General features: G+C 59.1%; 6 protein-coding genes across 17 annotated transcripts; 3 read left to right on the forward strand and 3 right to left on the reverse strand.

Moving 5' to 3' along the window:
* Window positions 1-260: 260 nt before the first annotated feature.
* Window positions 261-66,034, reverse strand: LOC122367303 (phosphatidylinositol 4-kinase beta-like). Of its 5 annotated transcripts, none has more exons than XM_043340301.1 (13): window positions 65,993-66,034; window positions 65,139-65,290; window positions 47,615-47,709; window positions 16,096-16,332; window positions 13,016-13,629; window positions 7,833-7,950; window positions 7,585-7,719; window positions 6,176-6,330; window positions 5,312-5,439; window positions 3,713-3,934; window positions 2,383-2,619; window positions 1,336-2,197; window positions 261-632 (listed from the first exon to the last, which is right to left on the reverse strand). In XM_043340301.1, exons 4-13 carry the CDS (start codon window positions 16,254-16,256, stop codon window positions 448-450), a joined length of 2,817 nt encoding a protein of 938 aa, XP_043196236.1. In that variant the 5' UTR covers window positions 16,257-16,332; window positions 47,615-47,709; window positions 65,139-65,290; window positions 65,993-66,034; the 3' UTR covers window positions 261-447. The 5 variants fall into 5 exon arrangements, with proteins under 5 accessions (XP_043196236.1, XP_043196237.1, XP_043196233.1 ...); XM_043340302.1 differs by lacking the exon at window positions 65,993-66,034 and adding an exon at window positions 65,929-65,974; XM_043340298.1 differs by lacking the exon at window positions 65,993-66,034 and adding an exon at window positions 5,645-5,713.
* Window positions 37,871-40,720, forward strand: LOC122367307. The gene is made up of 2 exons (XM_043340314.1): window positions 37,871-38,920; window positions 40,610-40,720. Exons 1-2 carry the CDS (start codon window positions 37,871-37,873, stop codon window positions 40,718-40,720), a joined length of 1,161 nt encoding a protein of 386 aa, XP_043196249.1.
* Window positions 66,035-66,638: 604 nt separating the features above from the next.
* LOC122367304 (intersectin-1-like) lies at window positions 66,639-119,113 on the forward strand. Of its 7 annotated transcripts, none has more exons than XM_043340303.1 (34): window positions 66,639-66,881; window positions 70,865-71,022; window positions 71,176-71,339; window positions 71,985-72,426; window positions 75,500-75,673; window positions 76,380-76,597; window positions 77,558-77,831; window positions 78,581-78,719; window positions 79,158-79,331; window positions 79,814-79,960; window positions 80,100-80,286; window positions 80,737-81,012; window positions 81,841-81,932; window positions 82,538-82,638; window positions 83,156-83,213; window positions 83,917-84,000; window positions 88,148-88,175; window positions 90,111-90,274; window positions 93,500-93,583; window positions 94,204-94,266; window positions 95,179-95,313; window positions 95,509-95,665; window positions 96,992-97,080; window positions 97,433-97,508; window positions 101,878-102,215; window positions 102,477-102,656; window positions 103,220-103,423; window positions 103,807-103,890; window positions 111,238-111,393; window positions 111,575-111,715; window positions 112,612-112,807; window positions 116,237-116,317; window positions 117,308-117,481; window positions 118,014-119,113. In XM_043340303.1, exons 2-34 carry the CDS (start codon window positions 70,868-70,870, stop codon window positions 118,166-118,168), a joined length of 5,190 nt encoding a protein of 1,729 aa, XP_043196238.1. In that variant the 5' UTR covers window positions 66,639-66,881; window positions 70,865-70,867; the 3' UTR covers window positions 118,169-119,113. The 7 variants fall into 7 exon arrangements, with proteins under 7 accessions (XP_043196238.1, XP_043196240.1, XP_043196239.1 ...); XM_043340305.1 differs by lacking the exon at window positions 116,237-116,317 and adding an exon at window positions 116,600-116,674; XM_043340304.1 differs by having other exon boundaries at window positions 66,639-66,852.
* Window positions 119,098-121,468, reverse strand: LOC122367305 (ATP-dependent (S)-NAD(P)H-hydrate dehydratase-like). 2 transcript variants are annotated; one of them, XM_043340311.1, is made up of 2 exons: window positions 121,293-121,468; window positions 119,098-120,445 (listed from the first exon to the last, which is right to left on the reverse strand). In XM_043340311.1, exon 2 carries the CDS (start codon window positions 120,420-120,422, stop codon window positions 119,487-119,489), a length of 936 nt encoding a protein of 311 aa, XP_043196246.1. In that variant the 5' UTR covers window positions 120,423-120,445; window positions 121,293-121,468; the 3' UTR covers window positions 119,098-119,486. The 2 variants fall into 2 exon arrangements, with proteins under 2 accessions (XP_043196246.1, XP_043196247.1); XM_043340312.1 differs by having other exon boundaries at window positions 119,098-120,403; window positions 121,293-121,466.
* A 4,097-nt stretch (window positions 121,469-125,565) lies between these two features.
* LOC122367300 (zinc finger protein 497-like) lies at window positions 125,566-127,739 on the forward strand. Its single transcript, XM_043340285.1, has 2 exons — window positions 125,566-125,731; window positions 125,996-127,739. Exons 1-2 carry the CDS (start codon window positions 125,605-125,607, stop codon window positions 127,591-127,593), a joined length of 1,725 nt encoding a protein of 574 aa, XP_043196220.1. The 5' UTR covers window positions 125,566-125,604; the 3' UTR covers window positions 127,594-127,739.
* A 5,907-nt stretch (window positions 127,740-133,646) lies between these two features.
* On the reverse strand, window positions 133,647-138,077 carry LOC122367299. The gene is made up of 3 exons (XM_043340284.1): window positions 137,416-138,077; window positions 135,687-135,763; window positions 133,647-134,709 (listed from the first exon to the last, which is right to left on the reverse strand). Exons 1-3 carry the CDS (start codon window positions 138,004-138,006, stop codon window positions 134,367-134,369), a joined length of 1,011 nt encoding a protein of 336 aa, XP_043196219.1. The 5' UTR covers window positions 138,007-138,077; the 3' UTR covers window positions 133,647-134,366.
* Between the last annotated feature and the right edge of the window lie 920 nt (window positions 138,078-138,997).

Genomic DNA, 138,997 nt, shown 5'->3' on the forward strand with positions numbered 1-138,997 from the left:
AGGAAATCAGTAGCCCGTAGTTGTTTGCCAGTGTATCTCGCCGGAGGAGATCTGAAGCGGTGCCCACCGCCGCGCCGCCGACCGCGCCTGGCCACAGCGGGGGCGCCACTGGTCCGCTCCCGGCCGCCGGTGGCCGCTGCGCACACGGACACCCAGGCAGCTGTGGGAGCGCTCCCGGGTGGGCAGGTCGGGCGCGGGCGACCTGACAGCACCAGTCCACCGGACTGCCCCCCCCCCCCACACACACAAACAGACGCGGCTAGACAACAATTATAGCATTTTATTACACCATCAGGATCAAAAGCGGTAACATGCCAAGTCAACGTCTTCGATGAGTATACAAACTATGTACACATGGGAACTGACTGATGGCCGCGAGGCGGGGCGGGTCCGTCCCGCCGCGCCGACACCGGGCGACTCTGGTCCCGCGGAGCGCGCCGCGCGCCGCTACAAGATGCCGTTGGTGAAGTACTGGAAGCCGTCGTACAGTTTGGTGGTGAGCGAGTGGATGGACGACTCGACCATCGAGTCGACCAGGTACTGCAGCTGCTCCTCCGTCATGTTCATGTGGAACCGGTTGCGCAGAAACTGGACCGTGGCGGCCCCGGAGCGGAAACAGGGCAGCTGCGAGCCTGCGGTGGAGACGGGCGGCCGTCAGTCGGGAGTGCCGACCCCACAGGCAGGGACACGGGACGTATCACCCCACAGCCGGGGATACGGGACTGCCGACCCCACAGCCGGGGACTATCGACCCCGTACCCCACAGCAGTCGGGGACTGCCGACCCCACAGCCGGGGACACGGGACGTTCCACCCCACAGCCGGGGACATGGGACTGCCGACCACGGCCGCCTGAACGAGAGCGACAGCGGGACAGACTCACTGGTGAAAATATAAGCCAGTCTCGAGGCTAACCGCCTGGAGTGTCCCGAGGCATATCAGGCGCTCACCCACTCCAGTTCGTGCGACCCCAAACCACCCGTGACCCCTCCCCTAAGCCACCACAGCCTAAAACGCCACCCAGCACCCCTGTGACACCTCCCGGCAGCCAGCACAGCCCCACACCGCCCTCCGGCGCCCTTCCCCGTCCCCTGTGATACCTCCCGGCAGCCAGCACAGTCTTACACCGCCCTCCGGCGCCCCTCCCCTCCCCTCCCCTGTGACACCTCCCGGCAGCCAGCTCAGCCCCACACCGCCGTCCGGCGCTCCCTACAGATCCATTCTCAGAGGTCACGTCGGTCGGAGGGGTTGCTCCCACCCACAGCTACCTTCCCCCCCCCCCCCCGCTGTAGGGCGCCGCGAGCAGGCCGCGTGCGACCGACGCTGGGTCACTCACCGGATCGCATAATCTCCACCAGGGTGAGCAGCTTCTCGTGGTGCTTCCTGGCTGCCACCAGGCCCTGCAGCATCAGGATCTTGAAGTACTCGAACATGTCCGAGCCCAGTCCGCCCATCACCTCCACAAACTCGGGGGTCAGCTTGAACGGCGACGCCTCGAAGCCCAGGTTCTTGGGCGACGTGGAGAGCATGAAGCCGAAATCGATGTGGATGAGGTGGCCGGCGCTGTCGAGCAGGATGTTGCCGTTGTGCCGGTCTTTGACCTGCAGCAGGTAGCAGACGATGCAGTAGGCGGCGCAGCTCTGCACGAAGTTGCGCTGCGCCGTCAGGAAGGCCTCTGTGGTGACGTCGCCAAACTCCTGCAGGAAGTACTCTTTGAGCGACATGCGGCTGTTCTTTTTGACCTGGTGCAGCGACACCGTGTTGACGACGGGCTCGATGAGGCCCGAGTCGGCCGACAGCACCACGATCCGGTAGGGGCGCACCCAGAGCGGCACGCGCTCCAGCTTCCACAGCCGGTCCAGCGTCTCCAGCAGCTGGTAGGCCAGCAGCTCCTGGCGCAGGTCGTCGCCGCACTTGACGATGACGGGCAGCAGGCGCCAGCCGGCCAGGTGGCCGTACGGCGAGCTGGCGCGGATCCTGCGCTCCTTCTCGGCCCACGGCTCCTTGAGCACGGCCGCCGACGGGTCCTCGGGGTCGCGCGCGAACGTGGAGCGCGGCGCCGCCAGACTGTCGGCCAGCCGGCGGCGGATGTCGCCGGGCGCGATCAGCACCGGCTCGCGGCTGTCGGCCGACTCCAGCGACATCTGCGAGATGGTGTCCCGCTCGCGCTCCAGCCGCGGCCGGCGCAGCTGCCAGTACTGCCGACAGACGGGGCATAGGGGGTCAGAGGGAGCGCTCCAGCCGCGGCAGCGGGCGCCCGCAGCGGCACCAGGCAGTAACCCACCACGGCCGGACCCACATCGGACCCAATCACTGGGGTCGGGCTGAGTCTGCGCGGCCCGCCCTACCGTCTCCGCCGGCTCGCAGGTCCTACCGTGCTCACCTGCTGCGAGATGTCGTCGTCCTCCTGGCTCCAGCAGTCGGCGTTCTCGGCGTCCATGTTGCCGTAGAGGCTGAAGGTGGTGGGCAGCGCTGGCGCCGCCGGTGCCGCCGCCGCCGTCTCCAGGCTCTCCTCGGAGCGCGTGTGCCGCAGGGTGTTGATGCATTTGGCCGGCACGGGCGCCGTCTCCGGCCCGTCCACCTCCACCACCTCCACGTACAGCATGTAGGGAGCCTTGTCCTGCGGCAGACAGGGGGTACAGCATGTAGGGAGCCTTGTCCTGCGGCAGATGGGGGTACAGCATGTAGGGAGCCTTGTCCTGCGGCAGATGGGGGTACAGCATGTAGGGAGCCTTGTCCTGCGGCAGACAGGGGGTACAGCATGTCGAAAGGAACCACCGGAGAAGCACTCTAACAGGTGACGAAGAGCGCTTTTCGAAATGTTCACATGGAAGCAACGAATTCCGGGAGGGAAGTTGGGAACTGCGAATGGTGCAAAACAACCACTAATAATGCCATTACAGTTGGGAGAGTTTTACGAACAAAGGATGGACAAACACGGTTACGAGCTGGGACGCCGGGCTTCCTCGCTTGCGCCGTATAGCTCCTTCCGAAACCACGTGACAAGGCAGGCCCCTGGTGGAGACTCTCAGTCGGCAGCGGCGGCAGCCGGCAGGCGGGGTGGGGGTAGCGGAGGTACTATCGGTATCGGCGCCGCCTGCGTGTCGCCGCCCAGGCTCTGTGTGTGCACTCTGGCACAGCATATTGACTCGGAACACTGAACGAGGAGCGGGGGGGGGGGGCACTGCGCGCGTCCGACACACGCAAAAACAGACACGGCGCACGACCGGAATCACGGGCGACGACCGGTCCCATTTGCCAACCGTGTATCACACGCAACATGCACCAGCTGATATTTGTTATCAAACAATTGACACACTATCTTTCGCAATCAACCAGGTCAGACAAATATGCATGTAGGACCATCGCTGCGGCCGCCATCGGGCGGAACCAGGGCGGCACCTCGGCGCGGTCTGGGGAGGGCACACCGGACCAGGGGAGGGTCACAGCAGACCAGGGGAGGGTACAGCGGACCGGGAGGGGTACGGCAGACCAGGGGAGGGGTACAGCGGACCAGGGGAGGGGCGCAGCGGACCAGGGGAGGGGTACGGTGGACCAGGGCGGGGGTACGGTGGACCAGGGCGGGGGTACAGCGGACCAGGGGAGGGGCACAGCGGACCGGGAAGGGGCACAGCGGGCGGCCAGCTCACCACGGTCTGGGCCCCCAGTCCCCGAGCTGGCGCGTTACGCTGGGCCGAGCTGAGAGCGCTCACCTTGGAGTTGAGCACGGCGGCCGCCTGGGCGGGCACGCGCACCACGTGGTGACCGGTGCTGTAGAGCGGCAGCCAGACGCGCGCCGGCAGGTTCAGGTTGAGCAGGCTCAGCTCGTTCAGCAGCTGGGTGGTCTTGGCCTCCCGGGTGGGCATGGCGCCCAGCCGCTGGCCAATCGACATCAGCGCACCGATAAACTCCAGCTGGGGGCGCAGTCGCGGCGCCTGCCGCGGCGAGGGGGCGCGTCAGTCACAGGACACTGGGGCGGCGGCCAGCAGTTAGGGGCGGGCGCACCACGCGTTCTCTGGGTACCCAGTGGGGCGGGGCACTGCACTGCCGGACTGCAAACGATTCGCACACAGCTCACAGAACCATTTAACCCTCACACAGCTCACAATAAACAGAGCCTCCCCACAGCTCACAACACCACAGAGTTCCCACACAGCTCGCTGTAGCACTGCACCAGGTGTGCCATGCCACAAGACCATTCTCCTCACTTCGCTCCGAGCCCTGACCAACATCCACAGGGTCCGCGAAATGACGCCAAACGCTGACCGGTGCGCGGCCTCAGCTAATCACACACAGAGTCGACACACAGTTCCACGGAGAGCCCGCCGTCGGCGCGGCCCGGTAATGTATCACCGGGAGGGCCGGCCGACCGGCGGCCGCGCACGCCACCGGCGCCGGCACCGCGCCAATCGGCTGATGGGCGGCCGCCGACCGCCACCGCAGCGCGCCGGCTGCGCCCGCAGGTGCGTCTGCACCGGGTGCCCCCTGTTCGACACACCCCGCAGAGGACCTGCAGAGGGCCCGCCCACTCGGGCGGGCCTCTGCAGAGGGCCCGCAGTCCGCCCACTCACCCCGCAGAGGGCCCGCAGTCCGCCCACTCACCCCGCAGAGGGCCCGCCGCCCGCCCACTCACCCCGCAGCCCGCCCACTCACCCCGCAGAGGGCCCGCAGTCCGCCCACTCACCCCGCAGAGGGCCCGCTGCCCGCCCACTCACCCCGCAGACGCACTCGACGCGCCGTCCACTCACCCCGCAGAGGGCCCGCAGCCCGCCCACTCACCCCGCAGCCCATCCACTCACACCGCAGAGGGCCCGCCGCCCGCCCACTCACCCCGCAGAGGGCCCGCAGTCCGCCCACTCACCCCGCAGAGGGCCCGCAGTCCGCCCACTCACCCCGCAGAGGGCCCGCCGCCCGCCCACTCACCCCGCCGTCCGCCCACTCACCCCGCCGCCCGCCCACTCACCCCGCAGAGGACCCGCCGCCCGTCCACTCACCCCGCCGCCCGCCCACTCACCCCGCAGAGGGCCCGCCGCCCGCCCACTCACCCCGCCGCCCGCCCACTCACCCCGCCGCCCGCCCACTCACCCCGCAGAGGGCCCGCCGTCCGCCCACTCACCCCGCAGACGCACTCGACGCGCCGTCCACTCACCCCGCAGAGGGCCCGCAGTCCGCCCACTCACCCCGCAGAGGGCCCGCCGCCCGTCCACTCACCCCGCCGCCCGTCCACTCACCCCGCAGTCCGCCCACTCACCCCGCAGTCCGCCCACTCACCCCGCAGAGGGCCCGCTTACCCAGCGGAGGGTCCAACTCACCCCGCAGACGCACTCGACGCGCCGTCCGAGCAGGTCGTTGCACTTGCCCTGGGCGGTGTCGTAGCAGCTGCAGCCGCTGTCGAAGGCGCGCCCCGAGCCGATGTCGCCCAGGTAGCAGCGCATGCTGCCTGCGGACGGACAAACGGACGGACGGTCAGACACCCGCTCACCGGCCCCGCTGCGGCGTGTGTGTGTGTGAGAGACGGCGCACAGCGCGGACCCACTGACCCGCCGCCGGCTACTGACACAGCCCGGAGCGTCTGCGGGCGGCCGGTACAGCGGTACAGCCACAGCCGGCTGTACCACGGGCGCGCGCCGAGTGCGAGTACGTACCGCGGCCGCTGGGTCGCTCGGCAGACGGCGACGCCCGCTGTCTGGTGGATGGAGTCGGGACGAGGTCACCTTCGGAGCGGCGAGATCCACCACAGCGGCCACCGGGACGGCAGGGGGCAGGAGGGCGGGAACAGAGGAGGGAAGGACGGCCGTCAGACACAGGACCGGGAGGAGCAGCAGTCAGGGGGGGGGGGGGCGGGAACAGAGGAGGGAGGAACAGCCGTCAGGGGGCAGGAACAGAGGAGGGAGGGACGGCCATCAGGAGGGCGGGAACAGAGGTGGGAAGGACGGCCGTCAGACACAGGACCGGGAGGAGCAGCAGTCAGGGGGACGGGATCAGAGAAAGGAGAGACGGCTGTCAGATACGAGACCAGGAGGAACAGCAGTCAGATACAGGACCAAAAGGCCGTCAGATACAGGACCAAAGCCAACCCATACGGGACTAGGGAGGGAGGGCCGTCCGACACAGGCAGGCAGCGGTCCCGCAGACCACCGGCCCCGATCGGCTCGGCCGGCCCCCACCCGTCCTACCTGTGCTGCCGGTGCGCTGGTGGCCCTTGGAGTAGCTGGCCGTGGCGTCGCTGCGCGAGCGCTGGTGGGTGCGCCGCAGCGGTGACAGCGTCTGCTCGCCGGGCCGAGTCGTCGGTACGGCCAGACGCCGCTCGGCCGCCGTGGCTCCCTTGGGCCTGCCGGACACGCAGCGTGCGAGCGTCAGACGGACCCGGGGGCAGAGAGACACTGGGGGAGCCGGGAGACAATGCAGGAGGCATATTGACCGGTACTGGTACAGCGGTCCGGTACTGACTGGACTACTGACCAGTGCAGCAGTCCGGTACTAGGCGGGTGAGACCAGTGCAGCGGTCCGGTACCGGTACACCGGTCCGGTACTCGGCGGGTGTGACCAGTGCACGGGTCCGGTACTCGGCGGGTGTGACCGGTACAGCGGTCCGGTACCGGTACACCGGTCCGGTACTCGGCGGGTGTGACCAGTGCACGGGTCCGGTACTCGGCGGCTGTGACCAGCCCAGCCCGGACCGGTGCCGCTGCCGGCTCCCCAGGTGCTTCCACCACCGGTCGGACAGCAGTGAGGCGCCGCGCCACCCGGCACGGTGGAGAGAAACCAGCGGCATTCCTCTCCGCGCCTGTCCACTGCCCAGGAGGGCGACACGCTGACGGCGGGCCGCCGAACCGGCTCCAAACGCCCCCGGTCCCGGCCGCCGGCAGCGCGTTTTGCAGCCCTCCTGCAGCGTCTTATAGCCTAAATCCGACAACAATGACTACCGAACGCCAGTCGAAACCAGATACCAGCGGCCGCGCCCATCGCCATTCACCGCACAAGGCCGGACCGGACAGTGCCGGTCGTCAATCGAACGCCCTCGACAGCACCTGTGCGGCAACTGTGCCGACAGTAAGTCCCCGCTAAACGCCACACTATAGGCCTGTCCCACTCCCAGATCCCCGCTAAACGCCACACTCTAGGCCTGTTCCAGTCCCAGATCCCCGCTAAACGCCACACTCTAGGCCTGTTCCACTCCCAGATCCCCGCTAAACGCCACACTCTAGGCCTGTTCCACTCCCAGATCCCCGCTAAACGCCACACTCTAGGCCTGTTCCACTCCCAGATCCCCGCTAAACGCCACACTCCAGGCCGGTTCCGAAGCGCTGCTCTACCCCACACTCGGGTCGGGCCGGTGACGGCCCTTCAAACGGCCGACTGTGGCCAACAATCCTCGCCCCACCACGACTGGCACACGGCCGCTCCGTGCAAGGTCAGTCCACCGGCCGGCCGGCCCCGCCCACGCGCCTAGGTGCGGCCGCAGCTGGGACCGTGTACCGCTCCCGTCCAGCCGCCGCTGGGGCCGTGTACCGCCCCCGTCCAGCCGATGCCCGGGCCGTGTACCGTCCCCCCCCCCCCCCCCTGCGCCGGACCGTGTACCCACCGCAGCTCGTCCGAGAGGATGAGGTTGCGCAGCCGAGTGCCGAGCGGCTTCTTCTTGTTGGAGAGGTTGGCGTCCGAGCTGTAGGCGTCCAGCAGCCGGGCCGTGTGCAGCGAGAAGTTGACGCTCTTCCGACACCTGCGGGCGGCGGGCGGCGTCAGCGGCCAGTCACCGACTCACGCGGGCGGCTACACCTGCAGCACGTTCACCGGGAGGGTCTCCCGTGACAGTCCAACCGCGCCGTGACCCACCTGTGCACCAGGTAGGGGTGCAGCACCTCGGCCACGTCCGGCATCTGGATGTACATGTTGACCAGCTGCGGCAGGAAAAAGTCCGTGTCCTCCTCGCTGAAGCTGAACATGCGGTTCACTGGAACGGGGGGCAGTCAGGTCAGCTCTGAGGACACAGAGCAGACGGCCGGGGCGCAGAGCGCGGACAACAGCACGGCTCGGCGACACACGTTGGGAAAAAGGATACAGACAACCGGATATACTCGTATGCACAGACTGACGGACAGATAGACAGACAGATTAGACATATCTACAAACAGACAAATAAACAGACGGACAGACGGCCGGCCGGCGCCGGGCGACATCGCCGCCCGGCACGGGCCCCGGGACTGCGCCAGAGGACAGTCGGCCGCCACGATGAGTCACGTGGTTGTTTACGGGCCGGCCGGCCGGACGGACGGACGGGCAGTCACGCGGAGCACGCCGCCGGCTGCTGGACACCGCTCTGGCGGCAGATCAGTCGGAGCGCGCTCCGGAGACCGGCCAGTGGCCACCCCGGGTGTAGCACGCGCCCGCCGCGTGGCCCGCTGTCCTCCCCGCTCCCGGCGGCGCCCAAATCGGTCAGTGCCGGCGCCGATGACGCGGGTCGATGACGCCCTCTGCCGATGACGCCGGTCGATGACGCCGTGCCGTGTCGGTGACGCGCCGCGCCGACAAAGGACAGACGCTGAGCGTGTGCCGGGGGGCGGGCGGGGCAGCGTGTGCCGGGGGAGCGGGCGGGGACAGCGTGTGCGGGCGGCACGGGAAGGGGAGCAGCGCGCACGCACGCTAAAAAGACACGCCACTCCGAGGATAGAAGGGATCGTGCCGCGCGAATGGCGAGGTTGAGCGGCCGCTAGGACGGGGGAGCCCTGCCCCGCCGTCCGCCGCCCCTCCCAGCAGACGGGGTCCGCGGCCGGGCCAGCTCCTGCGCAAACGGCGCACTCTGGACTCGATCCCCAAACAGACGGCGTCACAGCGAGAGTGTCAACAAACCGCATCCACCTTGTCTGGCCACACACTACCCGGCGCCCGTCAAGTGAGACCACCTCACCGTGAGAAGCCCACCACGGCCGCCCGGCGGCCGGCGGCCGGCGGTCCGGTCGGCGCCTCGAGCTCTCCCCTCCCGTCTGCCGGCGACTGACAGACTCGCCGGGGAGCGGCGCGCCCTTGGAGCGCTCCCCTCGGCGCAGCGCGCTCCGGTGACGCCGGCGGCGGACAGGTGGTCGGCGCGCGTCACATGAGCCGCCAGGGGCCGCTCCGTGCGCGACCGATGACCGTGAGTCACCACCGAGCGTATCGGCTGACCGGCCGGCCGGCCGGCACGACCGCACCTGGGCGCCAGAGCTAGACCGAGGCCAGGGGCGGCCCAGGGCGCCGGAGCGACCCCGCACGGCAGGCACGGACGGTGATGATGATTTGGTGTGGCGGGGCACGCCAGCAACGAGGTTATATCGCGCCCATTTTCAACTTACTTCCTCAATATCGAAGGTTAAAAGCGGCCGGCACAGACGGCCGTGCAGCGGTGACCGGCTGCCTGGCGGCCGGTTCAGATTGACTCCGCGTCGATATACCCAACCGGCCATCACGCTCGTGGCGGCGCTGTTATTGGGTTTACGCCATCTCCGAGCGGTCAGTGTGGTCGGGACGGCGTCGGTCGCGGGCGTGGGAGCCGAGTCCGGCGCCCTATCACGGGTCGGAAATAGCGCCGGCAGTCTGACCGACGGACCGGGCCCCACTGAGACCGTCGGACCGGGCCCCACTGAGCAGGATTGACCGGGCCCCACTGAGCAGGATTGACCGGGCCCCACTGAGCAGGATTGACCGGGCCCCACTGAGCCGGACTGACCAGCGGACTGGGCCCCATTGAGCCCGACTGACCGGCGGACCGGGCCCCATCGAGCCCGACTGATGCCGGCGGACCGGGCCCCACTGAGCCCGACTGACCGGCGGACCGGGCCCCACTGAGCCGGACCGACCAGGCCCCACTGAGCCGGACCGACCGTCGGACCGGGCCCCACTGAGCCGGACCGACCGTCGGACCGGGCACCACCGAGCCGGACTGACCGACGGACCGGGCCAAGGCGACCGGGCCCCACTGACCCGGACCGACCGGCGGATCAGGCCCCACTGAGCAGGACTGACCGGGCCCCACTGAGACCGACGGACCGGGCCCCACTGAGCAGGACTGACCGGCGGACCGGCCCCACTGAGCCGGACTGACGCCGGACCGGGCCCCACTGAGCCGGACTGACCGGCGGACCGGGCCCCACTGACTGAGCCGGACTGATGCCGGCGGACCGAGCCCCACTGAGCCGGACCGACCGACGGACCGGGCTCCACCGAGCCGGACTGACGCCGGCGCCGACCGATGGCCCAACAGACGGCTCTACTGGCGCTCGGTGAGCATCAGGCGGACAGCTGTCGGTCCATAGAGACACACACGCTCCGCTTAGACTAGGCTCGCTGAAGGGTCGGCAAACTGCACGGTAGATAGAAGCGGCTCAGTCGTTATCGTCTGTCGAAGCCCGATAAGATACGCTATGTTATCGAGCAGCCGAGCGGGCGCGGGGTGCGCATTTAAAACCCACTCGGCTATCAAATAGCAATCACAGCTTTAACAGGCGATTGCTCTATACACTTCCACTGAAGGCCAGTGGGGCGTAGAGGGCGATCGATACCGAAGGTCGGCTGTCCATGAGCAGATCATAGGCCCGGTTCGGGACACATCTAATACTGTCTGTAGACCGAGCCACCTTCCAAGCGGCCGCCCTGCTGCCCGGCCCGGCGCCGCGGCCCGCAGTGCCAAGCTGGCCACTCCTGGCGGCCGACTCGCGGCCGGAGACAGTGGGCGGCGCTACCCGGACCTGAGGGGCGGAGAGCTGACACGGCCGGCGATACAAGGCAGCGCTACCTCTCACCCGGCCGACGGTATAGACAGAGATACAGACGGAGCCTGACCGCGCCGGCCGGTGGCAGCCGGCCAGGTCGGCCAGCAGACACCGCGCTCACGACTGGGGCGGCACCACACCCCTCCGAGTTGGGTACCGGGCGGCGGACCGGGACCACACCAGTCAGGGCTTGATACAGGACTGGAGGCCCTATGCCGCCACCCCGCTGCAGCTCAAAGTATTGACTGGGACCAAGGCGAAGACGAGCCCGCTGAGTTCCCGCCAAGCGTAGTCCTAATGAAGGCGGGCCATCAGTATAAATATTGGAGCAGCCGGCTGTCGAGACTCGAAGCGTTAGCTGAACACATCTTAATGGCTCTTCGTTCCAGCTGTCAGCTGAGACTGAGACTGAGCTGACTCGACCGGTGCGTCTCCGCCTGAGCGGGTCCGTCCTCAGGGCCGGGCCTGCAGCGGCCCGTACCGGCCAGCTGCGCCGGGTCGTCCCGGCCGGGCGGACTCCCCGGCCCCGGCACAGCCGTCCGTGCAGCCATCCGACACCACACGACCGATGGACGGGAAGCACGGGAGCGATACGGGCCGTGGAAAGCCCAGCTGGACTGGCGCCGACAGAAGTGACGGAACAGTCCCGACAGACAGACATACAGCCCGCAGCCGACACCCGACAGTCCGACAGACAGCCGACAATCTCACACCGACACTAGACTCTAGCTAGAGTCCGACACAAAGACAGACAGCCCGCAGCCGACAGCAAGACAGCCAGCCCGCAGACAGGTTGACACCGACACCAGAGTCCGACAGCCCGCAGTCCGACAGACAGACAGCCCGCAGCCGACACTCGACAGTCCGACAGCTAGACAACAGACAGTCTCACACCGACACCAGAGCCCGGTCCGACAGACAGTCAGACAGCCCGCCGACACGGGGGTTGGCGGCTGCTGTCCGGTTACGGGCCACTGCTCGCTGCTCACAGTTCAGTGCTCGTTGCAGGGCGGCCGGGCGCGCCGAATAACACGGGCCCGTGCCGCCGACGGCCGACCCACTCCCGTGCCCCGCCGAGCCGCGCGCGCGCCGGTCGGGGCGGCCTCGGCCCGCCCATACCTCTCCCACGGCCGGCACCGTTACCCCGGCGGCCGACGGACCGGACCGGGCCGGGGCGGGGGCGGGGGCGGCCGCCCATCGGCCGAATCTCTCCCGAGTGCCAACGAACGACAGCCATGTGAATGCCGTCATTCTCTGGGGCGCTCAACCGGCCGGGATTGTGGATGTTTTACGAGCGCCGATTCTCCGTCGGTGTAGCGCCGGCGCGGTCGGCCTGTGGATTCCGGGGCCCACCGTGCCGGCCGGATATGTAGTGGAGGGAGCGCGGCGCCCGCCGCCCGGTCTGGGGCACGGCGCGGCCGGCAGCAGTCGTGAGCCGGACTATCGCACTGACCGAACTCAGCGGTAGCCGCAGCGCAGCGGACACTGACGGGCGAGCAGCCAGCGCCAGGTCGCCGAGTGGTGGCGAGCACACAAGACCTGGACCAGCGCCCGAGCCGCCGGAATAGTAAGGTGCAGTCCGGCTCTAGTGGCGCGCCAGCGGAGCCGCGGCTGGCGGCGCCGAGCGGCCTGTTCGTGGTGACCGACCCGTCCATCCGCCGCGTGACTGATAAGGTCATGGTCTCATTACGGAGGGACGCAGCTCGGAACAGACGGCGTCCAAAGCCGACCAACTTCCCTGTCGCGTGCTACACCACAGCAGTGAAACGATCGTTTCTGCTGACTAAGGCACTCCAGACTCCAAGTGTAAACTGTTACGCGCCAAGTTTGCGATTAAGTCAACAGCTGGTTCGCCTCCGAGAGGCTCCGTAAACTGGGATCGCTCCCCTGGATCTGCGGGCACCGAGTCGGCCTAGCAGCGCCAAGGTCGCTGGAAACATTCTCGGAAACAGACACAAACACACAGCAATCGACGCCACCCGTCCCCTGACAGCGCGGGGGCGGCGCGTCAGTCTTCACAGGACGTCATCACAGCCACAGGACGTCACCACACGCCACAGGATATCACATCATTGGACGTCATCCACGTCACAGACACCATCACACGAAACAAGACACCACACGAAACAGGACGTCATCACATGCACAAGATGTCATCACTCGACCATAGGACACAGGAGACACAGGACGTCAAGACACGCTACATAACGTCATCAGAGAATGTCACCACGACGCGCCGCAGCAATGGGGCCGAACGGGCGCCGAAGTACTCACCGATATATGTCTGTACTCCGGGCTCCTTGGAGTTGAACAGGTAATTGACGGCGATACTCATGTCGAACAGTTTACTCTCGAACAGCCGCAGCAGCCACGACTTCTGCGTACCCGGCTTGGCGTCTCCGGCCGCCATCACAGTCACAGGCGTCACAGGCGCCGCCGTCACAGTCACAGAGCCGGCACCCGTCACAGGCGTCCCGGCCGTCACAGTCACAGAGGCGGCACCCGTCACGGGCGCTCCGGCCGGCGGCCGGTCACTGTCTATCGCCGAGCGCGCCGGACTCGAAGCCATGGCGGCGCCTGGGGCCGCGTGCTCGGCGTCGCCGCGGAAGTCGCGCTCCGAGCCGTCCGAGCTGATGCCCGAGTCGGTGGAGCCGAGGCTGGCGGCGTCCTCCCCGCCGAGCCGCGGCGCGGCGGCGGCGGCGACCGGCGGCGGCGGCGGCGGGCCGGCGCGGCGCACGCGCGGACACGACAGCGCCGGCTTGAGCGCCGTCTCCTCGGCGGCCTCGAGCTCGGGAATCTCCTGGAGCACCGAGTCCAGACTCCGGTTCCGGTGGTGGGTGCGCCGCAGCGAACTGTGCTGCACGGGCGGCAGCACAATGCCCATCGACCTGCGGCGAGCGACACGGCTCCGTCAGACACCAACCGTGGCAGGGGCTGCAGCTACACACAGACTGGCTGAACAGCACAGCACATATCAGGAAACATAGGGGGATACCCAGAGGTCATCTGTACACATACTGACCGGAGCCGGCCCGGCACCGTCCGCGGCCGCGGCGGCCGGCCGCTGATCGGACCACACTGCGCGCAGTCAGGCAGCGGAAAGATACCTCTCGAGCCGGCTGCGCGATCAACACAGCACCTCTCGAGCCGGCCGCGCGATCAACACAGGACGACCGTCCACCACCACCGGCCGGGGGGGGGGGGGGGGGCGCCGGCGGCCGGACTGTCACGCCGACAGCCTGCGGCCGTCACAGGGAGGACGGGACCAGGGACGGGCTCCTACCACCACCGTCACGGCCGTCACGGCCAGCGGGGAAAGTGTGGCGCTGCGTCACGGTCCGGCGGCCAGCTGCGCCGGGCGGCTGTACCGAGCCGACCGCCCCCGCGCGGCTGTACCGAGCCGACCGCCCTCGCGCGGCGCGCCGCCGGACGGAGGTCGGCCTCGGTATCGGCTCGGCCGATAGACTACTCCCGAGCCGCACTCGACGGACAAAGTCTGCCGCTGACCGCTAGGGGGGGGGGGGCTGAGCGGTGGGAGACGGCTGGGGGCCCGCTGAGCGGTGGGGGGGGGGGTGGCTGAGGGCCCGCTGAGCAGTGGGGGGGGGGGGGGTGGCTGAGGGCCCGCTGAGCAGTGGGAGACGGCTGGGAGCCCGCTGAGCGGTGGGGGATGGCACGTGATCCGTGACGGCCGCCGAGGAGGTCGCCCCCGGACGGCCGATCACGGACCATCCGAGCTGGACAAGGTGTCCGGCCCTACCAAATGATCCAGTTACAGCGAGCCGAGTTCGACGTGCCGTGAGACGCGGCTGGCGGTCTCCGCCCACCGGCCGGTCGACCCCGCCGCTCCGTCACAGGTCAATAGCACCACACAGTGCCACCCGGTCACAGGTCGGGGTGCAGTCGGCCGGACTCTGACACAGCGGCGATAGCACTACTGCCGGCACGGCTGGCGGCCGGAGTCCGCTACACTCGGCACGGAGCGCCGCGCCCTGCCCACCGCGGTCCTTATGCCCCGGCAGGAGCACGGGCCGACCGATACGGCTGTGCTCCGCGCGCGGCCCGGGGAGCGCCACAGAGGTGGCACGGCGTCCTCTGATCTCCGGGCAAGCCAGCCCAGTGTCTGTGTGCGCGCCGGAGAACGCACACGTCCAGTCGACGAGCAGCAATCATGTCAACATCCGGCGCCGCCAGATGCCGAGTGCCGGCCGTCCCCTCCCCACGGTCCCGGTGGGGGTGGCGCCGGCTGGCTCAGTCGGCGGCGGCGGCGGTCCGGCGGCGCGCGCTCACCGCTGGCTCGGCCGGCCCTCGGCGCAGCGACTGGCGCCGGCAGCGGCCCCGATCGATGGCCGCTCCGGCGCCGCCCGTACTGCCGGCACTCGGCGCGGGTCAACTGGCCAGTGCCGGACCGACTGAGAGACACGCACGGACCGACGGAGCCGGGGGAGGAGACACAGACGGGCTGAGGGATAGACGGACTGAGACGGGGACGGATTAACGGACACCGGACTGAGACAGGGACGGACTGATGGAGAGACGGACTGGGGAGCATAGACGGACTGAGGAGCATAGACGGACTAAGGGACACCGGACTGAGACGGGGACGGACTGAGACACAGACGGACTGAGACACAGACGAAATGAGGGACACCGGACTGAGACACAGACGGACTGAGGGACACCGGACTGAGACACAGACGGACTGTGGAGAGACGGACTGGGGAAGAGACGGACTGATGGACAGACAGACTGAGACAGGTACGGACTGAAGAAGCAGACGGACTGAGACAGGGACGGACTGAGACAGGGACGGACTGAGACAGGGACGGACTGAGACAGGGACGGACTGAGACAGGGATGGACTGTATGGTGTCGGGCCAGGCAGCATTAGCCGGCGCCGGCCGCCGCCCCTCGGCTCGAAACCGTCCCCACATCACGGTCACGTGTTGGGATTCGCGGAGACAGCCGGCCTCCAGAGCGGCTGGCAAAAAGCAGACGGGCCGGTCTGCCGACGAAGCCCCGCGCGGCCCGGACAGCTCACCATGGCGGGTCAGGGACGCCGCCAGCTGCGCTCGACGCCCCGTCGGCCACACAATCTATCAGCGCTCACTGTGACACCGCCGGGGCGCGGAGTCCTATCTACCTGCAATAATATTACCTCCCGCCATGTGAGAGTTATCGAGCGCTATCACAGGAGAAGGCCGGAGCAGCATGCTCGGAGCTCCACAGCCCACTCCACAGCAGCTGCGCGCCGGGTCATAGCCAGCTCAGTGCCAAAGACCGTCCAATGGGCCCTCCCAGTCGGCCGCCTCAGCCCTCAGCCCTGCGTCCCAGCTCCCAGGGCCCCCGTGGCTCACCGGAAGTCGAGGCTGAGGTTGCGCTGGTGAGTGGCCCGGCCGGGCCGGCGGGGCCGGCCGCAGGGCGCCGGCGCTCCGTGCACGGCAGTCACCTCCGGCGGCAACGGGAGCGCGACCGGCGCCGGCTTACAGGTGGGCGGCGGCGCGGCGCGCGCGGCCATAGCGGCCGGCCGGGGCGCGGCGCCAGCGGCCGGCGGCCAACCTACAGACGCTGCTCAGCGCCATGGCACGGCACACCTGGAACAGAGCGACACGGGCCGGTCAGCGGGACTCAGAACAGAGGGACACGGGCCGGTCAGCGGGACTCAGAACAGAGGGACACGGGCCGGTCAGCGGGACTCAGAACAGAGCGACACGGGGCCGGTCAGCGGGACTCAGAACACAGCGACACGGGGCCGGTCAGCGGGACTCAGAACAGAGCGACACGGGCCGGTCAGCGGGACTCGGAGCTGACACAGCACATACACCTCGAACAGAGCGACACGGGCCGGTCAGCGGGACTCAGAACAGGGGGACACGGGCCAGTCAGCGGGATCGAGAACAGAGCGACGCGGGTCGGTCAGCGGGACAGAAAACTGGCACAGCACAGACACAGCACGGCACACCTGGAACGGAGGGACACGGGGTCGGTCAGCGCCCAGCGGGTCAGAAAACAGACACACGTTAACAGACAAAACCCCACGGCGCAAAGACCCGGTGGCCGCGCGGCCCACTGCCGGTGTCCGCGGACTGCGCGGTCGAGCGGCGGTCCCGAAAACAATGGACCCACCCGGCGCGGAATGTGAGGCTGGGTCAGGCACATACTGCAGCCTGCAGTCTGCACCATGGCGCGTCACCTCGCCACCTGAGCCGCCGGACGCCGTAAAACCGGGCCGGCCACCAGACCACGCCTACCCGGGGGACCGGGGCGCCGGTGGACGGGTCACGTCTGGGCTCGGTCGGGCCGCGGTGGTCGCACGGAGGCGACTCGTCTGGCCACCGGCAGCACACACCTGCCGGACGGCCGTCAGCCGCCTGGCCGGCAGCTGCCGCCGCTCGGCGCCCACCCTTTCCTCAGCGGGCCACCGCTGGCCGGCGGGGCACTGGGCAGCCGCCCCCTGGCTAGCGGGGCAGTGGGCAGTGAAGAGCCGGTGCCGGTCCGGCGGAGCAGTGGGCAGTGGGCAGTGAGCAGCCGCTGCCGGTCCGGTCCGGTCCGGTCCGGCGGAGCAGTGGGCAGTGAGCAGCAGCTGCCGGTCCGGCGGGTCATTGAGCACTCGCTGCCGGTCCAGCGGCTCTGCCTCTGCCTGTGAGTCGCTCGGCGGGCGGGGATGATGTCACGGCCGACCCGACCAGATACGCCCCCACGGTGCAGAGAACGGCCGGCCGCCGTAGACAGGCACACCGCCCGGCCGGTCGGACGGGCCACACCGGCGGACGGACGGCTGACGGACCACACCTGAGGCGCCGCGCGGCCCCCAGAGGCGTCCCGGCCACACCGGGAGGCTGGCCTGTGCGGCCGGTCATACAGAACGTCCCGTGAGCGGCGGCCGGTCACACGGCACGTCCCGTGAGCGGCGGCCGGCCACCAGCAGCTGCAGGACGGCGCAGACAGCTCCGCGCCACACCAAAAGGTCCGCGGGGCGCGCTGTGGGCTCAGCACGGGCCGACGACAGGGCCGCTGATAATGCGGCCCGCTCTGCAGACCTTTCAGGGCCACCGGATACGGGCAGTGCTGCTGCACACTGCACGGCTCCTTCAAAACACCGCCCCTGACGCAACTCATGGCGCCGCGACTACGACACCGCAGCCCCCCCCCCCCCCTCCGACACGCGCAGTGCACATGTCCCGTGTCGCGGACTCCCCCACCCGGTGGCCGCGCGGTCAGCTCAGCAGGCTCTCGGTTCCCCGGCGCCCGACGGTGCGGCGCAGCTTGGCTGAACCGGGCCCGCGTCGTCAGCGGGCAGCTCATCAGAGTCCGGCACGCTAATTACACCCGGGGCCGGCCGGCGGCGCTCCGCACAGCGTCCCGGCTTTAGCCGCCGGCCCGCGTCCGATAAGACTCGGCGGCCGTCTGATTATCCCACCGGTCTACAACAGCCGTCCAGCAACAACCGCGGCGGCCCCTGTCCAGCTACAACCGTCCAGCTTCGACCGTCCAGTTCTGAACGTCCTGCGGCCTCCGTCCACTTCAGCATGGCTCGACGACGGCTGCCGGTGGCTGTTAGCTGGGCCGCTGCCCGTTGCAGTGTGCTCGCCGCTACCTGTGGTGACCCGGCACGTCGGTCGGCACCAGACACAGATATCTGTCTGTCGGACGGCACCGGGCACAGATATCTGTCTCCGGGACGACACCAGACACAGATACCTGTCTGCCGGTCGGCACCACACACGGATATCTGTCTGTCGGACGGCACCAGCCTGCCGGCAGCTGGAGGCGCCTTCTGCAGCTGGCAATCCGCCTTGATACGCTCAGCTGCTGATATGGTGAGGTAAGTCGCAATCCGTGCAGCTGCCTAGACAATGCCCCGCGGCGCAGCTGGACAAAAACGACACAAACGGCCATGTGGCGACAGAGCGGCTTATCAGCGATCCGCTCAGTAAACTGGCTTTCTGGAGACTTTCGCTGCTCCCTGAGGGCGATGGCCATAGGCGGCCGAGGCGGCGGGCGGGCCGCAGAAACGGCACAATGCACACTGCACAGCCGGCTGGAACACTGTGGGTGCTGTGTAAACGGGCGTCGGCCAGTTCCCGGCTGCGACCCAGTGCGGTCCCACCTCAAACACTGACCGGATCGTGAGAGACTGACCGGCGAGCCCCGGGAGACTGTCCGGCGAGCACTGAGAGACTGTCCGGCGAGCACTGAGAGACTGTCCGGCGAGCCCCGGGAGACTGTCCGGCGAGCACTGAGAGACTGTCCGGCGAGCACTGAGAGACTGTCCGGCGAGCCCTGGGAGACTGACCGGCGAGCCCTTGGAGACTGACCGGCGAGCCCCGGGAGACTGTCCGGCGAGCACTGAGAGACTGTCCGGCGAGCCCTGGGAGACTGACCGGCGAGCCAGGCTGGCCGTCGCCACGCCCTTCGCTGCTTTGTAGCGGCCTTGGCCAGTGGCCACACGGGCCCACCGCAGGGACAACCGGAGCCGTTGCAGCTCACACGGGCCGCGCTGTGCAGTGTGCAGTTCCAGTCGCGTCATTCGGCGGGACGCCAGCGCCGGGTCTTTCTGGCCCAAGCTACAGGGGACTCCAGTCGTCAGTCCCATCGCCAGCATCGGGTCTTACCCGGCCCGTGCTACACAGGGGATTCCAGTCAGACACCGGCGGCGGGAGGCGACCGGCCGCTGCGGTCACGAGCAGAGGGGCAGGGGTCACTGCCGGAGGGAGGGCAGGGGTTACTGATGGAGGGCAGGGGTCACTGGCGGCGGCGGCCAGGGTCGAGGGTCGCAGGGACGTCGGCTGGCCGCGCGCCGGGGCCGGTCCGGTGACACTGGGGCAGCCAGTATCAGATGACATCGGCGGGCGGTGTCCGATGACACCGGCGGCCCAGATGTCCCCGCAGGGGTCCGCTGCCCTCTGCTCCCACGCCGGCGGCTGCGTGGGAGCGGAGAGGCAACCCCCGGCTGGACGCCGGCGCCCGGCGTCCCCCATCGGCCGGAGCTACTCTGAACCCTTCCACGCACCGTGTTAGACCGCCAAACGCTCGATATGACGATAATCGCGAGGGGAGCATTCATTCTGGCCAGGGTTCATAATGTCCAGGGCACGCTTTGCCCAGTGTCAAAATGGCCAGTGCCTTGAATGGGCCAGAGTTCATAATGTCCAGGGATTGCATGGTCCAAATGTGGCCAACTGGCTGCAGATTTGTTTGTCGTTTATTCATGATTATGGGCATGGACAATGGACAGAAATAAAGTTGAATTGGTGCAAAAGCATAAACTTATTACGAGGCACCTCTTCAACAAAACAAAACGAAACAGAGCATCACCGAAATAAACACACACACACACCAGGTCCCACGCGCAACCCCGCCGCCCCGACAGACCTTCCGACCACTATAGCTGGACCACACGCGCTCCGCCAGCCTGCGGCCTCCCCCTAACTTTGTACGGCGGCCCGTCTGGCCAGACCGGGACGGTGCCGTTCCATGGCATATGCCGTCCCGGCCCCGGGGAGAGCTGTGGGATACCTCCCCGGGCCGGGGAGATCTGGTGGATACCTCCCCGGCGCTCCAGACGGGCCGCGAGCCCCCGCCCGCACCCCCGGAAAATCATCTTTCCCGGGGGTGCCCCCTAATAGGGTATATTCAAAGAGGCCAGGGTTCATAATGTCCAGGGCACGATGTGTCCAGTGTTCAAAATGGCCGGGGTTCATAATGTCCAGGGCACGATGTGTCCAGTATTCGAAATGGCCAGGGTTCATAATGTCCAGAGCACGATGTGTCCAGTGTTCAAAATGGCCAGTGCCTTGAATGGGCCAGAGTTCATAATGTCCAGGGATTACATAGTCACTGAAAGTGACGTCATTATGTAAAAAACACGGAATCAGCTCAATGCAAAGCAGTGCAGTGCCGAAGGCAATGCCTTAGGAGAGATTACAGGCAATAGTAAATCAAATATTTTTAGGTTAAGTGGTTATGCATCAGGCTTCAGGCGCCTGAAGCCTGATGCATAACCACTTAACCTAAAAATATTTGATTTACTATTGCTTGCAATCTATTCATGCGAGAAACTATTTCCTTATCCCTGGTAGGCACACCATTACCTTAGGTTAGGTTAGGTTAGGTTAGGTTAGGTTAGATTAGGTTAGGTTAGGTTAGGTTTGGTTGGGTTAGGTTTGGTTGGGTTGGGTTCACTATGTAATCCCTGGACACTATGAACTCTGGCCCATTCAAGGCACTGGCCATTTTGAACACTGGACACATCGTGCCCTGGACATTATGAACCCTGGCCATTTCGAACACTGGACACATCGTGCCCTGGACATTATGAACCCTGGCCATTTTGAACACTGGACACATCGTGCCCTGGACATTATGAACCCTGGCCTCTTTGAATTTACCCTATCTGCAGCCAGTTGGCCACTTTTGGACCATGTAATCCCTGGACAAGGTGAACACTGGCCAATTCAAGGCACTGGCCAATTCGAGCACTGGACACATTGTGCCCTGGACATTATGAACCCTGGCCTAAATAATACGCACCCTAATCGCGAGCCGAAACAATGAAATCACAGTAGGTATAGGAAAATCATGTCCCGAGGAAACCTGCGCACCACGAGGAAAATTACAGCCGCATACACAGAAGGAAAACAGAGATGAGCGCAGCGCAGCGCGCGACAGACGAGCGTCCATCGCAGTGTCCGCTCTCAGCGCGGCGGTATTCCTTTTCACCGGTGGCCGAGGGACACTGGCGCCGCCAGTCCGTCCCACCGCTGTCCACCGCCGGCTGCCGCGGGCCACAGATGCTCAGACAGACCGACAGTGGAAAGTGGCACCCAGTCCCGTCTGGGAGCGACCCGTCGCCCCCGGCACGGCCGCTCACTAGTCGCCGCCAGTGCGTACAGAGCCATCGCCCATCGGTCCCACGGCCACGGATCGAGACGGACACTCCCACGGTCCACGGACAGGGCGGACAGCCCACGGACTGGGACAAGGCGGACGGTCCTACCGGCCCACCCACGGACGACCCCACCCCCCACCCACCCAGGCCACAGGGCCACAGAGGAAACTGTCCCCACGGTCCACGGAAAGACAGTCGCCCGCCAGTACCACAGACTCGGCGGCGCGGGCCGGGCCGGGCCGGGGCGGAGCAGCGGCCGGACCGGTTGGTCCGCCATTGCTGCCTGCCGCCGGGCCGGGCCGGGGCGGGGCGGCGCGGCGGTCGGGCGCAGTATAGTCGGGCTTACAAGCTGCTCGCGCTCAGAGGATCAGGGCCGGGAGCCAGTGGTTGGCCCGGACCGGCAGCCCACGGCCGAACACGAGCCGTCGAGCCCGCGGCGTCGCGGGTCGCCGACAACTCACCGCAGGTAGCAGCCGTCGCCTCCATTGACGCTGTGCTCTCGATCCCCTGATGTCACACTGCGTCCGCCGGTCTCAGAGGGTCACTCCGCGCCCAATATCTGCCGAATCACCACTCTGTACGCGCGCACCGCAGCAGCGCCCCACCTCCGACAAACTCCGCTCGCCGACTGCCGGGCGCGGCGCGGCGGCCCCGATCGGCGCGCTCCCCGTCCCAGCGGCGGCCGAGCGAGTGCAGCCGCACCCGGCCGTACAGCCTCTGACAGCGCGCCAGACGCCGTACCGAGCCGCCGCCGCACCGCATTCCAGGGACGCTGGTGACGTCACCCGCCCGGCGGCCGGTGACGTCACACGCCGTCCGAGGCCGCGGCGGCCGGCGGAACTTCGTCACGACTCTTGGGAGAGCCTGGACGGGCATCGAGCCCTGTCTGCTTCCGGGGTGACGATCGACGGAAATGTTGGCACCGGACCGGCTCACGACGGCGCTGGTCAGTGGCCGCCCGTCACTGGACTGGGACTGAGGGAGACTGCAGTCACTGGACTGGGACTGAGAATACAGCACTCACTGGACTGGACTCCAGACCAAGATTACTTTACTACTCCTCCAGGCCAGCTCAGGCCCTCGGCCAGGGCGGCCAGCCGGCTGTCAATCCCGCGCCGCTGTTCGGACAAAGGAGGCCCGCCGGCGGATGCCGGCCTCCCAGCAGAGCGCAACAGACGACGGGCGCCACACAGACACACATTGCCGGCACATCAACAGCCCCTGATTAGCCATTGTTTGTGAAGGAGATACGGAACGTCGGCCTCAAGGTCAGAATGCGCTACACAAGTCTAAGCGAAGAAGCAGATCGTTTTGGAATGCTAAACAGAAAGAGGAACGTGATATTTTGCATAGAATTGTAGTAAGCCGCAAACTGAATGTGAAATATGGCAAACAAAACGAGGCAAAAACGTCTGTGCTGTGTAGCACATCCGGTCGGCACGTCGTCACCTACAGTACCCACCTGCAGCTGAAAACTGTACGGCGAACAGACTCCCGGCGTCTGAACAGCCTCCAGAGGAACAGACTGTCGGGTTCTGACCAGACTCCCTGCGCCCGAACAGACTCCCGGCGTCTGAAGTCTGAACAGCCTCCGATGCCGGCCGGCCGGCCGGCGCGGGCCGCTGGCGCTCTGGCGACCGAGAAACGTCAGGTCGTCGGCCGACCTCGCCGCCGGCCAGCTCACGGTAAAAGCCAGCCGCCACCGGGACCGGTGAGGAAACCAGCCAGTCAGTCGCCTTTCATCCGCCCGCTGGCAGACCTCGCCAAACAATCGGCGGCATGTGGCTCTGTCGCCGCGCGGCGCCAGCGGCCGTCGATGCCGTCGGGGGCCGCTGCCACCGACACCGAGGCCGGCCGGGCCGCGGGCGGCACGTACCCGGCGGTGCCGGGGCCGTGCGCCATCGCTGCGCGGGTGCATATACAGCCCTGGCCCCCGCGCCGGCGTCTGCCGCTGGGCGTGGTGCTGCGGCCAGCCTCTCCCGTGACCGGAGTCAGTCGGAGGAGCGTCACACCCCTCCTGTTAGCGAGCACAGACGGCCGGCGCCCGGGGAGCACCGTCCAGGCCGTCCCGTGACGGCAGCCGGCAGCCGGAGGAGCGTCACACCCCTCCGCCGCCGCCGCCAGGGCCGGGCGCGTCAACAGCAGGTGCCGGGCGGCGCCCATTCAGAGCCGTGTTTAAAGGCCGGCTGCCGTGGGACGGGCGCGGCGTGCGGCGGTCGCCGCTCCGCTGACGCCCGATGACGGACGCGTCCGGACGCCAGCGGATGACGTCAGCGAGGCGGCGACGGACGCGGCGCAGGCCGCCGGAAGGCGCCGACGGTCGGCCTCCGCCCTCCGAGGGGCCGGACTCGGTCCTCCGCAGACCGGTGAGGGGCCGGACTCGGTCCTCCGCAGACCGGCGAGGGGCCGGACTCGGTCCTCCGCAGACCGGCGAGGGGCCGGACTCGGTCCTCCGCAGACCGGTGAGGGGCCGGACTCGGTCCTCCGCAGACCGGCGAGGGGCCGGACTCGGTCCTCCGCAGACCGGCGAGGGGACGGATTCGGTCCTCCACAGACCGGCGAGGGGACGGCCTCCAGTCCACCGTCTACAGACCGGCGTGGGGCCAGGTCTGAGCTGTACTACATGAGATGGACACGGTCACACGCACCTTTGATGACTATTGCTATTCCATTTTATGGTGCGAATAGCCGGGCAGAGTTGATGCGCCTCTGAGGCCCAAGAAGCTGTGTATATGTATCGAAGCTGCCTGTCACCTGCGGTCCCATGGTGTTCAGGAGTCGCGCACGCCGTGGCTGGTCCGGCCGTGGCGCGTGACTGCACGGCAGCCGGGGTGGCTCCGCGGCTCGACCGGGCGGCTCAGGGCTCAGGCACCCCGGCGGTCCACCGGGCGCCACTCGGTGCGCCGCCGCGCCGCCACGGCCGGTCCGCCCAACGTGCTGCCAATCGACACCCACTCACCATCGACTCTGAGTCAACACTTTTACCGCGGCTGGACCCTGCAGAGGCGTAGATAGACATGGGCGGATAGAACAAAAAGGAACTGGGTCGGGTCACCCGGGCGATACGCCGCCAGCAGGCCTGTGACGCAACCTCTCGTGACGACGCCTCGGGAGGAGCCCCCCCCCCCCCGTCCACCCGATAGGCCCCAGCTGACGGATGGGCGATACCGCATACTGACTTTTGAAGTTTGAGAGCACCATAACAGGCGAAGTCACCTCAATAAAACTATCGCAAACCTCACCAGCTGATCCTGTTTTTGACTGTCATCACTTTCTCTTAAAAGAAGCTTCCTAAACGCAGGCGAGTGCGACCTGCATCGCTGCGACTACCGGGATAAGTATGAGTATCTAGCAGGCGCACAGGACTCAGGAGGAGGTCGTAGAAGGTGCATGGCAAACAAGACCGGAGGTGCGAGCTGTGGAGAAGCAGTGTGTGGTGGGAATGAGGCCCCCGGTGGCGGACAGAGCAGCACGTCCCCGGACCCTCACAGAGGGACTGCGGCAGCAGCACCGCCACGGTCGCGTCGCGGCACGCGGCTCGCGCTGCCTCCGATGGCCGGTCGGCCCGCACTCGGCCGCGGTCAACCGAGTGCGGCCAGCAGTGGGACACTGGCGGAGGCGCCGCGGACCGCCAGCCTCCGGCGGCCGGCCCCCTGCAGCACCAGGTCGGTCCGGCCGGCGGGTACGGGTCCCGTGTCGGTCCGGTCGGCGGGTGGGCGGCGCCCCCGGCCGTGTCCGGCGCGTGTCGGCCGTCTGAGTCGGGGGGCCGGCGCGGCCGGCGAAAGTGACGCGTCGCCGTCACGGCCCGTTACGCCGACCGACGAAAGTCGCCACAGCTGCGAGCGGCGGCAGGGTGACGGCCGACGGGCCGCCGAGACAGGTGCGGGGAGAGCGGCCGGAGCGGGCCGTCCAGCCGGCCAGACACTCGCTCACGGCGCGACCTTCACTGGCCACCGAGTGGACAGAGTTCAACTGCCTCAGAAAGGGCACTACAGGGGAAACAGTACACAATATGAAGTGAACCAAAACCCCCAAGCAAAGGTCGCAGATAAGTAAGAAACAACAAGGGAAAAGGGTGACGAAATTGTTCAGCGTCAGAACAGAGAGTGTCACTTTACCCAGTGCACGAGACTGTCGGACTGACAGACTGCTGACAGACGCTCAAAAACTGAGCTGTGTTCAGCAGCCCTCCCGTAAGCTCTCTTTTCCTCATGAGCGAGCCATTCACAGCACCCACACCACCACGGACCGAGCCCGGCGGCGGCCCGGCCGTCCGAGGCCGACCGGCAGCGGCCGTCTGGTTTTCCTCTGACCTTCCCGCCATTTCGCCACCGAAATTGGCGCAACTCGCCGCCACGGCCGACCGGGTGACGGTCTTCTGCGGCGGGCGGGGCGCCGACCCGCGCGCCGCCACAGGGACCGTCGCCCCCCAAACCACGCGACGAGACCGGGCCGAGCGCCGCCGCCCGCCCGCGGTGACAGCTGCGTACGAACGGTGTTGCGTAACCGGCGCGGCGGTCGGCTGTCCGGGGAGGGGGGACATCAGACACTGGACAGCCGCCTGGCGTCGCCGCCGACAGCTCGGCGCGCCGGCACATACATACCACCCTCTCTCCCTCCGCCGCGCCGGTACTACCACCCTCCCATCCACCGCCGCGCCGATACCACCCCCTCCCTCCCCCGGTCCGGTACCACCCCTCCCACCGGCGCCGGCCCGCGGCTCTCTCCGACGGAATGCGTCTAAACCAGGAGACGGCTGCTGCCAGTAAACAGCTCGTCAGTGCCCGCCGCGCCGGCCCGCATTCCGGTTCCCGACCGGCCCATGGATGTGAAACTGCCCGGCCGGGCAGCGGCGGCGAGCGCAGGAAGTGACTGGGAAACGTATCATTCCAGAAGCCATTGCAAAAGACAAACTCACGTGACAGGAAAAGGCAAGGGAGAGCTTGATAGCACCGTGATCCGTATTGTTATGAAGTAGGCATGCTGGACACGAGAAAGAGGCAGCAATCCAGACTCAGAGACATCCACCACGGGTCGCCCTTTTTATCGTGAGGCCCGGCTGCGTAAACTATTAATCAGCGAGGATGCAACGGATAAATGAGCGCGCCTTTGGCTCTGGAAGACGATCAAATACTCGGAGTAGACGGACATACTGTTTTATATGTAGAATATCTACCGCAATTCCCAGTTTCGTCTGCGTCCGATGGCCGCCAGTTTTACCGAGTACTTCTTCCAAGACGCGCAAAAAGCTCAACTGAAAGAGGAAGTAGGTGTGTGTGCGGCAGATCCAGAGATGTGTCTGAAATAAACTCTGAGCACACACGACATTGGACAAACATCCCTACGAGGAAAGGGTTTCGAAAACGGCGGCAGGTCACTGCACACTGCACGAGTCTGACGCGTTTTTGGGTGCTCGTTTGTGCACAAGCTTCCTCGTCGGTTGACGAAAGCCAGCGGCGTCGAGCGTTTCCCAACCGCCGCGGTCCGGGCGGCCGGTGCACGCCGCGCACGTCCGCGGCGCGGCGGCGCACGCGCCACGCGCAGGCACATCACGTGCGCCAGCAGCGGTGGCAGGGACTGTGTGAGCTCGGCAGCCTCCCTGTCCTCGCACGGACGGCGACGTCCCGTCACCGTGCTCCGTGAGAAGACAGGGACGCGAGTCTCCCTCCGCTGCGGTTCTGGGGATCCCCGTGCCGCAGTACTAGAGACCGCAGAGGGATGGAACCGTGACTGCAGTCAGTCTGGATTTTTTTCAAAACGTTCTGCATTGCACCTTTGCATAATCCATAGAAACGTGCGAATGCTGCCCATTCAAATTTCAATATTCAGTGAGCTGTGTGTAGCTATACCATCCCTCGGCTGGCCGCGCCTCCCATTGTCCGTGACAGCCGGCCCCGGCCCCTGCCCGGTACACGAGGTGTGTCGTGCCGCGCCGTGCCCCTGCAGAGCGCGCCGGCCGCCGCTGGCGTGCCGCGGTGCGCCCACTTTCCTCCAGGCCGCCCCTCCGTCCGGACTCAATGCCAGGAAAACGGCCGGTGCAGGGGCGGTACTACACGGATCAGACGTGGGGCACCGCCGCGCACTGACACCACACGGCCTCAGTCGGGCCTCGGCGCAATCCATAGCCCGGCGGAGCGTGGTAGCCGGACCGGACCGGACGGGGCTGTCCCTGATCACAGGACCAGCTGGAGGATATCCCCGGCCGCAGTTCCAGAGCCCCACTCGGCTAATAACAGGTGGATCCCGACTAATGCCTTATATATGAGCCTCGAAAATCAGCACTGCACCCGTCCAATCAGCAAATGAGTTGAGCTGCTCGTGAGGCGCGGTTAGCACGACCGCCGCATGCGCTTACATTCGCCGCCACTTGTCGTAGCGAGCTCAGCTTTCAACAAGAAGGCCAAAGACGGGAAGCCACACAACACAGCCACGTAGGGCCCGCTCGGCTCCCGTCTGTCAGATGTCAACTTTACGATAAGGCGATCAGCCCACCTCAAGGCTGCCCAGCCCAGCGTTATTCAGTCCCAGACCCTGCTGCAGCTATGTCCAGAGCCGCGCGTCGCTGGTCGGCGCGGCGCGGCGGCCTTCAAGACACAGTGGCGACGGACCAGCGGCGCGCCTGTCCACCACTCCTGCTCCTAGGCCGAGGATCTGTTACACCGTCCGCCGCTCCTGGGCCGGGGAACCGCTCCTGGGCCGGGAACTGTTACACTGCTCCTGGGCCGGGAACCGTTACACCGCTCCTGGGCAGGGAACTGTTACACTGCCCCTGGGCCGGGAACTCTTCACTGTCCGCCGCTCTTGGGCCGGGGAACCGCTCCTGGGCCGGGAAGTGTTACACTGTCCGCTACTCCTGGGCCGGGAACTGTTCACTGTCCGCCGCTCCTGGGCCGGGGATCTGTTACACCGTCCGCCGCTCCTGGGCCGGGGAACCGCTCCTGGGCCGGGGAACCGCTCCTGGGCCGGGAACTGTTTCTTCTGGCGCTACGTTCAACAAACGCTTCGCCGGGTGGCACGGCGCAGGGTGTCACGTGTTGTCAAACGGATCGCCATGAGAGGTGGCGCTGGACGCTCTCATGGTGGTGGCTGAACAGGGTGACAGCGGCAGTCGAGGACTGCCACACGCCATGGTGTACGATGATCTCAGGGCTGAAAGGAACAGTAGCCAGAGGTCGCGACAATACCCAGTCCACCAGTAGCGCAGACAAGGGGCCCGGCACAGACGCGGGTCAGCAGGATCCATTGGTGACGCTACTACCAGCCCAACCCTTGGCTTCCCATAAAAAGAGCTCTTGCTGTAAGGGGGCCGTGAAGTGACGCGTAGGCAGGTCGGGGCCCTCTGGGGTCAGGGCCGAGGGCGTGGCCCCGCAGCGCGGCGGCGGCACGTGGCGGAGCGGACTCCCGGCGCACGCACCGGTGACACGGAGCGCCATTAATCGGCCGCCGGCACGCAGCTGCCGCCGGCCAGCTCCGTCCGCCTGTCGGCCTGATGGACGGCCCACGGCGGCGGACGGACGGCGGACGGCACGGCACGCGCCGGGCCGGCAGCTAACGAAACCGATCTGGTGGCAACGCCGACAGAGCCGGCAGTCCACGGCGACCTGCTCCGGGCAGCCACATCGCCGGATCCAACAGTCTTATCACCGGATCTAACAGTTATATCGGAAAATTTTGCCTTATCGCCGGATCCAACAGTCAGATTGCCGGATCCAACAGTCTTATCGTCGGATCCAACCGTCTTATCACCGGATCCAACAGTCACATTACCGGATCCCGCAGTCAGGTTGCTGGATCCGACAGCTATGTGTCAGCGCAGCGATTTACACCGACCTTGCTGGCTGCCTTCCGCCACAGTCTGTACCGGCAGGAGCACGCAGACCCGCTCAGTTCCGGTGAGCGATGCGGAGCTGTTTGTCAGGGTGTTCTGCACTGCATGGTGCTGCCGGGCGCTGAAGGCGGACGGACCCTCCACCTGCACTGCCGGGTGGCAGCGGCAAATCGGAGCCAGGCTGGTCCACATTCCACCCTCCCCGAATATCCACCCCGGAGAGCGGAGGGAATGTCTGCGGCCAGCAGAGCAGCGACAGTCGAAGGCAGTTTGGTGGGCCAGTCCCGCCCCGTGACCCTGCTAGGGCCCCTCCCACCGCCGGCCGTAGACCCCCGCTGCGACACACACCGATGCGGGGGTCGGTCTGACGGCATCGGCCCGCCCCCCAGCCGGCGACTGGGACCAGGACCGGGACCGGGACCGGGACCGGGCAGCGTGACAGCGGACCGACTGCACAGGTCGGACGGGACGAGCAGGCGCGCGTGCCGCTGTCCGTCCGTCCGCCCGTCTGTCGCTGCTGGCAGCGCCGTCCGTCACCCCCGCCCGGCAGTGGCAGGACGGCTCGGGGCGCCGGCACACGTGACGGGAGACGCGGAACATTGACATCACCACAGGACCTATTCCCCCCCCCCCCCCGCCCCGCACGGCGGTGACAGACGGCTCGGGGCGCCAAAACACGTGACGAGAGACGCGGAACAGGACACCACCCGGCCAGCGGTGGTGGAAGGAAATAACGCTCAGCAAACTCACCCTGTTACGCCATTTTCCTTCAATGAAGCAACTTAGGTCGCAGCTCTTTCCGTGACGCGACTTAACAAAAACAACGCTGGCCCGAGCTGGTTTCGGGGCCTATCGCGGAGTTCGTGGGCACTGGCATAATTGAACAGGACCAGTAACTGTAGCTTCTGCTCGCCTCTTCGCTAGCCTGAGTGGATCCCACCGCTACCCGCCGCCGCGGCAGGAACACCAACACTGCCGGCGGTGGGCGGTTACTCAGTGGGACCTAGCGATGGGCGGGCACTCAGTGGGACACTCCCGGCGGTGGGCGGGCACTCAGAGGGACACTCCCGGCGGCGGGCGGGCACTCAGTGGGACACTATCGGCTATGGACAGACGCAGACGTGTGGCCGCGCGGCCGGCATACCAACCCTTCACAGACACACCGCTCGGCCGCGGTCACAGCCGCTGGGCTGTCGTACACAACCGCTGGAATCCGGGAACGCAGCCGGTCTGATCGCCGGCCTGATGACGCGCAGAAGATGCCAGCCGCTCAGCTTAAGCACGAAAGGAATGACAATAGCAAGCAGTGCGTCGTAAACTTAGCGTGCTTCCGAGCATACCTAGCACAGGCAGATAAACAACTAGCAAACGAGTGGCCCACGGGGTGTTGTGGCCATTACCGGCCTACTGTGTGCCGAAAATACCGCAGGTGAAACCGGCGGTGTCCGACAGACCAGCGACAAATATTCCGCGACAGCCCGACGGAGCTCCCAGGCCGGCGGCACTAGCACTAGGTATGTCCCGGGCCCGTGCGTGTGCGTGAGAACGAGAGAGCGCAGCGGGACAGACGGTACAGCGGGACAGACGGTACAGCGGGACGGGCCGGCGCGCGGCGGCCCGTCCGCACAGCCGCGCCCCTGCGGCCATCGGCGCGTACCGCACCGCGTCCTTGCGACGCACGCCGCGCGGCCACTTTCTCCTCCTTCCGGCCACCCGGCGGTGGACACTGGACAGCGCCCGTGCGGAGCGCACGGCGCGGCGACACGGCTGGCCGGCCACCCGACACGGCTCTCACCTGTCCGGCCGGTCCCGGACTGCCGGCCCCCGCACCGTGCCCCGGTCCCGGACTGCCGGCCCCGCACTGCCAGCTCCAGTGCACTGTTGTCTGCTGAAACAGCTGAACGCCCCACGTCCCACCGAGCCTCAGTCGTCTGCCGAGACTCGGATAACTGAACGTCGCAGTCGCCCGCCGAGAACCCTAAATGTCCCAGCGGACTCAGTCGTCTGCAGAGACCGAACGTCCCACGGAGCCTCAGCCGTCTGCCGAGAACACTGACCGTCCCAGCGGGCTCAGCCGCTGCCGCTGACTCACTGAGGAAACATCTCCCCGAATACCTTTGTCTGAGAGCTCACCGAGCAGTTGGTGGAGCACGCAAACAGAAACCGATGCGCGGCGTCGGCGGGCTCCTGGGTCGCCGCAGTGCATGTCTCAGCGGTCTGTTCCGTGCAGCGCCGAGCTGTGGTGCAGTGCACTGCAGCGATATCTCTGCGGTTTGCGAGGGATATCTCGGCGGCGCCACGGACTTTACCATTCAGCAGATCGTGGTGGCGCCGGCTGTGCAATGTGATGATGAGCTGTACAGAATGAGGGGGCACGACGGCTGCAATATCGCTCGGCGGAATGCATTACTCAGCGAGCCCCCCCCCCCCCCCCCTCCACGGGCCGGCAGGGCACGGCACGACTGCTGTGCTGAGTCGCCTCTGCACCGCCCGATCAGTCCCTCCTACACCAGCAGGGCAGGGCTGCTCACCGGGTCGGGCGACGGCGGTCAGCGGCCGGCCGGCCGGATGCGCCCAGCGGAAGTCACAGCGCGCCGGCCGCCGGAGCGGCTGCGGTGAGCAGTGCGGCAGGAAGCGCGTCCAGCCGGGCGCCGCTGGCACGCGCCCCGCGCCCACACGCTGCCGGCGGCGTCACCAGTCACCTCCGTTCCGGACGGGCGCACCGCTCGGCCCAGCGGGGCGCGTGCCTGCAGCGGTACCTGATTCAACTGTGCAGCGGCCGCCACCTAGCGCCGGCACTGGACGGTGTGGGGCGTCTCCGGCGGGCAGGCGGCCCCCGCGGGGTCCGGCGGAAGGGCGGCGTCCCGCAGACCGCGGCCACGCACCGGAGAATGAGTCCCACGGCGTGCTCGGCGTCTCGTGAGGGCCACGTTCCCAGGCAGAGGGCCGGCCGGCCGGAAACAGAGCGCTCATTGGCCCGCGACCGGGCCCCGCCGGCTCAGAGGCGCAGGAGGGGACCGCTCCGCTCACACACAATGGCCGCACCCCATCAGCACTCATTTGTAGCTGCCCGGCGCAGTAATTGGCCAATTTCAGCCCCCTGTACCGGGCACTTACCCACTTCACAGGGCGATGGAAAGGTCGCGACAGCAGGAAAGGAAACAACGGCCTATTACACGAAAAAGTGGGCATAAATCCGCTAATTTCACTGCTTTCATGTGTTCAGGTTGGTACTTATCCCAAATGCAAGAGTCACCACCAAAACTGGTTCCATAATACCCGGTTGCCAATCCTTGAGACAAACGGGAAGGATACACTAAATCCGTCTTTTCACTTTTCACCTCTCTGAAGCGGATCGGGTCGGACTCGGCTGGCCGGTTCGTCACTGCGTTCTGAGGCGAGCAGCGAGCCTCTGAGGTCTGCCGTCCACTGTCCACTGTCCACTGTCAACTGTCTACTGCGGCTGCCCACTGCCCAGGGCCCGTGGCGGCGCCCCTGCGGGGGTCTGCCGTCCTCTGTCAGGGCCGTGGCGGTGCCCCTGCGGCGGTCTGCCGTCCACTGTCCACTGTCCAGGGTCCGTAACGTCGCCCCTGCGGGGGTCTGCCGACCACTACCCCGTGGCGGCGCCCCTGCAGCCTGCATCACTATGAGGACATCCCCATCTCTGGTCGGCACTAACAGCGCCACCAGCAGTGGCATCACTCTGCGGACATCCCCATCTCTGGCGTCAGTAGTCAGTCGTCAGTCTGGCGTCAGTCTGCCGAGGACATCGTAGCTCATCCCACCAACTCGACTCGAGAACCGACCTTCGACGCCTGCCAGTGAGCCATGTCGGCGTGTAGTGCCAAAGAACGTCATCGAGCAACACAAAGCCATCTTTCCTGGACTGTGAGCAAAACTGCGTGTTGGCATGACGCAACAGTGAATGGGTATATCTGAACATTGCCGGGTCACGCAAACATCAGAGCGGGTGACGTAATGATGCTACTAACTGCGGTAATAGCTGCCACGTTTGCCGGTAGTCCAGAGTTCCGAGCGTTCCATTGCGGATGGAGAGTCGTTGAACCGGTGCGTGCCAGGACGGTAAGACTATGGTCCGCTGTGGTCCGGTGTGGCCGAATGGCGGCTCGCTGTGGCCAAATGGCGGTCCGCTGTGGACAAGTGGCAGTCCGCAGCGCTGTGGTCAAATGACGGCCCGCTGTGGTCCGATGGAGGTCCGCTGTGGTCCGATGGCGGTCCGCTGTGGTCCGCTGAGGTCAGATGGCGGTCTTTTGAGAATAGAGGGCAGTCCGTCGTTGGCTGATCCGAAGGCAGCTCAGCGGGGGAGGAGGGGGGAGGGAAGCGGCACCCAAGAGCGGGGGGGGGGGGGGCAGGTCAGCGACCACAGCCACGTGTCACGGCCAGCGCGACGGAGAGCGGCGGCGAGAACAGAGACGGGCGGACGGCGCCAGACGCCGCGCGGGCCTTCTGCCGACCGGCGCGCCATTGCCGCCACAGCACTGAGGGCAACTCGCAATGTAGCCAGCCGACAGACGACTCACTTTATCAAATAGCTGACCTGAGAACGGACTGCCAAAACTGACCTACCGTCGGCTGAGTAGGTATAGTCGGTCAAATATGTATCTTTCCCGGCCGCCAAGTGGCGCTACGGTCTGGATTCGATAGTTGGCTGAGCCCACACCCCAGCTGCCCTGGCGGCTCTGGCGGCCCTGTGACGTCACGCGCGGGGGGCGGAGCTACACAGCGGCCGGCTGGAGAGTGACCGCAGACCAGCACTGGACGGCCTCGCCGCCGGGTGCTCCGGCGGGTCTGGCCGGGAGAGGCGAGCAAGCGGATGCGTTAGGAATCTAACGAATGTGAGGGCAGCGCGATGGTCTAATGATGGCTGTGCTTTCATGCGCCGTGTAAATTGTAGACTGAGTGCTATGAGCTATCAAAGGATTATCTGGTGTTTCAACAGGGGTCGCTGACCTAAAAATTAAGATGGTTGCTCTTGATACGATCGAATGCTTGGTGATATGATGATTAGCGCAAGAGAAATATTTAATCGAATTATGACCGGCTATTTTTTGATAAAGCAAAAACTTTTTTTCATTTTTTTGGCATTAACGGGAAAGCGTTAAGCCATATCTACTGAAAATCTTAACCTGCGCCGGGCCGGGGGGGGGGGGGCGATTTGCGCCCCCCCCCAGGTTTTTCGCAGATAGCCAAAAAACGGCGGCGTGCAGCGCCACCAAATTTTGCATACCTGTTTTTCCATCTATTGCGCATACTGTGTGCGAATTTTGACCTTATATGACTTAAGGTCAGGTCAGCAGGTCGGTTTGAGTGACCTAACGTCACAAAAAGTTTGAACTTGCACCAAAGCTACAACTGTTGACCGATCGATATGAAACTTTCAGGAGTTAGTAAGGGTGACAATATCCACAAAATGTATGTCTCGGATTTTTTTTATCTATGACCTGAGGTCAGGTCAATCTCACAACCTCCCCATTATAAGTCAATGGGATAAATTTCAACTTCATCTGAATGCCACCCGATCCACACAATATATTCAGGATCATGGTGTTGCAGGTCCCTGGTCCCGGCATCTCAAACCTAGAGCGACTACACTCAAGTTCAAGCTAACGGTCTCCACTCTCCAATTCAGATACCTATCGAAACCTTTCCGCGACCCGGTGCTGTGGCTCAATCAGTGGGCCAGCTGGCCGCAGACCATACCCGCAGGGCATGAACCTTTGACCATATTAGGTCAACACGCCGTGGCCCCAGCCCGCTCGCCAGGTCCGCGCTCATTGGCCGACGCGGCAACCGCACAACCTGTCCCCTCCCCTCCGTAGTACTCGCAGCGGCCGGCGGATTCAGCCAAGTTACCGACCTGCCCAGCGAGGGGAGGGCCGGCCGGGAAAGATACATATTTGACCGACTATACACTACACAGTACACAGCACCTAATTTGTACCCAAAGGACAGACGCTGGGAAGTGCGGCCCCGCAGTTCGGACGGGGCAGCTGAAGGGCGATTGGAAGACGTTTCAACACCACCACCCGTCCACTCGGTTTGTTTACATGTGGTTTGCAGCACGACAAGACGTTGTTTCCAACAAACAAAGCCTACCAAGAGGGAGGAGGGCCGGGGTTCGACGGAGGTTCAGCCACGGGCCTGACGTCGGGAAACCCTCCCTGGACCAAACAATGGTCCGCGTAACGCCCGCGCTGACCGCACAGTGGCGCAAATCGCAGACAGTCCATAATTGTGAGCCATACACTTGCTGTACACGCTACCAAAATGGTGGTGAGCCAGTATTGTTTATCACTGTAGTCTATAGTTATGTGTAGCTCTGTGTGACCGGCTGAGACGCCGCGTGGCCCAGACGCGCCTGGGGGACGCCGTCTAGCCGACACTGACAAATGTGTCCAAGGGGGGTGTCCTGTTACATGTGTGGCGACGGGGGCGCCGAGTCGCGGTGGTAGCGGCGCCGGGTCGTGCGAGAGGGTTGGCAGTGTGGTTGGAACGGTCGCAGGAGAAGCACCCAATACACTCGACTACAAGGTATTTCGGCGGACAGTGGCGAGTGGACGGTGGCCTGGAAGTGGACAGACGGAGAGAGCCCGGACCGCCTCCACAATACTGTCGCCCAGTACAACGTGCCGGACGCGGCACGGCCAGCCTATGACGAGGAGCTGGAGCTGTGGGCTCGAGAGGGGTGGCTGCAGCCATATGACGAGCGAGTGGACGGCCCAGCGCGCGGTCTGATACTTCTGATGGCGGTTGAACAGCCCAACAAGGACAAGGTGCGGCCGGTATTGGATTATCGCGAACTCAACAGGCACCAAGACACTACTATGAACGTCAAACCCCTTGAGACCCCACTTTTTTGCGATAATTTTTAAATGCGTCAACTTTCGTTGACAATATTCTGGCAATGTATGTTTCAGAACCTGCCGAAACTTTTATTACTAAGGTATTTTGACGCCAAACGATTATGGAAGGTACTTCTCATTCACTCGTAATGCTAAGGTCAATTCAGGCCCGGGCAGAGGCTTGCGCTCGGCCACACTCGAGCCCCGCTACCAGCGCCATCTGCCCTAAATGCCATCTACCAGCGCCCGCTACCGCTACCAACTACCGCCCACCATCAAGCCTGGATGGAGCGCGAGACGCGAGTGACCGGTCGCCGGGCAAGGAGCGCCAGAGGGGTAGGGCGGAGCTTAGCGCTGACGTCATTACGTGGCTCCGCCTCATGAGCGCGTAGCCTCTACCCAAACAGCAGATTCGTTCCGTGAAATTTAACATTACGAGTGAATGAGAAGTACCTTTCATAATCGTTTGGCGTCAAAATACCTTAGTAATAAAAGTTTCGGCAGGTTCTGAAACACACATTGCCAGAATATTGTCAACGAGAGTTGACGCATTTAAAAATTATCACAAAAAAGTGGGGTCTCAAGGGGTTTGACGTCCATAGTAGTGGTGGCTCTCGTCATGTCACGGATCCAGTACTGCCTCTCCGTATTCGGTAATGGTAGCCAAAAGAACTTCGATCGCATTCAGAAAATTCTTAACTTTGCCGCTAGAGTCATTTTCGGTCGCCGTAAATTTGATCATGTCTCCCATCTCCGGGACCAACTCGGCTGGATGGCACCTAAAACAATGGCTGAATACCATACCCTTATCACGGCGCACAAGGCCATCCAGAGAGGTGAACCCGAGGAGATTGCGACCCTATTTTCCAAAAATTCCCAAACACGAGCAAGGTCTACTCGCCAAGACCACCTCTACCACTTACCGCGACCCCGACTAGAGACCGGAAAACGTAGATTCGCCTACCGTGCCGCGGCGCTCCTAAATACTCTCCCCCTCGAGCTAACGCAGTTGCCTCCAGCCAGATTTGCCCGTGCTGTAAAAAAGGAGCTTAAGCCTAGCCAGAGTAGCCATAGTAGCTAGCCTCATGACTCTTGGACTATGAAAGGCAAACGAGTCTGTGTGTATGGTTATGAACGCGGCTTCGTGCGGGTTACTCCAAGTATGTGCGTGTTCGGCGTTCGCGTTGTGCATTTTCGTATCCGTAAGTGTGTGCGTTTTCTTGTATAGGTATTTCTTGTGTTATCTTCAACCAGCTCGGACTCGGAGTGTAATCGCCACGCCGATTGTGGATTGCTCTTGATCGTCAATACATACATACATACATACATACATACACGTCACCGCCCATACAGCAGACGCAGAGGTGTGCGCAGAGCAACTCCGTCGCTGGCGGCGGCACGGCTCACGATTGGCAGTGCTCGATCTGAGAAAGGCCTACATGCAGCTCCGGCTGGACAGACGGCTTTGGCCATACCACACCGTACGAGTGCGCGGTCAGCTTCACTGCCTGCAGCGCATGTCATATGGGCTGAATGTAGCTCCGAACATCATGAGATCTGTGGTGCGGACTATACTTGAGCAGAACGAGGCGGTCAGCCGGGGCGTTCTCCCGTACGTTGACGACCTTCTCGTGAATGAGGACGTCATCTCCGCGGAGCAGGTTGCAGAGCACTTCTCCCGGTTCGGCCTTGTCTGCAAGCCACCGCAGCGCCCGGCTGACGGCGCTCGAATGCTGGGGCTGCAGGTGAGCTGTTCGCGCTCGGGAGAGCTGCAGTGGCGCCGGGACAACCCCGTCGGCGCACCGCCAGAGGTGATGACGCGCAGGGCGCTGTTTGCATGGTGCGGCCAGCTGGTTTCGCACCTTCCAGTGGCCGGCTGGCTGCGTCCAGCTGCGGCCTGGCTAAAGAGACGGGCTAATGCTCTCAGTCAGGGCTGGGATGACCCCATCGATGACCCGGACCTGCGCGCTCAAGTCAGCCAAGTGGCTGAAAGGGTGACCTCCAATGACCCGGCCCGTGGACCCTGGAGGCTGACGGGTGAAAAGCTGACCGTATGGACAGACGCCAGCAGCCTCGCCTCGGGCGTCGTCCTGGAGGATCCGGAAGGCGGCGTAGTGGAGGACGGGAGCTGGCTGCGGCCGGAGACTAAGGCAGCCATGCATATAAATATGGCTGAGCTGGACGCGGCGCTCAGCGGCGTCAACATGGCGATCGCGTGGGGGATCAGAGTGATCGATCTCCGCACGGACTCGGCGACCGTTTATAAGTGGGTCGGTGACGCACTGAGCGGCCGGTCGCGTCTCCGGACAAAAGCTCATGCCGAGATGTTGATTCGCCGACGGGTGGACATCATCCGTGAGCTGGTGGCTGAGTTCCAGTTGACGATCACCATCAAGCTGGTCAAGTCAGATGAAAATCCGGCGGACGAAATGACACGCGTGCCCAAGGAATGGCTTCGAGCCTGCAGGGCAGAGGAGGAGACGGCAACGGCGACAGGCGCGGTGCCGGTGGCGGCTGCAGTGGCGCCGGACGGAGAGTCCACACACCCCGACACGGCTGCAAAAATTCGAGCGGTGCACGAGAACATTGGACACCAGGGTGTCAGGCGCACGCTCTGGTATTTGCGGCGTGACGGAGAGCAGTGGGCCACTAAGCCAGCGGTGCGCGCAGTGATTCGGACGTGTGACGTGTGCCAGTCAATCGACCCGGCACCGACCCGCTGGCGACACGGGTCACTGGGCGTTCAACTGACCTGGGAGCGTCTCGCCATCGATGTCACACACTACCGTGGCGATCACTATCTGACCGTGGTCGACTGTGGTCCGTCCCGCTATGGAATATGGCGGCGATTGCGCCGGTCAGATGCGGCCGAGATCACTGCTCGTCTCGAAACCGTCTTTCTGGAGCACGGGGCGCCAGCAGAACTGCTTCTGGATAACGCCACTGAGTTCCGTGGTCGCCGCATGGGAGCGTTCGCGGCGAGGTGGGGCGTGACCCTTCGGTTCAGGGCGGTGCACGAGGCAGGTGGGAACGGCATCGTGGAGCGTCATCACCGGACGATTAAAGTGATGTCAGCTCGGAAAGGGTGTGCCATAGCTGAATCGCTTCATCGCTACAATATGACGCCCCGAGATGGCTCGCAGCCTGAGAGCGCTCCCGCCGCCGGCGTGTTCCGTCGTGTCGGGCGTGACCTGCCGGTGACCGGCGCCGGCGGACACGATGACCGGCCGCCGCCGGCTCTCACTGCAGACTCTGAGCGGGGAGCCGGCTTTAGGGAGGGCGACCTGGTGTGGGTGCGGCGCCGCGGGCCTGCGACTCGCTGTACTGACGTTTCCCGGCCTGGCACCGTCACACGCATCGTGACCGACCAGCTTATCGAAGTTGACGGTGCTCCGTGGCACGTTAGGTGCGTGCGCCACCGGCACACGGGGCAGCTGACGGCGGCCGATCCCCCAATCGAAGACGACAGTGAGCCGGCTTTGTCGCTCGGTGCGTCAGAGCATTCATCGGCAGTCGGCGAGACTGATCGCTCTGTAGAGGTGGAGCTGCCGCGGCTGACCTCTGATGAGCCACCGGCTCAGAACAGTACTGAACCGCGACGTAGCGCGAGAGTGGGGGCTCCGCCAGAACGCTTCGGGGTAGTAGTACCGAATAATATCGGCTAACTGCTGTAATGTATTTTGTCTTTCGCGTTGATTGTGTCGCATTTTGTGTCTCAAGTGTCTGATGTAGGTGTCCTAGTGTCCTAGTGCATTGTGTCATATTGTGTGTATGCATTGAGATGTGATCTTAAAGATCAGGGGGACGTGTAGTTTATAGTTATGTGTAGCTCTGTGTGACCGGCTGAGACGCCGCGTGACCCAGACGCGCCTGGGGGACGCCGTCTAGCCGACACTGACAAATGTGTCCAAGGGGGGTGTCCTGTTACATGTGTGGCGACGGGGGCGCCGAGTCGCGGTGGTAGCGGCGCCGGGTCGTGCGAGAGGGTTGGCAGTGTGGTTGGAACGGTCGCAGGAGAAGCACCCAATACACTCGACTACAATCACATTAAAGAATGTTTAATGTTTTCAAGAAGAACGACCACCGAATCGAGCAAACAAACAAGACCACCTAACCAGTGTGCCCCTATTGCATTGTTGTTAGTAGGGCAGAGCATTCACCGCGGATATGAATCGAAATCCCAGTGCCGCGACAGACGAGCGGGACTGAGGCGGGGTGACTGTCCCGCTGTGTAGGGACAGACAAGCGTGGCTAGGGCGTGGTGACTGTCCCACTGTCCCACTGTGCAGGGACAGTCGGATGTGCGCTGCAGCTTCACCTTCCTCGGATCGGCGCAGACTCCCGGCCAGTCCAGATTCCCGGCCAGTCCAGACTCCCGGCCAGTCCAGATTCCCGGCTAATCCAGGCTCCAGCTGCCCACCCGGTAGAGCAGCTGGAGCTCCACCAGGTCATTTTGGGCGACAAAACGTCGGAACGACGGATACATTTTTCTAGTAGTTAGCAAGTTGGGAGCCCTCCGGCTGGTGAGAATAGTTACACTGAACTAGAAAAGTCCAAATTTCCTCACCTTTACCTGCGCTAGGGCCTATGAAAAATGATCGGACTTCCCCTGTGCCCGCCCGCACGCGGCCAGTGAAGTCGGCGGCTGAAGTCGCCGCCGCTCCCAGCCCTCTCCGTCACGGAGCGGCTGGCAGCTGCGGCCGGTAGTGGCCGAGGCAATGTGTAGTTCAGCCTGTCCCCTACACAGTACACAGCGCTCTTTTCACCGACTGTGTGCCCTCTGACTCGGCGCAACACGTGCTCTAATCGCTGTCACCGAACTGCACCTAAAGGCCGACCGGTGTGCTGAGCTACCAGCGCTGTACGCTATCACGTACCGACACAGGCGAGGTGTGCAAAAAAATCGGGAGCACCTCGGCCGGCCCCGAAACAGTAGCATTGCGTCAAACAGCCACTAACGATAGGGCACACGCGTGGTAACATATGGGAAGAACTTTCTCCCGAATCCCTGATTACACCCACTCTAGCGGCCACGATAGCGGCCCTTCACCAGGTCATTCATCATTACCACTTACATGACCCAGTGGGACAGTGAGACAGGTCCGAGACCAGTGGAACTCAGAATGAGGCGGCAGGTCTCGGGGCGACCCCTTCCGTGCTCTCAAATGGCCTTCCCGAATTTTCCCATTGGCAGCAACACCATTTCCGAGTTATCAGTCCCGTTTGGATACGGGAGTAAGGAACGGTTTAGACCAGCAGCAAAATCCTGACAATGAAGTAATCTCTGGGCATGTGTCATCAATCATTCCAACTATAGAAATTGATAGAGATAGATCGCGGCCATCAGAGCTGCCGACTGGATGACTGCTCGATAGAAGTTCACAGGGGACGACCCCGCGCGGCAGTTCAAGCTGAGGACCAGTTGCGCCCAACACCGTCAGAGAGATTGCCGGTACCTACTCCATCGGTCTCTTTCACTAACCGATGGTCGTCCAAAGAGACACTGCGCTCCATTTCGGAGCCTCACCATAGGAAACTGGCCAATATCCGCCGCTGAGTGGTGCCGCCCACACCGGCTGCCGCCGTCCCCGTCCCGGGCGCCCGCCGAGTACTACCGACCGTGGAGTATCACTGGCCGTGACGACCGTCACGGAGCCGCCCGTCACGGCCGTCACAGCGTCACGGAGCGGCTCAATGTCGCCGCAGCCCGGTCCGAGGACAGGCCCCGGCCACCCCTGCCACTTAGAGGTTTACCACACGCCTGTATCCAACATACACAAAGGAGCGAATCAGACACATCGAGGAAAGCACACAAGGATAGAGAAATGAGCCTACGATCCTAGGAAGAATTCCAGCCAATACACGACGCCATTAAACTGGTTTTACGGACAATTACTGGACAACAAAGAAAGTTTACGGCAGAAAAGGCGCTAAAAACAAACCTTGACGTAGTTCTTAGAAACCAGCGAGCGAAGCTCCGTGAATGGGTGCCTTTACTGTGGGCCAGTTTTTACTGGTGGTGCCGGGCCGGCGTCTGCGACCCGCGGCCCGGGTCGGCCGTGGCCGCTGACGGGCCGCCGGACGGCTCAGTCAGCCCGGTCGGCGGTCGGCGGTCGGCGCATCCGTGATCCGTGCCGTCACGGCGCTGCCGCCGCCGCCGGAGCGGGGCCGGGGCCGCGTGACCCACCAAGGGCGCAGCGCGCCGATCGGTCGGTGCCGGCCGGCCGGCCGGCGGCCCTGAGTCGCCAGTTCCGGCGCCCAGCCACCGGCCATCGGGCCAGTGTGCACTGTGCGGCCGGGACGGGACGGGGCCGTGCTCAGTGGCCCGGCCCGCCCCACAGCCCGCACATAGCCTGCCGCGGGCGCTGGCACAGCCGTCCAACCGGCGTCCTCCCCAACTCCCGCGCGGCTATCACTGCAAGAATGACGCAGACTCTTCAGAGGGCCATTTCAAAATTGATATCGCCAACCAACGCCATCGGAGGCACATTGATAACACTGACAGGTCAATTAATGACCAACCGACTGGAAGGCTGAGTGACTGGATGACCAACTGACTGACTGACTGAGTGGTGGTCTGTGTTCGGCTGCCGGACGACGGTCAGAGATTGCAGAGACAATCAGGCGACAAATGACGGTCGGAGACGTCTGGAAACAGACGACCCTGAGTGCCACCGGTCCACACAGACGACCTCTGGGTGCCATCGGTCCACCCAGACGACCGCCGAGTGCCAATGTGCCAATGGTCTACAAAGACGACCCATGAGTGCCACTATTCCACCCAGGCGAGCCCTGAGTGCCGCTGGTCCGGCAGACGACCCCTGAGTGACCCCTGAGTGTCACTGGTCCAAAAAGACGAGCCCTGAGTGCCAGACGAGCCCCAGCTGACGGCCGTGTTCAATGGCACACGCAGACGCCGCCCTCCTCAACCCGGGGAAGCTGCAGCCGCAGCGCATGAGCGAGGGCTGATGGAACTTGGAAGACAGCTGATCGGGACACACATTCATCTATATCAACTACTCGTGAGAGAATAGACAGCATCTCTGCGATGCGCGTTACTGGGAGGGCACATACCACTGGCGGCGTCCTACCAATTCTGGTCACTCATTACAGCCCTCACCTCTCCCCTCTCTCAGTCCCGCGGCGACAGTAATGAGTCGGCGCGCCGAGCTCCGGACACCCGATACCCGCGGCTGGGGCCGCCGCTCCCACGCGCCGCGTGTCGTCAGGTGCGCCCGAAGGCGAGTGGCGCCGCTCGGCAGGGGAGGGGACATTCACATCAGCCACGGGCCGAGTGTGGGTCCGAGTACAGAACAGCACAGCGTTACGTAACTCGGCAATCAGGCGACTGGAAAGTTGTCGGCATTCTTTGAGACAATGTGCGGGATTGGCACGATGCAGAAGACCGCCCTCATAGGTAGGTACGGGGAGGCCCAACGACCTCTCGCAGAGGCGATATCTATTCACGGAGCTCTCGACGTACTTTCAGACAAGTCGCATCCTGGTAGGTATCGACTTTAAACACGTTATGCAACTGATGCTACCTGCATGATGCAGCGCATACGCGGTGTCTATAAAGTTCATCGAAAGGCAAGTTCGTTTAATTCATGGCCGCACCAATGAATCGTGGCACTGCCACTGCGACGCCGTCCTCCGAAGTCCGAACCCGATCCGAACGCGTCATAGGGAACACAGTCTAATGCAGTGCTCCGAACACGATCCGAACTCGGCCTGGTCCAACGCCGTACGCCCAACACGCTCCAATATGGCCCGACGGAATATGGTCCATGTAGTTCGCCGAACACGATCCGAGCCTGGCACGCGGATTGGGAGTTATTTCACCGGCTATGTTCCGATCGGGCTAAGGGTTTCGAGCCAGCGCAACAGATGTATATAATGGAAACGTATTCTAATTAGTGGAAAATATTTCAAATTAATATTTTAAATAAAACTCGAATCCACTTCCAGCGTTTGACACTGAATTTTGACTTTGAACGCCATTCTTATACCTATCCATTGTTGGCAGCCACAGCAGGTGGAAATCAGGTGTGCACAAACACAACCGCGGCGGGTGATTCCGGGCAGAGCAGAGCTGACCGGTGTCCCCCGGCGGTACGGAGCCGCCGTCAGGGAGGGCTCGGTCCCCGGCACGACCAGCGCGGCGGTAACATCAAACGGGCCCTACCGCGGCCGGCCGGAGCGGCAGGCCTCCGCAGAAAGCCGGCGCCAGACGCCGCTGGGCCGGTACCACCAGCCGGCCGTCGGCTGCTCGGCACAGAGCCGGCTGTCGGCTGCTCGACACAGAGCCGGCTGTCGGCGGCCCACAGCCGAGCACACAGCAGAGCCTACAACAGATCTCACAACAGAGCACACAGCAGAGCACACAGAGCCGGCTGGGCACAGAGGCCGGCCTACAACAGAGCCAAGGAGCTGACGCGCCGGTCCGACCCAGCCCAGACCAAGGGGTCCGGCTCAGTCCCGACAACGGGGTCCGACCCAGCCCAGACCCCGGTCCTGCCTAGTCGAGCCCAATCCGACCCAGGCCCCAGCCCCAGTCCGACTGTATCATAAACGGCAGCCGGCAGAAGCTGACAGAAAGACACGTTCGATTCGCTCCCAGCTGGTGCCCTGTTTCCGCGTCAATCTTTGATCGCTGTGAGCTTAGGCCGTCGGTACGTACACGGCTCGCCCAAAGCCGAGCGCCTGGAACCACGCAGGCACCGGACGGTGGGCCGTGTGCAGACCGCCGGTCTCCGATCTGAGCGAGCTGTGCCCTCCAGTTCCCGCGGTGACCTGAATCCCCCACCGCAGTACCACCGCCCACACACCCACGTGCACACAAACACCAGTACAGGCACAGCCGCGCACACACAGACACATCAGCCCGGCGTGCCTCCCAGATACACCTATCGCGCTCCGATCGACTTCAATCGCGTCTCAATCGCGCGCCGCCGAACGCATTACCGACGGCTGCCGAGTCCGCGGCAGCCAATCAATTAGGAAGTGGCCGAGCGGAGTCCGCCCGGATCGCGGCCTGCCGAGCGCCCACCGGAGGGACCTACCGAGGAGGGGCCCGCCGTCCGACCCACGGACGGCGCAGCGGGTCCATGTGGGAGCAGGGACACACAGAAACAGATACAGTGGACACACCTCCAGCATCGCACCTAAGTCAGCCGCGAGTAAATAACCACATCAGCCGGCATTGAGCCTCTGCTGGCTCCGACACTGGCGCTCACTGGAACTCTGCGTCTCGCAGGGAGCTCGACCCGACTCCCTGCGACAGTGCACACAGTGTAACGTCGCCTGTGACGGCACCAGGCGGCAGTCCGACAGTCCACACAGTGTATCGTCGACCCGACTCCCTGCGACAGTGCACACAGTGTAACGTCGCCTGTGACGGCAGCCCGACAGTCTACATAGTGTAACGTCGCCTGTGACGGCACCAGGCGGCAGTCCGACAGTCCACACAGTGTGTCGCCGCCTGTGACGGCAGTCCGACCGTCCACACAGTGTGTCGCCGCCTGTGACGGCACGCAGCGCCAGCGTATACCGTTGGAAAAGCGTTCGACAGCGATTACCTGCAACACACCGCCTGCCACTACCGATCGACTACAGCGTGGAAGCCGCTTATTTTCATGTATCCAACAGGATTCACTGATTGCGAGCGATCATGACTCGGAACGGTCCGGCGAGGGATAACGACCCAACATTCTGAGATTGTTTGTAAGATCGACTTTCAGCCCTACTTGTGAGAGCCACTGCCACTTTAAATGGAGGACGCGCGGGAAAAAGCTATATGTGTTGATCACCGTCTGTTGGCCTGTCAGACTAGCGCCGTGGCGACACTCGGTAGTGAGGTAGCGTTTTACACTGACAGGGCAGTGGAGAGTGCAGACTCAGCTGGCGCGTGCCGGGTGAAACCACTAACCACGCCGGTTCCCCGAACGGCCGTCACGGAATGCCTGTCGTATGACGTGGCCCCTGTTTGGCGGACTGGCGGCCACCTCAGCGCCGAGCGTCCCGGAAGTGTTTCTGGTGCGGCGGCGGCCGGCGGAGACTCACTGCGGTCCGTCGTGTCACGGGGCTCTGAGTCACCGTCCGTCCGGTGGCACCAGCCGGCCGCACAGCGACGGCACCGTCCTCCCTCAGTGAGCAGCACCGTCCTCCCTCAGTCAGCAGCACCGCCCTCCCTTAGTGAGCAGCACCGTCCTCCCTCAGTGAGCGGCACCGTCCTCCCTCAGTGAGCAGCCGCCCGCGGGGAGAGGACACGGCCCCCGACCCGCCGACAGACGACTGACATACACATGGTGCGCCGTGCCGAACTCCGGGCGCAGAGGCACCGCCGGCGCAGTCGGGAGAGGCCCGGCACGGCGGCGGCCCGTCGCTCTGTTTGGCCTCGCCGTGGCTGACGGAGTGGCTCGGACATCCCGCGGCGGAGCCCGGCTTCCGGGTGGCGCGGCCTCGCCGTCACCTCCGGCCAGCACCGGCACGGACATCCAGCCAAACACCCCGCCAAACCTCCACTAATGCACGCCTTATTCACCGGCGCCTTAAACCATCATCTAATATGTAACATAAACATAAAGGTACGTATCGCAGACGGTCTGCGGCCGTTTCCGGAGCAGGTGCAGGTGCAGGTGCGGCCGCCGCTCGCAGGCCGGCCGTTCACCCGTCCCAGCTCGGACGTGGCCCACATCTGGCGGTGTGCTGCCCCATCCCCTCCTCTCCCTCTGCGATCTGCACGCGCCGCCGCCGGCAAAACAGAGGACGGTGTGCCGCCCTGCCCCTCCTCTCCCGGCCCTGCCCCTCCTCTCCCGGCCCTGCCCCTCCTCTCCCTCTGCCGTCTGCACGCGCCGCCGCCGCCGGCAGAGCCGAGGGCGGGGCGGGGCACGGACGGACGGGCCGCGGGCAGCACCGATGACTCACGGCGACCATCGCCCGTCGACAGGAGGCGGCTCGGCACAAAAACGCCCCTCTCCACCGCTGACGACGCACGCAGGCCCGCGGGGAGGGTCGGCCGCGCTGCTCCGTCGGCTCCGACGGCTGCTGGCGGCGTGTGGCGCCGGCGGCACGACAGGGGCGGTGCGCTGGGGCGCGTGCCGCCAGGGAGGGGAGCGCCAGGACTAGGGGCGCCGAGTGGACGGCAGTAGATACGGTTCGCCTCGCTCCCGGTGGTGAGAGCCGGCGGCCGGGTGATGGATGTCCCACCGGCCCTGTCAGTGTGCGCACGGCCCGCGCCCTGTGTCCGTGCCCGCGCGCTGTGCTCTGCGCTCCATCAGACGGCGACGACTCACCTCAGGCGCTGCGGTCGGCGGCGAGTGCTCGGCGGCTCGGCGCGGTGGCAGCTGCTCTGGCGACCGTCCGGTCCTGCGCGCTATCACGCGGTCACCTGGAACGCAGCGGGCCCGGTCAGCAGTCGGCCGGCCACGGGCTCCGACACCGGGCCCGGTGGGAGGCACGTGACACGACGCACATGGCCCACACGCACACATCCTCTCAGAGCAGCCTGACTCGACCGGCATGAGTCATGGTGCTATAAATATTAGGTATACACAATACATGCAGCCGCCGGCGTCGGTCGTTCGCCAGCAGGGACGACCCGGAGGGGGGCGGCGCACTGGCGGCGACTCGCACCGGGCAGCCCCGGTCCTCACAGCGCGAGCGGCGCCCTTCTCCCTCCCTTCCAGCCGTGCACCGGTACTGGCCGCCTGCCAGCGCCTGCCAGCGCGGTGACTGAACTCGGCCGGACCCGTCCAGCCACCGTCAGTGGCCCTCCCCACCCGTCCGGTCACCGTCAGTGGCCCTCAGGACCCGTCAGTGGCCCTCCCGCGCCGGCACCATCAGTGACAATCGGAGCCGCACGGCATCGTCAGTGGTGTCCCACCCGTCCGCTCGCCATTTGTGGCCCTCAGGACCCGTCCCGTCACAGTCAGTGGCACTTGGACCCGCCCGGCCACCGTCAATGGTGTCCCCTTCTTCCCCCTGACCACCAGACGGCCACCCCCACATTGTACTGCGGGACAGCCTACCCACCCTGGCGGTGGCGGCGCGACCGGGCACCCTGGAAGGGCCCGTCGCCTCGGCAGTCAGACACAGAGCCGACCGCTCGGCAGCAGTTGGCGCGTCTCTGTCGGCCGTCGTTCAGAGCCGACCGGCGCAGCTGAGACGCTGAGCCGTCTGCAGGGCGCCCTCACAAAGACCGCTCACACGCGCTGCGGCCGCCGGCGCCGACTCGCCCTTCGCCGCCGGCGCCCCGACGCGCGGCGACGGTAAATAAACCCGGCGCCGTGACGGTAACGGAGCTAGCCCCCGGGGGGGGAGGGGTGCGTATCACCCCCGCTGACCCCTCGGGGCCGCCGTGCCCGTCAGTAGTCTGCCGAGCCGCCGCCCGGACCGGGTCAACTGCGTCGGACACGACGCGCCGCCGCCGCCGCCGCCGCCGACGGACAATCGATGGGGCAGCGTGCGACGGCGCGGCGGCCCAGCAGACACGCGCTGGGACCGGCCGGGACCCTCCACTGCCGTCCCGCGCCCTCGATCAGCCTCCGCAGAGGTGAGGAGCCGAAAATGGACTGTGGACACGTGACACTCAGCCGCGGCCTCTGTCGCTACCGACACACGTGTCAGCGCACACCACTCCACCGGGACCGGACCGGCACCTGACCGGAGCGGTCAGGTCAGCCGGGCCCGAGGAGGGGGAGGAGGTAACTGATCCACGGGAGGGGTCAGGTCAGGTCAGCCCGGCCCGGAGCAGTAACTGACTGGCGGGAATGGTCAGGTCAGCTATCACTTATCAGTCCGGTTCAACTGTGGGTAATGCATACACTGCATGGCGGGCGACGCAGCCAAGCTAGTTTCGTCTATTACTCGTAAGTTGCTCGAACGGGTCACAGACCAAAGTCAGCCCCCTTTCATCGATTTCCAACTGAGCTCTGTCGGGTCGGCGTCGCCCAATCTGCACACCGAGCAGGGAGCCTCATTTCGCGTAAATTCCTAATGCCCTCGGCGCCCATTGGCGACCACAAAAAGAGCCCCGCCGCGCGATCCACACGCGGACGCCGAATTAGCGCGGCGCGGTGGGGTGATGGTGGCGATTTTGGGGCGCCCCGACTGCGGAGGCCATCGGCCGCCCTGTGTCAATGAACCAACAGCTGCTCTACGGCCACCAGGATCTGCACGGAAGTAAGTCCGCCATTCAGTCACACAGGTACCGGCTCGCAGCACAGCGGTGGACGGCTGGGCGCGCGCTGGTCGGTCTCAGAGGCCGCAGCGGCGCTCCCGGCGAACACGGCATCCGGGCGGCGACTCCGTTCCGGCGCTGCTGATGTACGATCGCAAACCGTTTCCCGGCCGGCCGGCGGCGGCGCCGAACGCGACGGGTCGCGGAGCGGCCGACTCGCCCGCCGCCTCTGCGCCCGTCCGTATGTAGACCGTAGGCACGCGTCGAGAATTGAGGGCCGGCAGCACCGTCGCCGCCACAACCAGGAGCGCCGGCAGCATCACCCGCCGACCAGGAGCGCCGGCCGCCATCGCCGCCATCCAGACGGCAGGCGCGGCGTCAGTCGTCACGTGCCGTCCCCCCTCTCTGCGCCGCGACGGCTCGGCATAAAACACGGCTCCGCTGGCGCGGCTGTTTTTGTGCGTGTTTTGCGCGCCGGAGCCGCTCTGCGCGGCCGCTGACGGGCGGGCGGACGGCCGAGACACCGGCACCGTCAGCGGCGAGCCGCGCCTGCGGTCCCGGCACGACAGCGGCGCCGCCAGCCGCCGGAATGCCGATTTGTTTGCCGCCGAGGACGGCAGCTCACTCCTGCTCGGAGCAGCTCAGCAGCTGCGGCCGGCGCGACGGGAGGGGCAGCGGTCCGAGGGCAGCGGTCGGAGGGCAGCGGTCGGATGGCTGCGGTCGGAGGGCTGCGGTCGGAGGGCAGCGGTCGGAGGGCAGCGCCGGTGCCGACAATGTCTCCAGTGTTCCGGCAGCAGCGGTGGCCCATTTTCAGACCGGCAGAAGGCGGCCACCGGAAATCGCGAGAGACGCGGAAAATGACGGCATAGCTCACAGTCGACTGCGCAAAACGACAGTGAGAGAAAAATACGACGTGATGAAATGAGAACTGGCAAAAGACAAAATGGGAAATGAATGGGGATAACTCGTGAAAATTTTACGAATGGAGCAACGGAAATGTGAGTTTGGTTACAAAAATACATTAGACCCATTATTTTCCGGGAATTCTAGCCTTTCAGCTAAAACTATCGAACTAATCTCCAAGTTCTGGAAACACGTATGTAGGAAAATTTCAACGACTCAGTGGCATTTTAACAACGCAAACCAGCCATGTCCGAAGGCTGGTTCTCTGTTACTCGACAACCGGAAAAGTCTTCGGAGCACCGCCGGGCCCGGAACCAGTGACTGGGACCGGTGACGGCGGCACTGGCACCGGTGGCGGCAGCACTGGCACCGGTGGCGGCGGTACCAACTGGGACCGGTCACCGGTGACGGCGGGGGCGGAAAGTGGCCGCCGCGCCGTCCTGCGGGGACCTCGGCGGCAGTAACGGTTCCCCACTGCTACAAGGACGTCGGCCGACTGCGCGCGACACACCGTTAGCCGCGCACGCCGTTTTCCCAGAATAAAACCGGAGAGATGGAGACTGCCGTCGAGGCCGGCTGTCGGCACTCGGCAGCGCCGCGGTCGGACCATCTGCAGCGAGCGGCGCCCGCCGGCAGGTGCCGAGCTCGGACACGGTCCCCGCCGGACGCTATCCGGCCGCAGAGGTGCTCCCGTGTCCGACCTGCGCCGGCCGCAGAGGTGCTCCCGTGTCCGACCTGCGCCGGCCGCCGCTGAATGGTAATGGTCTCCGCCGGTAAATGGAAATGGCGCGCACTGCGGGACGGCACGGGCCGGAGCGGCGGCGTGCACCGCTCCTCCGTCCCGGCCGGGCCGTGTCACCGCCGAGCGGCGCGACAGCTGGAACGTGTGCTGCCCGTCTGCGCCAGCACGGCCCCCAGCCGCCGCAGCGCGCCACTTGATGCAGCTCAACGGAGGACCGAGCGTGACCGGGCGGCGCCGGCCGGCACGGGCCGGGAGAAACCCCACACCGCACGTGCCGGCCGGCCGAGCGGACGGCGGACACGTGCCGGCCGAGTCGGACGCGTGGCCGCCGCCCGCGGCACGGCGCACTGCACGCATGGGTGGCGTAGACTGCATGGAACATAACGCACATCGGGCAGCCGGCAACCCTGTCGGCAGCCAGTCAGTCACTTGGAGATCCGGCCGGGACAGGCCGACAGCTATAGAGGACACAGGCCTTAACCAACAACAAAGCTGATGCCGAATTGCCGAGTGAAGCACAGTGCGCTTTAAAACAATGAGGAGTGCAACAGAACAGTATCGTCATTTAATGATTAGGATACGGCCACTGGCCAGAGAGAGCAGCTATTCCCTCTACCATACCATAATAATGGAAGAACAATATCAAACTTCAGATGAGTTTTTTTTTACAGCAGGGGAGGCGGGATATTTCACAAAACCGGTAATGCAACGAGAATCAGAACTCAGAACTACGACATGTGAGTCGATATTCAGAATCAACTATTGTGAGCTTTCCTGGAGAAACTGCGCCTGGTCTGAGCCCATGGTCGGTAACGTGTACGATCAGCCAACAAACTGACGGCGGTTCGGGACCAGGGCGCCCGATACATCAATTACCACCGAAACTCTCCGGCGACCACCGGCGCCGCCACATTCTGGAAATCGCCGGGAAAAGAGAAACACCAGCGCCGGTGTGACGGGTGCCATATGGCGGCCGGCGGAACACCCTGCCCACACCGTCCCGCTCTCTCCGTCCCTCAGTCCACACTCCTCCGCTCCCCAGCGGGCCGACCCCGGGCCCCGGGTCCGTCGGTCCAGCGACGGCCCGCCCCGGTCAGGTGCCGGGTCCTGGTGTCGCCGCGCCGCGCCGCGCCGGACACCGCTTCCGCCGCCGCGGAATGTGCGTCCGGCGGCGACGCGTGCCGCCCGAGGTCAGTTGGCCACTTGGCCGCCGCGCCGGCCCGGTCGGCGCCAATCACTGCACAGTGTACAGGTAGTGCGGCCGCCGGCGCTGGTGATTAGACGGCGGCCGTCGGCCGTTCGCAGCGGTCGATACGTCGGCGCCGCCGGCGGAACGGGGTCAACTGGCCCGGCCCAGGGCCGAGTGGGCGTGTCGGCGCGGCCCTCCGCTGGCCGTCAGACTGACCCGTGTCACACAGCTCCCGGCAGAGCCTATTTTAAGGGAATTTGACTGGGGGGGGGGGGCAACCTGGAAATTTGTCTTTAATAATCCATTAACCCTCGCCCGTATTGGTGTTTCCAGTAGCGAGCGTATAGGGGGGGGGGGGGGTCCGTTGGACCCTCCCCCTTGCCGTTTCGCCCCTGATCGAGCTAGAGCTTCGCGGAAAAAACGACCGTGTTGCCCGTGATAAAAGGAAGCCGATTATACCCAATTTTAAGGTCCTAGGTCATCGGTTGACCTTCCAGGTCAGGTCATTGACCCAAAAGTCGGGAAAATCGGGACCTGTTAGAGCGTCGTAAAGAGTGGCTGCTATGGTTTTTCGGGGTGCTGATCACGAATATCATGTTAGTTATGATCATAGATGATGTCTTCATGCATTTAGGCCAGGTCAGGTCAGGTCAACCAGTAAGGGTTTTGCCGGGTATTCGTAGTAGGTGGCAACCGCCTCTGACAGCTTCGTAACATGTTACGAAGGCACCAAAACTAATTCGTAAATGGTCAAATGGTTGCTTAATTCGAATTCAGCTCCAAAAACTAGCCTAGAAAGTAGAAACATATAAAACTCGAAAATGTGAACCGAGGTCATCAAAGGTAAATGATCTGACCTGACCTTCCGGTGATCTTGACACCCACCCTAATGCATGGGAGCTACATCATATCCCATGTTTGAACGTTTGAAACCGCGAAAAGACTGCAAACGCGCGGCTAATGCGAGGCGACATACGCCGAATCGCGACCTCGGCCAAACATGGTGCCATGGTGCTAGGCCGCCGGTGCATCTGAAAGAACTGTGGTGCCCCTGACAAGCCTGAAGTTCCAACGACAGGCCCGTGGTGCCCCTGACAGGCCCATGATGCCTTTGCGAGGCCGGTGGTGTCCACGTGAGGCCGGTGGTGCCCCTGGGCCCTGACAGGACTGTGGTGCTCCTGACAAGCCTGGAGTGTCCCCGACAGGCACGTGGTGCCACTAACAGGCCCAAGGTGTCCCAGTCCCTGCGAGGCCGGTGGTGTCCCTGCCAGGCATGTGGTGTCCATACTAGGCCTCTGGTGCCCCTGACAGGTCCGTGGCGCCCTTGCTAGGCCTATGGTGCCTCTGGCAGGCCTATGGTGCCCCTGGCGGGCCTGTGGTGGTACCCCTGACAGGCCCAAGGTGGTGCCCCTGCGAGGCCGGTGGGGCCCCTGGCAGGTCTGTGGTGCCCCTGGCAGACCTATGGTGCTCTTGCTAGGTTGATGGTGCTCCCAACAGGCCTGTGGTGCCCCTGACAGGCCGGTGGTGCCCCTGGCAGGCCTGTGGTGTCCCCGATCCCCAAGAGGGTGGGGGGTCATGACCCATATGACCCACCCTTAGATACACCACTGGTCATTACTTACAGACTGACTCATTTGACATCCATTGCAAAACAAGTCACAGTAGTTACGTAGTATGTTTGTCACCCTGTTCCTTCATGCCCATTTTTATAGTGGGCAAATCTCGACGACTAGGGGGGCAATTCTGTTGAGTGCGGGGGCATTTGCCCCCCCAGTTAACATGTTAAAATAGGCCCTGGCTCCCGGTACGAGTAGGGCCGAGCTCCAGCCGCAACAGCGTACCTCCGCCAACACACACCGCCGGGCTGACCAACGGAACCTCCTATGGAGGCATCCATCCCGCATCCACACTGTCCAAACTGCAGGTCGACCGCAGACCGCGCATCTCATCAGGCCGCGGACAGGGGGCTGAGACATGCGCCGGTCATAGCCGAACCTGAGAGATCCGCCGGCCATCCGCGGACCGGGGACCGAGCTCAGTTGACTGGCCGCTGTGGCTCAGTCGCCTCTGGCCGCTGTCAGACACGGCTCAGTCGTCTCTGGCCGCTGTCAAAGATGCCGTATCTCTCGTTTGGACATTTGGGCGACGTCCCCGTCAGTCAGCCATTCACAAACAGGATCGATATCGGGTAAACCGGGTCCGGACGGGTGCACTGTGCGCTCAGTAAAACGGTCAGGGTTCTGTGGCGCGGAGCCGCGCCGGCCGACACTCGCGGTCCCCTGTGCCGGCTGCGGTCCCGGGGAGGAGCGGGGAGGGCTCCCGGACGGGGGGCAGGGCTCCCGGACGGGGGAGGACTGCCGGAGGGGAGGGCTGCCGGACGGGGAAGACCGTGTCGGCCGTCACGGACCACCAGCGGGGCGCGGCGTATGAGCGGCGCCCGACGGGTGCCGTTCACAGGCTCCGCCGGCAGGAAACGGCCGAGACGCCGCCGGCCGGCCGACCGCCCATTTCCTGATCCAATCCCAGTCGGCAGCGGCCGGCGGCCGGCGGCGAGCCCGGTTCGCCAAGGTCAGCACCGGCGGACAGCCGGGGACGGGTGTGGCGGACAGTGGCGGACAGCCGGGGACAGGTGTAGCGGACAGCCGGGGACAGGTGTAGCGGACAGCCGGGGACAGGTGTGGCGGACAGCCGGGGACAGGTGTGGCGGACAGCCGGGGACGGGTGTGGCGGACAGCCGGGGACAGCCGGGGACGGGTGTGGCGGACAGCCGGGGACGGGTGTGGCGGACAGTGGCGGACAGCCGGGGACAGCCGGGGACAGGTGTAGCGGACAGCCGCGGACAGGTGCGGCGGACAGTGAGGACTGGGACAGTGGGAGGGGAGGGAGGGCCGGGACAGTGGGAGGGGAGGGAGGACTGGGACAGTGGGAGGGGAGGGAGGACTGGGACAGTGGGAGGGGAGGGAGGGCCGGGACAGTGGGAGGGGGGAGGACTGGGACTGTGTGAGGGGAGGGAGGGCCGGGACAGCAGAGCGCTCAGACAGCCGACGGAGCCGCCATGTCGGCTGGGCCGATCAACCGCGGCGGCAGCATGGAGACATACATAAATGATTCGGCTGCCACGGATATCGTTCGACATAAACATCCACAAATAGACCGATACGTCGCAGACGGCCGGCAGATCACGGCGCTCAGAGCGCGTCCGGAGGACAAAAAGGACTGGCCGCGATAAGGCTCGCCGGCCATCGCTGCGCGCTGGAGGGAGGAGCGGACTGTCACCGCTGCACTGGTCGGACGGCCCAAAGTTGCGACGGGATGGACTATGGACTTATGGAGGATCCCGGCCCCTAGCACCCACAAGTGGAACCATTGCGATGTGCCTGAAGCATGGGAAGATAAAAAACACCCGTCAACCGTCCGGCCGGCCCGCGGCCTCGGAGCGAACAAGTCGCAGTGCGTTCGTTAAAAGACTGACCGCAGAGGAGCCGGCCATTGTTCAGAGTTCAGCAGTGAGGCTGAGCCGCTGTCGCGCAGCTCGTCCCGCAGCAGGCGCTGCCCGCACCACCACACTGTCAGCGGGGGCTTCATTAGACGGGCGGCCTTAGCTGATAGCCGCGGAGCCAAACAGAGGAGACGCCCCAGAACAAAGGACCCGGGACGGCGGACGGATTGAAGGGACGGTCTCGAGGCCGTGCCGCAGGCAGCACAAAGGGACGTCACCAGGAGAAGGCAGGCGCCGGGCCGCCGCACCAGTGTCAGAAAAGTGGCCCGTTTCTAAGTTTTCTTGAACTCGGAAGATTTGTTCTGCGAAAAGTCTTGACTAAAGAAAAGCAATTTTTGTTCTGTGAGCAAACGTTCCCTAAACAGATGATTTCTGTGCAACAAAGTACCTCTACCCATCTATGTCAGCATTATCAGGCTTGATGGAGCATTTCACAATGGGTACTTAATAAAAACCCAACTGCCTACCCATTGACTGATTTTTCTTCTTCAGCAGATCAAGTCATCTCTCTCCAGTCTCCATGGCTACTGAATGAAGACGACTCCTGAATAGAATGCAGTACAAACTACTGACCTACTCCCAAGAACCAGCACCGCCTGCTACTCTTGGTTCACCAGCTGACAGCTGTTGGCAAAACTTTCACTGATATTAGATTGATAGATATAACTGGTATTTGATCGGCAGCCTGAAGCCCATCAACTGTGATGTGTTATGAACAGGTGATCTGTGAATTGTGATCACACAGTGTGTGCATTAACAATTAATCCTGTATTTTATAATACAAATGTTGAAAATTTTGTCACTCTTTTAACATCTGGTTCAACACGTATGATATGAATGAAGGACTACACTGACACAGCATGCAGGAGCTGGAAATGGGCAATGCCCCAATGGATATGCAAACTTAACGTAATCAGGTGAGATAAACCTGAAAAGCTCGATTTCATATCCATATTAGCATGCAGTGCCTACAAAGTAGTGAATGCTTAAAAAAATTAACTGACAGGCAACAGCAGTTCAAACTTCAAGTTAATAACGTAGTCAGGTGAGATAAACCTGAAAAGCTTGATTAATTTACACGTACACTGGTCTGAGAAACAACACTACCAAGCTAGTGAGTAGTAAATGGGCAATGCCCCAAATGGATATGCAAACTTTACGTAGTCAGGTGAGATAAACCTGAAAACCTCAGCTTGATTAATTTACATGTACACTGTTCTGAGAAATGACACATATACCAAGCTAGTGAGTAGTACCTAAATGCTATCAGAAAATTATGGGTACTGGATAAGCATATTACCCATAATACATATATCAGCACAACCTATCCTACCTTTAAAATCACATTCTCACACAAATCAAACGAAGGTACCAAACAAAGGACGACGGTGAAAACAGGGCGCCTGGGGCGATTTGATCAAGGTTCGTTAAATTTACACGTGACGTTTGGGATATAGAAGGCCCATGGAGCGGGGGAAGTTCCAAATGTCACGTGACTAATATGCCCTCCGGCGCCCTGTTTTCACCGGCGTCCCAAACAAATCACAAAAATAACACGCGAGTCATGGGAGACGAGTCATAAGCCTTGGCCTTTTGACGTCTAAAACACTGCCATCGCCGCACCAACAAGCTCGCTCCCCGCCCGGCTCCCTTCATAACGCAACCGGGCGCAAACTTTTTCTGAGTTCTCGCAGAACATATTTGGTGTTTCCGTGGTGGCAGACTATCCCCTGGTAAAAGTTCCCAATTGCAGTAAAGTATGAAAAAATGATATCAGTAGATGTAAAAAAGATTTTTCTTTTCAAAAATGTCAAAATTTAGCAATTTACGTGTGATGCCCATATTTTACGATAGTCTGCGGGGTCGTTCCGTGCCTGCTAAGGTCAGCTTCACTTGGATCGTTTAAGACACCTAGACATCATTCATTGCAAAACAAGTTATGGCTAGAATGGAAATTGATTGGAAAAAGTTATAGAATAGTTTTTGTTTCGTAAAAATGAGCAAAAAAATGCGTATGGGGATAATAAGTGACAGCGTCTTTTGAGGTACCTATCGCCTTTTTGGTGCCGGCATAAGAGAACTTGGACGAATTTATGGCAAAATTTTTTGTGAATGATATTAAAATGAACAAAATAAACAGTTATTGTCTTTTTGATGCCCTTTTCCCATCTGAATTACACAAAAAATGACTTTTTTATTTTTCTCGAACTCATGGCAGTAAGATATCTTAACTTGTAATAAATCGACCGAAGGCATTATTTTGTGCAGCATATTATTCATTAAATTTTGTATTAAAATAAATTGAACATCGAAATCGTTTTTGTCATTCGGCAATGAACTTAACTAGCAACAAATACTTTTTAAAAAATAAATACATTCTCAGACTAGGCAGCGCTGTCTGGCGCGTCTCCGCGCGCTTTTACGCGACTGCGCCGGGTTAGTCTCGCAATTTGCGTGAGTTATTGTAAAGAAGTATAATTTCGTGGGGTAATTTAATAGTTAAATGTTTATGTGCAATTTTTCTCGTTTTTTCATACTCAACAATATGATTTTTGTTTAAAGGCTGAGATACTGAGACTCATTCGACTTCGACCATCTTCGTTCAAGGAATCTGAGGTGGGATTGTTCATGTCTATTTTTGTAACAAGCTCAGGTAATGGTAATACTTAACATAAACCATGTGTTTCAGTTTGTCTTAACTTCTCCCTTCTTGATTATACCTTCACTTCTACCTAGGCTAAGAAAGTAATATCCAAGGGTAGCTGCTTTCACATTAGTAGCCTTCTGGTGGGTTCAGATTGTTTTCTTGCATTTAGTTATGATGTTGTTGGATTTCCCTTGTTAAAATTAGGCAAATGTGAATATTAATATTTATATAGGTATGCATCATTATACTTGAGCAATGGCAATGTAAGCTACCTGCCTATTAAGTAGATACAAGATTGCATGGGGATTCATTAACCCGCGCCCTGCTGGGGGGGGGGTGTTTGAACACCCCCCCTTGTGGTTTTTCGCGAATATCTCAAAAACGGCGGCGCGGAGCGCCGCCGTTTTTGGTACACCTTATCATACATCAATTCTACACATGTTGTGAAAATTTCAGACCAAGGTCATTCAAGGTCAGGTCACCAGGTCACTTGAAGTGACCTCACCTCATAAAAACTTTCAATGTCTGTCATAGCTACACCGAGTGACCGATCGCTTTGAAACTTTCAGCGATTGCTAAGAGCAATAGCATGTACAAAATGTATATCTCAGAATTTTGATACCGATGACCTAAGGTCAGGTCAATTTTGCGACCTCCCCATTATAAGTCAATGGGAGAAAATTGAAATGCGCCTCTTTTGGATGAAAGACATTATAAACACTCCCAAACACCGAATTACAAGTGGTTTAGACACACTGAACTTGAAAATGGTGTCCGTGACCCTTGTTTATGCCCTGAGGTCATCTTAGGTCACGAATGGTATCTAACAGTTTTTCGCAAATAACTTTTGATAGAGGCATGCTAGAGCGATGAAAACGCCTTAGATGTGTTCAGCTCGACGATACGGATCGACTGATATGCAACATGACCCTTTCCGGTCAGGTCATGACCTTGACCTGAGGTCAAATTTTCAAGTCGACCTTTCAAGGTCAAGTTATAGTTCATTCGATGCGTCTTGACGAGAGGAATACGTTGCCGGTAAAAGTAAGCTCGTACAAGGCTTGGGTCAAAAGTTATTGCAGAAAAACTGTTTTCGAAAAAATCGGCTATTTTTACAGTTTTTGCCCCCTGCAGGCAAAACCGTTGACGTTAGGTCAAATCTGAGAGAATTACTCAGAAAGGGCGTTAATAGGGCTATCGAATGCGCTTTTCCGCGGCGCTGTAGCTCTATTGGTTCCCGAGTTATGCGTTGGCTTCTTGGAAATTTTCGACATTCGACCTGGAAATCGGCGAAATTTTGCCTTCAATGACCTCTGGTGACCTGACCTTTGACCTGACCAAAAAATTGACCGAAGTGATTTCGTCATCATTTTTTACGCTCTTTCGAACGCCGCCTTCCGCGTATCGCTACGTGGCCCAGGAGCCGAGTTACAAGGGGGGGTGTTCAAACACCCCCCCCCCCCCCAGCAGGGCGTGGAAATCCAGGACCCCCAGCAGGGCGCGGGTTAAGCAGGCGTCTCACGAGATGCCAGATCTGAAACATAATCTAACCCGACCTAACCTTACCTACTAGCCTACAACCTACAAGCCTAACACCTACAACCTACAACCTACATTGCTATCGTAGACAGATCTGGCATCTCGTGAGGTGCCTGCTTAATGATTACCATTGCATGTTGGTCATGTGCAGGTGTTTCACTTTGATATGTGCTGCATTTCAACAATATCTGCCCATCATGCCAAAAAGAAACTGATATAATGCAGTAGCTGCATTAAAAATTTGGAACCTAGCTAAGATCCAACTTTGTTCTGCGACCTTTTCAAAATTTTAGTCTGCGAACTTAGATCCCCAAACCACTTTTCTGACACTGCGCCGCACACGGCCGGAACTGGACAGCGCCGGGCACCGGTCCCCCGCTCAGACACCGAGCCGCAGTCGGGCGGATCCGCGGCCACGGTCGTGTCGAGCCGTGGCCGCGCGGACGAAAGTGAAATGCCTCAGCCGGGCTGAGGCCGCGCTGCCATAGGGAAAATCCGAATTAGTCCATCGGAAATTGACTTTCCATTAAATGCTTCTAAGTATTGCATACCTATTCTCAGCTACTCAGTGTTCCGAAAAGACACTTTGATGTTCATAACCTCTTTTGGGCACGCAGATGACAATTTTGTGTGAAGATGCCGACCGATCATTTTGCCGATTGAATTAAATAGGCAGATTTCAAGATAAGTATGCGAGCAAGCCGAGCACACTAAGAGCAGCTGTCATCTGCCATCTGAACAATGCGTCCAGTTGCCATCTGACAGTCACCTGATCACTGTGTCCAGTTGTCATCTGACTGTCACCTGACCACTGTGTCCAGTTGTCATCTGTCACCTGACCACTGTGTCCAGTTGTCATCTGACTGTCACATGACCACTGTGTCCAATTGCCATCTAACTGTCACATGACCACTGTGTCCAATTGCCATCTAACTGTCACCTGACCACTGTGTCCAGTTGTCATCTGACTGTCAGTCATCTGACTACGTAAGCACAGCCGACTGATTGTAAACATGGTAATCGCACACGCCTCACTTACACAAATAAGAAATTATACAAAGCTTGCAATAAAAGACAGATTGTTCATGTTCAGTCCCCAGGACGGTCCAGCTTGTCTGCCGGCGGCGGCTGCATCCCCAGCCCGTGAGCCCAATGGGCGCAGCCTTCCGTCCATGCCTTCCGTCCGTGCCTGTGCGCCGTGCCACCGCCCCACAATGACAAGTGGAGGACAAATTCATCGGCCGCAGCCGGTGGCGTCAACTGGATGGAACGCGGCGGCGGCGCGGCGGCACAGACGTCAGCGGCCGGCTCTGTCAAGGCCACTGGCTGCGGCCGGGCGGGCCGGCGTCAGCTCCCACACGTCCATGGAGCCGCGCGCAGACGGCCGGCGTCAGCTCCCACATGTCCATGGAGCGGCGTGCTGGCCGTGGCAGCGCAGAGCCGCCTGCTCGTGAGCCGACCACCCGGTGCCCGGACCAGTCTCCTCGGCCTCCAGCCACGCCGTGGGCACTCGTCATGCCACTGCGCGACGCTCTGTGTCGCCATGAAGGCTCTCGCTGTGTTTCAGGTCTGCCAGCTGCGTTCCGGCCTCGGGGTCCGACGCAAGTCGCACATAAGCAACACAAATGGGCCGCTCGGGCTTCATCGTATCATCGGAACTCCATCGTATCAAATCTACAAAATTGTATTATGGCTACAAATTTTTTGAACAAAACCAAGCCGATTGCTTATGCGACGACCGTCACACCGGTGTCTACATATTGTCCACAGACCACTGACCAGACCGACACTATACGACAAGCATGACCGATGTCTATTGTCTACTGCAGACCAGACAGGCACTATACGACAACTGACGGGTACCTCGATCAAAGAGTAGACCGACACCTGATACGACACGCCACAAGAGTCGAATGCTCAGCCTTCACACCGCTGCACTGGAGCGATAACTGAACCCGCGCTTTAATGCTCGGCGCTCGGCATGATGCCGTGTCAAAGCACGCCCATATGGGAATAATAAAGTGCCTGCAGATGATACATAGATTGAACAGGCAAACTTCAGAGATTGAACAGATATTCCAAATGTTTGAAGGCCAAGATCAAACCAATCAAAAGAAATAGTTAGTGCCTATAGTTAGTAGGCACCTCGGAACTATACCGTACACAATAGCAATAGCAACAATAAAGGACATCTGACTTCTGAGTCAGACTCAGATGAAGTGTCATCTGAGTCCGTAGGCTCGTCCGGTGACCGGCTGTGAGCGCCGTGCGGTCGGCTGGACGGCTGGGGACATGCGCCCCCGCCTCGGGTGGCCGGTCTCGTGCGGGTGAGTGGCGACTGGCGCGCACACCGGGGTCTGCGCTACTCGCGGCAATGTCGGCCGCCCACCCGCGGCGGGTCTGCGCCATACTCCGAACCGTCGGCCGCCCACCCGCGGGCCGCGGCGGGTCTGCGCCATACTCGGAATCGTCGGCCGTGGCTGCATGCGCGCGGAATTCTCCCCAATGCCTAATCCGGCGTACCTTTTCACATGTACTGCTTTCGAAATAGTCTCAGCTGGTAAACGCGAGCTACTTATAAAAAAAAAAACATACACAATGCACAACCCTACACAGTAAATCCAGCTGGGGCGGCCATTGTTCCAGATTCCTCGCATACCTTTAAACAGATCCAGAGCGTGTAGGCATCCGCAGTGTACGCCTTGTTTGATCATTCAGCAGAACGACCCAGCTACATAGGGTCGGTAATAGACAGGTGATAGGGCCGGGAACAGACAGGTCACCGGGGGCCCAATCGGCCACCGGTGACGTCACACTCGGGCACTCAGCGGTGACGTCACACCCGGCCAGTCAGCAGTGACGTCACACCCGGCCAGTCAGCGGTGACGTCACACCCGGCCAGTCACCGGGCGTGGGACTGCATGCAAGGGCTGTGGGCCCGCCCGACTCCACAGGGTCCGATCAGCAGACTGGGTACACCCGCACCGGGCCTCCCACGCTGCAGCCTTGGGCCGAGTCGGGCCAGTTCCCGCCGGCCGACCGGCCTTACAGAGGCACAGAGCGACCACCGGCCGGCCTCACAGAGGAACAGAACGACCGCCAGCGGACAGACGCCAGCATTCAGCAACGGGACAACGGCACAAACCGGGCAACGCCAGCAACTGGACCTCTCTGAGAGCCACCGGAGCCGGCCGACTGCCCACAAAAAGCCCTCAGGAGAGCGGCCACCCAGCACCCCCCCCCCCCCTCCCCAGATACCACCCGGCTCGGCGGCCAGGGGAGCCGCCCAATATGCCCCACCAGACGAATCTTGCCTATCAAACACCGTTTGATTACTACAACGCTAGCTATCAACGCTTTTCTTATTGGCCTCACAGAGAAGCGGGCCGGGTATGGACGAGACGCGAAGCGCCAGAGGGTTCCGGTCCCGCTTCTGCCAGCCGCAGCGACGGCTGACCTCCTCCGAGCCCTGCCGTTTGTGTCTCTCCTGTTCGGTACTGGGGTCAGCACACAGCCGGCGGCGTACAGCGGTGTGGGTACTACACATCTCACCTCGCTAGCTTCTTCAGGATGGTATAACCGAACAATGACACCTTCGAGCAGAAACAAACAAGCTTCGACTAATTGAAAAACACATAGCGATAGCGATATAACTTGACCGAATACCACCACGGATGTCACTTGATAAAATATATTGTCTGGTTGGGCTCTAAATTCTAATGGTAAATTGTAGTATAAGTAATAGCATAGGTAATGGTAAATTTTAGAATATTTACATAGTACCCGCCTAAGCTATTCATACTAAGCAACGCCATTACGTCAATGTTTAAAATGCCGAGGAGCTCGGTATTTTTAACGCTATTGGTGGGGCTCGGGACATATCAGGCCATTATAAAACTAATGGTAAATGACGTGACCCAAGACGTGCGCAGCTGAACATTTGCAGCCCCCAATATGTGCATTGTGCATCACTGGAAGACTCCAAGGGCATGTCGACTGTGCGTATCGACTGCACATACCCACAGCGCAAAGAAACGGACCGGCCGGCCAGTCCACACAGGTCAACTAGTTCCTCTACCGAGAGCGTTAACCGGAGATAAGGCCTTTGCCACGGCACAGCATAACTGTAACCGAGTTCTGAGACTGGCAGTAGCACATTCCGCAGCACACTGCACAGCGAATAGTGGCGACATCTAGCGCACAGAGGCACAATTTGCAGTTCGCGGAACAGGTGGAGGCGGGCCTGAGGTCATGCTCGCCTCGCTCTTTCTCGACCCCGTCCACCGCATCAGGCGGATACCGGCGCCGCTGGGCTCACCAACCGGGTGCTCATTGGCTCGTCGGTCTCAGTGACTTATTTGTTAACCAAACTTATTTGTTAAATATGAAGGCTTATTTGTTAACAAAAGCAGACACACCACAGGACACTGAAGTAGTCTTCCTAGGCTTAACTGTTGGCCTTTTCAGTCAACAACTACTTTTTGAATCACAGCTACAAGAAAGGTAAAAAAGATACAAAACTCTTACAAAAAACAAACATACAGGTATGCTGCAATTCTGCATGATATGGACTCCTTATGTATGGCCATAGACTACTGAATGGACATGCAAATCATTGCCCCCAGACATCCATCTGACAATCCAACCATACTGATATTACTGATACTGTTACATGATATGAATTCTGGTCAGAGACATTTAGAAACACAATTATGAAAATTTGGCTTAAATAGTTAGGAGATATTAATTATGTTGGTAACAAACCTTATCCACAATAAACAGCCTTATAAACTAGCTAGTTATCTCATTGAATTGCATCTTTGCATTTAAACTTGACTTTGTTGCAATGATAGATGGTGATCCAATTCCAAAAACCAAAAAAAGCCAGTCCTGTAGCTCAGTCAGTACAGCATTAGATAGAAATACAAAAAGACAGACTTATGCAATGGGAAGTTTGCAGACTGTCATCTAATTGATGTTTTTACTTTGATAACCAGGTGAGAAAAACAATGATGCAAAACAATTACTGAAAGCACTAGGGTATGTCTTACACAGCAGTAACAGCAACATGTCATCATGCAAACATACATTATGTAAATCTTAAGAGCTTTGAACCTACCTTGATCTCCAACATGTAAATGAGACTTCCAGAGTTCTTCTTAAAATGTTAAGTCTGAGCCCTGAGGCCTGTCTAGGCTGTCGCTGTGTGCAGTGTGCACACTCAAAATCTTCTGCTTCTGGTGTCACTTGTTAGTGAATGCTTAGTGAGAGCTGTGGGTGGAGGGAAAGTCTAAAGATAGCTATACCAATGAAATAGGTATTTGGTGATTTTCTCCTTTTTACCACATGTTACATTATACATACATTGGGTAAGGTTAGGTCTGGTCAGATTATGCTTTGCTGCTTCTGCATGTAGTATACCTACCTGATTTTTTAAGCATTAATGATCATATGAACAGTTTTTGGTAGTAGTAAGGCAGGCTTATTTATCACTTGTTCTTTTTTTGCAACCAAGTAGAGGCACTGTAGGTTAGGTTGTAGGTTTAAGGTTGTAGATTGTAGGTAAGGTTAGGTCAGGTTTGGTTACATTTGATTTGGTTAAATTAGAAAGCATCTCCTTGGTTGCAAAAAACGTGTGATGCGTGCTTTACGTTACGACTACCCAGTTTTCCAGATTGATATATGCTTTGTGACAATATGGTGTCTTTTTTATATTTGCATGTTCAATCAAAATGAGCTCATGGGATGCACGGTCATTCCAGTTGGTGAGTTTGATGTTTTGATCCAGTCACGGATTGTTATGGCCGGAGACAGATTCAGATTGAGATGGGTAGGTACCTAATACCAATACCGAAGCGGGCCAAAGCCAATTGACACTTGAATCAACGCCGACGCAAACAGGCACTAACACAGCAGGCAAATATAGGTATAGCACCACCCAAGGCGCACCACGTCCATGCGACACCCACTCACACCAAAACATATTTCAATCCGTTTCAATCCAATCATTCAATCAATTCAACTCTGTGAAACCTTCACCAACGGGACAACGCATCGCATACAATACTGGCGCAAAAGAGCCGTAGAGACAAGTTACGTCATTTGTTGAAAATATCCTCACATTTTTATCATTTTGGAGGATTTTGAATACTTAGGCTGATTTTTTTCTTCAAACTATCATACACTTGGTCTGGAAAAGGAATATCGTTTGTTTTCTTATTCAAACTAATAAAATATCGCCCATTAACTGCTTATATTACGTAATACTTACCGTGCTTTATGGTTTAGCCGGGGGCTCGGGGAGACCATTGATGATCGATCCAAGGAAAAACGGTACGTTTCATGAGTACGTTATACCTGACACCACGTGATCAACAAACTTAAAACTTGATCAGGCTAAAAAACTTTCATAGTTTATAAAAAGTCATATTTTTCTTTCAAATAATATGAACAAAACAAAAAAAAACAATCGTTACTAACGTAGCAGTGCTAATTTATTGCAATTTTTATGTCGAATATCATTCAATAAATTTCATAGCTGAATCATGATCACCCTGGGGCGGCTTCTCTATATCATGAACTAAAGGAAACCACCGAAAAAGTGGGTGGTGGTGGGGGATCTGGACTTGGAGGATCTGGGCAGTGGGAGAGGCTGCTGGGGAGCCGGGAAATTGTATTCGATTCGGAATAAGCCAAGAAGAAGCCATATTGATTATAACACAGTGTATATAAATAGATTATAATTTTAGTTTAGGAAGGCTGGTGTTAACACCAAAACTGTCTGTTTTCCCCAGTCTTTTGCCGATATCATTAACAATTCAAATTAAGAAGTGGTAGGTACAAGCAAGCGGTAGAGGTCAAGGTAAGTCGGTTGCGGAAACTACGAGGCGAAGATCCAAAAATTGATCAGCCAATCAACGGCTGGAGTGGGCAGGGCGATGACCATATATGATCATAAAATCAGAAAACTTCATCTTTTCCATGCATCCTAGCATTCAAATGGAAAAATAAGACATTAGAATGTTTTTTAACCACACAAGGCCGGTATCGTTAACCCTGGCAATGGCATCACCGGTAGCGTATTTGTTCAAGGTTAAGGTTTCCTGTATTAGGCCGCCGTGCCAGGCCGAAGCATGCTGTGACATCACGTCACATCACTGGGTAATAGAAGATAACATATAGAATGGCTCAGGCAGAGTCAAACTGACTCAGGCAGACTCAAACTGACTCGACCGACTCAAACCGATTCAGATCGACTCAGACCGACTCAGAACGACTCAGAACGACTCAAACTGACTCAGACAGACTCACCGACTCAATTCTGATCAACTCGGACAGACTCAGAACAACTCAGGCAGACTCAGACCGATTCAGATCAACTCAGACCGACTTAGATAGACTCAGAACGACTCAAACTGACCCAGAATGACTCAATTGACTCAAATCGTTCCAATCGACTCAGACAGGCTCAGGCAGACTCAATCCGACTCAGGCAGACTCAAACCGACTCAGGCAGACTCAAACTGACTCAGGCAGACTCAGACTGACTCAAATAGACTCAGAACAACTTAAACTGACTCAGACCAATTCAACCGACTCAAATCGATTCCGATAGACTCAGACAGACTCAGAACGGCTCAGACAGACTCAGACAGACTCAGACAGACTCAAACCAGCTCAGGCAGACTCAGACAGATTCTGATTGACTCAGATAGACTCAGAACGACTCAAACTGACTCAGAAGCCGACTCAACCGACTCAAATCGAATCCAATCGACTCAGACAGACAAACTCAGCACGATTCAGACAGCCCCAGACAGACTCAAACCGACTCAGGCACACTCAAACTGACTCGACCGACTCGAACCGATTCTGAGGCCTCTTGCACCAAAATCCTCTTGCACCAATGCTTGGATTATTTTGCATCGCGTATCCAATCCAAGACTCAAATGTGACAATTTACATGTAAAAATTACCAAGCACTTGTAGGATTATGTATTGGGCTGTTGCAAACAAATTTACCACCGTTAGATTACCTTATTCTGAAACCGGTTTTTCGATTTTACCTAGCTAGGTAGTTTGGTGCAAGAGGCCTCAGGTCTGATGTTTCAGGTCAAACTGATGGGTCTGTCTGAGTCGGTCTCAATCAGTTTGAGTCGGTTGAGTCGGTTTGAGTCTGCCTGAGTCTGTCTGAGTCGATCGGAATCGATTTGAGTCGGTTAAATCGATCTGAGTCAGTTTGAGTTGTTCTGAGTCTAGTTGAATTGGTTTGAGTCGGTCGAGTCAGTTTGAGTCTGCCTGAGTCGGGTGAGTCTGTCTGAGTCGATCGGAATCGATTTGAGTCGGTTGAGTCGGTCTGAGTCAGTCTCAGTCGATCTGAATCGGTCTGAGTCTGCCTGAGTCGGTTTGAGTCTGCCTGAGTCTCTCTGATTCGTTCTGAGTCTGTCTGAGACGATCGGAATCGATTTGAGTCGGTTGAGTCGGTCTGAGTTATATTGAGTCGGTCTGAGTCGATCTGAATCGGTTTGAGTCTGTCGGGTGAGCTTGAGTCTGCCTGAGTCGTTCTGAGTCTGTCCGAGTCGATCAGAATAGAGTCGGTGAGTCGGTCTGAGTCAGTTTGAGTCGTTCTGAGTCGGTCTGAGTCGATCTGAATCGGTTTTAGTCGGTCGAGTCAGTTTGAGTGCCTGTCGGTCTTAGTCTGTGTCTCAGTCGATACTGATAACGTGGTACGTTATCTTCTCTTCCAGTGAGTCACAGCATGCTTCGGCCTGGCACGGCGGCCTAATACAGGAAACCTTAACCTTGAACGAAAACATTACCGGTGACGCCATGGTTACCGATATCGCGATTCGCGAGGGCTGCATTTATGCCCATATATGGTCATCAAAAGTACATTTATTGACTGATCCATTTTTGGATCTTTGCCTCGTAGTTTCCCCAACTGAAGTTGACCGACTGAGAAGACCCAGCAACTTTGTCTGAAGTTAATGTTGGTAATAATAATACACTTTTTTTGCATTTCAAATCAACCATTCACCATAACTGTTTGAGGTGCCATTTCGACAATCGGCATTGAGCACAACTATTCCAGCGTGGTGGGTTTCATTTCAGCCATTCAGCAAAACAGAGGGGTGTTCACGGGCACCGCACACTGCTGCGTGCGGTGTGTGCGGTGCGTCCAGCAGCCGTGCGGGTAGGGGATGGGTAGGCGGTCCTGACGTCACGGCTGCGTGCGGTGGACGGTCCGCTGTGGCCAGTCCCGACCGGCCACAGCGGTCGCTGTGTGCGGTGACGGAAGGCTGACGTAGGGACGCAGTGGGCGGAGCTTGGAGGCTGTGTGCGGTCCGACCGCACACAGGGCCCGTGAACAGCCCTCCGATTGAACGCTGAAATGAGCGATCTGCAAAACAGTTTACCAGACTTCGGTATAGAGGGAGCCAGCTCGCATATGACGAATACTTTCGACCATTGACGAATTGTTTTGCCCAATGTTGAACCATTCGTTCAATGTCGAGTTGTAGAGGAAGATCGCCGAATAGTTTTGCCCAATGGTGATTTTTTGTGACCAACCGCCCATTTGTAGCGCTACCTATATGGCGAATGTGTAAAAATGTTTTGCCCAATGGTCAAAAGCTAACGCAAAAAGGTGTAGTTGAAGTGCTTTTGCTGGGCATGCTCATAAGGGCTGGACCGAAAAATACGCGCTATGCTGAACCATGCTACAAAGGCCTGCCATCAGCCATGTGCATTTCGCTTACGAATGTTGCAGAATGCAACAACCTCAGATTCTTTCGATGCAACTTTTTGGCTGCGTCTAAACATACGTGATAAGTCGTTCGCATTTGACTACTTGAAGCGATGGGGCGGCGATATAGCCTGTGCCATCGGCTGTGCACTTCTAGACTTGAATCCCTCCCATTGACTGTGCTCATCTCTCTCACTCTACTGCCTCGCTGAGCGGTGCGTTTCGTGTTGTAACAGTGCAAACTTGGCAGGTGTAATGATAGGACGATCAGCGCCGGCATAGTCCGTTCTGATCCCATCGCACACTCAATTTAACGCGAGAGCACACTGAATTGCATGTCGAAGCTCCAACAATATTTTCTTCACTTTTCCTCATCTATCTCATCAGGTCTGTCATGTCCGTCGCTAAGCCGATTCCGCACCGCACTACACATCCGCACCGCACCAAGCCAAAATCCGCACCGCATCGCACCAAATCCGCACCAGCCAAACAAGCCCGCACCGACGAGGTCTCGTCAAAATTGCCATACTTTGCACTTTGCAGACTGGATGCTGAATATGTCTGACGTAGTCATTAGCGTCGCCCCGGGGGGCAAGCGGGGCAGCTTGCCCCCCAACCTCGGACCGGGCACCCCCTGAGATCGATACAGATCCGATGAGATTTTGGAGTCGGGAAAAAATGGGGGTACCTTTTTGGGAATGCCTGTGAGGTCAGACTCGGTTGGCGCGTGCAGTTCAAACCATAGTCGGAGTCACAGCACAGTCGCCAAAATCTTCAAGACTCCGACTTCAGACTCGGAAATAACAATGCTGTGATTCATTCCCTGTTCCTAGTTGGTGCTTTATCACATTTTATAGCTTATTTTCATAAGCTTTGGAGTGTTGACACATAGTTTTCGTTCAAAGCGTGACAAAAAAATATTCGGGGCCTTTCTCAACTCTCGTCAAATGTCTGCGACAGGCTCATGTACCATTCAATGATTAGTGTTTACATTTTTATGCTATGAGCTTGATTCCCCATGCTATGTCAGTGTGAAGTAGTTGCGTCACATGTGAATTAGTCAGTCCCAGCTGTACCTATGACTGTGCGTCCGCCGACAGATCATGGACCCGTGGGTGGTGACACCTGCAGAGCGTGCCAAACACGACCAGCAGTTCGCCAACCTGGGCCCGTCGCCTGCTGGACTGGTCACCGGTGACCAGGCCAAGGGGTTCCTGCTGCAGAGTCACCTCCCGCCAGCTGTCCTCGGCAAAATATGGTCAGTGTCACCAGAGTCACCCACTGCGGTGCCGGCTGTCCTCGGCAAAATATGATCTATGATATGATCTGATCATCATCTCTATGATATGATCATCTCTCTAAATATGGTCAATGGTCATGGCGACTGACGGACCCTCCCCCGCCACCACAGGGGACTCGCCGACCACAACGCCGACGGAAAGATGAACAGGGACGAGTTCAGCGTGGCCTGCAAACTCATCACCAACAAGCTGAAGGGGTTCGAGGTGCCGGCCACGCTGCCGCCGGCGCTGCGCGCGCTGCTCTCGCCGGCCTCCGGGACGCCGCCCCCGGCAGGTGAGTGTGCCGCCGTACGCCGCCCCCGGCAGGTGAGCGTACTGTCCGACGCCGCCCCCGGCAGGTGAGTGTGCCTCCGGACGCCGCCCCCGGCAGGTGAGCATGCCGCCGGAACACCGCCCCCGGCGAGCGACTGGCCCGAGTGAGCGCTACCGGTCGGGAGGCTTTTCGCCTTGAAATTGATGATGACGCTGATGTTACTAACATTGTTACCAATACTTGTTAGCTGCTATTTGGATGCTCTTAACTACGACATGGGCGCGGGTGTTTGAAGCTGCTGTCTGTACGGTGGTGTGTCTGTGACGCCTCTGTCTTTACGGTGGTGTATCTGTGATGCTGCTGTCTTTACGTTGGTGTGTCTGTGATGCTGCTGTCTTTACGGTGGTGTGTCTGTGACGCCGCTGTCTTTACGTTGGTGTGTCTGTGACGCCGCTGTCTTTACGTTGGTGTGTCTGTGACGCCGCTGTCTTTACGTTGGTGTGTCTGTGATGCTGCTGTCTTTTCGGCGGTGTGTCTGTGATGCTGCTGTCTGTGACGCCGCTGTCTTTACGGTGGTGTGTCTGTGCGCCGTCGTCTGTGACGCCGCTGTTTGTCCGGTGGTGTGTCTGTGACCCCAGCTCACGCTACTGTCTGCTCGTCCGACAGGGATTGTGTCGCCGCCTCAGATGACTCCGGCCGGCCTGGGCCAGCCGCTGATCCCCGGCGTCGGTATGTCCCAGCCGCTGGTGCCCTCTGCCGGTCTGGGACAGCCGCTGGTGCCCGCCGGCGGTCTCGGCCAGCCGCTGGTGCCGTCTGCTGGGCTAGGACAGCCCCTGGCGCCCGCCGGCGGGCTGGGACAGCCGCTGGTCCCGGCTGGCGGTCTCGGCCAGCCGCTGGTCCCGGCTGGCGGGCTGGGTCAGCCGCTGGTCCCGGCTGGCGGGCTGGGCCAGCCGCTGGTACCGGCCGGCGGCGGGCTGCCCGGGCAGATGGGCGTTACGGCCCCGCTGGTAGCCACCGGCCCCGTGGCCGTTCAGTCGGCCGCGCCCGTCGCCGCCGCCGCGCCGCTGGCTGCCAGATCGAGGTCTGACTCTGTTGCCAGCCAAGATTCGTGAGTTGGTGTGCCGCTTGGCGCATGGCCGCACGCGCGTCCCGCTGGCCGCGATCGGCCGGCGCCGGACGCCCTCGGCGGACACGGCACACGGCGCTTACCGCAATTTTACTATAAGTCTGCTGTGAACGGGACCTTATTTTTGTCTATTGCTCTGGCCATACACCCCTCTTAACGCTTTGCGAGTTTGGTTTATTATCATTTGATCGGGGCTTATTCGTGAAGTTACTAGCATATACTCATTTTTGGATTTTTTTCTTCCGAGTTTTACATGCATAGCTTGGACGCCCACCGGGAACCCGGCCGCTCTCTGAGTGGTGGTTGCGGCCGAAATTCGCCGCCTGCTCGGCCGGTGCGCGGGTTTGGCTCTCTCTCTCTCTCTCTCTCTGTTTCTGCGCAGCGTGTGCACGGCCCGCGCCGTTTGGTCGACCTCCTCCTCTCCGTACCACCGGCTCTGTCGCAGCTCGGGCCAGGCTTTGGAGCGCTCGGAGCTGCCGCTCACTGTCGCCATGAAACAGACTGCGTGGAGGCGTTTTGAGACTTCGTTGAGCGGGTACCGCTACCTGCATGAACCTATAACTGCATGAACATTCCAATTGTAACGCTAAAAGCAAAGTGACCAAATTTCGGTCACGTATGGACCAGTTTGCTGTGCATCCACTATGCCAAATTTCAAAACTGCTCTGCCATTTCCGTGCGGGTATTGTATGTTTGAACAGAGTGATGCGTTTTAGCTTTTTTGCGATCATGAACCATGAAAAATAAAGTTTGGATTTTGCACACTATGTTAACCCTCGCCGGCCGAGGGGGGGGGGGCGGGTGCCGCCCCCCCCCATAGGGTTTTTTCGCGATAGCTCCGAACACGCTGGCGATAGAGAGCTGAAACTTGGCATACCTGACCTTTGATCCAAGCCGCATTTTTTGACACCAACCGCATTTTTGGGTCAGGTCAGGTCACTGACCTATGACGTCATAAGTGAACCTCTGCACGGTCTTCAGATGTCGCAACTTCGCAACGCCCTCACTGCCAGAGGAGATGTCACAGGGAAATGAAACTTGCAGGATCTAGTATCCATTATGAGTCCCACAACTTGTATATCTCGGATTTTTCCTAAAGGTCATATGAGGTCAGGTCATTTTCGTGACCTCACCATTATAAGTCAATGGGGAAAAATTCAAACTGCTATTCTGGCGCCGGGAACGATCTCCAACTATCTCAAGCACACAGAATCGTGATTTGATGCACTCCTTGCAAGGTTAGATGCGTCACTTTTACAATGTTGACCTTGCGTGACGTCATTTATGACGTCATCAAGGTCATATTAGTTTTTCGTCAATAACTCTTGATCAAATTGAGCTAGCGAGTCGGGAAAGCCACCAATGGACTCAGGAAGACCTGCCGAATCGAATGATATGCGACATGACCTCTTTCGACCAACTTCGTGACCTGGGGGTGCTGACCTGACCTTGACCTGAGGTCAACACCCCAAGTTGACCTGACCCGGACAAAAAGTATATCATTCGACGCGCCTGAGCGAGACGAACACGATGCTGCCAAAATCGGCGCTCTGCGGCCGTTTTTTGCGAAGTTATTCACCAAAAACTGAACCGTACCTTGGGGCACTTGACCTGACCTCAGAGGTCACCGGTTGACCTAGGACCTTAAAATCGGGTACCAATCTCTGCGTCTCGTAACGGCGCACACGCTCGTTTTTTCCGCGACGCGCTAGCTCCACCAGGGGCGAAACGGCGAGGGGGGGGGGTCGTACCCGCCCCCCCCCCCCCTCGGCCGGCGCGTATGTAGAAAACCAATAGGTCCGGCGAGGGTTAAATAATGCCTCTAGCAAATCAAAATTGTTCAGACATTTCTTTAAGATGGTGCTAACGCATGCCGTTCGTTTCACCAATTCTATTTGGAACAGAAGGGAAGAGTGACACGGCGCGTGGTTTGTTTTCGAGCGCCCAACTAAGTAGATCCAGCATTCTATCGACCTGATTACAAAACCAGAGGAGGCAGGTACGTGTGCCAAAATACCAGAGAATGGCTGCTCAAAGCAGTGTTATTGGTAGACGGGAAGCCAGTGGAAGGGTTAGCCTGTTCCCAGGAAGTCAAGCCCGGGAGCAGTTGATACAGCCGAAAATGACTAAAACACTGAGAACCATGCGTGACATCGGAGCCGCTGGGAGGAGCTATCGATGTGAATTGTGAGGTCTCAGTCCGTGGACTATCAAAACAAGTACCGCTGCAGCGCAGCCGAGGCTGCAGGTCGTGGTGTGGTGCCGGACTGAGGGTGACCTGTTCACTCACTCTTTGTACACAACTGAGCAAAAGAAAAAATTCAGCGACATGTGAAATGCGCCACTGGTAACAATTTAATAACCGAATGGCCCAAAAATCACACGTTTCATGTGAAATATGTTGCAAATGGTATAATATGTTATGTGATGCTAAGTTTCATTTTATCTATATAAATTTTGTAGAAATTTTTATTCAAAATTGGGAACATCTTTTTCTGGACCACCCGGTATAAAAGTACATAATATGACGTGTTACAGTTTTGTTGCCAACGCTGATACCCGAGTGACATATGCTCTTCAGTGACCTGTGATATTGGCTTACCTGTAATCGTGGGCGACCTCTCATGAGCCATAGTAGCCTGTGATCCTGAGCGATGGGCGCGGGTCGGCGCGCCCAGTAGTCGGCGCGCCGACCCGCTGTGACTGTGGGTGACCGGCTGTGATTGTGTATGACCGGCTGTGACTGTGAGCGGCTGTTGACTGTAGGTGACCGGCTGTGACTGTGGGTGACCGGCTGTGACTGTGGGTGACCGGCTGTGACTGTGTATGACCGGCTGTGACAGTATATGACCGGCTGTGACTGTGGGTGCCCCGCTGTGACTGTGAGCTGCTGGTGACTGTGGGTGCCCCGCTGTGACTGTGACCGGCTGTGAATGTGAGCGGCTGGTGACTGTGTGTGACCGGCTGTGACTGTGAGCGGCTGTTGACTGTGTGTGACCGGCTGTGACTGTGAGCGGCTGTTGACTGTGTGTGACCGGCTGTGGCGCCCCGGCAGGACGCAGAGCGGCGCGGCCGCCGGCGACTGGGCGGTACCGCAGGCCTCGCGGCTTAAGTACACGCAGACCTTTAACCAGCACGACCGGACCAAGTCCGGCTACCTGTCGGGGCCGCAGGCGCGCAACATCCTGGTCCAGAGCGGCCTGCCCAACAACGTACTGGCCCAGATCTGGTGAGCACGCGCCGCGCCGCGCCGCGCCGGCACCGGGCGGGGCGGGGCGGGACGGCAGCTCTGTCGGAGCGGTGGGCAGTCGGCTTGTTAACTGGGCGGCTAGAGTTCAGGGCTGTTTTGATCATCGAACAATCCTATGATACGGTGTTGCCTCACCTTTTGGCTGTAATGAACCCGGGTAACGGCGGCGTATGCTAATTTCTGCGACGTGCCTCTGTTCTGTGAGGAGTATTGTCACAGTCGGTGTTGGTTGTAACATGTCATCCACGCGGGAACACTAGGGATGCTACTTACACAATACTGGTAACGCTCGTGTACATTGGCGCGTGAAAGGCGTGGCCGCTGAATGCCTACGTCCCTGTCCACGACCCGTGTTTGATCTGACCAGGTGACGTTTATCGTCACCCTCTCACTGTTCAACGCTGGACAGGACATTCCTTTCAGCATCGATAACATGAATCATGTCAATCGTGATTCATCATAATTCATTCATCTTATCCATTCTACCAGCTATCTGTCTAACACTGAGCTAGCCACCTCACTTACCACCTCACTTAGGGCGCTCGCTGATGGCGTCACGCCTCCTTACCGTGGACCGGTGTCGGCAGGTCGCCGTGTGACTGTGACCGGTGTCTGTGTGGCGGGGACCGGTGTCTCTGTGTGACGGGGACCGGTGTCTCTGTGTGACGGGGACCGGTGTCGGCAGGTCTCTGTGCGATGTGGACCAGGACGGCCGGCTGTCGTGCGACGAGTTTGTGCTGGCGCTGCACCTCTGCGAGCGCACGCGGCTCGGCGACAAGCTGTCCAACACGCTGCCGCCGGAGCTGGTGCCGCCCAGTTTCCGTCGGGTGGCGCGTAGCCGCACCATCAGCACGGGCTCACAGCCGGGCGACGCCGAGCCGGTGCTGTCCCCGTCACAGCAGGGTGAGCCGCCGGACCCCCCGCCCCCTCCCGGCCCGCCGTCGGACCCCCCCCCCCCCCCCTCCCGGCACACCGCCGGACCCCCCCCCCCCCGGCCCGTACCACCGGCGGAACCCCTCCGACTCGCCTCCATATCCGACCTGTTCTGCGCCCCTCCTGATGAGCGAGCTGTGACGGGTGGGTAGCCTCTTGTGCTCACTGCTCAAATACATACCTCTGACTTTTACCACGGTTGTCAAATGTGTTTGTGAAGTAGTTTCCTTGAAATCAATTGGACGGTCTTCTTTTGCCCTTTTCATTCTTTGGCCCATCTTTTTAGAAAAGTGAACGCGAAGGAAAACGCCTTGACGCATTAATTTTGTTTGAATACATATAATACGATACTACATGTGGTTTTATGTTATTATAACTGCGGGTCAACCTCGGCTGAGCATATAATATCACTCCTTGTCTAAACTGTATCCGGCATCACTTTTCTCCGACACTTGTGCTCTAACGGACCTCTCGGTTCCCCGGGCAACCTTTGTGTTGCGCCTCCCGTCTCCTCTCAGTCACCCCTCCCGTCCCCTCTCAGTCACACCTTCCGTCCCCTCTCAGTCACACCTCCCGTCTCCCCTCTCAGGCACACCTCCCGTCCCCTCTCAGTCACCCCCCCCCCCCTGTCCTGTCAGTCACATCTCCCGTCCCCCGTCAGTCACCCCCCCTGTCCTGTCAGTCACACCCCCCCTGTCCTGTCAGTCACACCTCCCGTCCCCTGTCCTGTCAGTCACCCCCCCCCCCTGTCCTGTCAGTCACACCTCCCGTCCCCTCTCAGTCACACCCTCCCCTCCCGAGTCAGTCACATCTCCCGTCTCCTGTTAGTCACTCCCCGCTGCCCTGTCAGTCCCCATTCCCCCCCCCCTTTCCCGTCAGTCACCCCCCCCCCCCCGTCCTGTCAGTCACACCTTCCCTGTCTGCCGCCAGCCTCGTTCGAGGACCGCCGCCGGGAGAACTACAACAAGGGCCAGGCAGAGCTGGAGCGCCGCAGAAAGGTGCTCGAGGACCAGCAGCGGCGCGAGCAGGAGGAGCGCGCCCGCAAGGAGCGCGAGGAGCAGGAGCGGCTGGAGCGCGCCCGCCTGGAGCAGGAGCAGCGCCGCCGCGAGGAGCTGGAGCGCCAGCTGGAGCGGCAGCGCGAGCTGGAGCAGCAGCAGCAGGAGGCGCGTCGCCGAGAGCTGGAGACCAGGGAAGCGGCGCGCAGGTCCGTCACCGACCCGCCGGCCGGCAGTGCTGTCTGGGATCCGACCGGTCTAACAGTTGATGATTGTCTTTCCGACGTCATGGTGTTGCATCAATAGTTAGGTTTAAATGCTCGGATTAACGGAATAGTAACGAGCTGAAGTTTCGTTAATCCTGAGCGTTAATTCGGAGGAGGTGTAATGCCTACCTTCTTTGCCCTCATTGTGTTATTGTCTATTTTGGTCCAAGCCAGCGCCGATCAGGGGCCTAAGTAGGATCAGCTAGTAGGATCTCGACTGTGACCCTCTCCGATGGCCACCCCGCCAACTGGGTGTGTGTTGCTGCTGGATCCGGGGCCCCTGATACTACTGACCGGTCCCTGAGACCCCTGGCGGGCCCCTGAGACCCCCGTCGGTCCCTGAGACCCCTGGTGGACCCCTGAGACCACTGACTGGCCCCTGAGACCACTGACTGGCCCCTGAGACCACTGACTGGTCCCTGAAACCCTTGTTGGACCCCTGAGACCACTGACTGACCATTGCGACTACTGACGGGCCCCTGAGACCATTGACGGGGCTCTGATTCCACTTGTGGACCCCTGAGACCACTGACGGACCCCTGATTCCACTGGTGGACCACTGAGACCCCCGGCGGGCCCCTGGGACCACTAACTGGCCCCTGATTCCACTAGTGGACCACTGAGACCACTGGCACTGAGACACTGAGACTTGATTCCCCTGGTGCGCCGCTGAGACCGCCGGCTCTCGGCAGGGAGCTGGAGCGTAAGCGTCAGGAGGAGTGGGAGAACCAGAAGCGCCAGGAGCTGGAGTCGCAGCGGCAGCGGCAGCAGGAGACGGTGCTGCGGCTAAAGGCGCAGAACACGCAGCTCATGGTGCAGCTCAGCTCGGCGGTGAGCCAAGGACCGGCGGGGGGGGGGGGGGGGGGGGCGGCGACTGTGTGCTCCAGCGCTGGCACACGGCAGCTGAAGGGTCATGCGGCGCTGATATTGCTAAATAGAGATATACCGCCGTAGGCTTCGTTAAAATTCTGATGCAGGAAAGTCTTGTTGGTTGAAGACCTGATTATTGTTCTTTTTATATCATCTTATTTTCTGAAAGTAATATTCAGATGGTCATGTCGATCACTGGTGTCGGCGCAGCCGCGCCTATTTACAGTGGGGCGGACCGTTGTGCTGGGCTGGCCCGGAGCTCAGTCCGCCGGAGCGTAGTCGGTGACTTGACTCGCGCGACGCTGTGTGGCCTGTGTAACCCTGTGTAACCCGTGTAACCCTGTGTGACCCTGTGTGACCCTGTATAACTCTGACCCGTGTGGCCCCGCGTGCCGTCAGTCGGACCGCGTCAAGGAGCTGACTCAGAACATCAGCGACACGCGGGCCGGCGTCACCGACGTCAAGTCGACCATCGACGGCATGCGGGCCACCCGCGACACCCACATGGCGCAGCTGACCGCGCTGAAGGCGCAGCTGCGCGAGCAAAACAACCGGCTGCTGCAGGTCAACCAGGTGAGCGGCTGGCGACACATGGGGAGTGGCCCGGGCGCACGGGGCGGGACTGCGGGTCAGAACAGTGTGGCCGAGCCGCGGCGCACAGGGAGCGGCTGCGGGTCAGAACAGTACTGCCGGGCCGCGGCGCACGAGGAACAGCTGCTGTAGGTCAGACCAGTCATACGGCGGGACAGGGGCCTCAGAAGTCGACCTACGAGGATGACCGTCGGCCGTGGCGTGGCTGGTGATGTCTGGATAGTTCGTGTTGCCATCACTTATTTACGCCTAGTTATAGTAACTTGTGGGGTGGTCCGTGCTGTTGACAAACAAGCGATTTTGCCTATCCGATGTTCGTTTGCTTACTAGCGAACCGAGCAGGCCCCCACAGCGCCCGTGCTGTACCCCTGGCAACACTTGCTGACCTGATCTGAGCTGACCTGATCCGACCTTGGCTGCTCTGAGACTGAGTTGACCTGATCTGCTCTGACCTGCTTCCTCAGGAGCGGGCCAAGCTGGAGGCGCGTAATAAGCTGAACGACGCCAATAACCCGGTGCAGGCGGGCCTTGAGAGCGTGGCCATGAACTACGACAGCAAGCGACACATCATCGAGCAGCTGCGCCGGCGCCTGGAGGCGGCGCAGGACCAGGTCGGTAGCGCTGGGGGAGGGGGGGGGGGGCTCTGCGGCTGTGGGTTGTCAATCAGTCTGATCCGCCGCGCTGTCCGGCTGCTGCCGCTGGTGCCGCCGCGCGGCTGACCCGCCCACCCCGACCGTGCGGCGCCGGCAGTGCTCGGAGAAGGAGTCGGAGCTGGAGGGCCGCCTGCACGACCTGAAGGAGGCCAAGGACGTGCTGAACTCGCTGGTGGCCAGCTGCCAGGAGGTGAACACCCAGCTGGAGCTGAAGCGGCAGGCGGTGCTGCAGCGCCGCCAGGGCCAGCGCACGCCGGACGCCGCCCCCGCCCCCGCCACCACCGGTGAGTCCCGCGCCCGGTCCGGCCCGACTGCTCTGTGCCTGCAGCCTGTCCTCGCACCGCCGTGGCACCCAGACTGGGGGACTGGTCGGCCGCGGCGCGGCAGCACCGGCCCGCTGCCCGCCCGTCCCACCCTGTAGAGCCGACGCCCGGCGGCGCTCCGTCTGAACGCTCCCTCCCGCGGCGGGCGGTCCGCGGTCCCTCGAGTCCCGAGTGCGCCGAGTAGCTGCCTGTCGTGTTGTCCGCGGTCCCCGTGTCCTGACTGCGCCGATTGGCTAGCTGTTCCCCAGTCCCGACTGCACTGAGTAGATGCCTGTCTGCGGTCCCCGAGTCCCTGCTGCACCGAGTAGGTGGCCGTCCGGCGGCGGCCTGCACCCGTCTGCCGCCTGTAGTGTGTCTGTGTGTCTGTGTGTGAGGTCGGCCGGCCGCCGCTCACCGGCGCGCCGTCCCCAGGCGCCTCCTGGGCCACCTCTCCTCCGGCGCAGCAGCAACAGCAGCAGCAGCAGGGCTGGGCGGCCGACTTTGGCGCGCCGGCCTGGAGTTCCAGCGCGCAGCCGGCCGCCTCCTCCGGCGCCGACTTCGGCTCCTCGGCGTGGGCGCCGGCCGCCACCGACTGGAGCGCGCCCTGGGACTCGAACAAGAGCGCCGGCGGCGGCGGCGGCGGCGGCGGTGGCGGCGCCGCGGACCCGTGGGGAGAGGCGGCCACCGGCACTCCGGCGGCCAGCGGCGGTAAGACGGCGGCCCGGCCCGGCCCGCTGGGGGCGCCCGCTCCGACCCCCCGCATGTGCCCGCTGTGTGCTGTAGTCAGCTCGGAATGGTGTGGTTAGTTGGCGGCGCTGGCCGCTGCACCCCGCAGGCCGGCGCAGAGTGATCACTCGGCGCGCAGAGCTTCGAGTGGCGCCGAGTGACCAGTCGGAACACTGCGCCGACCGGTCACCAGGACCAGTCGGCGCAGAGGTCCCGGTGACCGTTCAGTGACCGTTCGGTAACCGTTCGGTCAGTCGGGGCCGGCATTCAACTGGAGCTCACTCTGATTGCTTACGAATGGTGACCAGTGGCGAACTAATGGGAATAACTAACATGTTGTTAGCCGACTAATCGAGTGATTGGCTGTTCAAAAGCTGCAGGTATAGTTACGGGAAACCCGGTCCACTAACACTGATAGATGCTGTTTTGAAGCTACATTATTTATGCATAACAACTTCTGCATCTTCGAATTACTTAACATTGGCGCAACAGCTAACTCATAGTAACATGGGTTGTTTTTGTGCGTGTTGTTATTTTTTCACTTATCTCTAACCGGCTTTAAGCAGGGCGACTTTGTGCTGATTATAATCGATGATGAACTTAAGGATCCAAAATGTCTGTTAACATTCACCTGTTTACAAGACGTGTTCTTGTCGTACGTATACCTTTTGGCTGTAGGAGTTCGCCTGTCTGACGGTCTGACCGTCTGATCTGACCGTCTGACCGTCTGACCGTCTGACCGTCTGATCTGACAATCTGACCGCCTGTCCGTCTGCTCGTCTGACCGTCTGACCGTCTGTCCGCCGTCAGACGGCCCCCGCAAGGTGCCCTATACGGCTCTGTACGCGTTCGAGGGCCGTTCCGCCGACGAGGTGTCCTTCCAGCCGGGCGACACGGTCCTGGTGAGTGGGTGGGGACGGGAGTACTGTCAGTATACTGAGTGGCCGGGCGACACGGTCCTGGTGAGTGACTGAGAGGGACAGGGGTGGGACCGTTAGACTGGCCGGGCGACACCGTCCTGGTGAGTGGGGACGGCAGGGGCCGCAGCTGGGGACGAGACGGTGTCCCTCCAGCCGGCCGACACGGTCCTGGTGAGTGACTGGGAGACAGGGATAGGGGCCGCGGCTGGGGACGGGTCGGTGTCCTTCCAGCCGGGTGATCTCTATGCTGGTGAGAGGGTGCGGCAGGGGCTGCAGCTGGGGACGCGTCGGTGTACACACGGTGTACTGTCGGGGGGCGGACACATGAGGCGTTTCCGGCTCACACAGATACTGCTGTATAACCAGACGTACTCGAACTCCAACATATAGACGTTTGTTCAGTCCTGTTCGGTTGCCAATACAAGCATGGATTTGTACAAAGCAAGTGTGATTTTAGCACAGATGATTGAAATGGATACCCTTTCACAATATGTGCTATGCTGCTCGCTGTCGCGCTGGTTTTTCCGTATCGGGGCCGCCATCGCTGCCCGCTGCCGCTGCTGACGGCTGTCCGTCTGTGTGGACAGATAAACCTGGACGCCAACCCGGAGCCCAGCTGGCTGGAGGGCGAGGTCAACGGCCGCGTCGGCTGGCTGCCCGAGTCGTACGTCGCACCGGCCGACGCCAGGTCAGTCTGCGCGTGTACACCGGCCGCCGCGCCCGGCAGCACCGCGGCCCGCCGTCCTGTGCTGAAATTGTCATTTCGGGTCGTGGTCCCGGAGGACAAAATCTGTCCGGAGAACAGGCCAGCTTTTAGAACAACCGATAGCAAAACCATAGGTGTGGCCTACTAAATGTGCTAAATAATGAGCCCTCTGACTCCCAATGACATTACTGCATAATGTAAGAAGCGCAGGTTTTATCACACAGGCGGAAAATCTACACGATTCCAGCTGTCGGAGTATAAATTTGTAAATAACAAATTCTTTAGGATCCCTGGGCCCAGAAAACGGACTTATTTCCAACGTTGACGCACGGAGTCCCTCCGTGTATCAGAGCGCGCTCACCATCCCTCCCGTGTATCAGAGCGCCCCCCCCCCGTGTGTCACAGCGCGCTCACCGCCCCTCATTGTATCAGAGCGCGCCCCCCCCCCTCCGTGTGGTGTATCAGATCACGCTCACCCACGGCCCCTCCGTGTTGGCAGCGTCGGTGTCGCCGCGGACGGCTCGTCGGCGGTGAACGGCACCTCCAGCGCCGCGCAGGTGAGTGAGCGGGGGGTGCGCCGGCAGACCGCCCCGTCCGTGTGAGCGCCCCGCCCGGCGGCCGGACCACCGCCACTGACCACCGCCACTGGCTGGCCTCACGGCGGGTGCTTGTTAATTTAGGGGGAGGGTGGCTTTATTGCTGTGTGGTAAAATTGGGGCTCATTGGCTGGGCTGCTTGACAAGTGTATTCCGTCTCACCAATTGGTCTTAGTGGGGCTTTGATGGATTTGGGTAAAATGATTAACACGATGTGGCTTTTACGTCCGTCCGTTTGGCATGCTGCTCAATCCAAACGCACCATAATTCACGTAACCAGATTCCCTCAGTAGGTATATAATAGACTTCTTGTAAAGCGTTTAGTTTGAAACAATGAGCAAACGACTCAAAACTGCATGGCATTACCGTGCTCGTAAACTACTTGGGCCTTCTAATGTATCTAAAGCTCTAACGTGTTTGCTGAGAATCAGCACTTATTTTCCACATCCTTGCTTCAAAGTTCAGCTCGCTTTCCGCACTAGTGCGCACCTCGCTGCAGTCCAACTGTCCGCCTGCTGTGTCCGTGTGCCGTGTGCCGTCTTCGTGTGCCGGGCCGTGTGGCGTGTGCTGTGTCCGTGTGCCGTGTCCGTGTGCCGTGTCCTGTGTCCCGTGTGTCCGTGTGTCCGTGTCCGTGTCTGACGCGGCCGGCTCGGCCCGCCGGCAGTCGGAGCAGGAGCCGCCGGCCGCCGAGCAGCCGCCAGCTGCCGACGGAGCCGCCACGGAGCCGGTGTCAGCGGCGCCGCAGCAGGTACTAACGGGGAGCACAGTGTCCCGTCCCTCCCTCCCCCGCCGGGTACTAACGGGAGCACACAGTGTCCCCTCCCTCCCCTCGACCAGAAACTAGCGGGGAGCACACAGTGTCCCCTCCCTCCCTCCCCTTCAACAGGTACTGACGGGGAGCACACAGTGTCCCCTCCCTCCATCATCAGGTACTGACGGGGAGCACACAGTGTCCCCTCTCTCCCCCATCAGGTACTAACGGGGAGCACACATTGTCCCCTCCCTCCCCCATCAGGTACTAACGGGGAGCACACATTGTCCCCCCTGCCTCCCCCATCAGGTACTAACGGGGAGCACACAGTGTCCCCTCCCTCCCCTCCGTCAGGTACTAACGGGGAGCACACAGTGTCCCATCCCTCCCCCATCAGGTACTAACGTGGAGCAGACAGTGTCCCCTCCCTCCCTCCCTCCCCCGCCGGTTACTAACGGGGAGCTCGGGCTCACAGTCTTCCCTCCCCTCCTTCTCTTCTAACAGGCGTCAGCGAGCCGCACCAGATGCTAACGTTGACTCCCCGCCATCCCTTCATCCCTCCGTCTCTCCCTCCCTCCCTTCTTTCTCGACCTTCTTTCGTCTACACTGTTCCCTGGACGTTACTGGGACGATGCGTATGGTGTGGTGTCCATTCTGCTTTCGGCTTGTTAATTGATTTGGAATTAGCGTTATGTTTTTTTATTTGAGTGCTTTCTGCATGCCGCACTATGTAATTGTACAAATACGTCGCCTATTTCCTGTTTTTGTTGACGTCACTTTTTTAATAGACCATATTTATTCGTGTAAATGTGTACTAAGGAATAAGGTGCAACATTTATTTATTTTTCTAATTGTATTAAAATGTGATAGACGTGTCGTGCAATGACACTACGATGACGCTGTCTGATGTCTGATGATGAGTGTCAGTGACTGCCAGTGACTCTGTCAGTGACTACCAGTGACTCTGTCAGTGCAGGGCCTCCTCTAAGGATTTTTCACTGGGTGGGCAGAATTTTCGCTACTCCCCTGCCCAAGGGCGAATCCAGCCACTGTTTTGGGGTTCAACCAATTTCAAAACCTGTTACCGGGGGGGGGGGGGGCGGGGGTGAGGCGAAATAAGCAGTGCCGTTATTGGAAATAAGATGATAGTTTGCAAAGTTAACGTTTGTCGTAAGTTTTATGGTTAGCGATGCTCGAGCGATTCGTTCCAGAGTTACATGTACAGCCCTCCGCAAACTGCGTGCTAGGTATTCTTATTCGGTATTCTTGCTATTTTGACAATGTACCAGTTTTTGTGACCTTGTGACCTGGCCTCGGGTCACTGGAACCTAAAACTCCAAGGCCAAGTGACAAACAGATGCTCCAAGTCGTGTCTTAACCCTCGCCCGCACATGGGGGGGGGGGGGGGTTGCCACCCCTCAGGTAGTCTTTCTGCTCTGCACTCAACATTTTTAGAGCTAGAAGGCTGATTTTTCGTATAGCTGCTCCTCTATCCTTTCTTGACGTCCACTGAAAATTTCAAGTTTCTGTGATTTTTGGTTTCGGAGATATGACCTTGTTTTTCAGGTCATGTCATGACCCAAATGGCCAATTCTCAACATCTTGCGTTGGCTATGGGCCTTGTGAGCTTTTGACACCTTGATTTCGGCCTTTTTTGCCAGTCTTACCTCCCACCTATCATGGAACATGTTGTTCGACGATGTACAGATGTCAAGGTCAAGGTCAAGGTCAACCTAGGTCATCTAAGATAATTGCGTTTTAGGCAAGCGGAATTTACTTTTTGTGAAGTTTTTTTGACTGCATTTTTGGTAAAAGCTTCTCAGATCATGATTTCATGTAATATGGACACATAACCAATCGGTGCACACATCAGTATACACACAGACACACACAGACATACAAACACATATAATTGACCTTGACCTAACTTGACCTGAAATGACCTCAGCAGCAAAAACCTGGTCGGGTAGTGTGACAAAGAGGTTCTAGCTGGCTTGGCACCAGAAAACGGCATCGTCATCGGTATATGATGAGCAGCGCACTTGATATTCAACGGTGACCAAAAACAGCAACATTTTTTAGTTTGACCTGACCTGGAAGGTCAATGACTGACCTGAGATGGTAAAACTGGGTATCATTGGATTCGTCTCTTCCCAAAAAATCTTTTTGGTCTTTACCGCTAAGCTCTATCTCCAACAGGAACGAAATGGCGCGGGGGGTAGCAACCCCCCCCATGTGCGTTCTAGGATGGGAAAATGGCATGTGCGGGCGAGGGTTAAATTTGGTAGCGCTACGAGCTATAGAACTCACGCTATCAACGAAAAACTCTGGCATTCGGTTGCCGCTAAACTAGTCCAATTTTCCCCTGACCTTGTACGGGGTTTGTGACCTGGTGACCTGACCTGAAAAGACTAGAGATCTGAAATTTTCAGGACAAGTGCCAAAAGGTTGCCCCAGAGGGTATGCCAAATTTGAGCGCCGCCGTTTTTACGTTATTTGTGGAAAAACCTTAGGGGGGGGGGTGCATCAACCCCCTCACCGGGCGAGGGCTAACTAACATAATACATTGTAGTAAAGGCTACCCGAACCGGTAATGATTCTTGCTTATTTGTTTAGCTCAGCCGTATTTAGAGATTTAGCTGGCTTTGTCCGTGAATTACAATATCGGCAGGGGCGTAGCCAAGGGGGAGGGGCCACGGGGCAATGGCCCCCTCCCTTGAGCGCAAAACGCGCCATGGGGGAGCCCCCCAGGCCCCGGGATATTTTTTTTTTCAAACACTGGATAAAACGTCTTTTACTCGGAAGAAAATTGATATCGAAGTTTCATTTATGTGGCCCTCTGATGGCCCAATGGGCCCCTGCACTCATCCGATGACCCCCGGTTTTCTGGGGCCCCTGGTCGCCCAGAGGGCCCCGGTCGCTTGGGGGCTAGTCGCCTTGGGGCCCCTGGTCGCCTGGGGGCCTGGTCGCCTGGCCCCTGCCCCCTGGTCGCCTGGAAGAACGCTTGTCACCTGCAGTGGCATAGCCAAGGAGGGGGCCAAAGGGACCATGCCCTCCCCCCCCTGGAAGCCAGGGGTCCTTATTCTATAGGGGCCCCTGGCTGACACAGTGGGCCCTTGGCGACGCAAAGGCCCCTGCGGCAGATCCTTTGACACAGCTGAGTAGTTATACCTTGGCCAAGAGAGCCCCAATTTTAGAGCCTTGGGGCCCTATTGAAACCAGGGGGTCAGTTGGATGGGATGGGTCCAACTTGAGTCCAACGGTGTGTAAACAGAATCAATGCGTTCCGACTGTTGATCTGACCCTATATCGGTTTGAGGGAGCTCGGATCGGATCCACTGTCGATCTGAGGGACCCCTATCGGTTTGAGGAAGCCCTCAAATGCCCTGAACGGGTCCTTAGTTTGTCTGAGAGAGCCCTCCGTCGGCATGACTGGGCCTCTGCAAGTGCAAGGAGGGCTTTTGTCGGTCTTAGTGGCCCTTAGGCGGCTTATATGACCCTCAGACGGCTTACGAGGCTCTCATGCGCTGTAGGGGCCTGTGACGGTCTGAAGAACCCTCATCCGACCTACGGGCCCTCAGACCGCCCTCAAAACCGACTGGCGACTCTAGGAAGCTATTCGTGGGCCTATCTAACAGGGCCCATGGACTGCTTACCCCCTCAGTTCTAATATTTTTTGTTTATAAATATTTTTCTATTTATTTGGGCCCCCTCCAAAAATTATTGGATCCAACCAGATGGCTTTTTGGATTTTGAGGGGGTTATTTTGGGCCCCTGTGCGTTTAGCCCCCTCCTTGAGGAAATTCTGACTACGCCCCTGAATATCGGGCAACCAGAAAACTTTTTTTGACCTTCAAACAGCATCCAGTTTGCTTAAGACCAGAAAGGTAGTACCGGACGTCCGGCCGGACCAGAATTTTTGCATTTGCTTCTGGGTGGGCAAATCGACGCCACTGGGTGGGCAATTGCGGTGACTGGGTGGGCATTTGCCCACCCAGTGGGTATGTTAGAGGAGGCCCTGTGTCAGTGACTACCAGTGACTCTGTCAGTGACTACCAGTGACTCTGTCGGTGACTCTGTCGGTGACTCTGTCGATGACTCGGTCAGTGACTCTGTCGGTGACTCAGTGTGTCCGGTGTTTCAGACGGCGAGTCCAGCGGTAACGTCAGGAGGTGAGCAGACCGGGACCGGGACCGGGGCGTCCACTGTCCACTGTCCACTGTCCACTGTCCACTGTCCACTGGGGCGGGCGTCCACTGTCCACCGGGACCGGGGCGTCCACTGTCCACCGTCCACCGGGGTCAGACGTCCACTGTCCACCGGAACCGGGCGTCCACTGGGACCGGGACCGGGGCGTCCTCTATCCACTGTCCACCGTCCACCGGGGTCAGACTCAGAAGTCCACTGTCAACCGGGTTCGGGCGTCCACTGTCCACTGTCCACCGGGACTGGGTGGATAGTGAACAGTGTGTACAGGGTGTCTCAAAAGTTCGTTTACACATTTCCCATGTCAATAAAGCATATAAGAACCTGCAAAAAATCTAAGGTTTTGGTGTCCGTGTGTACACTAGACAAATATGCATGCTTTGACAACTGATTCGGAAGGTTGGAAACCAAACCCTTTGCTGTATCTCCAAAAATATTTGCCCATACCGATTTTCGTCACTCTGTCAGCTGCCGGAGGCTGATAAAGGGTTACCAGCTTTCAAGCTCTTGTAGGGGAATCCCCTGCAGTTTCTGCGTCGGATTTAGGTTTGACGAGCTCCCCGGCAACATCCGCTTCTCCCTGAAAGCCGACAGCTTGCATGGACACCATCCGTGAGTATTTTGTAGGTCTTCTCTGGCGCTAACTCCTTCATGAATGACTGGCGCCGACTTCCCAAGCACCATTTTCCTTTTCAAAACAACCCCATTCCTGAACAAATGGGAAGTGCCAGGGGCAAATTTTTCGCAGCATATCGTAGCAGAATGTGTCGGCCATCTGTTTCTTAGACACATTTTGCAAATTTTGCAAATCCCGAACGCTCGTCATTCCCAATGCCAAGACCTTCGCTGGGTTCCGGAGTGTTTTCCTCAGGAGAGGTTCTGCTTTGTAAACGGCCAAAACCTGTCCATCGTGCGGTTTTGTCCGGATTTTGTGTGTAAAAGAAAGCTATTTACTCCAGATCTGCCTCTTGAAACTTCGTTAGATAAAACTTTACATTAATTGACACTTTTGGAGGGTCATTTGTCCTCGGAATCGACGATTTTCGCATTATTTTCCCTCAAAATTTAGCGTTATAGATATTATAAACAACTTTAAATGATATTTTGTCTTTATTTTATGATGACCTGCAATTTTTGAAACTGGGTAACCTCTGTCTGTGAGCTTCTAGTCAGTTTTCAATAGTTAGGACTGCATTTTCAGCTGCTTTCCGGAGCACGAGTCTGCTGCGGTACAAGGGTCGTTCAAAGCGCTGTTAGTCTCGCATGGTTTTGTCCTTCAAAAATTTTAGCCACCGTTTTTATTAGATGACAATCATGTTGTACTCATCCTCGCCGACACTTTGCCATGTGTCATTTCCGACCTAACCATTCCCATTACTCGTGAAGCAGAGAGTTTCTCAGCCGACCCGAGTATGCGACCTCCATTTTCATGCCTGATCCATGGTCAGAGGTGAACCCTTTTTGTGAGCTCATGAAGGGTCGAATGCGCTTGAAAACAATGAAGCTGCTTGAGGAAGGTTGTTACCAATGCCCATGCAAAATTTCGACTGTTAATTTCTTGTTGATTCAGAATTATTGACAAAAAAGCATGGCTGGTACCTGTAAGCGAACTTTTGAGACACCCTGTATAGTGGACGCTATCCACCATTGTCCACTGTTCACTGGGACCGGGTCCACTGTCCACTGTCCACACTCCACCGCCCACTGTCCACCGGGACCGGGGTGGGCGACCACTGTCCAGTGTCCAGTGTCCACTGTCCACTGTCCACTGTCCACCGGGACCTGGCGTCCACTGTTGTCCGGGACCACTGAACGTAATCTCCCCGCACCTATGGAGGGTGTGTGGTGCGCAGCCCCGTCTCTGCCACCCCGGCAAGACAGTGACGCCCGCTCCGTTACAGAGCGGTACGTGGCGCTGTACACGTACGAGTCGTCCGAGCCCGGCGACCTGGTGTTCCAGCAGGGCGACACCATCCTGGTGACGGAGAAACACGGCGAGTGGTGGACGGGCACGCTGGGCGCCGCCACCGGCATCTTCCCTTCCAACTATGTCCAGCTGCTCGAGGTGAGGCCGCGCCCCCGCACTGACAGTGTGCCGTGGGCCGCGCGCCCGGACTGACAGTGTGCCGTGGGGAAGCACTGACCGTCTAACAGCATTGTGCCTTAGGATGGCACGGGGTAACAACAGTGCGCTTTGGGCTGATACACAGCAATGTGCCGTGTACTGAAACTGACAGCAGTATGTCGTGGGCTGAGACTGAGACTGACTGACGGCAGTGTGCCGTGGACTGAGACTGATTGACGACAGTGTGCCGTGGGCTGGGACTGCCTGACAGCAGTGTGCCGTCAGGGCTGAGACTGACTGACGACAGTGTGCCGTGGACTGAGACTGACTGACAACAGTGTGCCGTGGGCTGAGACCAGTGTTCTAAAATTGGATATTGATTGGATGTGCCGATGAAGAAAAAAATCTTAGGATGAAAAAAAGAAAGCAAATAACTGCAGTATTTTTGCAAAATGGTGTAATGCCAATTTTTATGCTAACTGATAAACCAGGATTTCATGTCAGGATCTTGACAGGGTGTGGAACAAAAGGATGTGGGTGCATCAACTGTCAAGTGACAAGTGAACTGGCTGTTGGGAATACATGAAACTCTTTTCAGAGATGAAGTAAAGTTGGTCATTCATTTCTTAGAGATGAAAATATTTTCCCCATTAGGTGTGATTTGCCACCAAAAAGGCTGAAAAATGAAACACTGGCTGAGACTGACTGACGACAGTGTGCCGTGGGTTTACTGACGACAGTGTGCCGTGGACTGAGACTGACTGACACCAGTGTGCCGTGGGCTGAGACTGACTGACGACAGTGTACCGTGGACTGAGACTGACTGACGACAGTGTGCCGTGGGCTGAGACTGACGACAGTGTGCCGTGGGCTGAGACTGACTGACGACAGTGTGCCGTGGACTGAGACTGACTGACACCAGTGTGCCGTGGGCTGAGACTGACTGACGACAGTGTGCCGTGGGCTGAGACTGACGACAGTGTGCCGTGGGTTTACTGACGACAGTGTGCCGTGGACTGAGACTGACAGACGACACCAGTGTGCCGTGGGCTGAGACTGACTGATGACAGTGTGCCGTGGGCTGAGACTGACTGACGACAGTGGGCCGTGGGCTGAGACTGAGACTGACTGACGACAGTGTGGCGTGGACTGAGACTGACTGACGACAGTGTGCCGTGGACTGAGACTGACTGACGGCAGTGTGCCGTGGGCTGAGACTGACTGACGACAGTGTGCCGTGGACTGAGACTGACTGACAACAGTGTGCCGTGGGCTGAGACTGACTGACGACACCAGTGTGCCGTGGACTGAGACTGACTGACGACAGTGTACCGTGGACTGAGACTGACTGACGACAGTGTGCCGTGGGCTGAGACTGACGACAGTGTGCCGTGGGCTGAGACTGAGAGACTGACTGACGACAGTGGGCCGTGGGCTGAGACTGACTGACGACACCAGTGTGCCGTGGACTGAGACTGACTGACGACAGTGTGCCGTGGGCTGAGACTGACGACAGTGTGCCGTGGACTGAGACTGACGACAGTGGGCCGTGGGCTGAGACTGACTGACGACACCAGTGTGCCGTGGACTGAGACTGACTGACGACAGTGTGCCGTGGGCTGAGACTGACGACAGTGTGCCGTGGACTGAGACTGACTGACGACAGTGTGCCGTGGACTGAGACTGACTGACAACAGTGTGCCGTGGGTTTACTAACGACAGTGTGTCGTGGGCTGAGACTGACTGACTAACCACAGTGTGCCGTGGACTGAAACTGACTGAGGACAGTGGGCCGTGGGCTGAGACTGAGACTGACTGACGACAGTGTGCCGTGGGCTGAGACTGAGACTGACTGACAACAGTGTGCCGTGGGTTTACTAACGACAGTGTGCCGTGGGCTGAGACTGACTGACGACAGTGTGCCGTGGGCTGAGACTGACTGAGGACAGTGGGCCGTGGGCTGAGACTGACTGACGACACCAGTGTGCCGTGGACTGAGACTGACTGACGACAGTGTGCCGTGGGCTGAGACTGACGACAGTGTGCCGTGGGCTGAGACTGAGAGACTGACTGACGACAGTGGGCCGTGGGCTGAGACTGACTGACGACACCAGTGTGCCGTGGACTGAGACTGACTGACAACAGTGTGCCGTGGGCTGAGACTGACTGACGACACCAGTGTGCCGTGGACTGAGACTGACTGACGACAGTGTACCGTGGGCTGAGACTGACGACAGTGTGCCGTGGGCTGAGACTGGCTGACGACAGTGTACCGTGGACTGAGACTGACTGACGACAGTGTGCCGTGGGCTGAGACTGACGACAGTGTGCCGTGGGCTGAGACTGAGAGACTGACTGACGACAGTGGGCCGTGGGCTGAGACTGACTGACGACACCAGTGTGCCGTGGACTGAGACTGACTGACGACAGTGTGCCGTGGGCTGAGACTGACGACAGTGTGCCGTGGGCTGAGACTGACTGATGACAGTGTGCCGTGGGCTGAGACTGACTGACGACAGTGTGCCGTGGACTGAGACTGACTGACTAACGACAGTGTGCCGTGGACTGAAACTGACTGAGGACAGTGGGCCGTGGGCTGAGACTGACTGACGACAGTGTGCCGTGGGCTGAGACTGAGACTGACTGACAACAGTGTGCCGTGGGTTTACTAACGACAGTGTGCCGTGGGCTGAGACTGACTGACGACAGTGTGCCGTGGGCTGAGACTGACTGTGCCGTGGGCTGAGACTGACTACAGTGTGCCGTGGACTGAGACTGACTGACGACAGTGTGCCGTGGACTGAGACTGACGACAGTGTGCCGTGGACTGAGACTGACTGACGACAGTGTACCGTGGACTGATACTGACTGACGACAGTGTGCCGTGGACTGAGACTGACTGACTGACGGCATTGTGTGTCTGCGCGCGAGTGCGTGTGCGTGGGTGTGTGTACGTGCGCGGAAGCGCTGAGCCTCGAGTGCCGTTGCGCCGCCGCTCCGCCGCGCTAACCGGTTGGCTGTGCCGCCATGAGGCTCACTGACAGCACGGAGCCGGCGGCCTAACGCTGCACTGCGACCCATAACGCTCCGCCCGCCGGGTAGCCAGCTTGTGCGCGCAGTCGGGGCGCCGCCTGCAATCGGAGCGGCCGGCCAGGTAGGTGCCCGCTGACCGCTGCTCGCTGACCGCTGACCGCTGACCGCGCCGGCTGGTGCCGCTGACTGCAGGAGCAGCCGGAGCCGGAGCCGCCGGCCGCGACGCCCCAGCCCAGCGAGCCGACCACCGAGCAGAGTCAGCCGGCTGACCGACAGGTGGGTGCGGCGGCGGCGGACAGACGCGGGGACAGTCGGAGGGGGCGGGGGACTGGGACTCTCGGGGGACGGGACGGGCGCCGTGGCAGTCAGATGCTGGTCGGCGGCGGGACGGACGCTGGTGATGGGCTGGTGCTGGGGACAGTCAGATGTTGGTCGGCGGCGGGACTGGCCAAATATCAGTCCCGCCGTCGGGTGGCGGCGCGGGCGAGATGTCGGCGCGTGTGTGCTGCTCGCGGGGCGCGGCGCGTCCACTCGGCTGCGGCTCACGTCTGACGGGGCTCGTTTTTAGGGTGGCGGCGCGGCGCCGGGCCTGCTGCCCGTGCCCGAGCGCAGAGACAAGGAAAGTAGTGCTGTGCGGACCGGCGGCGCGTGCACGGCCGGTCGCCGCTGCCGCTGCCGCTGTCCCTGTCTGTGGCTGCTGTACTTAGGCGGGCCGTGACTGTGGACTGCGCTCTATGGGCCGGGCCGACCTCTCAGCCTCTACCCTCCCCCGGAGAGACGGGCCCTCAACTGACGACCCCCTGCGTCCCCCCCCCCGGCGCCGCTCTCTCCAGCTGTCGCTCTGTGCTGTCACTCACTGTTTCTCTCTTTCTCCCTCGCCTCTGCTGCTCGCTTAGCGCACGGAATCGGTTGGCCACAGTGCCAGGCCGCTGGGCGTGGGACGCGCGCCCAGTGTCAAGGTACGGTGGGAGCGGTGCACCCCACTGCCGCCTCGCTCAGCACCGCATGTCTGTGTGTCGCCGCGGGCCGGTAGCATGTCGCGGGTGGGGGGCGGGCGCCTCGGCCGGAGCCGCAGCGCTGCACGGGCCGCCGTGGGTACTCAGCTCCGGCCCCACACGGCTCCGGCGATGGCTGCTCTGGCTCAGGCGCTCATTGTGGTCATGACGTGCATTGTTTTACTTTGTTATATCATTCAACTAGCAAACGAGAGCACTTACGCGCGTGGTCAAGCACATTCCTCTGTTTTAAAATGGCTGTAAAAAGCACACACTCATTCAGCGTTCATTTGACGTTCAGTTTGTTTTCGGGTATTTTTCTTGTATTTTGTATTTCGGTGGTCTCCCATTACGCGCATTTTTCTCGACTTCCGTCCGGTGGCTGCGCCCGGCCTGCCTGAGATAATCAGATACCGTGCGGAGTCGTCGTGTGGCTGAATGGTTAGCTCTCGCAGCCTGCGCAGTGCATGGTTCCTGCGCCTCGTTGGACGTATCATTCGAGTTTGAATGGAATGGACAGGTGCCCATCGGTGGGGGTCTTAGTCAAGTTAACATACCTTTTATTGGATAACGATGTAAACATCAGTTACTATGGCTCAATAATCTATAAGTATCATACCACTTTATTTTATATCTTCATAACATTTTTTCGTTGACGCTATCGCATCGACCGGTATGCATCACATTAGGTGTAGTATTCTGGTGATAAGATGTTGCTACTCGAGAAATTCCATTCTGTGTATGTGTTTGCCGGTGTACGCCGGTCATCTGTCAGTCGTCAAATGTGACCCGTGTGTGACCCGTTTGTGACCCGTGTGTGACCCGTGTGACCCGGGTGTGACCGCGTGTGTGACCGGGTGTGCTGTCGGCCCTCAGAAGCGGAAGGGTGAGGTGGCGGTGGCGATCGCGCCCTACGAGGCGACCAGCTCTGAACAGCTCTCACTCTGCCGCGGCCAGCTGGTGATGGTCCGCAAAAAGTCCGAAACCGGCTGGTGGGAGGGCGAGATTCAGGTACGTACTGATAGGCTGGTGGAAGGAGGAGGGCGAGTTTCGCACTTACATTGCGATTCTTCTCGCTGGTTGTCCCATTTTAATCTGTGTTTTCCTGGTTAGACGTCGACCCAGCTGCGCTGATGTGCTGCCGGCGCGGCTCTGCCCCCCCCCCCCCCGGCTCCACTGACGTGCCCCCCCCCCCCCCCTCCCCAGATGCGTGGCAAGCAGCGCCAGCTCGGCTGGTTCCCGGCCTCGTTCGTCAAGCTGAAGACCTCGCGGCGCATGTCGATCCCGGACGAAGCGGAGCCGCCCATGCCAGACGCCCAGTGCCCCGGCGACGCACCCGCGCCCGACCCCGGCGCACCCAAAGGTACGACTCCGGGCCCCGGCGTCCCCATAGGTACGACACTGGACTCTGGCGCCCCCAAAGGTACGGGGCCAGACCATATTCCAGAGATCCCACCAGAGATTACGGCAGACCGGATCCTGGAGATTCGAAAAATGTTGCACTTATACAGTATTGTACCACTGTGCGCCCTCAATAATGACTACCGGGGGACTCGCGCCCTACAGAACGCCTCAGCGTCTTAAAATTCAGCCACGGAGCCAAATATCGTCTGATCTTTACTGGGAAGTTTTTCTCTATTCAAGGCGCTCTTCAGAGCCGCCTGACAGCCCGGTTCATGTTCACACACCACCCACCATTTGTCTCAGGGGTGCCCTGCAGCAGAGATCTCCCCCTGTCCTGCTCTCACCTGTGCCCTGATCTCCCCCTGCCCTGATCTCCCCCTTCCCTGATCTCCCCCTGCCCTGATCTCCCCCTGTCCTGATCTCCCCCTGCCCTGATCTCCCCCTGTCCTGATCTCCCCCTGCCCTGATCTCCCCCTGCCCTGATCTCCCCCTGCCCTGATCTCCCCCTGCCCTGATCTCCCCCTGCCCTGATCTCCCCCTGCCCTGATCTCCCCCTTCCCTGATCTCCCCCTGTCCTGATCTCCCCCTGCCCTGATCTCCCCCTTCCCTGATCTCCCCCTGTCCTGATCTCCCCCTGCCCTGATCTCCCCCTGTCCTGATCTCCCCCTGCCCTGATCTCCCCCTGCCCTGATCTCCCCCTGCCCTGATCTCCCCCTGCCCTGATCTCCCCCTGCCCTGATCTCCCCCTGCCCTGATCTCCCCCTGCCCTGATCTCCCCCTGCCCTGATCTCCCCCTGCCCTGATCTCCCCCTGCCCTGATCTCCCCCTGTCCTGATCTCCCCCTGCCCTGATCTCCCCCTGCCCTGATCTCCCCCTGTCCTGATCTCCCCCTGTCCTGATCTCCCCCTGCCCTGATCTCCCCCTGCCCTGATCTCCCCCTGTCCTGATCTCCCCCTGCCCTGATCTCCCCCTTCCCTGATCTCCCCCTGCCCTGATCTCCCCCTTCCCTGATCTCCCCCTGCCCTGATCTCCCCCTGCCCTGATCTCCCCTGTGTCGTGCTGTCCCTCTGTTAAGACCTCGCCCACCATATGTCTCAGAGGTGTCCTGCTCTCACCCTGTTTAGAACTCCCCTCTACCCTACCATCCTCCCTGCCCCACTCTCCCCTCCGCCGTGCTCTTTCCCCTCCGCCCTGTTGTCCTCTCCGCCCTGCTGTCTCCTCCTGCCCTGCTGTTCCCTGTCACGACTTTGCCGTGCGCCCGCTCACGGTGTGCGTCTTGCCGCAGAGCGCGTGGTGGCGCAGTTCCCCTACTCGGCGCAAAACGACGACGAGCTCACATTCCAGGCGGATGACGTCATCACTGTGGTGAACAAGGTTAGTGGGCGGCGCCACCTGAGGGGGGGGGGGTCATATGTGGGGAACTGGGTGGACTGGGTGACGTCAGTGGTCGGCGTGACGTCACTGTGCCGGGTACGTCACTGGGCGGGGTGTGTACCAAAGTGAGCTGTCTGCGGGGAATGTGTGGGCTTACTTTAGCCCGTTGTGACCCGCCGGTGTCGGGACGTCACTGTACCGGCTCCTCTGACCCCGCCCCCTCCCCCTGTACCGTGTGACACTGGCCCCTCTGACCAGTGACCCGCTCCCAGTACCGTGAGCCGGCCCCTCTGACTCCGCTCCCCCCTGTACCGTGTACCGCACCCCTCTGACTCCGCCCCCCGCCCGTCAGGACGACACGGCCTGGTGGAAGGGCGAGCTGCACGGCGTGGTGGGCCTGTTCCCGTCCAACTACGTGGCTCCCCAGTGTGAGTACTGAGACTGACCGTCACCGCGGCACCCAGTCAGCCGGGGCCCCGGCCGCGCACCCGCTGCATACACACACACGCTTACACCGGGCCGCCGGCGCTGGCGGTCGGTCGGGCACGCATTGTTTGCGATACCGGAGACACCCGGAGAGTACCTAAAGGTCGCCCCACACTGGACCTCGCATGCGGGTTGCGGGTTTTTGGGTTTTCGGGTTTCTTCAAAATCAAATAGTACAATCTAAGCCGAGTGACCCACACTACCATCTAACAAGAGAGTCCGCATGTTTTTAGCTTGCGAGCCACCTTGTTGATTCCAAAGAAAGTTGATTTCCAAAAGTTGATTTTGAGTCAACTTTCTATTTTCCTCGCTGCGAGGGCTGCGAGTTCTGCGAGGTTTGCAGGTTTTTTGTTTGAATCGAATTTTGGTTCGTTGCGCTGGTATTGCGACTTTGTGTAATTTTCTGAAGGTGTACCGGCTTCACTGCATTCATGAAGTTACCATAAGGGAACGGTCTTATCACTCTTTGAATTAGTATTATGCCCGCAAACTCAAAACCCGCAAACTCGCAACCCGCATGCGAGGTCCAGTGTGGGGCGGCCTTAACTGGGCGGTCCAGTAGAGACGGTAACGTTCCGGTGTGACGTTTTGCACGCTGCTTGACCGTCCCACGGCTGTGTGGTCGTCCCGCCTGTCCTGCCTGTGTGTCTGTGTGTGTGTTTTGTGTAGCTGGTAGTGTCGGCGACATCCCCCGCCCCGACTGGCCCCAGGACAGCACCGAGTTGACCCAGGACGGCGCTGACTGCATGGACGGCCGACGGGGGGATATTGGGGACGGGACGAACGGGACCGGACGAGCTCAGGACACGACCGGCTGGCTGCATGGACGGGGGGGGGGCGAGAAGGGATGGAAACGGAACAGGACGGGACGGAGCGTGTCGGGCCCAGGACAGCACTGATCCCGGACGGGACGGGACGGGACGGACGGACCCAGGACGGGACGGAATGGAACGGGACGGGACGGGGCGGACGGGATTGGACGGACCCAGGACGGGACGGGACGGGCCCAGGACAGGATGAGACGGGACACACCCAGGACGGGACGGGATGGGGCGGGAGGGGGACGGACGCCGCCACCAGTCTCTGCGCATGTTAGATCGCCCGAAATAGCTAGACGGACTGATTTTTAGCTTTTTTAGCCTCCTTTTTCTGTGATTAATATGCGAAAACCGTCTAAACACGTGGCAGCTTTGGTGATTTGCTGGTTATTACCTACCACAGTAGCTTAGCTTGGCAAGCTTGCGTTTTTTGAAAATATATTTGTAACCAGTGGATGTTGAATAGAATGTGTGTTGAATAGAATAGAATCTAGTGTCCAATTTTAGCGCAGCTAAACCAAGTTGCTGATAATGCTAGTCTGGCAGGTTGACGTGCAATGAATATATCTTGGAATAGACTGCTACATCTTTTTATGTAACGCTGAGCGTAGAACTTAAATGATTTAATAACTTTCTTATACTGCAACTGTTTCAAAACCCCGTGCACTCCGCTATTGTTAAAAACCAGTGCACTTGTCGTTATTCAAAAACCTACCGGAAGTGGAAAACACTTGCGGTGTTTAGTTGTAACTGGGCGGCAGAAGTAACGTTTATGCTCCATTACGCGCTGATGTTGCGCCGTCATGCGTTGGTGCATGCTCGGCCAGCAGCCCCCAACCATTGGGAGGGGGCTGCACCTCCCCCTGACCGCCGGGAGGGCGGGGACTGAGGGTGGCTGGGGAGGAAACTGAGGGCGGCTGGGGAGGGGGCCGAGGGCGGCTGCGGAGGGGCTGAGGGCGGCTGGGGAGGGGCTGGGAGGCCGAGGGCGGGGACTGAGGGCGGCTTGGGAGGGACTGAGGGCGGCTGCGGAGGGGGCCGAGGGTGAGCGCTGGGGCGACCGAGCTCCGCTGGGGAGCCGGCCGGCCGGATCGTGGTCTGACGCGCCGCCGCCCCGCTGCCGGCAGGAGCGGCTCGGCCGCCGCGACTGGACTGGACGCGACTGGACCCGACTGGACTGGACCGCCCGTCTCCCCGTCGCCGTCCGTCCGTCCGTCTGTCGTCTCTCGTCTGTCGTCTCTCGTCTGCCGTCGGCCGGCGCCGCCGCGCGGCCAGCGCCGCCCCTCGCGTCTCGTCTTGGCTAGTCGTCCGTCTATCTGTCTGTCTGTTGGTGTCTGTCCGTCTCTCGGTCTGTCTGGTGTGCCGCTGTACTCCAGAGTTCCGTTTCGGTTGACCCGGGCTATGTAGTGCCAGCGGTATGCTGCTGGGTTCTGCCGTCTGTCGGTAACACTAGGAGGACGCCCCGGCGGTGTGTGGTACGGTGCTGCTGCGGTGCACTGTGTTACTATGGTGTCGGCCGGGCGGCCAGTTCCCCTCCCATCAGCTGTCAGTGGCGGCCGGTCGATGCGGGGGTGCGGGTCCGTCGTCTGCCAGGTCTGCCGAGCGGTCGACCCCCCCCCCCCCCCCGACCGACTGGCAGCAGGTGACGCCAGCGCGGCGGTCATCTCGAGCGCGTGATAAAAACATTATTCCATATGTTTGTTATTTGCTGACTTTAATGAATTTGTTGTTTAAACTTTGTTTAAAGTATATTATATGTGAAGAGCTACTAAGCAGTATATAGATATTCGGGCCGTGGTTGTTATTTTATTTTACGGGCATGCGGTGATTAGTATATTGTTTAGGTCCGTATATGGGATGCTGACATCTTATTATGTTGATATGAAACCCAGTCTGGAATGGATTAGTAGCTATGGCGTTCCGTGCCTACCGGCCTAGGTCTCTCTTTCTCCCTTGTGTGTGTCAGCTGGCCCACTGTGCGGTGTGCGTGGTCTAACGGAGATAGAGTGTATGAAGCACTAGAGCGAGGTCCGAATGGTCACCGAACAGCTTCTAGAAGCGGCCCGTGCCGGCGCGAGACGATGCCGGGCGAGGGCCGGTGTGGGGTCCGCCCTCCGCCCGTCCCACACCGAGAGCTCGGAGTCTGTGCGGGGTCATCCGCACCCACGGCTTCGTCCGGCGGCGCGCGGCCACTCGTGGCATGAATCTCGGCCCGCCGGCAGTGGTCACTGGCCAGCCGGTAGTGGCCCGCCGGCAGCGGTCACTGGTTCCTTGTCAGGTGTCACTGGTCGGCCGGCAGTGGTCACTGGCTCCCTGTCAGGTGTCAGCGCTCTGTACTGGTCTCGGCGGCGTCGCCCTGCGGTTCGCGCGACACCCTCAGAGCCGGGCGGAGCGGCCCACCGACACTCCACCCACCGACCCACACACACACATCGCCTTGCGCCTCTCTCCTCTTCTCCTTCCCCTCTATTTCACTCCATCTCTCTCCCTCTCTTCCCGACCCCGTCTCTCTCTCTCCTACCCTGTGCCCTCTCTCGGCAATCGTCACAGCCGCACGGCCTGCCGTGGCGTCTGTTCGTTCCAGCCGCACGGCCTACCGTGGCGTCTGTGGGCCGCGGACTCCGGCGGGGTGTGCTGGGCTAGATATTAATGTCGCGTTATTCACTGACTGCGTGTGGCTGGTGTAACCGAGCTATCTATTTATTTCCGCGTGACGCTGCGGCTGCCGCGGGGTGGAGGGGCGGCAGTGCGCTGCTCCTCCCCTCCCCTCTCTCTCCGCCGCTCTGCCGTCGTGGCCGCCTCAGCGGACGTAGCAGCGGCTACACCGCTTCTCCATGTATCCCGCCCTTACTCGGTGTTAGTGTAATACAGGGCCGTCTGCACCTACGCCGGAGTTTGTCGAGGAGCGGGACGCGGCGGGGCATAACGTGGAACCACTCAGACGGGTGTGACAGACGGGTAACAGCTCAGTTCAGTCGGTGCATAGGCACCCGACTCAAACCAGTCATTTGGCAAACTCTGGATAAACCCACAGCTAGGTACGTAGTACGTACTTTCTACTTCTGGACATTTGTAAAGAACGCTGCCATACCTGAAAGAATTTGCAAGCTACACTTAATCACAACTGGATTATATTACACAAATGGATTATATTATTAATCACTATAGGCTCGTAAATGTGCTCCTGGAGATCGTTGGGTGCATAGAAAGCTTTCAGCGTCCTTCCGGATAACTTTGTTGGCCATCGTTCTCAGGTGGAGCACGGCTTTACAAGCCAACCCTCGTACGGCCTCAGCAGGAAAGCGCTGTCATGTGTTCGGAGTGGGGCCCTGTGGGGCTTGGGTTTCCCCTGCTATGTATGAATTGTCTGAACATTGCACGACCATATCGTAGCAGTCCTCTCCAGCCGCACCCAGGGGATGATTCGGTCACAGAAACTCTCGTTAGACCATCTCACCGAGACGGCTGTCCCTGCTGCCCCTCTCCCCGTCGGCAGATGATGACGGCGCCGCCACGACCTACGACAGACAGCACTCGTACGGGTACGACCCCCCGGCGGACGGGTACGACCCCCCGGCGGACGGGTACGGCCCCGCGGCGGACGGGTACGGCCCCGCGGCGGACTGGTCGGGCGGGGCCGGCCGGCAGCCGCCGCCGGACGGCGTCTGGGAGGACAGCTGGTCCAGCTCGGAGGAGGGCGCCGCCCCGTACGAGGAGGCGCCCGCCGTCGGCCCGCCGGTGACCACAGAGCAGGACAGGCAGCGCCAGGAGGCCATCGCGGAGCTCATCGACAGCGAGCGCAGCTACTTGGCCAGCATGGCGCTGGTCACTGAGGTCAGCCAGGTCTAAAGAGGTCATAGACATGTCACAGAGGGGTCACAGAGGTCACAGAGAGGTCATATCGGGGCCAGAGAGATCACAGAGGTCAGCCCAGTCACAGAGAGGTTACAGAGAAGTCACAGGAGCAACCACTGCTCAGTGAAGACCTTTTCTGACTCCCGTCCTGTGCCGCCTGAAGTCTGTCTAGACTTGCACCACCCTGAGCTCTGTCCCGCCCGGGCCCTGCCCCGCCCCGCCCCGTGCCGTGCCGTGCAGGTGTTCCGCCGTCCGCTGGCGGCCGCCGGCCTGCTGACGCGCGAGGAGTCGCACGCGCTGTTCGTCAACTGGTCGGACCTGGTCAAGACCAGCCGCAAGCTGGTCGTGTCGCTCAAGGTGCGCCGGAAGATGTCGGCCGGCGGCGTCATCCAGCTCATCGGAGACATCATGTGTGAAAACGTGAGTCACTGCAGACGGCGGGAGGGGGCGGGGAACGGAGGGAGAGGGGAGGGAGAAAGAGAAAGGGTAGAGAGACATAGGGTCTGTTCCAGTCGCACTTCCTAACACCTCTAAACTCCTCCAAGATTGCTTCCCTGTTCCAGTGGCAGCTCTAGCCCCCACAAAGCCAAGGAGGGCCCTGCTCCAACCTCCTCTATATTGCTCTTGGAGGAGTTAAGAGGTGTAAGGAAGTGCGACTGGAACAGACCCATAGAGAGACGTGGGGTATAGGTGATTGCTTGTGATCTATCAAATACCCGATCAATTCAGGTTATTATTCCATGGTTCACTGTATCTGACGAGAACGTGTCAGTCGTCAGTATCCCGTCCCATGCTGCTATTTTGGCCGTCTGAATCTGACCCAGTCTGTAGTAGCCCTGTGTCAGTGTCCCGTTCCGTGCCGCTGTATACGGCCGGCCGTGTCTGGCCCGGTCTGTGGTAGCCCTGTGCCAGTGTTCCGTGCCGCTGTATACGGCCGGCTGTGTCTGGCCGCGTCTGTACGGTCGCTGCTCTGTCCGCCGCAGCTGCCGCACATGGAGTGCTACATGCGCTTCTGCAGCTGCCAGCTGCGCGCCGCCACGCTGCTGCAGAAAAAGGTGCAGCACCCGCGGTTCGACGATGCGGTGCGCCGGTGTCAGAGCGACCCGCGCGCCGGTGGGATGCCGCTCAGCAGCTTCCTGCTGAAACCCACCCAGCGCGTCACCAAGTACCCGCTGCTCATCAAACAGGTCAGAGCCGAGCCGACACGGAGACAAACACGGGGAGTCACCACTGAGACAAGGGGAGCCGTCTCTGAGACAGACACGGGGAGCCGCCGACACCGAGACACGGGAGCCGCCACTGAGACATGGGGAGCTGCCACTGAGACACGGGGAGCCGCCACTGAGACACGGGAGCTGCCACGAGGCTGGGGTCTGGCGGTCCGTGTTGTGCTCTGTGCTGCATTCCAATGGACTGGTGGCCGTATAGTGGAGCTGTTTGGGGGTGTCTAATGACTGGTGGCTGACGCGGCGGCGTTGCGGGCGGCGTGTGTGACCGTGTCGATGTGGGGATGCACCCCGCCCGCCGGCCCGTGTTCCACCAGTCACCGCGTGCCCCGGTCTGCCGGCAGATACTGAAACACACGGCCGTCGACCACCCGGACCGAGCCAACCTCGAGGAGGCGCTCAACCGCGCCGAGGAGCTCTGCAGACAGGTAACCGACGCCGACAGGGGTGTTACCCAGCCAGCTATCCCAAATGGGGCCCACATGGGCTGGAAGTGGGGCATCTGGGCGAATGTGGGCTGGGCTACATCTGAGTATGTAATGGGCGTCCAACTGGGTCCCAGATGGGCTAGATGTGCTAACTTTACGTGCTGGACTTGGCCAGCGCCTCCACTGTGCCGCTACCCTGCCTGATCTGTGCCGCTACCCTGCCAGACTCCTGATCTGACAGCCGCCTGGGCACACCCCTGCCCGCGTCCCTGCGAGGTCGCTGATGCCGTTTGGAGTCCCCCGCCTTCAAGTGGTGGACGGTGTGGGGCCTCGCCCCGACTCGGTGCGTGGACAGCGCCCGAGCCAGCCAAACGGGGGACAACCGCCCCTCCAGGGCGGATGCCGGTGGCCGACGCGCCACCGGCCGTCGTCTTCAGCTGCTCTACCTACCGGCTCGACACCCGACCGACTCGACCGACTCGACCGACTCGACCTCGGCAACACCTGCGGACCGGCCGCGCGCGCGCGGCTCGGTCCGCCTAACTAAGTGAACCCAGCGTCCCCCGCCATGAGCGCCGATGGCGGGGGCTCGACCGGGCGCGGCGCGCGAGGAGCCTGGGGGGGGGGGGGGCAGCAGGCGGGCCAAGAACAGGCGGTACCGTCTGAACCGTCGGAACAGAAGCCGACTACTCATCGCGAGTTGGAACGCGGAAGGACTACGCCCCAAGAGGGATGAGTTCCACCGCTGGCTCTCTGCCACTAAGACGGACGTTGCCGCTGTTCAGGAGGTCCAGCCGGCTGCCGGCCAGCCCATCACCATCCCGGGCTACCAGACGGCCGCGCTGGTCAGGAGGGCGCGCGGAAGGAGAGACGGAGGGCCGGCCAAAGGGGGAGGTGTGGCGATCTTCGTCCGAGACGGCCTCAACTATCAGACCATCGAGGACTCCCCTCTCCACCCGCAGGACGACACCACCGAATGGTGCGGCGTTCGGGTATTCGCCAGCCCGTCGCCCACTAGACCTCACACCAACCAAAGACCTTGTTCTGTTACTATTTATTGCATCTACCGCCCCCCAATCAGATCATCGGGGATTGACGAGAGAGTCGACCGATTCTCCCTGGACGGCTTCCCGTCTTCGCCGGACACCTTCATCCTGGGGGACGTGAACGGCCATCACCCGGACTGGGACGCGGCGTGCCTGGAACCCGACGACACCGGTGAGAAGATCGCGGGCTGGCTAGAACGCTCACGTTGGACAGCCCTCAACAACGGAGAGCCCACCCGCGCCGGCTACGGGACCGGGCCGCTGACTGCCCCAGACGTTGCGCTCTGCCACCAGAATCTGGCGCTGCGGAGCTCCTGGTCCATCGGCTCAGATCTCGGCAGTGATCACCTCCCCCAGGTGGTCCAGACCACGACGAGCGGCGCCCGCCCACGCCGCATCAGAAAGACCAGGTGGTCCTGGCAGAAGGCGGACTGGACACAGTTTACCAGCGGCTGCGAGGCGGCCTTCTCTGCCCTGCCTCCCGATCTACCGACAATCACCCTCGCCGAGAGAGTGGCAACCATCATCATGTCAGAGAGCACGCGGGCCATCCCCCGCGGCGCTCGCGCCGACCCGAAGCCCTGGGCCTGCGATCCTGAACTGATCGATGCGATCTCGGCAAGGCGAGCGGCACGGGCAGAGATGACTTCTAATCTCTGTCCTGCAACAAGAGAGAGGTGGAAAGCTGCGAAGAAGGCGGCCGCCGCAGCAGAGGAGTCGGCCAGAACCAGGACCTTCAGAGACTTTGTCTCCACGGAGCTGAACCGGCCCTCGAGTATCGGGCGCGTCTCCAAGATTCTCCGGAGGATGGAGGGCGCCGTACCCGAGTCCCGACCGGGACAGGCTATCAGCGGGGACTGTGGCAAACTTGCCATAGAGGACCGCGCGAAAGCCAACGCCTTCGTCAGGACCTATGCAGCGGTCAGCTAGCAGGTCCGCTGTCCGAAACGAGACCGGCCCGTGAAGAAGGAACTGGTATCCCTGAGGGACAACGGCTGCACATGCCTCGACACTAAGGAAGAGGCGTGCGCCCCCTTCAGCATGAAGGAGATGGAAGCCCAGATCCGGGTGCTGAAGTCCAGGAAAGCGCCCGGCCCGGACCAGGTGTGCACCGAGCACCTGCGGCATCTCGGCCCCACAGCCAAGGCCGTACTGCTGCGCCTGATAAACCAGACCTGGGCAGACGCCACCATACCAAGCGCGTGGCGGAGGGCCACCATCATCCCGATTCTGAAGACCGGCAAGAACCCACAGTCCGTGACGTCATACCGCCCGATAGCCCTCACCAGCCACGTGGCAAAACTGGCAGAACGGATGGTCGGCGCTCGACTCAGCCAGATCGCCGAAGCGAGGAACCTGATTCCTGCCGAACAGATGGGCTTCCGGCGCGGAAGATCGGTGGAGGAGAACCTCGGCCGCCTTGTGCAGACCGTACAGGACGGCTGGAACCGACCCCGCCCCGCCGGTCGCCCTACCGAGGGGAAGACGGCGGAGAAGTTCGCGCTGGTAGCGTATGACTTCAGTAGAGCCTATGACAAGATCGACCACCGCATACTACAACTTAAACTGCTTCGTCTCCAGCTCCCACTATGCATGGTAAACTGGATCTTCCAGTTCCTCCGTGACCGACGCGCCAGGGTGGAAGTGAACGGCTGCCTCAGCGAGGAGCGCCCCTTCAGAGCGGGCCTCCCTCAGGGTTCGGTCTTGGCACCGACCCTGTACACCCTGTGGTCGGCCGATCTGGTGAGCGACCTGAGGAGCGTCCCGGGTACCAGCGTATTCATGTACGCCGACGATACCGCCACACTGAGCGGTAGCTGCCGGATGGAGACGGCAAGAGAACGAGCCCAGATCGCAGCTGACACGATGGTCAGGTGGGCCAACAGGTGGAAGATGGTGATCGCCGGGGAGAAGACCCAGGCCCTGGTCCTCTCCCAGTGGTCCCATGACGCCAAGGACTTCCAGATCAAGGTGGCCGGAACATCGGTCAAAGGATCCCCGCACCTGAGACTCCTAGGAGTCACCTTCGACAGACTCCTCCACTTCGGGGAACACTGCAAGAACCTGCGCCGGAAAGTGAAGCCCAGGACGGCTCAGCTGAGGAAGCTGACTGGTCGCAGCTGGGACCTCCAGGAGGCGCAACTACGGACCGTTGCCAACGGATACGTTCGGGGCGCCCTGGAGTACGCGGCAGCAGCGTGGCTCCCGGCGGCGTCTGAAGCTCACGTCGAGCTGATCGAGCGGGAGCTGCGAGCGGCGGCCCGTGCGGTCACTGGCTGCACGGCCTCGACCCCGACCGCGCCGCTGATGGCCGTGGCCGGCATCCCGCCGGCGCGAGTACGATGCCCGGCGCTGGCCGCCCGCATGGTGGGCCTGGCCGCCTCGCTGCCCGGCGACGACCCGCTCCACGCCGTCGGGGAGATGCACGTCGCGCCCCGCCTGAGGACGACCACCGGATGGCGTGACGTCGGCCACCGCGCCCTGGCTTGGACAGGCGCGGCCGACGTCAAAGTGGAAGGACGCCCTACAAAGACTATCCCACCGTGGGACCACCATGGAGAAGCCGTGACGTTCTGCCTGGACGTCGGCCCCGGCGGCCAGAGAGCGGCCCCTGCGCACATACGGAGGGGAGCGGCAGAGGCCACATTGGAACATCTGCCGCCCCGCGCCACCTGGATATGGTCGGACGGCTCGGCGGAGGGAGGCGTCTCCCAAGGCGGGGGCGGTGCCACCATCACCTTCCCGTCGGGAGAGACTCGGGAGGTCCGAGTCCCAGCGGGCCAGCTCTGCTCCAGTACGCGGGCAGAGCTGTGTGCCCTGAAGGCGGCCCTGAACGCCATCCGAGACGTCGACGCCGACATCGCAGACGACCCAATAGTCATCTGCACCGACTCCCAGGCCGCCCTGAGGATGCTGGAGAGCGGCGCCCCCTCCCAGACGACTCACCTAGGGATCTCCATCTGGGAGGACCTACTCGCTCTCTCCCGCCGAGGGTCACCGATCCGCCTCCAGCGGGTCCCGGCGCACTGCGGCCTGCGGGAAAATGAGAGGGCCGATGAGCTGGCCAAGGAGGCCTCCGGCCTACCCCAGGAGGCAGCAGTAACAGACGTGAGGACGCTAACGAAGGCCGTCGCACGCTGCGCCTCCCACCGCTGGCGGCAGGAATGGCCGTCCAGCTTCTTCAAGGACATCATGCGGGACCGTATGCCGGCTCCTCTCAACAACCTCGACCGGGATGCCGCCGTCAACGTCCACCAGCGGCGGGCCGGGCACTGGGGTCGCTCGGAGCAGTATCTGCACCGTATCGGGCGGCGCCCCATCCCGACCTGCCAGCAGTGCAACCTCAAGGCGTGCCCCGCAGCCCGCTGCATCGTGTGCAGAGAGGGCGCCGACACCCCGGAGCATGTGTTGCTCAGGTGCCCGTGCCTGGCCGGCGCCCGCCTGCGACTGACGGGCAACATCCACATCCGACCAGAGCAGCTGAAGGACGGCGAGCTGGTGGCGGCCTTGGCCGCCGGCTACCTCCGCCACAAGGAGCCCCTCACGGGGTTACAGGCCGGCCCCAGCCGGCCCTGAGGGGAACAACAACAACAACAACAACAGGTCGCTGATACTGTGCCGCCGGTGTTCGTTGTGTGGTGGAGCGGCCGCGGGGCGGCCGCGCGCCGGCAGTTGGTGACTATAGATAGACGCAATACGGCGCTGACGGACCACTCGGGCCTCTACACTATCGTTACAAACTCTTCTCCTTTTTCACAATATGTAGGTACGCATCCACGCTTACGTTCTCTACCGGCCGCCGGCCGACTACTTGCAGTGGTAGCGTAGTGTAGTGGTTAGGGTCCGCGCATCATGTTCCATAGGTCTTGGGTTCGAATATCTGGGGATCTAGTGAGAGGCAAAGGGTACGCGGTTCTCCCACGTGTGACCACATTGCTCTTTGGGATTCACGCGGAAATATTGGACGACGTAAGCTAGGTACAGTCCACAGCAGAAGTAATGTGGGGTTTCAGTCATGGGTATGTTCTGCTTCTGAAGCTTAGGAACGATTAGCCAGACTACAATGAAACTTTGAATGTAGCTTATATGTATCGTCATTCGTCACCCTTGCAGCTGCAACTTTAGCTATTGACATCTTCTTTTCGATCACTCCGCATTAAACAATCGCCAGTCAAAGCTAACCGTTGAGATTGGTAAAGCCCTACATTACTTTAGCGGTGGGCTGTACCAAATCCCAATTAAATTTCATGTGCGCTTTTTGCATGTGTCCGTGTGAGTCCCAACTGGGATAGCCCGTGTGGGACCCATATATATCCCAGCTGGGTCCCATATGGGCCCCACTTGGGCTGCCCATGTGGGTCCCAACTGGGAAAGCCCATATGCGGGCTCAATACGGTACGGGCCCCAGATGGGTCCCACATGGGCCCCGTCTGGGTGCCCAGATGGGACCCAGTTGGACGCCCATGACATTCCCATCTGGGTCCAAGGTGGGCAGCCCAGATGGGTCTCAGTTTGGTGCCCACTTGGGGCCCATGTGGGCCCCACTTGGGAGGGCTGGCTGGGTACTGACTCCCCGGGACAGGTAACCGCCGCTGATATGTAGTCTGTAGTAGCCGCTGACGGGGGTGCTACAGACTCCCCGATACAGGGGTGCTACAGACTCCCCGATACAGGGGTGCTACAGACTCCCCGATACAGGGGTGCTACAGACTCCCCGATACAGGGGTGCTACAGACTCCCCGATACAGGGGTGCTACAGACTCCCCGATACAGGGGTGCTACAGACTCCCCGATACAGGGGTGCTACAGACTCCCCGATACAGGGGTGCTACAGACTCCCCGATACAGGGGTGCTACAGACTCCCCGATACAGGGGTGCTACAGACTCCCCGATACAGGGGTGCTACAGACTCCCCGATACAGGGGTGCTGCAGACTCCCCGATACAGGGGTGCTGCAGACTCCCCGATACAGGGGTGCTACAGACTCCCCGATACAGGGGTGCTACAGACTCCCCGATACAGGGGTGCTACAGACTCCCCGATACAGGGGTGCTACAGACTCCCCGATACAGGGGTGCTACAGACTCCCCGATACAGGGGTGCTACAGACTCCCCGATACAGGGGTGCTACAGACTCCCCGATACAGGGGTGCTACAGACTCCCCGATACAGGGGTGCTACAGACTCCCCGATACAGGGGTGCTACAGACTCCCCGATACAGGGGTGCTACAGACTCCCCGATACAGGGGTGCTACAGACTCCCCGATACAGGGGTGCTACAGACTCCCCGATACAGGGGTGCTACAGACTCCCCGATACAGGGGTGCTACAGACTCCCCGATACAGGGGTGCTGCAGACTCCCCGATACAGGGGTGCTGCAGACTCCCCGATACAGGGGTGCTGCAGACTCCCCGATACAGGGGTGCTGCAGACTCTCCGATACAGGGGTGCTACAGACTCCCCGATACAGGGGTGCTACAGACTCCCCGATACAGGGGTGCTACAGACTCCCCGATACAGGGGTGCTACAGACTCCCCGATACAGGGGTGCTACAGACTCCCCGATACAGGGGTGCTACAGACTCCCCGATACAGGGGTGCTACAGACTCCCCGATACAGGGGTGCTACAGACTCCCCGATACAGGGGTGCTACAGACTCCCCGATACAGGGGTGCTACAGACTCCCCGATACAGGGGTGCTACAGACTCCCCGATACAGGGGTGCTACAGACTCCCCGATACAGGGGTGCTACAGACTCCCCGATACAGGGGTGCTACAGACTCCCCGATACAGGGGTGCTACAGACTCCCCGATACAGGGGTGCTACAGACTCCCCGATACAGGGGTGCTACAGACTCCCCGATACAGGGGTGCTACAGACTCCCCGATACAGGGGTGCTACAGACTCCCCGATACAGGGGTGCTACAGACTCCCCGATACAGGGGTGCTACAGACTCCCCGATACAGGGGTGCTGCAGACTCCCCGATACAGGGGTGCTACAGACTCCCCGATACAGGGGTGCTGCAGACTCCCCGATACAGGGGTGCTGCAGCCTGCAGACTCGCCGCTGACAGGGGGTGCGACAGGGGAGTCCGTGTGACAGGTAATTATTGCAACATTACTAGACCACTGTAGCCCGACATAAGCGAGTAAAGGCTCGTCGCTCGGCCACTCTGGATCCCACACCCTTGTTGTCCAGGACTTGCCGGCGCGGCGCGGCGGCCACGGCGGCCAATTTCATCCCCCCCCCCCTCTGCCCCTGCCAGCTGACCGAGCCCCCCCCCCCCCCGTCAGCTGAACGAGGGTGTGCGCGAGCAGCAGAACACGGACCGATTGGAGTGGATGCAGGAACACGTGGACTGCTCTGAGCTGCCCGAGCGGATCGTCTTCAACTCGATGACCAACTCGGCCGGGCCGCGGCGCCTGCTCCACTTCGGCCTGCTGAAAAAGGTACCCGGGCGCGGCTACGGAGGGCGTGGTCCCGGGAAGCTGATTGGCACTATTGTGTGAGTGTGAGGGGTTCATTTGCATTTTTAAGCACCACCGAAGCCGCACCGATGGGGTGCTACACGGGAGGTAGCTGATAGCCGTTACGAAGTGTTGTACTGATGGTGCTGTGTTTTGCGTGCAGACGAAGAGCGGTCGGGAGGTGGTCGTGTTCCTGTTCAACGACTTTGTGCTGCTGACGACTCCCAGCCGGCCTCTGGGAAACGTCAGTCAGCTGGAGTTCGACCGCAACCTCTCCAACCTCCGGTTCAAACTGTACAAAAAGGTGGGTCGCCACTGACAACCAGCCAGTCCGGATGGACTGGCCGTCCTGTCGCAGAGACGGCGACTGCCGGCCGCGGTACAAATCGAAAACGGATTAGTCGATCCGCGACACGTAGGTGGGCCTCCATATTTTTCAGAGTAATGCCGATATCGCCACCAAACTTTCAGTACCTTTCCCACATGAGTTATAACTGTGCTGACCAAAACGAGCCCCGGATGTGATAGGTCGGTCAGCAATGACTGTCAAGAGTGGCGCCATGTTCTGCCATCACAGACGGCAGGAACTCTGCGGGACTTCTGTCTCACAAATATAGGATCGGTTAAGCTAGAAAAGGTGAAGAGTAATTGGGGGGGGGGGGGGGCTGACAAAATCATTAAGCTGATTGTTTTTTGTGTGTGAAAAAAGAGGAAACTTCAAAGTTCTTACAAAAAAATCATCAAAAATATACGATAAGAATTTACTTGGAACATGTCATAGATCAGCAAATGACAATCGTCCAGTTTACCAAATTTAGCTCAATATCTCAATTTTAACGCACCGATGGTGCCAAAAATATACCCGAAATTGCTGGCGTCTTTAGCTCGGCTGGCAGCCGCTCTGTAGCGGCTCTCACTGACTGCTGGCGGTCCCTCTGTCCGACAGCCGCTCTGTAGCGGCTCTCACTGACTGCTGGCGGTCCCTCTGTCCACTGACTGCAGTGACTGGCGGCCCCTCTGTCCGGCAGCCGTTCTGTAACGGCTCCCACTGACTGCTGGCAGCCCTCTGTCCGACAGCCGCTGTGTAGCGGCTCCCACTGACTGCACTGGCGGCCCCTCTGTCCACTGACTGCACTGACTGGCGGCCCCTCTGTCCACTGACTGTACTGACTGGCGGGCGGCGGCCCCTCTGTCCGGCAGCCGCTGTTCCTGGCCGAGCTGGAGGTGAGCGTGCCTCCGGAGTCGCCCGACGCTCTGCTGCTGACCGGCGCCGGTCTGGTGGTGTCGCTGACGGCCGGCGGCGGTGTGGCGCGCGACCTGTGGCTGCGCCAGCTGCGCGCCGCCCAGGAGTCGTACCGCGCCCTGGAGCGGACCCAGCTGCAGCGACAGCACTCGCGTACGTACCGCCCGCAGACACTGCACAGCGCCCGCAGCCGACCACAGCCTGTCAGCGCGGCTCGGGGGTAGTGGCTCTACGGGCGGTTTTTGAAGCTGCCATCACTGAATAGGGTCACCATTGCTATTAACCCGCGCCCCACTGGGGGGGGGCTATTTATAGCCCCCTCCCGTTTTTCTGCAATAACTTCCAAACCGCTTGACGTATCGACGCCAAACTTTCAGTTCCTTAGGCTGCATCAATTTGACACCTTGTGTCAAAATTTGAACTTCGTATATACTATAGGTCGGCCGGAAATGACGTCAGAGTGACGTCATGTTCGGCCGATTTCGACGCAAAACATTGAACCACGGCAATCGCTCCCAAGAGCTCAGTTTTTAAGCTAGATCTAATTTCTTTGCATGAGAGGACTCAGAATAGACTGCGCTATCAAACTGCTATCTCGGATTTTCGAAATTTTGAAAATTTGGAAAATTTAATATAATGAAATCCAAAATTAATATTTTTACATTTTTTTTCAAAAAGTTTTTGGCTTTTCGAAAAAAACGGAATATATGTGATAGAACGCATTATTATGACTAACTCTAGCAAGTTTTAGCTAAAGATCTTCAAAAATGGCCAAGTTTTACGCATTATTGCAAAAAATTCACAATTATCAATTTTTTTAAATCAATTTCTCAGCACGTATTTGACATCGTACGCCAATATAAATAGCACCATCGTGTTCCTGAGCTCAAACCGCATCCAATAGACACCTTTTTGTTGAAAAATTTCAACTTCAAAATTTGACCTTTTTTGACCTGAAAGTGACCTGACCTAAGCTAAATTCGACTCAAAATGACCTCCAATGACACAGACGACATCAAATTCGAAATCTCGGACCTAAATGGACCATAAAACAAGTGTCACGTGACCTACTCATGATATAATATTTTCGTGACCTGTGATGACCTGACCTTGACCTGAAAATCAAAGTACAAGTTTGGTACCCTCAGGGTATCTAGAGCATCTGTTCATGAGTGTGTGATCCAAAAATGAGCCTGATCTGACTTGTAAGACGGCGGCCAGAGCCCAAAACGTGAACAAGCCAAAATGCTAATAATTTTTACTTTGACCTGACCTGTGACGTCATCGGTGACCTCGAGGTCAATGAAATTAGGTTTTGCTCGGCAGTTTTTCCGGGGCTATCAGACGCCGTTTGAATTTTGACGATCGGCCCAGTAGTTTCGGAGTTAGGAGGGGGGGGGGGCTATGAATATTGAATAGCCCCCCCCCCCCCCAGTAGGGCGTGTTATACGCAGACCCCAGTGGGGCGCGGGTTAAGCACGGCACGCGCGGCTGAGAGCCGATTCAAATGTCTCAGCCGCCGTGTACACTGTTCAGGGTCTTGGAGAGCATCACCTACCTCTGATCGTAATGTATTGTGTGCTTGCCGTATGTGATCGCAAACTCTCCGATCACCCAACGAGTACGTTAGCAATTGCTTGTATCAGCCATGATCATACACTGTTAGGGCCGCATTTCGAGCTATTTCTCTCAGAATTGGGTACCTTTATATTGCTGGGTGGCGGGAGGAGGAGTGTTAACCCTCGCACGACCAGGCCATTTCTCATAACACGAACGACCAGGTGGGGGGTTGTTACGACCCCCCCCCCCCCTGGCGTTTCGAAACGGAAGGTCGTAGAGCTTAGCGGAAAAAACCAACGGATTGCTCTCAACGAGATCTCGCGATTGGTGGTATATTTTTTTGGCCCTAGGTCAACATTTGACCTACTTATGACCGGTCAAAGGTCAAATTTTCCGAAAAAATCAAACTTTTCAACTTTCCGCGGCGATTGCGGCAAAACGGTGGGAGATATCGACTTGAAACCTTCACTATCGTGTTCCTTGATCAATTCTCTATCGTTTGGTATGTATTTCGTTTCCCTAGCTCTAAAAATGGCGCGTTGGGAGCGCCGGAAGTCGGCAAGGTCACAGTCGGCGGCAGAAATTCGAAAAATCAAAATTTAAATTTTTGAAATCTGATTGTATTTTTGGATTTGGGAGGTCCATTTGCTCCCTATAGAAGCTAATATTGCTGCATATTCCCATTGAGGTGACAAGAATTAGCAAAATAGTGGTTCGGGCGCTTTTCAAAAATAGTACCGGACGCTGTTCCTCTTGTGACGTCATAGCTCCGTGACCTGACCTGACCCGGTCAATTTTCTTGCACCACACGATAGCCAATGCTTGCCCCAACATGCATGGGAAGTTTCATCATGATCCATCAAACAATGTGGGTATCACCGGCAGAAAACCTAGGGATTCGGCGCACACGTTTGGTAACTGTCGGCCGGAGGCTGTACCTCTTATGACGTCATAACTCCGTGACCTGACATGACCCGATCAATTTTTTTCGGCAAAAGATGCACAAAGGTTGCCCCAGAGGGTATCGAAAATTTCAGCCCGCTACGACAAGCCGTTTAGCGTGCACTTCGAAAAAAACCTCAGGGGGGGGGGTTGATACAACCCCCCCCCCCCCCTAGGCGTTCTAGGGTTAAAAGGGGTCTCCGTTGTCGTAGTTGGAACGATCGTACGTACACTCGGGGGCAGATTGATGTTCCACCACTCCCCACCCATCGGGCTCCCATGGCTCAGCACTGGCTGCTGCCAGTGTTGCCTGCCCTCAGCACTGGTCAGCACTGCCTGCCAGTGCCAGTGCTGCCAGTGCTGCCACTGGCAGCAGCCAGTGCTGAGCCATGGGAGCCCGATAGGTAGGGAGTGGTGGAACATCAATCTGCCCCCGAGTGTACATTGTGAACCCCGCAGCCCTGGACACGCTGTGTAGCTGGTGTCTGTGCTGGGTTATTGCCACGTGGCCCGGTCGGTGGGAGCTCTTTTGTGCTCCGTACGTACCGTTCTTCATCTCAGGGGGTTTCTCTCTGATGTGGTGCGTTGCAGGGTCCGTGTATGAGTGTACGGCCCTCCAGATATTAAGTGGTTGGTTGCCAACATCACAATAAGCCATCTGCATTGATAAATACGTCTAATGGCTGTTGAAAACCATTGCCGAAGTGTGTGCACGAACCCTCTTCCCATTTCTATTGAGTCATTTAAAGGAGTGTCTCTGTCATTCCAGCTATTACACCAAAAGCACATAGGCTAACCTACCACTCTTTTGCTGGAGGGCCGTACACCGCTCTCTCTGACCCGGCGGGGGTCCCTGTACGCGCCGCTCTGACCCGGGCGGGGTCCCTGTACCTCTGACCCGCCGTATCCGTGTACGCGCCGCTCTGACCCGACGGTACCCTGTACATCCCCCTGACCCGGGCGGTACCCTGTACGTCCCTCTGACCCGGCGGTACCCTTGTACCTCTGACCCGGCGGTATCCCTGTACACGCCGCTCTGACCCGGCGGTATTCGTGTACGCGCCGCTGTGACCCCGACAGGCGAGGCCAAGTTCGCGGCGTGCGGCCGTCTGCTGGTGGTGATTATGTCGGCTAACCGGCTGGTAGCCGCCTCTGCTGACGGTGAGCTCCGCCACCACCCGGGCACGGCACGGCTGAGCACGGCACGGCACGGCTGAGCACGGGCACGGCACGGCACGGGCGCGGCACGGCACGGGCATGGTGTGACCGCAGTGCGGGCTCGGCTGAGCTGTTCGCACTGTGCGTGTGCGTGTGCGTGTGTGCGGCCCGTTTGCAGGTGTCGGTGAGGCGAGCTGCATGCGGCGGGGGCCGGTGGCGGGGACGGAGGGGGAGGGGAAGGGGAGGGCTCATGCGCCGCCTGCTGACCGCATGTTCTCTCCCTAGTGCGTGCCAGGCCGAAGGGACGCTTGCTAGTCACTGTGTTTCGCGCCCTGCGGCTGGAGGCTACGGACAGAAACGGTAACTACTGCCCACTGGCTGATACGGGCCGCAGCTTTCTCTATCCGCTGGCCCTGTGCACTGGCTCGGTACACCGCCTCAGCTGATTGGTCACGGGGCTAATTATACTTAACATCACTTTTGAAACACATTTAGCTGTCAATAGATTTTCTGCGAGGGGGCATGAAGTTAAATAAGGTCGTTTTTGAAATATTACTAGTCTGACAAACTTACGAAAGAACGGAGTTATAGCGCCGGAATAACTCTGCACGTGCTTTGATCGCTGATCGCTGGGATGTACGGTTCGTAGAAAATTTGTGCGAAAATCCGTGAAATGTTCTCAGATATATTTGAGGCAACATAAAGGCACGCGCAACAATGATGGTTGCGCTTTAAATCAGTTCTTAGGTTCGGTACCGGGAAGGGGGGGGGGTGTATGTGCCGGCCGGACCGCCCGGCAGTACCGCTGACCAGTACCGGCACGGGTACAGCCGGGCGGGGGTGTATGTACTGGCTGAACCGCCCGGCGGTACCGCTGCTAAGTACCGGTACGGGTACAGCTGGGCGGAAGTGTATGTACTGGCCGGACCGCCCGGCAGTACCGCTGCCCGCTGAGCCCGCCCTGACGGCGGCCCCGCCCCCCCCCCCCCGCAGGCAAGAGCGACCCGTACTGCGAGCTGACCATGGGCAGCCAGGTGCAGCGCACGCCCGTCGTCGAGGGCACGCTCAACCCGCGCTGGAACCACAGCATGCAGTTCCTGGTCAAAGACGTGCGAGACGACGTGCTCTGCATCTCGGTGTTCGACCGCGACTACTTCTCACCGAACGGTCAGTACTTCTCACCGAACGGTCAGTACTTCTCACCGAACGGTCATTACTTCTCACCGAACGGTTAGTACTTCTCACCGAACGGTCAGTACTTCTCACCGAACGGTTAGTACTTCTCACCGAACGGTGGGTGACCGGGGGACCACTCAATGAAAAGTGAGTAGGTACACTCGAGGCAGATTGATGTTCCACCACTCCCATCTGCCACTGGCAGCAGCCAGTGCTGAGCCATGGGAGCCCGATAGGTAGGGAGTGGTGGAACATCAATCTGCCCCCGAGTGTACTTCTCACCGAACGGTGGATGGCCGTCGGCCGGGGAGACCTCTCACCGAACGGCTAGTACTTCTCACCCTCACCGAACGGTTAGTTCTTCTCACCCTCACCGAACGGTCAGTGGAATGTTCTGATGTCCCCCCGACAGAGTTCCTGTAGTATGCCCTATGACGCCCCCACCCCCCACCCACGCATACCCGCCCCGGTAGGGTTCCTGTGCTGTCCCCTCTGACGCCCCCCGCCCCCCCCCCCCTTGCAGAGTTTCTGGGTCGGACCGAGCTGCGCGTGGCCGATGTCCACGGAGACAACCAGCGCTACCGCGGACCCATCATCAAACGCCTGCCGCTGCACGAGGTCAAACGCGGCGAGGTCGATCTCAAGCTGGACCTGCAGATTTTCGACCAGCCCCAGTAGCGCCCCTGGCGGCCGGCGGCGCAAGCTCGGCGGCGGCGCCCGCGGACCACGCTGGGTGTCTCGCCGCGGCGCGGGAAGGTTGGATCTTGCCACTCGGTTGTTAGCGTTGTAGCTGTTGGTGTTTTCTGATGGCAGTGTTTGTGTCTTTATGTACCCCGGCTGCTCGTGATGCTGAGCAGACCCTCGGTTACCGGACGGCGCGACTCGTGTCTCACCGAGAGCTCGGCATATTGTTCCTGTATGCGAGCTTGCCTACCCATGGTTGTTATTGAGCCTCCGCTTTCGACTTTTTTCGTAAATGGCACATCGACGATTACCTGCTACCTGATGATGACGTATTTAAGGTGGTGTTTCAGGGCTCAGGCCAAACTTTCACAGAGAATGTAACGAGAGGGGGTCGGGCCGGGTCGGGTCGGGGAGCTAGTCAGCCAGACTGTGCGGAGGGTGTACGGAGGGGGGGGGGGGACCGGAGCACACATTCCCGCTGGAGGCACGCCGCTCGGTGGACCACGGGCAGACACTGCGGACCGCCGGCCGTCCCTCAGATGGCAGCGGCCGGCGCCGGGCATCCCCAGCGCCTCCCCGCTACCGCGCCGCCCAGCGCACAGACACGGCGCTGTGACAGCAGGAGCTGCCGGCTGGGCGCACCTCGCCGGCTCCGAATGGGCCGGGACGACTCAGAGTATGTACCGGTGTGTACGGGGCCGGGACGACTCAGAGTATGTACCGGTGTGTACGGGGCCGGGACGATGTCAGAGTGTGTACCGGTGTGTACTGGGTAGTGTGTGCGGGGCCGGGACGATGTCAGAGTGTGTACCGGTCGGGTCAGCCACGTGACGAGCTGTACCACCGGGAGCTGCAGCTTGGTTCAAAACCAGAGATTCGCTGTATGTGTATCCGAGCTATATCAATAAATGTCCCGCAAACTGTTGCGCTTTCCGTCAAGTGTATTCATTTGTGCATGAAAGCGGATGTGACTGGAAGTCCTAACACCGTGAGCTCATACAAACCCTTACAGGATACAGTAAAAAATGTCTTCAAACACGGTCACATGACTGTTAAGGCTGAGCATGTGTGTAAATATGCGCGCTCCTAACGAAACATCTCGCTCCAGTGACCCAACGTCAGAGTATATCATTCACAGTAGGTATCCCGTGCACCATACAGCGCGGTACGTGGTGCGCGCCGCGCCCTGACAGCAGTCCCCAGACACGTACACACAAACTGGCCACATATTGCTCGGCCGCCTGGCGCCGGGATAGAGGACCCCGGTAGCCGGACGGGCGGTCCGGACAGCGGCCGGCCTCCGCCCAAATCCTCAGCCGCCCACTCTGTCCTCAAAGAGCTGCTCGAACGCCGTGTGCACGTGCTGCAGCATGTCGCTGGCCAGCATGCTGCGGCCGTGCCGCTCGAACGCCAGCCGGGAGGCACGCCGGGTGAGGGCGCACGCGCCGTAGGCGGCCAGCAGTCGGGCGTCCACGGCCAGCGGCTGGTTGGTGGTCTTGGTCCAGTGGAGCAGCGTGGCCAGCGCGCCGGCCAGCAGGTCGCCCTGGCCGCCGCAGCGGCGCAGACTGCCCGGCTCCGAGCACCACAGCGCCGTGTCGCCGCACACCACCGCGTCGTCGCGGCCCTTCCGCACGATGGCCACGTCGCCGAGCTCGCGCGACAGGGCGCGCACGTGCTGCTCGCCGTAGTGCGCCACGGCCAGCTCCTCGTGCAGCACGGCCTTGTAGAGGCGGCCGAACTCTGCCGCGTTGGGCGTCAGCACGGCGCTGTGGTAGCCGCGCACCAAGTCCGGTGCCTGCGCCACCAGCCACAGCGCGTCCGCGTCGAACACCATCGGCAGCTCGAGCGGCCGCAGCGCCTCCACCAGGCGCTGCACCGTGTCCAGCGTGCGCCGGTCGCGGCCCAGGCCGGGCCCCACCACCAGCGAGCACAGCCGCGGCGCCCACTCGCGTATCTGAGCCACGGCGTCGGGCGCGTCCAGCACCGGGTGCACGATCACGTCCGGGCCGTACGCCTTGATGGCGGCGGCCGCGTCGCGCGGGCAGAACACGTGGGCCAGGTCGGCGCCCGTCCGCATGGCCGTGATGGCGGCGAAGTAGGGCGCGCCCGTGTACTCTGCGCTGCCGCCCAGGACGCCCACGCGCCCCGCCTGGCCCTTGTGCTGCTGGGCGCGCAGCCGCGGCACCACGGCGCGCAGCGAGCGCAGCAGCTCCCCGGCGCCGGCCATCTCTGTCGGCACGTCCGTCATGGCGCCGCGGTCACCACGGCGCACTGCCGGAGGCACCGCGCGCACACACGTCACTGCGGGAGCCAAGGCACACTCACATATTCACAGAGGGAGGAACGTCACGCGCACATCACTGCGGGAGGCACGGCGGACACGTCACAGAGAGGCAAGGCACACAGGTCAGCACCACACAACATGACAAGGGTTTCACAAGGTAAACTGAAACCCTACCGACTAGATACTGTACACAACCTGCCCACTCTGAAACCCTCTCCTGATTAGTGTGACAACCTGGTGGAACAAAACAGAGAGAAAGAGGTAACAGCCCAATAAGAACCATGAAAAATGCAATGGCAGGACAGACATCCTGCAACTATTTTCTAAAGAAACCCATGGAGTATGGAAATAGAGATGGTAAAGGTTGGTGTAGTGCACTATTGGAGCTCTACACCCTCACTCTGGATCAGGTGTGCCCACTGCCCCCCCCCCCGGCCCCATCCCAAAATACCTTCCGCCGCCTCTGAGCCAGGCTAAGTCAGTAAGGGGACCGGCCGTGCTCGACTGTGTGCACGTTAAACTTTGAACTATAAATTCTGCCATAGAACTGGGACTGCGCAATCGGAGGGTAGAGGGCAGGGTTACCGCAACAAGCTTTGCTTAGAGTGGCTCTGCCCTTGTGAATCCTCCCCATCATAAGGTTCGGACTAAATTTATAACAAAAAGGCATCAGGCATTGGCCTATGACTAAAAAAAACAAATAAATTCCGTCACTTCACAATGCTTTAAGATTAATTAATCAAAGGAGCATTGCGAGCATTTACCGACGGAACAATAAAAATACTAAATTCAAGACAATTGCCATAAACCCTTGAAAATTTGCAGAGCACCCACCTAACTCCCCACACCGGCACCAGGTAGGCCACTATATTATATGGCCTTGGGTAGGCCGCCTTCGGTTAGGCAGAGGGTTAGGTCGTTAGGCCCAAGGGTTAGGCCCGTTAGGCATACAGTTTGGGGAGCAACGGGAGCAAGGCCCACAGTTTGACCACGTTGAGTTGTGTTTATTGTTGCAATGTAATTGTGAGCTGCGACGTCATTGGTACTCGAAGGTGGAATGACGCAGTAATTTTTAGACTCAAAGTAATTAGATTGAAAAATCGTAAGTTAGGAATATTCAATTGACCACGTCGCCTTTTTTGAAGGGCAGCGGTGCATAGAGAGATCCGTACCTACATAAGATCTCTAATCTCTATGCAGCGGTGTGCTTCAATAGATAAATCTGAAGACGTCATTTGTAAGATATTTTCCTTTCACTTGTAAATTTGAGCCCGAATCATTCGCTGTTTTACGAGCAGTCTGCTGATTCTGCCACTGGTATATGTTGGCATCTCATTGGCGAATAGCAAACATTGTGTTAGCTCCAATGTTAATTCCACCAATGAGAAGCCGAAACCGGTAGCGTGCTGATTGAAGAAAATAGTCACCAAGCAGCGCTCCATATTTGATTTTTGGGGTGCGGCGATCGAGGTACGTGCGATTTTCATCGATATTTTCAAGATATTTTATGAATTTGTCGCTGTTAAGTGTTTTTTTACTGTATTAATAGTATGCAGTGCGTTTTGTATTCATTTATTGTATTTACACCCAGTTTTGTGTCCTACAAGGAGCTGGACAAGCTATCGGTAAAGCTGGCGCGTCAACCTAAGCAGATTTCATGGATAATTTTTTTCATATTGTTACGTTATTTGACATCCTGAATCCAAAAATAATACTTATATGTCTCGCAAATAAAAGAAAAAACATAATCAAACCTGACCTAACCTTACCTACTTACCTATAACCTACCAACCTCAACCTACAACCTACAAACCTACAACCTAACAACCTAAAACCTACAAACCTACCTACCTACAACCTACAAACCTACAACCTAACCTAACCTAAAACCTAAAATTTTTGCTGTAACATATTCACGCCAAGATTGTAGTTAGGACCTAAACTTAGCATATACCGCTAGCGTCACCGTCCCGTCGGCGGTAGGTAGGTAGGTTGGGTTGTAGGATGGTAGGCTGTAGGGGTCGGAGAGGCGCCTGACGGCTACGCGCCCTAATCCACGAAGAAGAAGAAGAAGGTGTAGGGGTTTATACAGCCTTGGCTGTTGGCTAGTAGGTAAGGTTAGGCGAGGTTAGATTGTGTTTTTTACTCTGACTTCATTTACACATTAACGGTTAGCAGCGGCCAGCGATGGTGACCCCAGCTTTACCGATACCGACAAGCCAAAGTGCAACAATGAAAATTGAAATGTGTGTGGCATGATGTGACATAACTGTGGTTATTGTGGGCCGTGGGGGAAATTAGGGTATTAGTATATATTAGGTCCGAGTGGCGAACCGATTATGAAAAGCACACTATATGATGTATTTTGACCTCCTTATTTCATATCTGATAGTTATTCATTCTGGAATCAAGCATCAAAGCACCTATGAACAGTGCTGGAAATGAGGCCGCTTTCTGGTCCCGGCGTTTTATTCTCCGGGTGAGTTAGCCCCGTCTAGCGCTTAGCCGTGTGCAATGAAATGGCTGTGCTAGACATGCTTCAGCCTCTGCATACTAATGCAAAATGTTGGCTCTGCAGGAAGATTTGTATTTTTCATGAAGCTACCTCTCCTTACACATTTCGCCACTGGCTTATACATATTTCCTGTTCGCTCATCGCTGATTCCATGCGCTGTTGAAAAAATAGCTTTGTTATGCAAATACAGAAGCAACGTGTACCAATCCAAATCCAATCGCCTTTTTTCTTCCACCCGTATTATCGCATAGGAGATGAACTGAGTCGGAGCCGGAGCCGCCGGAGCCGGACCATTTTACTCGGAGTTGGAGAGGATTTTTCCTCCGGAGCCGGAGCCGTCTGCAATTTCCACGGCTCCGCATCCCTGGTTCTAACCTTTTGAATGGAAGGATTCACAAGGACAGAGCCCCCGCTAGGCGAGGCTTGTTGCATTGACCCTGCCCTCTACCCTCCGATCGCGCATTCCGACTCTATGACAGAATTTGGAATCCAAAGTTTAATGGGCGCACATAGCCGCGCACGGCCGGTCCCCTCACTGACTTCGCCTGGCTACGACCTGCCACCAACGGCAACCATACCTGTCAGGAGGCTCATAAACGTCATGCGCCCATCGTGCTTCGAACCCGGGTCCCGGACTGTTATAACCGGGAACGCGTACTCTCACCACGCGGAGTCCAACGCTCTACCGATTGAGCTACGGGACCGGCTGGGATGATGTTGATGTATCTCCTCAGAAAGTGGAAGGAAAGCTGGTGTCCCTCAAGACTACCAGCTCGCCAGGGCCTGACGCCATACACCCACGAATCCTTCGCGAGTCGGCACAGGCCCTCTCCACCCCTCTGAGCATACTGTACTGCAAGTCTTTAGACTCTGGGTCGCTTCCTTTGGACTGGAAGACAGGTGAGATCACCCCAATCTTCAAGAAGGAAGACCGCCAACGCCACTCGAGCTATCGACCAATCACTCTGACTGCCATCCCTGTCAAGGTCCTTGAATCTATTGTCCCAGACGCTCTCCTCCAACATTTCCGCGAAAACAGCCTGTTCACCAGCGCCCAGCACGACTTCCTCCCAAAGAGGTCGTGTACGACGCAACTGATGGAGGCAGTCGAGGGCTGGAGCACCGCCATCGAAAACGGAGACAACATCGACATCATCTACCTGGACTCCGCCAAGGCCTTTGACTCTGTGCCGCACCAACGTTTGATCCGCAAGCTGTTCGCATACGGCATCCGGGGCCCGCTTCTCAACTGGATCGCAGCCTGTCTGATCGATCGCCGACAGAGGGCTGTGGTCCATGGATGCAAGTCCTCATGGCCCCCGTGACCAGTGGCGTTCCACAGGAATCGGTTCTCGGACCTGTGCTGTTCACGGTCTTCGCTAACGATCTCCCTCGGAAGTCATCGGATCGGTCTAAATGTTCGCCGAGTGCCGACGACACCAAACTATACCGCCGTGTCAGGGCAGTAGCAATGACCTCCAGGCTGACATTGATGCACTCACTGGTTGGTCTGAGAAGTGGCTGCTCCCTTTCAACGCCCAAAAATGCAAGGCGATGCACCTCGGCCCCCGAAACCCCGAGCACGCTTGCTTCTTTAACGGTTTCCTGATCCAGAACGCTGAAGAGGAGAAAGACCTCGGCATCGAAATCGACAACCAGCTCAAATTCCATAAGCAGACCGCGTCAGGCGTCGCAAAAGCCTCACATATTCTGGCCGTTGTGAGAGCTCATTCGTCAACATTGACGAGCACACGGTGCCGCTTCTCTACAAGACCATGGTTCCGCCCCTCCCAGAATATGGCAACACAATCTGGGGACCTTTTGGGAAAGAGGACCAGAAAAGACTCGAACGCGTGCAACGACGTGCAACGAGAATGGTCGCACAAATCAAGCACCTCCCGTACCCTGAAAGACTCCGTCGATTGGGACCGTCATCACTTCTACTGGAAACGGAGAGACGACATGGTGACCGTATATCAGCTGCTGCACAGAGGGTTGGCCTTGTCGCCAGAAGCCTTCCTGACCTGGAACAACTCAACTCGAACCAGGGGCCACCAGTGGATGCTCGAGAAACCCAGGGCCACCAAACTCGTGCGCAGAAATGCGTTCAGCTTCTGGGTCATAAACGACTGGAACTCCCTTCCGAGTGCAGTGGTCATGGCACAGTCCGTAAACCAGTTCAAGGCCCGGCTGGACAAACACTGGGGCGGCATTATGTTCGACGGCCCCTATCCCTGAGAGCCCAGTCTGTGTCCCGATACGAGCTTGATGAGAGCGGGATCCCCAGGCCAAGTGGCCTTTTTCAATCCCGATCACCACAAAGGTAAGGTAAGGTACCGTGATTACTGGATATTTTGGATGCGTTAAAATCAGTTATTCATTACAGAGGCTGGAAAGTCTAGGTACAGGATTTCAGGTGTCGGGGCATAAACTTGTGTAAGGAGAACAAAATCTTTTGGACCCGACTGCGACCAGCAAAGGGTGGCAGGGTCTTATTTCCCCAATATTGGGTCAAACCCCCCCCCCCCCCCCCGGTCCGGTGCGAGTGGCGCCGGCGCGCGTGAACGGTGTTTTTCTCTCATTTTCAGAATCGAAAGTTTCATCCGCGTTCACTTTTTGAGATTTCATGGAATGATGGACGAAGAATGCAAAGAAGCAGCCGACGCAGCCATCATACCAATATTGCCTGCGTGCTGCTTGATCTGTAATTCTCCAGATGCAACAACTAATGTGAACAACACCGTTATACAGGCCACAGGTATGTATTACTAGCGACATAGCACATTTTTTTTGGCAACCAGGTATGCGAGTGCCTACTGCCCATATGATTTTATTTCACAATATTTATACTGACACCTGGGAAATGTAACGTTTTTTCTGTTAATTGGTGTTAATCATTTATTTTGCGGTGATATTGGAATTCTAATCACACCCTATATTGTCATCGTGTTCTCACCAGCTGACCGGGCGCTGGTTCCTCTGAGTTAGTGTTTGCGCTATCCGTCCGTGTGCTGACCGGCAGGGTCTGCCCTCGCTGAGCTGGTGCGGCTGCTGGTGCCCGACGGACGCGACGAGCTGCAGCTGCTGCCCGCCATCTGCGCCAGCTGTACCGCCTTCGTCACCGAGTATGACGAGCTCCGCTCCAGGCAGCGCGACATTGAGCTCTACGTGCGTCAACAGTACGCGGCCAGCCAGGCGGCGCGGGCGGCGCTGGAGGTGGTCATAGAGCTGGGCGACAACCGCGTGTCGGTGCCGTACGGCGTGTACCGCGAGCACCGCGCCGCCGCCGCCGAGCAGCCGCCGCCGGCCGAGGCCGCCGCGGCGCCGGAGCAGCCGCCGGCCGCCGCCGCCGCCACCGCCACCGAGGCACCGCCGCCACCGGTCACACCGCCGCCGGCCGCACCGCGGCTGGAGCAGCAGCTGACTGAGCTGGACCTCGAGATCCACGTGGAGAGCGGCCGACAGTGCCACGTTTGTGATGCGAGGTTCCAGCTGTTCGGAGAGCTCGCTGTCCATCTGCGCGACGTGCACCACCTGAGCGGCAGCGAGATCCGCGCCGTGCGCAGCCGCTCCTCGGCGGCGCCGGCCGCCGCGCCGGCCCGGCCCGTGCCCTGCCCACTGTGCGCCGACCGCCAGTTCAGCTCGGCGGAGCGGGCGCGCGCGCACCTGGTGCAGCGGCACCGGCGCCAGCTGGAGGCCGGCGTACAGCTGCCGGCCGAGCTGGCCGTGCACCTATGCCGCCACTGCGGCGCCGCCTTCCGCCGCGCAGACATGTGCCGCAAACACGAGGCCACGCACCGCGCCAGAGCCAGCGCGCACGCCTGCGAGCTGTGCGGAAAGACACTGCGCTACCGGCACGGTCTGAAGCGGCATCTGCAGAGTCAGCACGGCCTGCCGGCGGAGCACCCGGCCGTGGCGCGCGCCGCCGCGCCGGCCGACCGGCACCCGTGCGACCGCTGCCCGCGCGTGTTCGCCGACTTCGGTCAGTACCTGTTCCACTGCCGCAGCGAGCACCTGGACGAGCCGGACGTCGGCTTCACGTGCGAGCTGTGCGACCGCCGGTTCGAGAAGCGCTCCGAGCTGCGGCTGCACCGCGACGCGCACCGCGAGACCAGCTACTCGTGCGTCACTTGCGAGAAACACTTTCGCACGCGACTGGCCTACCAGAAACACATGCGCACGCACGAGGGCGGCGGCGTAGCGTGCCAGCACTGCGGCAAGGTGTTCGACACCCGCTCCAACCTGGCCACCCACCTGCAGACGCACTCTGCGCGCCGCCAGCACGTGTGCGCTGACTGCGGCGCCGCCTTCAAGTTCGGCCAGACGCTGGCGCGCCACCGGGCCGTGCGCCACGGCAGCGGCACGCCGCGCTTCGTCTGCGACATCTGCGGCAAGGCGTTCCCGCTGGAGCACAGTCTGAACCTGCACCGCAGCCGGCACGGGCCGGCCACGCTGTCGTGCCCGCGCTGTCCGGCCCAGTTCACCAACCGGCCCGACCTGCGCCGCCACGTGCGCCGGCTGCACACGGCGCCGGCGGCCGACCCGCTGCAGCGCGCGCTGCTGGCGCTCACCGAGGACGAGACCGGCACGGACGCGGCGGCCGGCGGCCGGCCGCTCTGACAGCGCGTCAACACGACCGCCAGAGCAGCCGGCGCTTCCCGTTCTCACCCGTCAGGTCAGTTGGCTCTTATAATTATCTCCATTGTGATCGATGTCTTTCATTTGTTCCGACTTTTTAAACGGGGCAAAATTATTCGAACAACCAAAATGACCACTTCTAGCACCAAATCATACATCCCTTCCACCAGATTTGACGGCAAGCCAGATTGGACTGGTACATCTCCAAAAAGGACAATCTGCCACCAAAACGACGACCCACCACCAGAGATGCCAGATCAGATCTAGTATTACATAAAAACTAAAAGCACCAAAGATTAGATCGAGGCCGCTAAAAACGAAGTATTTACAAAACATTGGTGAAAGAGACGAATGACTTGCTTGATCATTAGTCGCGTTTACATAGCATTTTTGACGAGGCTCTAGCTCATTTATGTTGCGATAATTTTGAAGCAGTTATGTTCGTATATTTACTATTTAGAGGGGATAATTTTGTAAATTGTAAAGCACCATTGGCATCTTTTGCAACATGACTCAGTAGCGGCGGAACATTCTCAATTAACCCTATTCCTGGCGGGCTCCGCCGGGACAAGAAACTGGCGGGGGGGGCCGATTCGGCCCCCCCCCCCCTCAGATCTAAAAAATTACACATTGCAGCGACAAACGGCAAACGGCGTTTGATAGGTCGTTTAAAGATCTACAACTTTCACATAAAACATTTTCAGGACAGGTCAATATTGAGGTCACCAGAGGTCATCAACGATAAAATGTTTTGGAATTAGTTACCTATATAACTTTTAAACTAAGAAACATAGAGACATAAAACCAATACATTTTTTGTTGCGCTCGCCGAGGCGATGCGAAATAAGTATGTGATGACCTTCAGGGGTCAATTTGAAATTTGACCTGAGGTCAAGGTCAGGTCATCCATCAATGAGGTTGTGGGGTATGGTCATGCTGCATACCAAACGACGCGCCTTGACCAGGCGAGCAGCTTGGTACCACTTACAAGTCTTTAGCACCATCATGTCGTGATTTATTGACAGAAAAACGATTTATGACGTCACATGACCTCAGATGACCTTTGCCGGTACCCCTGTCAATTAGCGGCGCCAGGATCATCACCGATGAGATAATCTTCCATAATACTGAAAGAATTGGGTGGTTTTGACTCGTTTTACACGAAGCAGGAGGCGTTTCAATATTTTCCCATAGGCTTGTAATTTTTTAAAGGTCACGAGTCTGGCCTGACCTCAGGTCACAGATATGAAAATTCTGAGATATACAAATTGCACATACTGGTACCCTAACTAAAACCTGAAGAGAAGAAATTGATTGGTCAAAAACTCTAGCTCTGGCGTGATTGCAAACTTTTCTGAGGTGGGGTCACCAAACCGCCTCTGGTGACCTGACCTGACCTGACCCGGCAACTTTTTTTGTCAAAATGTGCGCAATGAATGTTTAGAAAAAGTCACCGAGTATGAGCTTTCAGTCTTGCGGCGTTTGGCGATGGCACAAGAAAACCCTGAAGGGGGACCTTAAAGGCCCCCCCCCCCCGCCAGGAATAGGGTTAATTTCCATGCAACGCCCATAGGGCTAATGTTAAAATGCCAAAATTAAAGGGGGCACGGTGCCCCGGTGCCCTCCCCGTTCCGCCGCGTATGACATGACGGAAGGAGCTATAAGCTTGCTACAATCCCTATGTAAACGGGGCTATTGTAGTGTACAGTCCAAGGCCGTATATAGAAGGTAAAATCATCCGGCGATTTGTTTACTTTTGCTCAGCTGACGAAATGACGTCATTCGTCGTCACCGTAAAACGCGATACGCTTCCATGCAGGCGCCAGGTCGTTATGTTATTAGCGCATCGATAGAGTTCGACGAGTTAAGAATGACTCGTGTAAGTTATTTACGTACTTTTCCAATCTTTTTTTTTTTGTCGTTTCCAAGGAATTCCTGTCTATAATTTGGGAATTGTCGCAAATAATGTCGCCGTTTCGGTTCCGCTCCCACAGCATGTTCCGGTCCCGCTGGGCGCTGCTATGTCGTACAGTGCCGGTCTCTCCTGTGTCCCGTGTCTGCCGTTAAATCCTGCTCCTAGTCTCCCCGCATTGGCCGGGCACTTGTAGTGTCGCGCCGGACACCATGAAGGTGTCACCGATCCGGTCCCATTCGTTGTCACTTGTCAGTCCCGGTCCAAATGCCGCTGGTTCCGCTCAAGGCCGTGCGCAGTACAATATGCGGCGTTTCTGGGAATTGCGACGACTTTAGCGATATTGAACGATTAGATTATGTTGTTCCAGCTTCCATAAACCTGGTAAACCGGTTTGTGTTAATGTGGTGCCACAAACAATAATATAGAAGGAGCTTACATTAATGCATTATCGGGTGGAAACAGACCTCGACTCAGACGGCAATTGACTGAGCAAACCTTGACCAACGCTTGGTTGTGGGTCAACATCGTTGCTAGAATGTCGCAAGCTACGTGGATTTGGACTTCTTGCTTTGGTTACAAGCTTGCCTCACAACTTGCATTAAAGCCATACGAGGCTTTGCTCACACCAGTTGTACCGGCACGTCGATTGTTGAATGTTGAATGTTGATGGTCCGGCCGGGGCACCGGAGCGCCGAAACTGAAGCGTGAACGGTGGCCTGAGACAGGAGCGATCTAATAAGACTTGTCAGAGCCAGAAGGGTGATAGGAATCGGCCGAGGGGAGAGACATTGGTCCGGGTGGCCACCCCGGTGAGCCGCCGGGACTGATCCCACCACGATGTCATATCCACTGTTCAGACCATCCAGCCACGATCAGGCCACCTCACCGCACGTAAAGCCCCGGTCCCACTAGGCGATGCGACCACTTACGACCGCCCACGATCGGTGGTCGGCAAAAGGTTGTCGCAATTCTTCAAGAGCTCGTACGATTGGATGTTGATATGAACGACTTGTCTTCAGACGTCGCGAGGTCATTTTGGTCGCCAAGAGGTTTTTGATGATGCACTAAAAACCTCCTGGCGACCGATTTGGTCGCAACGAGTTCGCGAGAAACCGCAACAAGTATTTCATTGTTCGCTAGTAGGAGGGCGATTATCGCACGACAGGTTTCGGTGGTCGCGGGCCTAGTCGGGAGCGGTCGGCGGTCGTATGCAAGTCGCCGATAATCGCACGACATTCTTCCCAACATCAGCAACCAGTCGCGAGACCACCAAGGTTCGATTGCCGAGCAATCGCACGATGGTGGCCGATTGCACGGCACTAGTCGGAAATTAGTCGGCGACTGTGGTACGGACATCTCAGATCTCATACCGACCCTTATCACACGGTCGCGAACATATGTAGTGCTCTCACTTTGAGATCAGCCGTAGACGATGAAGGGGATGCGTAAAAAATCGTCCATTTTCAGTAGATTTTCAAATAAAAACAGCGCAATAAGAAATAAGAAATGGTGCACCGCCTACTATATAGTGCCTCTCACGAGTCGGAGGTGGGATCCGACCCAAAAATACCGACCATTCCAGGCGGCCCAGCTCCAGAACACGAGGGACACGACACGGAACGTGACCGAGAAAAAGAAAATTGCTGAGCAGTTGACTCTGGAAAAGAACGAGATCTTAACCATCACCGGACATATTAGTTTTCTTCTACGCGCCGGCGAAGGGGGGGGGGCGGGTACGACCCCCTCCCCGTTTCGCCTCTGATGGAGCTAGCGCGTCTCAGGAAAAACAAGCGTGTGCGCCGTTACGAGATACAGTTATTGACACCCGATTATAAGGTCTTAGGTCAACCGGTGACATCTTACGTCAGGTCAAGTGCCAAAGTTATGGGTTCAGTTTTTGATGAATAACTTGGCTAAAAGAGGCGGCAAAGCCGCGATTTTGACATCATCGTGTTCGCCTTGTTGAGACTTGTCGAATGATATACTTGTTGTTGGGGTTGAACTCAGGTCACGGTCAGGCCAGGGCTTACAGGTCACGAAGCTTGTCGAATGAGGTCATGTCGCATATCTTTTAATTTGGCAGGTCTTTTAAGTCCATTGGTGACTCTCCCGACTCGCTAGTTCAATTGGATCGGGAGTTATTGACGAAAAACTAATATGACCCTAGTGACGTCATTAACAATGCAAAAGTGACGCATCAAACTTGCAAAGAGTGCATGAAATCACGATTCGATATGCTTGGGGTTGGGATAGCTTAAGATCTTTCCCAGCGTCAAAATAGCAGTTTTTATTTTCCCCCATTGACTTGAAATGGTGAGGTCACGTAACCGACCTTTCGTCATGTGACCTTTAGGAAAAATCTGAGATGTACAAGTTGTGAGACCTCTACTACGTCCTGTAAGTTTAATCTCCTTGTGAAAGCTCCTCTGGCACTGAGAGCGTTGCGAAGTTGCGACCTCTGAAGATCGTGCAGAGGTTCACTTCTGACGCCATAGGTCAATGACCTGACCTGACCCGAAAATGCGGCTGGTGTCAAAATATAGCCTGCCGATTTTCAAAATTCGAATGGCATTCGATTCCCTCAACGTGATCTACATTTTGAAGAAAGGAAGTCCAAAAAACGCAAAAAGGTAGGAGGGGGATAGAAACTACACATTTCAGATGCTTTTTCAACTCCTCACCATGGCCATGTTTTTCAACCAATTTTGACGCAACTACTGCCGATCTATGCAGGATGAATCAGAATTTGACATGTATTACAAAAATAAGCATTTCGAAAATTAATAGCCGAATTCCTACAGGTTATGAAATTTGGAGGCACATGAAATCCATAATCAATCGGATGTTTTGTTGGTGCTGTCACCAAAACGGGCTGGCAAATTAATAATCTCATTATGATACAAAAACGTGTGATAAAATGCCTAAATTAGATAATTCATATTCATAGGCGGCATCAGGGCATCGAAGGTGGAAGGTGACATATACCTTCTCTCCTTTTCCCTGGAACCGCCTACGATCCGTTTCTTGTTCACTTCTAAAGCTGTTATACCTACAAATAATGTTGATATACCTACATAATGAATAATTACAGTTATAATGCATCAGCATCGTGATCTTTAACTAAATGACTCGCTTCACGAATAGGACCTCCCGATTCCCCATGCCCTGGAACCGCCCCTGATAAAGATATCAGCTTAAAATTTTCAGGAAAAGTGCCCAGCTTAGTTTTAAGAAAAGTCAGAAAATTTCGGCATCCTAGCTCCAGTCGTTTTGAAGATATTTCCGAAAAGCCTCAGGGATGGATGTAAACAGCCCCCCCCCCCTTTGCCACTAATATGGTTAGCGGTATATCCGCTCTTTCCCAATCGTGCGGCAATCGGCGATAGGTCTTGAACAGATCTTCAGTCGTCAGCGGCCAGTCGTTACCTATCGCATGACGTACTCACGGCTGTCACCGAGTTTCGCACGTCATTCGTGCGACTCATGCCCCAATTTTTTCTTGGTTCGGCAAACTTCGTACGATGGTCTGCCACCGCTTGTGCGATTAGTCGTACGATGATTGCCGACCCTTTATATATGTGACCGTAATTGCGATGGATCTGCAGCATTCGGTGATGGTCGGCGGTGGTCGGCAATGATTTGGGTCGTAGGCGGTCGTAAGTGGTCGCAACGCCTAGTGGGACCGGACCTTAAACATTCCTATCAGATTCACTAAAGGACATGATGTGGAGTTTGCTAATGTAATAATTGAATGAGGACTTTACTCCATAAGAAATCGTTCGGGTCGGAGCTTTCGAATTGTATTACAAAGCTTCGTCAGCGTATCGTAATCGGGTTCGGGGGTATCGGTCGCAATTTTGCGACCGATACCCCCGAACCCGATTACGATACGCTGACGAAGCTTTGTAATACAATTCGAAAGCTCCGACCCGAACGATTTCTTGTGGAGTAAAGTCCTCATTCAATTATTACATTCCTATCAGAATTAAATCACGTCTGATGAAGGCGACCGTATAACCCTGATCAGGGGGTCTGAGGCATGAAGGATTTGTGTCCTGAGAGTGGAATAGAGGGAACGATTTTGAACTTTCTGTCCTTTTACTTTTGTAATGAAATAACGTTTTTTCGTTGAATATCATCTCTTCGGGAACTCAGTCATTTCAATGACAAGTTGAAGTGGCTGATACAATTCGTCACCTCACTGGGACTTCCACGTCCCTTTGATCAAGCCAACAAGAAAGCACACAAGACGAGAGGTGTACAAAGTCTAATTACAGCGATCGCAGTCGACATCAAGCACAACAGTGCGCGGATCAAGGGGAACATACCTTCTGCGGGAAAACGAAAGGAAATTTAGGACCAGATCACTGCACACGACACTACGGCATGCGACTCTTTCTTCAGACACCTGCAGATCTCCGTCAGTCCAATGTGCATGCAATGCAGCGGATCGGGAGAGTCAACGACACTTACACAAATATCAGTTCACGCAGAAACATAAATACACAAATACACACAAACGGCATCCAAAACGTTCGAATTTTCACCCGGGATTGTCATCGCCGAGACTGTACCGTGTTGTCTAAGTCCTGCTCCTCGCGTGTTGCGCTGTTTTACGGGCACGGTACCGCTCGGCTTCTGCTTCGGCACGGGCGGTGTTAAGCCACCGGAGGCGCAGGTGGAGTCGCGTGCTGGCGAGCTTTCGTGCGACTCGCTCGTCCAGCTCCGGTGCCTTGGCCAGCACACAGGCGATTAGTCGCTGGACGATCCCCGGCGCTACGTCAGCAGTCGAGCCCATCACATCACGGAACCTGGTGTTGAAGTCCTCGACCACCTCCATCTACCACTCACTGAGAACGTAGAGGTTTCCGCGGCTAATTGTCTGCAGCCACCGGCTCGGCACGAACGCTGACGCCGGAGAGCAGGAGCTTGGCTGACCCAGACCGCTGCACAGGTGGCGGCGCTTGGAGGCCACGTAGCCTGCCACAAAGGCAAGCGCCTCGCGGTCGACCCCCAGTTCGTCCGTCACCGGCGCGGCGGCGGCCGCTCCCTCCGCAGCCGGCAGAGGGTCGTCGTCATCGCCGGTGGCGGGCGGTAGCGGCGGCTGGTCCATGGCGGACTGATAGGGCAGCCTCCCAGTTCTCTCGCTGCTCGGAGGCCTCGGCGTCCGCTGGGTCAATGAGCTGAAAGAAGATAGCAAAGTGTGTTACTTAATTTGGATTTAGGGGAAGGTGGGGTAAGACGGACCAGCTAAGGTTTGAGGCCGCATATCTTGCTACACTGCTCTCGTAATTCATATTATCTATAGTCTTCGGAATGCTCAATCCTTCCTCTGTTGATATGTGTAAAGACTAAATTTCAAATTAAAGACATCTAGGTGGTGGATGCTCTTAAAGAGAGACATGTCAAAAACTCAGACAAGAAAAAACGTGGGGTAAGACGGACCACCCAGCAGTGCCTGCTATCCGTTCATGTGTGTTACACTTCTGCTCTGTACTCTTGTAAGAAAAGTAACCAGAATGGTAAAACAACAAAATGAGCCTTTATTCTTTACTCATGTGTGATGGAAGTGCAGCTAAAAGCTGGGAACATGTGTGTTGATTGTCGTTTGGCATGAATGCATGCTAACTGAGCACTTGCATGCATAGCTCACATGCAACAAAGACTCCTTCCTGAAAAATTAGCTTACTTAAACTTGTGTCAATGTTTTGGAAAAGAACTTTCCATATGCAGGGTACAATGGACCACCACAGGGTAAGATAGACCACAGTGGTCCGTCTTGCCCCAAATCTAAATTCTGTCATTATCATGACATATATGTCAAATAGCCCAACATTGCAAAACCTTGCCTTTCCTAAAGTGTGACTATAACTAAGTTTAAAACTTTGTTCTTCACAGTTAAGTGCAAAATAGAAACTAATCATGCAAGAAAGGCGCCGTAATTGAATCACCCGTAGACCTCTTATATTAGATCGGTTTGACGAAAAACAACATTTTTCTCAATAACTCAAAAGCTATGCATCCTAGCAGCATGAGCTCAAGGTGGCCATTGTTACGAAGGAAAACAAACATAGTGAGTGCATAAAGCAGTAGATACCAGCAGCGGTTCAGCCGGGAGTGCTGGTGGTCCGTCTTGCCCCGCTGGGCCGTCTTACCCCACCTTCCCCTATTTCCGATGGAGTCTTGAATTTGCATGCGTGAGGCTTGAATAAGGATCACGCATGATTTATATTCGTCCTGGACGTAGATGAAGGGGGAGGGGGGGGGGGTGATTGTAAGAAAATGTTTTATAGTGCAATTGATACGATAAGTCAATCTTGGGCTACATACTTGTATCAAACGTAATAAGCACCTGGGAAAGCAAATGCAAGGTCAGAAATGAGTTAGGAATTACTAGCATGCGATATTGCGGCTACGCAAAACCACACACACACAAAAAGACAACATGCCCAGAGCTTTTTATGAAATAAGCCTTTCAAATGTGTCTGCCGGCCACTCACTACCTTGAATTTTCCATTTGTCTTAGCAATGCTTCGTCTCCCGTTAGCTCGTAACATGATTATAACATATGTAGTAGGGATGTTAAGCCTCGAGTGAAACAACAAGAAGCCTTTAATAATTTATAGAAGCCAATAAATTTACCTCCTACGAAAGACGAAATAAACTATTCTTCAGCTATGTACAGGTCTCGCGAGATTAAGCGGTAGGTTTTGCACTTTTACATTTCCGGTTATACGTGGTGCACTCCAGAAGTTTTGAGACTTTTTCAGTAGAGACAGTTGCCTGTTTCAGAGGAGCATGAAACTTGTGTGACTCTCGAAATGGAACCTCCCGAGTCTAATGCACCTGCTTTAGCGCTCCTGTCACTGCCTGAAGGCCTGCTGATAGACCTTCAAAGTGAAGGTGCCCAGGGCCTCTGTCACAGCCTCACTCATCTCCTCCACATCCTACGAAAGACGGCCTCTGAGCTTCCCTGTCAGTCTGGGGAACATCCAGAAGCCACGGGGGCCAGATCAGGACTGTGGGAATGGTTACGGACGGTTTTGACGCACATCTGTGTCAGATAGTTCGTCTCCATGGTGAACTTGTGGGTGTGTGCGCTACCCTGGTGCAGGAGCCCCTGGTCACAGTTGAAAGAGTTTCGACCTCTTGCGGCGAAATATCTTTCTCAACTCCCTAAGACCCTTCACGAATCATTCCTTGTTGACCATCTGGCCGTAGGGGACCCAGGTTATGAAGTTTTTGCCTTTTTGTTCTAAGTAAGGGATTAATTTGAGCTTCCCAGTGGACCTGCGCTGTCTGTCATCATTGGGTCTGAAGGAGTCAGTGTGTTCTCATTGGACCTTCTGTCTCTTGGTCTCCTGATGTTAAAAATACATCCAGCTTTCGTCTCAAGTCACTTGAGAGTCAATTTGCTATGTTTCTCGGGCATTTTTGCCAAGCTAATCCCAAAATTTTATTGCACAGCGACCCTCCAAGTTCTCTTCACTAAACAACCTGACTGTGCTCTACACTGGTCACTGTGACAAGCCGCGTGCGACTTGCCATGTTCAGGGTGACACCGTTGCCGTCTTTTGCAACATAGAAAAACAAAATTACGCAAGTATGTTTATAACAACTGTGGTAAGGGCTTGTGAGAACAACAAGTATCTAGCACTGTTCATATGAATTTTACGAGGCCAGTCTCAAAACTTCTGGAGTGGACGACGTATCTCAGAAACTAATCGATCTACGATGAAGCCATTTTACACGATCATGGCCGGCTTGTTACCCAACAAGTCGATCGCATCTTCAACACTTAAAAGCTTAAGACGTCGAAGATATAGCATGAAGTAGGTACACTAAATTTTCTAGGTGCAAAACCTACCGTTAAAACCCGCGATACATACCTCTACGTCCAGACCTTCATAGGCGGCGTTTGTGACGTTGTTGGGCGTCAGCGGCTGAGCACAGGTGCTGAGGAAGTCTGTATCTCCCTCCACCTGCACTGGGAGACTCCGGCTCTGCACAGCGGCCAGCGGCGACGGCGCCATCAGCATAATCCTCAGACGTATGCGGGCCTCCACCGCGTCTGGGGTGGTGTTCCGACCGCACATGCCTCGGAGCTGGGAGAACGCGTTCTCGACGCAATCTTGATTAACATGAGAGGTCATGATGTATCCCAGCCCGGGGCACGCGGTTTGCGCGTCCAGGTAGAGGCCGCGCAGGGATGCGTTCGTGCGGAGGACGCCGTGCTGAAACGGCAGGAGGGTAGCTCGGCCAAGAGGCTGCTTGGACGTCGCCTTGCGCGCCCCGCGCACGAGCTCATCCATGGCCGCCAGGGCCTGGTCTTGGCGTGCCTTGATCTCGGCGGTGATCCCGTAGCCGCAGCGCTCTTTCTTCTGATCGTACGGCGAGCGGCTATTGACGACGTCGAACCAGGCGTCAACAACTTTCACCGCTCGGGCCTGCACCGCTCGACGCGGTACGTATGTTTCCATCGCGCAGGCCACCGTGCTCGAGAACGTCCGAGTAGCGAGGTGGACCCGCTGGCTGACCTGCCCCTTCGCCTGAAACAATGAGACAATTGGATAGTCAGCAGGACATCCTCAGTTGGCTACCAACCTAGTCTCATTCTTAATATGTCTTTGTGCAACACTGTTACCAACATACACTTTTGCGCCTGCGACAGACAGACAGACAGACAGACAGACAGACAGACAGACAGACAGACAGACAGACAGACAGACAGACAGACAGACAGACAGACAGACAGACAGACAGGCAGACAGGCAGGCAGGCAGGCAGGCAGGCAGGCAGGCAGGCAGGCAGGCAGGCAGGCAGGCAGGCAGGCAGACAGGCAGACAGGCAGACAGGCAGACAGGCAGACAGGCAGACAGGCAGACAGGCAGACAGGCAGACAGGCAGACAGGCAGACAGGCAGACAGGCAGACAGGCAGACAGGCAGGCAGACAGGCAGGCAGACAGGCAGGCAGACAGGCAGGCAGACAGGCAGGCAGACATGAGGCAGACAGGCAGGCAGACAGGCAGGCAGACAGGCAGGCAGACAGGCAGGCAGACAGGCAGGCAGACAGGCAGGCAGACAGGCAGGCAGACAGGCAGGCAGACAGGCAGGCAGACAGGCAGGCAGACGGCAGGCAGACAGGCAGGCAGACAGGCAGCAGACAGGCAGGCAGACAGGCAGGCAGACAGGCAGGCAGACAGGCAGGCAGACAGGCAGGCAGACAGGCAGGCAGACAGGCAGGCAGACAGGCAGGCAGACAGGCAGGCAGACAGGCAGGCAGACAGGCAGGCAGACAGGCAGGCAGACAGGCAGGCAGACAGGCAGGGCAGACAGGCAAGGCAGACAGGCAGGCAGACAGGCCAGGCAGACAGGCAGGCAGACAGGCAGGCAGACAGGCAGGCAGACAGGCAGGCACAGGCAGGCAGACAGGCAGGCAGACAGGCAGGCGACAGGCAGGCAGACAGGCA

Source organism: Amphibalanus amphitrite, unplaced genomic scaffold (assembly GCF_019059575.1).
Source record: "Amphibalanus amphitrite isolate SeventyFive unplaced genomic scaffold, NRLGWU_Aamphi_draft 000862F_arrow, whole genome shotgun sequence".
Classification (NCBI taxonomy): Eukaryota; Metazoa; Arthropoda; class Thecostraca; order Balanomorpha; family Balanidae; genus Amphibalanus; species Amphibalanus amphitrite.

Coding starts and splice junctions, on each gene's coding strand:
- LOC122367307 (XM_043340314.1), top strand. CDS start 37,871: ATGAGATCTGTGGTGCGGACTATACTTGAGCAGAACGAGGCGGTCAGC. Junction 38,921..40,609: donor AGAACATTGGACACCAGGGT/GTCAGGCGCACG, acceptor CCCACTGTGCAG/GGACAGTCGGATGTGCGCTG.
- LOC122367304 (XM_043340303.1), top strand. CDS start 70,868: ATGGACCCGTGGGTGGTGACACCTGCAGAGCGTGCCAAACACGACCAG. Junction 75,674..76,379: donor AACGTACTGGCCCAGATCTG/GTGAGCACGCGC, acceptor CGGTGTCGGCAG/GTCTCTGTGCGATGTGGACC. Junction 84,001..88,147: donor TGTCAGCGGCGCCGCAGCAG/GTACTAACGGGG, acceptor CCGGTGTTTCAG/ACGGCGAGTCCAGCGGTAAC.
- LOC122367305 (XM_043340311.1), bottom strand. CDS start 120,422: ATGACGGACGTGCCGACAGAGATGGCCGGCGCCGGGGAGCTGCTGCGC.
- LOC122367300 (XM_043340285.1), top strand. CDS start 125,605: ATGATGGACGAAGAATGCAAAGAAGCAGCCGACGCAGCCATCATACCA. Junction 125,732..125,995: donor CACCGTTATACAGGCCACAG/GTATGTATTACT, acceptor GCTGACCGGCAG/GGTCTGCCCTCGCTGAGCTG.
- LOC122367299 (XM_043340284.1), bottom strand. CDS start 138,006: ATGGAAACATACGTACCGCGTCGAGCGGTGCAGGCCCGAGCGGTGAAA. Junction 135,764..137,415: donor ATGAAGGTCTGGACGTAGAG/GTATGTATCGCG, acceptor ATCTACGTCCAG/GACGAATATAAATCATGCGT. Junction 134,710..135,686: donor TCCATCGGAAATAGGGGAAG/GTGGGGTAAGAC, acceptor ATCTTCTTTCAG/CTCATTGACCCAGCGGACGC.
- LOC122367303 (XM_043340298.1), bottom strand. CDS start 16,256: ATGGCCGCGCGCGCCGCGCCGCCGCCCACCTGTAAGCCGGCGCCGGTC. Junction 7,720..7,832: donor CACCCCTACCTGGTGCACAG/GTGGGTCACGGC, acceptor CGCCGCCCGCAG/GTGTCGGAAGAGCGTCAACT. Junction 6,331..7,584: donor ATCCTCTCGGACGAGCTGCG/GTGGGTACACGG, acceptor CGTGTCCGGCAG/GCCCAAGGGAGCCACGGCGG.